Source organism: Geospiza fortis, unplaced genomic scaffold, assembly GCF_000277835.1.
Source record: "Geospiza fortis unplaced genomic scaffold, GeoFor_1.0 scaffold330, whole genome shotgun sequence".
NCBI classification, from domain to species: Eukaryota; Metazoa; Chordata; class Aves; order Passeriformes; family Thraupidae; genus Geospiza; species Geospiza fortis.
The window spans coordinates 2,595,396-2,737,314 of NW_005054400.1; the positions used below are offsets into that span (position 1 = coordinate 2,595,396).

The 141,919-nt window shown below is 44.4% G+C and overlaps 2 protein-coding genes across 2 annotated transcripts; one reads left to right on the forward strand and one right to left on the reverse strand.

Moving 5' to 3' along the window:
• Positions 1-44,346: 44,346 nt before the first annotated feature.
• Positions 44,347-116,725, forward strand: AKAP13 (A-kinase anchoring protein 13). The gene is made up of 32 exons (XM_031061129.1): positions 44,347-44,583; positions 53,853-53,934; positions 57,901-58,037; positions 64,482-64,825; positions 67,886-67,939; positions 71,289-71,431; positions 72,643-72,661; positions 73,665-73,842; positions 74,414-74,522; positions 82,425-82,467; positions 84,171-84,276; positions 88,994-89,165; positions 92,306-92,373; positions 92,844-92,910; positions 94,061-94,196; positions 95,140-95,252; positions 95,805-95,951; positions 96,497-96,747; positions 97,364-97,489; positions 97,595-97,712; positions 98,227-98,475; positions 100,634-100,710; positions 102,046-102,227; positions 102,308-102,390; positions 102,714-102,893; positions 103,622-103,786; positions 105,837-105,907; positions 106,417-106,461; positions 107,601-107,651; positions 107,963-108,385; positions 110,075-110,387; positions 111,202-116,725. The coding sequence occupies exons 1-32, from the start codon at positions 44,503-44,505 to the stop codon at positions 111,249-111,251; spliced, it is 4,383 nt and encodes a 1,460-aa protein (XP_030916989.1). The 5' UTR covers positions 44,347-44,502; the 3' UTR covers positions 111,252-116,725.
• Positions 116,726-123,673: 6,948 nt separating this feature from the next.
• On the reverse strand, positions 123,674-141,913 carry KLHL25 (kelch like family member 25). Its single transcript, XM_005426051.3, has 3 exons — positions 141,775-141,913; positions 129,921-131,751; positions 123,674-125,172 (listed from the first exon to the last, which is right to left on the reverse strand). Exon 2 carries the CDS (start codon positions 131,732-131,734, stop codon positions 129,965-129,967), a length of 1,770 nt encoding a protein of 589 aa, XP_005426108.1. The 5' UTR covers positions 131,735-131,751; positions 141,775-141,913; the 3' UTR covers positions 123,674-125,172; positions 129,921-129,964.
• Between the last annotated feature and the right edge of the window lie 6 nt (positions 141,914-141,919).

Consider the following 141,919-nt stretch of genomic DNA (forward strand, 5'->3'; position numbering starts at 1 on the left):
AGGAGCTTCTTGTTGACATTCAAACGACAGCCATTTTAAGACAAGGAGCTCTTGCTTGGTATGTGGTAGGAGAAGGGGCTCTGGGTTTTGCATGTTAAAGCTTTTGATATCCTTTCATGTGTGGGACATTTTGCACCATGACAAGATCATAAAATCATTGCCTGGATTTCCAGCATTTTGTGTGACAAGCTTCATCCCTTCAAAGGTAGGAAGTCTGAAGGGATCTGTCTTCCTCCCCTCTCCATCCAGCAAAATGTCCATACTTGATGCAGACCAGCTCTTGTCTAGCTTTGAGCAACACCAGACACCAACAGATGTATTTTCATTATATATTAGTAGTTAATCCGGCCCACAGATGGCACATGCCTTTTTAACTGTCACCATGCAAGTTTTGCACACTCCAGAACCTTCCAAAGCCATTGCCTGGGGCCCCTGCAGTTGTTGGATGTACAGCACTTTGTCTCTTCTCTGCCATCATCTGTGCCCATCTGTTAGGGTGGCCTCGTGCCAGGTTCTGTGTGTCAGGCAGAGCCTTCCAAAAGTGGATGGTGAGGCTGTGTGTTTAATATGCTCTGGTGGCAACACGCCACCTCTTCTTGTGCAGATCCTGTGTGCACACTGTCACCGCCCAAAGGCATCGGGGCAGCGCCACGTTCACCTCAGCTGCATTTGCAGACACCTCCAGCCACGCTCTGGAGCTGCCCTGTCCACTGATTCAGTGATAGAGGAGATCGTTTCAATAGAACAGGAAAGATTTCTCAGAAAGTGCAGCCATATCAGCAGATTGGGACAGCTGGGGAGGCATTGTGACAACTGGGAGGGGCCATTTCATCTTTGGACGTATGAGACAGAGAGAAGCACTCATTTGGCTCAGGGACAAGAGGTGTATCTGCCTGCATCTTGCAGAACTTGCAGTTGGCAGTGTGTATTTAGTGGTGAACCATGAGCTGGTGAGCGGAAGATGCTTGTCCCTATTGGTAATGCTATCAGCTGCAGGAGGAAGAGACATTTTGGTCCAGGGATCTGTGCTTATGCTTTGCAGGTCTGCAGTGCTCAGCTCTGGGGCAAGACTGTCCATTCTAGTTAAATGATTTTCCTTTTTCCACAAAGCAGCCATAACAGGAGATCCCATGCGAGAACAGAACGTGGTCAGACAAGTGCAACACATTCTTTATTTGGATGGCAGTTGTTTGCTGTGACAGAAGTGGTTTTGTGGCTCCTGCATCTCTGTAGGAAGAATTACACCACTTTAATTATGTTGGCTCTGCCAGTCAGTGTACAGGTAGTGTGGGAGCTTTGTGCGAGTTCTTTGAGCAAAACATTGGGCATTTCCTTTCACTCTGAAAAAGTACTACCTGTATCCACATTTTGCAGCCTCATTAGTGCCCTTTCTTCTATGTCTGTCTATATGCTGTGTTATTTTCATTTTTCTTTAAATCCAGGGCTGCAACCATTGATTAACCTCCATGTTGTGCTATTTCTAAATCATTACGCTCTGTAACATTTATTACCCAAATCCTTCTCATTACTTAGCCAAAGGCTGAGAATTTGTCTCTGGGAGAGCTCAGCCATTCCCTTTTCTCTGATCAGCTGGAACCTCCATTCAGACACACTCGTGTATTCAGGGCAACTTGGTTTTGCTTTACGACAATCAAGAGGAGGTTGGGAGAAGACTTGGTTTGTAGCCCAGAGACCTAATTTGGAGTCATTCAGAAGAGAGAAGTGGTGCCAAAAAGCCTTTAGTTCTTGCATACAGATTAGTTCTTCAGAATTGGATCCAGAAAGTTGTGAAAAATTGTGTGTGAGGCAGTGGAGAACTGCCCGTTTTTGCTTTGTTTTGTTTTTCACCAAAGGTCTTAATGATATCCCTAAAGTAAGTAAATAAGCAAGAAAAGCAGCAGCACTTTGAAGAAGTGACTTCTCTTGGGGCACACTTCTTAAAGAAAAAAATACAAAATTAAATCCTAAAGCCATTATGTGCTTGCATTTTAAAACCTGTCGTATAGATTTGGCTGGAACCCAAATTAATAACCCAATAAATCATTCCTGTAATATTAAAGGGTTATACCAAGCATGCTCATTGGCATGGCTTTCTAAGACCCCGTTGGTGCTTTTTTGGTATTGCTGCTGTCAGTCAATAATGAAATCCTTTGTTAATTAAAAGAACAAATTTTTATTTCTTGCAGTTTTTTTAACCCAAATGCTTTTGCCTTTCATACAGAAATAACAAGCTTTGATCTGCAAATGCTGAATTTCAGCAGTGCATCTGGAGCTCATTTCTGGTTAAAGCTTTTCAGAGCATCATTCTAGTGCTGCAGCTTTTGGAGTAGGGGGTTATTTTTCTGAGATGAAAGCTCAGGCTCTAGAGTCACTTTTACCAAATTAGAAGGTCACAGTTATTAAATACAAAAAGCAGCAGTGGAGATTGGTAGTTTATAAATGCTGCTACTCAGAATGACAGCTACTGTATTAAGCTGAGAAAAGCTGGTCTGAGGCATAATGAAACCAGGAAAGTGAACCCTTGCTTTTTTTTTTTTTTGTCTATATGAGTTTTTAAAAAGTTCTCTTCTATAACTGCTTTGGATATGTGCATCAAATGTATTTTTTTTCCCCTTCAAGCCTTGGGATAATCAGCATGCCGTTAGGTAGCAAAAGTTGTCCGTCCCTAAACCCTGGTCCTGGTTGTGTGAGGAGAAGGTTTGGACATCCAGGAAAAGCCACCTGACCACATTTCTGTTTGGGTGTGCTGGAGCTTGGTAGTGGCTGTGGCTGTTCAGGAAATGGTGGGGTTTTCACATTGACTTCTGTGGTCAATCTCAGCAGGAGAGGTCCTGAGCACTCCCAGCCCCACCGAATCACTTTACAACTGGTGTCTCCTGCACATTGGCAACCAGGCTGTTTTTCCAGGTGCTGCAGATTCCTTTGGGCTGTCAGCTCCATGCCAGCCGCTGTGTGGTGGGGCTGGGATGTGGGGGATATAACATTTCCCCTAACCCACAAGCCTACAAATTCCCATTTCTTTCTTTCTTTCTTTTCCTGCCTTCCCAGAGAACATCCCTCGGGAGACACTGATGCATTTTGCGGTCAGGCTGGGTCTGCTGCGCCTGACGTGGTTTCTGCTCCAGCAGCCGGGTGGAAGAGGAGCTCTCAGCATCCACAACAACGAAGGGGCAACGCCTGTCAGCTTGGCCTTGGAGAGGGGCTACCAGAAGCTGCACCAGCTCTTGACAGAGTAAGGATGATTTGGTGGTTCCTCTGCTGGTTTTCCATTCTCTACCGTGTTTGGCTTTGCTGTACATTATCACTCAATGGTGTCTGAGTGCTATACTCTTTTACTAAAGGCAATTTTGGTGTAATTTTGCTTTTACCATTCTTGCTAGCAGCAGTGGGGACAGCCCTGAGGGTTTAGGGGAAATGCATTAATTTTTTTGTGGGGGGTTTCTTGTTGCTCAATATTCTGCTTCCAGCTGTCATGTAAAGTCCAAAGTGAGTCACTGTAATATTGACTAATTAATACAAATCTTATGCAAACACAAATGAAAAAGCTTTTCTTCAAGCAAGCACAACTGCCCAAAAGAGGGGAGCTAATAGGCATTGTGGACTGTTGTTTCTTACTTTTTAGAGAGGGAGTTTTTTAGTTATGATAGGTAGTGATCATTATATTAAAATAAGGCAGCATCTTGAGATGAGTAGGCATTTTACTGGTGTAGGTTAAAAAAAATAAAGTAAGAATTAATGCAAATATTTAAAGGAGAACAGAATACTTAACAGAAACAGGTCTGTTGTAAATGGTCTTGAGAAAAAGCCAGGTCTTACAACACATAGCAAGTAACTACTGGCATGAGCATTTATTGCACTGCTTTACAAGGAATCCTTTGGAAGATGGCAAGTTAGTTTTGAGCAGCAAATATTTGGAGATCTAGCTTTAATAGCTGAGGCTAATAAAGACAAAGAGCTTAAAAAAAACCTCAAGGGGGCTGTTTATATAGGAGAAAAGATTTAGTCTCCGTGTGTGTTATTCTGATGCCTGGTTCTCTTAAGCTTTGTTATAAACTTTGTCTTTCTGAATTGATTTCTCAGATACTTGGAGTTTATGTTGAATGACCCAGTGTCATGTTTAGGAGTCTGCTGTGTTGTCCACATTATCACGCAACGTTCCCTGTTAAAGATTGTAAATTATTCTGCTTTCTGTAGTTTTTGGGTGCAGTGTTTTGGGGCAGAAAATATGATCTGTATCGCTGGAGTGATTGCATTTAAGTTTTATCCTTAAATTCAGGCAGCCACTTGGAAATTGAGGGTGAAGGAGAAGGTGTAGGGTGGGATGGAACCTATACCCAAATATTTTCCTGCCACCCTTGCTGGCATCATCAATACAGAGAGGATGACAGTGTTACATTATTCTCCATCAAGGTCAGTCATACTGTGGAAATACAACTGTCTCACAGGCTATATTGTAAAAATGGGATGTGCAAATTCATCCTATAACTGCAGCAAGGTTCTCCAAGGTGAGACTAACCACATTAACAGGCTTTACATACTGTCAGGATGCTTAAGCTGGCCAAAACTTGATTATAGAGCTCACCACAAATACTGCAACCCTAATGAGAGTAGAGCTGGTAATTTAAATAAAAATGGCAAGTAAACAAAACTATTACAGCAGCTATTCATGTATTTGGTGAAGTTTTTCAAAACTGACTCCAGTTTTGGAATAACAATTCTCACTCAGTGGAATGAAGAGATGACTGGGATTCCATGACATTGTCCTGTGTCATTGGCTTTAAGGAATGAAATTCCAATCCATGGAATTTCTCTGGTGACCTTTGCAGTTTGTCTTTGAAAATAAGACACAAGCAGCTGTAGACCATTAAGGTCCCAATTCCTGTTCTTCTTGGTATATCCTTAAACTTCTTTGTGATTTGTTTTCCTCTTGGACTGCTGTGTGGAAATACAAAGTATAGACATCTGACAGCCATGCCACAGGTTCCCCGACTTTGAGAACTCTTCTATTCCCATGAAGCCCTACAAACAGAAATCCATGGATACTGGAAATCCTGGTTCCCTTTCTCAGTGGGTAGGATGGTGGTGGAGCATTGTGATGACCTTGGGACTGACTGGAGCAGTGAGATGGGGATGGCCACAGCCCTTCCCCACAGGAGGGTGATGGTAAAAAAATGGGCACACACTGATTCCCCAGCAGTGTTTTGGTTTTTTTTAATTATGCTGGATATTTTCTGCAATAAGATAGGATCAAGACTTCAAAATCCCTATTGGGAGGAGAAATACTGATCTTCAAAACACAGAAAATTCTGTGAAGAGAGCAAGTGTCGTTTATGTGCTGCCAAAACACAAAGGACACTGTACAACCTCCTTTCTGCACTCTGCCTGTGCTCACACTGTATAATCCATGCACACAAATTTGGCACACAGCTCGTCCCACTCAGCAAAACACAGAGCAGCAACTCATGTTAGTGAGGGCCCCTACAAAGGAGTCATTATTTTTACAAGTAATTAAACTACACTGTGCCAAATAAATTAATGCAGTGTGTTTTGTGATGCATTATCCTTGGGGGGAATTTATTGTTCTTTTGCTTGCTAATTTGCAGGACCCTCCATTTTACAATGATTCTCCCAGCCAGCATTTGGAGGGGGTGAAATTTTGCCATAATTGGGATACAATTATTAAAGAGCAGACATAAAACCTTCTCCATTGTTGTTTTGCCTTGATTTGTCTGCAAAGTAGCTTGATTCAGCTGCAGTGTAAATATTTTTCCCAGAAACTAATTTCACTGGTGACATTTTGAATTTCTGTTTATCTGATGAACTTTCCCTTCTCAGCTTTTGCAGTATTTCATGTAAAAAAAAAAAAAAAAAGATTGTTCCTATGTATGTTTTCCATCCCTGGAAATATTCTGCTCTGTGATGTGCACTGTCTTTTCCTCCTCAGACGGGAAAGGTGCATGGGCTGGTTCTTTTGGTACCCAAACAAGGAGCTGTCACAAAGCCCCTGTAGGTCACCAGGGATCAAGAGTCAATAGCAGCATTCATTAATAAATATTCATATAACCAAATAAATATTCATTATCAATAAACATCCATCAGTTGTGTATCATTCCTGAGAGGACTTGTTTTATCTCCAAGATGAAAACTGTGCAGTAAACAGTGCCCTGCACTGCAAATGGAATAGGATAGTGCAGAAGTGCAGTAGTTTTATAGGGGTAAAATACATATATAAAGATTAATCTGTAAAGATAACTTTGGAAATGGCTCAGTTTGCAAAGCCTTTGAGTTTCAACTAATTCCAGAGTGAATGGTCTGGTTGGAGCCTGTTTCTCCCCAGTGTTGGAGCTGGGTGATGCTGGCTCTGGAGAGGCAGCACAGTCATTAAACAGGCTGGTGAAAGTCCCTGTGTAACTGGACAGCTGCAGAGTGCAGGAGTTGGTGTTTCCCAGTGCAGTCAGGGCAGTAACACAATCCCCTGCCAGCTCCATGTTCTGCAGAGCTCTTGCAGCAGTGGGGAAAATGGCTTCAAGGCACAGGAGCATGTGGGATTGCAGAGAGGTTGGAAGTGCTCTTTGTAAAACATACAAACACTGATCTGGCTGCTGATTCTATTTCTGTCCAGTAACACTTCTTTCCCCAGCAAAAGAACTACCAAATACTTGTAGTTCCTTCACAGCTGAGAGTGATTTATGTCCTCTGAAAAAGGGAAGCAAGAGAAAAATAAAGCCCATTTAAAAAATATTAAAATTGCATTTTTCTAATCCCTGCAAAGAGTTGCAACAGTCTCTTTTTTACTGTAAACTTTTTTTTTACTGTTGCTGGTTTCTCTACTTTTTGCTTTAAAGTGTTTCTGCACAGCTCTGGGATTGCTCTTCCCTTCAGATTTCCTGGTAACAGTCAGGAGTCTCAATCTGTGAAACTGTAAATTAGTACAAGTCTGTGTTCCCAAAGTTAAAATTATTTAATTAACACACATGAGGAATAACTCAGTGGTAGTAGAAGGGTTTTGTGAATGTTTGTCAATCCATGATTATCACTTGCTATTGTTCTGATTTTACATAAGTAATTGGTGAAGTCTGGGCTGTAATCTCCGTGGTGCCTCTCAAATAAGGATGCTTTTTCAGTGGCTTTACTTTTATAGCTAAATACGCTTTTCTGCTTTTCTGAGCCAGAGCTGCAAGAGGATTTGCCTTGTATGTCTTATTTTTTTTTCACCCCAATTTAGCAGGGCCTTTAAGCAAGTGTTTAATTTCAGAAATACCCAGTTTATGTTCAGTACAGTATTTAGGCATGATCTTAAAATCAGTCACATGGTATACATATATTTTATTTCTGGCTAAGCAGAATCAGAGGCTGTAAGGTTTATTGAATTAGTGCTGATGTTTCTCCATCTGTTCTTCCACTCCAAACCAAGCAACAAATCCATTTGATGGCTATTTGGGGAGCTGGGTTTGAGATATGGCTTGCTGTGGTGTGGCTGGAGAACAGCTGACTTTTTATCTACAAGTGATGGCACAAGATTAATGTGTTAAGAGGGACTCAGAAGTGTTAGAATGGCACTGAAAGGGGACTCAGAGTGGGGTGTGTTGAGGAGATGCTGTTTAGCTACAGACAGTAATCTGTCTGGAGCAGTGTGGGAGGGGCAGTGGTCTGCAGGGTCTAGTTTTGTGCCTGTAGGATTTTCAGTTGAAACACCATAATTTAATAGCTTTAACATGATGATTAGAAAGATGTTGAGGTGCTGTGGGTTTCTTCTGGCCACAGCAGAGGAGCAGACTGGGAGTGGGAGGATGGGGCAACCAGGTGTAAATGTGGTGGAGCAGGAAGGGTTTGTGTTTCTCTCTTCCACCTACTCACCCCTAATCAGGCTCCAACTTTTACTGACTTCCTTGTGTGTTCCCACATCCCTGTGAAAACTTTTCATTCTTTGGCTCCCTCCTCTTCTTTGTTTTGTATGTAACCACCTCTAAATGCAGAAGAGAGAGAAAGCTTAGTCCACGTGATATTAGTGTTTCTGTATTCCCACTTGGAAATTGTAGTCCTGGGAGATCATGGAAACAGACCTGTGAGGATGAGGAAGAAGAGATTTAGAAGTGATTTAAGAATATTTGCCAGGATATAAGAAGAAATTATTTTCCTTCCTCCAGCAATCCTGATCTGGAAGTGTTCCCAAAAATTATAGGGGCCATAAGTGCTGGACAGCCTTGTATGGTTGGTGAGTGATTATGAGAGACCAACTCTGTTTCAGGATAAATTTAGAAAATGCAGATAAGTGGTTTCCCAGAACTGCTGGGTTTTTGGCCTCAGGCATGGGCTAGCTGGGTTCCCAGTTAGGATGCTCATATTTAGTCTCTGGAGCAGATTTGCTCCAAGCAGTGACATTCATAGTTGGGTTAGAGTTTGAGCAGATGATTGTAGAAGAAGTCTTTGTAATCTGCTGTGTCAGAGGCAGCCAAAGGCATGGCTTCTTCTCAGGGGTGTGTTGCAGAGCCAGTGATCATGCTTGCTGGCAGCATGTGGAGATGTTTTCCAGAGACGACTCTTCTTCCATATCACTTGTCCTGATCTGAGGTGCCGTTTTTAGCTGCAAACCCTGCTTGCTGAAGTACTCTCCATGATGGTGCTTTTTAAATTTAAAATGCAACAAATGGCATCTGTTTTCACTCTTGAGTGTGTTTCATAGATTCACCTTAAATTGCCTTTGTTTACTGATGAGTCTCCAGGTGGACATTGGGTTCTGTGTTGGACCTACAGCTCCACATCCTGAGCAGGGCATCTTTCTTGTTAAATAATGCTCTGAAAATAACAAAACAAAAAAAAAGGGGAAAATGCATTTAATAACAGTTACTCTTATGGAATGCAGATTGTACTTTTTGGCAGCTGTAGTTGATAAGAGTTTCTAGCTGTATTTTTATACTTTTTTAATGTATAATTAACATTGGGGGCTAAGGAATGCTTGGGTTTAGAAGTACAGACCTGTTGTATTTGGAAATACTGGACATGTTCCCTTAGCATATGTGCATCTGCATCTGCAAACAACTGTCAAAGGACCAAGCCAGCTTTTCTCTCTATGATTTGCTGCTGTATACTGTGTTGATCAATGAGAAGTTAGCATTATGTATTTTGAATTGAGTTATTAAATATTTAGTCTGATATTGAAGGGTAGATTATGCAATCCTGAATTCAGTTTGGTGTCAGAACCCACAACTGCAGTTCATATTTGTGCGAGGCACAGTAAGGGGTTGGTCATTATTTCTACATCAGATGAACTTTTAACTCTTTCCTTCAAGATCAAAACTGTTCAAATTAGTGAGCACTATGTAGGTTTTTCTTACATGAGAAACATACTTTTTTTACTTTCCTGGGGCATTTGGAACACTTGGAAACACCTGAAGTATGAATTCTGTGTTTATTAAATATCTTTCAAATTTGAAAATGTTTGATTTATTTTAACCCATTCTAGCACATGCTGGTTGCATATGTTTTCTGGGTCTCATATACAATTTCAGATTTCTAAGATTGGTTTAAATGCTGGTGACTGCATTGAATGTGAGTGCTGGGTTTTTCCAGGAGGGATTGTTTGCTTGATCTGAATTGCCTGTGCCATGGGCATGTTGCAAAATCACCACCAATCCTATCCCTGTAGGCACCTTTACTTGTTTATCCCAGATCACAGTCTGTCTGATCTGGTATTTTCACGGTGATACCATAATAATAGTAATAAAAAGAATGTAAGATTAGAATTCAATTAAATTACATTTTTATTTACCTTACAGATAAGAGCATCTAAATTATGGCCTTTTCCTAGCTTTTCATGCAGCCATAATGGTATGGATGTAGTTTACATTTTTTTAATAAATTTTTCCTTTTTTCTCATTTTTTCTTTGCCACGTGGACTAGAGGCTGATGCTTTCAGAATAAACCCACAGCTGTTGCCAGGCTTGCAGTAAGATCCTAAAAGCTGGCTATGTTACTGAGCTTGTTGTGTTTCAGCTCAGGAATCTGGAGGGGATATCCCCAGGAAATAACACCTTGAGTTCCCAAACTGCCTTCCTCACCCCTTTGTGAAACTGTGGGATAGATCTCCCTAACATGAAGTTTTGCTTAACTCACTGAGGCTTTTTCATTTATCTTCTGATCTCTTCCTCCCTCTTCTTCCTCTCCCTTGCAGCTCAAACCTCGTGTCTTGGTAGTGGAACACGCGTGCTGTAAGCGCCAGCACCTTGATTTTCAGACCCATGTTACTGAACAGTTTCTGCAGCTTTTGAGGCCAGGCAGAGCTTTTGATCAGGTGGTGGTTTATTGTTTTTTGGGGGTTTTTTTTCTTCTCCTTTTCTCATTTATCTTCCCTCTTGTTAAAAATCTCTCAGCCATATCTGCCAGAAGCCAGGAGCTATGCGGTGTGAGCTTTCCTTCCTTTTTCCGCTGCTCACTGTCTGCTCTCCTGCCACATGAGGAGAGATTCAGCACACGAGTACAGTGTAGCTCTGCTTTGAAAAGGGACCAGTCTACTTGGGCAGTGCTGGGAGGTTTAAATAAAAACCACTTCCTACTTACTGTCCATCCCAGCTTGGATGAGGCTTGGACCAACCTGGTCTAGCACAAGGTGTCCCTGCCCATGTTGGGATGATCTTTAAGGTCCCTTCCCACCCAAACCATTCTGTGATTCCATGATCTATCATCTTGTCTTACATGCCTGATGGGCAGGAGGTGATCCTGTAGTTTCAGCCATCTATTTTGAAGTATTTTTGCTTCTTCTCTCTCTCTGGAGTTGTCATCCTCCTCTAAGTCACCTTTCTGCAGATCAAGGATGGGCTGGTAGGTCTGTTCTTCATTTCAACCAAAAATTTCCCTTCTGGGCTTGCCTTCATGGCACAGAAGACTGACCAGAGCTGGAGGACTTCTTCCAGGCTTTTTCAGTGGCCCATGGCATGGTTATGCAGGGGGTAGAGCTAGTGAACATTATCAGCCTTCTCAGGCAGTCCTTGCTTTTTTTAACCAAGATACTTTCTTCTGTGAAAGTTGAGCTCATAAATGTTTCTTACAAAGTGTTCAGTTCACTGGTGTCTGTTACGTATTTTGATGGGAAAGTGTTGAAAAGGGAAGATGAGAAAGATTTGACCCAGGATGGTTAAATCTCATAAGAAGGCAGATTTCCGTTGTTTCTGGCAAAGCGCAGCAAAGTGGATTTTTGTAGTGAACAAAAGCAGATTTTCAAACTTCTTGAAGGCTGGAGTTTGTATACCTATTTTTGCTAATAAATCTTCAGTAAGTATTTGCATATCTGTTTTTATCTCCTAGTAGAGCAGCTTGGATATGCAAGCCTGTACAACCACTACAAAAATTCCAAGTCTGGACAAAATAAGCATATTTCACAGCCAGGAAGTACAAAATGCGTAACAGCAAAGCTTTTTTCCTGGAAGAAAGTGTGTTTTTATCATCTCTCAAAAAAACCCAGGACTTTCAGTGAGATATGCAGGAAAGGCATGAACAGTGAAGCTCAATGTATGAGGGCAAGTGAGCAGGAGTGTCTTCTCAAATGGCCTTGGAAGTGATTGCCTGAACAACAGGAACAGTAGAGGGAAAATGAGTTAATGCTTGTGAATCCTCATTTGTCCACTCTGCTTCAGACCATTAGTGCTGGGATGGAGCAGAGTATGAAAGGGATGGTTTGGAGGAGGCAGTGGATTGAACCATTCTCTATCTCACTGTTTAATTTTGTGTAATGAAGGTGACTGCTATTAAAAGTGAGAGCTTGGAGTTTGTACTTGGCTGAATGTGAGAAACTTCTCGCTTTCTCAAAAAGTTTAAAGCTTTTTATAAAGTGTAACACAGACTGGCAGCTTGAATATGAAAAGAAACTGCTCTCTTTGTAAGCAAAAGTGACTGTTTGATCCATCTGGGCCGTGTGAAGGTTGTGGATTGCTGGAGGGGCGGACACACGTGCAGTGTTGCAGGGGGCTCTGCCTGTCATCTTGCTCCAGATTGAGCCTTTTGAAGTTGCTGAGGGCCCTTTGAGGCTCAACAGGTCATGCAGGCAGCTTTGTGGGTGCTGATTTGGAGATGCCTGTGAGGGTCCTTGAAGCTGATGAGAAAGTGGAGCAGATTCATTGCGCGCAGTTCTTTAATCTGGCTGCTGTTGTCCCTGTGAGTGGGAGGCTGTGGGCTTTGTGCTCACTGCCTCGTTGTACTCTGTACAGTGGTTTCTCATATATGACAGCTGAAGAGAAAAACACTCCAGACAGAAATGTCTGTGTTTTCTTGATAAAGGAAGGTCGTTTCTTTAGTTACTTGTAATGGCTCAGTTGACTTCAGTGCCTCTGTGGACTTAGACCAGTCACCACCAGAAACTGGCTCCTTCCTTGTGTTTCTCTGTGGAAATATTGATTCTGCTTAAATCAAGTGTAATTCTGCTGAAGTCAAGTCATGACTGAGATAAATGGTAGAGAGTGGTGAAAGCCATAGTAATCCTTTGTCTGAATTTCCTTGCAGATTTAGCCCAGAATGAGTCACAGAAGGGGGTGAGTGGCTGTGCTGGGGCAGAGCAGGGGCAGCCACTGCCACCACCATTGCCTGCACAGGTTTCTCTGCCTCTGATGAACCAGTTGACTGTTTCCCCACCCTGCTCTGCCCATTCCTGTTGCTGATCATGGTGTTTGCTCGTTATGACTTTGCTTTCTAGATTGTTTGGCTTCCCAGAGAGATAGCCCTGTGGTTTGCTGGGGGCCCCTTGCCCATAAGAAAGGTTTGCAGATTTTAAAGGAAGACCTCTCAGCAAAGATTCTGAAAACTACACGCAGTTTTACCTGGTTGATGCCATACGTTTGTGTACCTTCTTGAATTCCTAATTATTTAACAACAATCACATCTCTGGCCCTTCCAAGGAAATTTGTAGCTGGGCAGGAAAGGGAGATCTGAAAATGGTTAGTCTCTGCAACTGGGAGGGGACATCATAGAATCACCAAGTAGTTAGGTTTGGAAAGCGCCTTTAAAGGTCATCTAGTTCAATCCCCAAGCCAGCTCATACATGGGGCTGTGTGACAGTAGATGCATTCCTGGTAGAAGGAAGATGGGGAAATGCCCATTTCTTGCACCTGGAGAGGGTCATTGTCATCCCCTGTTCGCGTAACGTTCCTGGGTTTTGGCTCCATGTCCCTCCTGGGGCATGCAGGGCTTGGTGGGGTGGTGCACAAGCTGCTCTGTCTGGGAGGATCAAAACAGGTTTTGGGTTTCCTGAATCAGTTCTGATTCAAAGTGAAATCTGTGAACCTGAAGGTAGTGAACACCTCAGTCTTTTCTCACCACCTCAGCGGGCCAGTGTAGCTGCTCTGCATCTTGGTGAGATCTGAAGAATTACTGCTTTGAGTGGTGCAAAATCAGGGTTTGATGTTCAAAAAGAGAGGACCGAATAGAAATTTCTATTGACTTCATTTGCCTACTAAGTTATTTTTCATCCTGATCTACAGCATCTTTTTTCCTTTCTTTCCTTTGGATTGGTAAAAAGAAAGCCCATGATAGTGCTGCAGAAAACCAGCTGTCTCACAACACTGAGAGCATCTTGCACACAGGCAGTTTCACAGAGCAGGTTCAGTTCATTTCAGGAGTGAAAAAATTGCTGCAATATGATGGCTGTTGGGTGTTTGTGAGCAGTGTACTGGCTTTGGTGTAGAAGTTGAACCATCATAGTTTTCATTCCTTTCAACTTATCTCTTTGCTGTTCTGCCTTTCAGTTCTCTGCTGTTCTGTGACAGCTGCTTTGGTGATCTTCACCTGTGATAAATCTGATTTAAAACACAGTTATTGTGCCCTTGGCTGCTAGTCTGTCACAGTCTGGGGTAAAAACCACTGATCTCTACCTGAGAAGGACCTTGTGAAAGAAAGCTTGTGGCTGGCATTAGCGCTAAATCACATTAATTTTCAAGACTGAGGAGTGTGTGTGTGTATCTGTCTGTCTGGAGCCGGTGCCACTCTGCTCACTCCCATGATTAGATGCTGTCCAGAGTGCAGGAGAGCCTGCAGGATCCCTGCTCACCTGCCCACTAACCCTGCCTTGTTTTGCAGGGAGGGAGCCAGGGAGCCGGACTCGTGGAGCACCCTGTCTCACACCGTGCACTCGGGGGACTACAGCGTGAAGCACCACCGCGGGCTGGGCGTGTACCTGCTGACAGCTGAGGCCACGGAGGGGACAGCAGCCAACTGGGAGAGGGACATCCAGCACCTGCAGATGCACATGCAGAGCCACCAGCACCAGGTGAGCAAAAGGGAATGGAAGAGAAGCAGGTCTGGCTGGTTGCAGCCTGGCACCTGGGGAGGATTTTTACATGTCAGCATCCTTCAGGGCATGTTTCCCTAGGTATTTTCTCTGGATTCATTATCAAGCATCCAGATGGACACCTGTTCATTTGCTTCTTATTTGAGCATAGGGAGATCTGATTAAGCTATATTAGGCAGCAAATGTTCTCATTCAGAAGAGAAGCAGGCTCAGGGCTGTGCGACCCCAGCTCTGTTTTGCCTCTCTCTGCTCCCAGCTCCTGCCTGATCTGTTAGTTTTAGACCCCCTTGGATGGGCAGGAGCACCTTCCTGGAGAATGCTGATCCTCTGCCTGTTTGGCAGACACTGGGCAGCTTAAGGCAGGCTCTGGAGTGAGGCTGGGGTGTGTGTGCAAATACAGGTGGTGACATTGGCAGTGTCTCTGCTGCCCTTTGCTTTAAGCATAGTGGGAACATCTCTGTTCAGATGGAAAGTTCAGGGTCAGAGAGGAGACTGAGAGGAAAGTTTCTGAGATGGGTGATGGAAAAACAGCTGTTTCAGTAGCAGTTCAGTGTAGGACTCAGAGGGCAAGCCTGCCTTGGCCACGCAAGGTTTGTATCCATAATGGTCCCTTCACTGTGCTCCTCTCAAACTTTGTGGTGGTTGGACCACAGGAGCTGCAGGGCTTTGGGAGGGCTTTCTCCTGCTGCTTTAAAATCCATGCCACAGGGTCCGAGTTGGGAAGGTGAAACATCAGAACACTTTTATGCCATTTCTCAGAAACACCCACGTCTGTCACTGTTGGCATCACTTCTGGGTGTGTTCCTTCATCAGATCACATAGCTGGGGTTACAGAGGTGCAGGGTCTAAACAACAGGATATTTTTGTTGCTTTAACTCAGGGAGGGGAGAACGGTTGTGTGCAGCCAGTGGGCTGAGGGAATGAGCAGAGAAACAGGCTATGCTCAGCCATTTTCAGCCTTCCTGAGTACCTGAGATGTTGATTACTCCCAGTCTCAACAGGAACTGTTGGCATGAGTGACAAATCCAGGTTAACTGAAATCTCTTCCCCTTTCCATCAGAAGACCCTAAGCCATGGCAAGCGTATCCAGCTCACTGCTTGTTTGCTCATGCAAGTGCCAGATTGGGAACATTTTGCCTGACAGTGAAACCAGAAATAGACTTTGCTTTCCACCACTGTTTTACTTCACATCTAATCTGATTTGAATTTGGAAAGCAGCCCTGTAATTATTTCATTTAGGTTTATTTTGGGTCAGTTGAGAGCCTGTTGGCTTCCTTTGGTGATGGCTGTATTTTCCGGCTATCAGCAGAGTGACTTCACTGCGAGGATGCTGGGGCTGCTGCAGCCCCTCCTTTTGAAAACCCTGCCTGTTCCCAAGCAAGTGTCACTGCTGTGTGTCTGTCCATCCTTGCTACGATCCAGGAGCACAGTCTCCATGCTCTGCTGTGGGGTTACAGCCACCAAATGCTTAGCACACTGTTTGCCCTTGCAAAAAATACCTGCAGCCTGTGCGTACCACTGCACGCAGAGCCCTGTGTCTCATCCCTGATGCTACAGAAGGGATGGAGATGCCATGCTGCTGCCTGCAGGGCTAACCTGGCTTGGGATGCCTCAAAACCAGGGAGGCATAGCTGACAGCATAGATGGGAGCTGGGCAGCAGGGTTCTTTTGGATAGCAGGGTGATTGGTGGCAAACAGCAGAAGTACATTTAGTGGTCTGTGACTCAGTGAGTCTGTGGCACTGCTCAGTGTTTGCAAACCTCAGAGTGTGGAAAGTCAAGTAAATGCAATATCCTTAAGGAAGCAGTGATGATTTTAGCCACTCTTAGTATATGCAACACCCAGAAGTTCCCTGTGATGCTTCAGTTAACATAAGTGGGTGCTTTAATTATTGGGGTGTTTAAGCTGCCAGTTTTGGTGTGAAGTTCTATTTCTCTGAGAACTAAAAACTTAAACAAAATTTGCAGGGAGCTGTTCAAGTTAGACTTCTAGTATGTGTGTATTTTTTAATCCTTTTACAAATAAATGCAAGAAAAGCTCAGATTTAACATAGTTCATTAGGGTTTTATACATGTGGAGAGTCTCAGGCACTTAGTGAGAAACCAGTGTGACCTTGGAAAGCTTGTGGTGCAAAACCCTAAGCAAACCTGTGGGGAGCTCTGTTGGGTGTACCCTGAGGGATTGGGGTTGCTCAGTAATTTAATAAGCCACTATTTCTAAGACGTGAACATGGATATTCCTCTTCTACAGAGATGAGAATATGAAAGAAAATATTGAAACAGACAGTTCTTTTTAAATAAAGGTTTGTTTGTATCAAACTACAAAAGCTTGACAAAGTGGGTGCTCTGGAAGGAAAAGGCAGATTAGAGAGGAATTGATTATGATCCTACTGTTCCATGATAATGCATGTATTAATTTTAATAATATGTCATGATTTTGAAATTTTTATTTCCAGCGAGGAAATAAATTTCAGATATTTAATTATGCCTGCAGTTCTCAGGAATAGATTAGATTATTAGTTCAGTCCTGTGAGCAGGAGACAGTTGGTGTGTTTGGACATTGCCAGGCAATGCTGGCATATCCATCCATAGAGAGAAAATTGAGGAATGGTGGCAAAAGCTGGGGAGTGCTGGGTGGGGATCTGAAGGTGCTCTTAAGCAGCATTTGCTTGAAGTCCTTTGGGACTAGGCTGGTATATATTTGCATTATTTGGTAGACTGAATTCTGCTCTTTACTGATCTTCAATTTAAGTGCACTCAAGAACTGAGACTACAGCTTCTCAAAGAGCAATTACCAAGATTACAGTTCTTTTCAGTGATGGCAGATGGTGTAGCAGGGGGGTAGAGAGACAAATTTCAGCTTTGGGTTGTTCAGGCTGGCTTTAGGGAAAATTCTTCATGGGAGGGTAATGTGGCATGGGAGCAGATTGCCCAGAGAGGCTGTGGGTACTCAGTCACTGGAGGTTTGGCAAGATAAAGTCATGGTTGACCTGATGCTGCAGTGGCAGTAGGCCAGTTTCAGACAGGTGGTTGGGCTAGATGACCTTTAGATGTTCTTTTCAGCCAACGTTTCTGTCATTCTAATAATTTCAATATTATCTCCTGCTAATAAAACCAACATGTAAAATACACGCTGCAGTACATTTGTAGCACCAGGAATAGGATTCATGTGAAATAGGATCAGGTAGATAAAGGTCTTGAGTAACTGCATGACAGAATAAACCTGTTTTTTTTTTCTTCTTTTGTGTGTTGTTACAGAGTTTAAGGCAGCAGACAGAGCCCGTACTGGGAGATTCTGGAGAGAGCTGTGCTAAAGGAGCAGAGGCTCATATGACCACCACCTCTCAGAGCCTAGAAGATATGGCAAAAGAAGAAAAGCAAGAAAACCCATCTGATCTGGTTCACCTGGACATCAGGCAGCTCTCAGACCAAACCCAGCAGGAGGAGAAATGCAGCAGCAGCAGTCTGGGAGCTTTTAATGATGCACCAAAAGACATGGTTAGGCCGGGGGGTGCAACCAGCCCAGCCAGCTTCTGTGAAAGTAAAAACACAGAGATATTGTGTAAAAAGGAAGGAGAGGTGGGGCTAAGATCTGCAGAGGGCTCTGGGACCGTATCAGATGAGGACTGCGCTGTGAGCCTGTGTGCAAGTGTAAATGGTGCTGTAAATCTTCCATGCTCTGGAAATACAAATGAGGAAGCTGGAATGACATCGGCTGGAGTTGTTCTGGATCAGGCTGGCGTGAGCAGCACAGACAGTGTCCATCAGGAAGTGCAAACTGCAGAGGAGCTTGCTGTCAGTGCTGCTGCTGTGGCTGCAGCTGCAGGTGAAGCCCCAGCTCCCTTGGAGGGCCTGGATGTGGCCATGGGTCAGACTGAGTGCAGGAACTGTGCCGGGGCACCTGAGAGGGCTAAGGGCCAGCGGCAGGCAGAGGATGGGCTGGCAGAGCCTGCTGAGAGGACTGCAAGGCTGGAAGAGAAACACCCAGCTAAGGAAGAGTCATCCAGCACTGCTCAGCCCTTACTCAGTGGTTTCAACGGCACTGAGTGTTCGGATGGGGAGGATGCAAATGTGGGAGTGGTACCGGCCTGTGACGGTGCAAATGCAGGTGGTGACACTGGCAGTGTCTCTGTTGACCTTTGCAAGACCAGCAGTAACAAAGAGACTGATGTGGACTCGTGCACTGCTCAGGTAAATGGTGACTTCACGGAAAGCCAGGGTGATGGCAGTGTCACAGCGAGGCAGGAGGTCACTGCAAGCACTGTAGAAGCACTGCCAGCAGTGAATGGGGTGAAGGTTCCTGCATGCACATCAAAACCTGCTGCTGGTTTGGAAGTCCATGGCAGCAGTGAGAGTGGGGAGCAAGAAGGGCTGGTGGAAGCAGGCTGCACAGATGGAAAATCCAGCCTGCCTTCACTGGAAGGCAGTGTGGAAACTGATGGCCCTGATGCTGAATCTGCAAACAGAGATGTTGGTGGATCTAATGAAAGTGGTGCAGAAGCTGCACATTGCCAGGAGAGTGTTGAGGTCACTGACCATGGGGCTGCAGCCATGGAGAGCAGTGAAAAGGAGCCAGTAGGAACTGATACCAGCAGCTGCAGAGATGGAGGAAGCAGAGATTCTGCAGGCAGTGGTCAGGAAGTTGCTGCCTGTGCCCCTTCTGCTGCTCAAACTGGTGTTAAAGGTGAAATGGGCAACAGCTTCAAACCAGACACTGCTCAGCAGGGTGAACGTGAGGAACGTGAGCCTGCGTCGCTCCCTCCAGAGGATGTGAGTGCAGGCCTGGCAGAGAAAGAGCCTGCCCAGGCTGGAGCAGAGAAAGCAGAAAGCACTTCAGAGCAGGAGGGGAGGAGCAGCAAGGTGGAATCTCCCCTACCCAGAGGAGAGGGGCCAGCTGTGAGTCAGGAGGGAGATGCTGCAGTGGCACCTCCCGGGCAGGAGGCACCTCTGCAAGGTAATGACCCTGGATCATCTCCATGTGCCAAGGGCTCAGACTGTGCCGAGGATAATTTAATGGGCACACCCTCTGCAACTCATAATGAGGAATCTAAACAAAACCAGGAAGCGGTGGCGGCGAGGGCAGGCTCGGCAGAGCTCGCCTGGCAGCACGGCGGGGAGCATGGCAGGGTAGCTGCCACCTGGCCTGGGGACCATGATGGGGACGAGGGCTCCCCGGGGCAGGGCCACTCGCAGCAAGTTGAAGGAGGCAAAGCTGAGCCTGAGCAGGAGGCTCATGTGAATGGCAATGAGCAGGTTTTGTCGGAGGAACTTCCTGCTGCTGTTGTGAAACCCCCCTCCTGCAGTCTGGAGGGGCCTGTGTTGGGCAGCAGCAGTGAGGATGCTGGGCTGAAAGCAACACACCAACCCAAAGAAGATTGCAAGGCTGCAGTTGCAGCAGAAGGCACCATGCACGGACCTGCATCAGCAGATGAGTCACTGGGCTCAGAGAGTGACCCTTGTCTGAATGCTGGGCTCAACCAAGAACAAGACCCCGCTCAAACCCTACAACAAATCTGCCCCCACAGCAGCACCCATGAGTTAAAGGACACGTCAGAGGTGGGAGCCCTGAGCGACACCTGTGAGGGTAAGGAGGTGCCAAGGCAGGTGACAATAGCCCCTGTTGCAGCATTTACAGAGCATCAGGAGGACACGGAGAGCGTGCTGCCCCGGGCAGCGCTCCAGCCCATCGCAGAGGAGCCCACGTGTGACAGTGACTCCAGCACCGACACCGTCTGTCCAGCTGGGGACAGTGACACTGCCCTGGCAGGGGCTCAGGGGGAGGGCTTGGCTGAGCCCCATGGAAAGCAAAGCCGAGCTGTACCTGCAGTGCCCTTCTCGCCGTGTTCCTGCCACCTGCAGCCTGTGGAGTCACTGGAAAATGTGGGAGTGAAGAGTTTGGTATTGGCTAATGGTGCCTCTTCTCTGGATAAAGTTCCTAAAATGGTGAAAAGTTTTGATGCAGTGGTTTTTGCAGCAGAGACACCTTGTTCCCCCGAAGTACCTGCTGCAGAAAAAGTGGGGATTGAGCCCCAGACTGCAGTGGATGCCAGAGCCAGCCTTAATGGACAAATGGATTGCAGTTCCTCAACAAAGAAGAAGAATGTCAGCCTGGCAGTGCAAGGAGCTGAGCCTGTTACAGGTAGGAAAAATCAATTGGTTTTTTACTTTTTAAGTTTTTCTTTGTAGGCGTGTCTGTCACGTCATCAGCAAAGAAAGGAAGTAAGAGCTGGATGCTTGTGTTGGAGGAAGTGTTTTTCTTCTGGGAAACAAGAAATGTGTAGTTACATATAAAAACTTCCAATTCAAATATATGCTGCTTGTCTGGCACTGGAGGTAAGAACAGAGCATCATCTCCTATGAATTCATACAGAAGAATTTCTAGCACGTAAACCCTCTCTGGAGAAGAAATGAATGGGCTTGAGCTATTTGGATTACTTTATCTTGAAGTTATAAGCATTCATGTGGGCATGAGGGTCTATTTCCTTGGTGTTACGCCTTTGCTTTTCTCCTTTATTTTTTGCTGGTGTGGAGCCAGTGGATACAACGGGGCTCTCCTGATTCTCTTTGCTTGTCGAAGTGAGCCAGCTGCCAGTGTCCCTCTGAACTGCCCGAAGCTGCTTCCTAATTGGCAGCATTAGGTCATTTAAAACAGCCAGTGAGCCCTTCCCCCGCCGCCTTTTCCGGGCTTCAGAGCTTTTTTGTCAGGCAGAGCAGCTGGTGGTGTTTGCCAGTGCATTTCAGCAGTGCTGGAACTTGGGTGATGAGTTTTACTGGCTCCTGTGGGCTGGGAAATGGGACTGCCCTTCCCCGTGGATGAGTGGTGATGGGAGAGAGCCGTGGGACTCAGGGGACAGCATAGAAGCCTCCATGCAGCAGGAGCTAATGGAAAACATCACCAGGTAACTCCAGGAAGGGAGATAAAGGGGTACATGGAATGAAAAAGAAATGGGTTTGTTGCTCCAGCCTGGGATTTAGTGGTAGGTGAATTTGGTACTGAAGCATGGAGCTAATCTGATCTGTGTATCCCACCTGTTCAGGCAGCTGTTAAATGGAAGCAGCTGAACTTTTTCAGTTGCCATTTTTTCCTTGCTCTGAAAAAATGATACAGTGCCTCTCACTTTCCAAGCACCTAACAAACAAGCAATCAAACTTTAAATAATTAAAAGAAAATCTGCCATGATATAAATCATGAAGTTATGAAGTTATAAAGCTGTTTCAGTCAGCTCTAATGCTGAGAACTGTTTCTTCAGTTGAAGTGCAGAATGGGGTGATGGTAGAGAGTTTGTTCTGATATGTGACAGCAGAATAATTGAGGGCAGGAGGGGAGGAAAGTGTCAGCAGAGGGTCCAGCAAATGCATTTTTTGTTGAGTTCAGGATTTTTAGGACGTTTGTGTGTCAAGACATAACCAGTAAACATGAGTCAAGAGATCACTAGTAAATAAGTAGAAAGATCTAAAAGTAGATTAGAAAGCTGTTTTCAGAAAGAACCTGTTTTAATGCTGTGTTGGTTTGACAGTTCAATAGATGGGAGTGGCTCTAAGTGAGTACTTGGCTGGGCTTCTTTTCCTAGGGGCCTCTGGCTCTACCAGCTCTGTCTGTACAGTCCAGGTCTTTACCTCTGGTTGGATTCTTGGAGCCATGACACTGTCTAGGTGAGGTTTGAAAAGGAAAAGGGACCAGACAGTCCAATAAGATAGTAGCTAAAGTAGGAAAGTATTGTTAAGTCATCATTCTGTATTAAGATATGGAAAGGGGAGAAGAAAAAGGAGGTGATCCTGTTACTGGTTTAAAATACATAAGGATTTAGGGCTGAAAGGTCTTGGAATAAAATGGTCTGACCTGTACTTAAGCAGGAATTGTTTATGTGCAATGAGATGCCCCACAAAACAAAATTTAAACTGTAGTGTTTTCTCTTGAAGTACTTTAGGATTATTTTAAATCGAAATGTTGGCTTTAAGCAGATGCAAGTGACTGCTATGAATCCAAGCTCGCTATTTGGAATAGAAACACTGATCTCCTATAGAGCACCATCTAGAACTCTGATATGGCAGTAATTCAATAGAACTGATTTGTTGTTTATAATTATTGCTGTGTACATTTTTCATGTTGATGTCTAGCCTTGGGTAGCACGTTTTTTATATGAGTTCAGTGGCGGCCTTCAATTTTTTTCTGCTGTGCCTGTTCTGGGGAGTTTTCCCCGAGGTCTGTATTTGGACAGAGGATTTTGTATCCGTGCTGGACTCGGACGCCTCAGTTCTCCGGATGAGTCACATCTTTTTTTGGTGGAATACAATAAAACCTTCCCAAAGGAAGTGTAGGTCACAAGGCCATTTCTCAGAAACTCGTGTAGTCAGAGGGGTTTATTGTCATGGTAATTTATCAGCGATGTAATCAGCTGATAATTGCTGTTGCCATTACTCCAGATCATTGAGGTCTTTAATTTTTTTTATTTATATTGTGAAGCTGCTCCCAAATATACACCTGTTTATCTCATTGCCTCTGCTTAGTTTCTGCCTACCCCCAAAACAAAGACTTCAAAAGGCCAATTTCCTTATCCAGACAGGTATCTAGTGACTGGTCACAACCCTGAGGAAGCTGATGAAGGTAGATCCTGCTTTCCTGGGGCATCTCCTCCTACTGCTTGCTTTAGACTCAGAGCTGCATTACAGCTGAGTAATGGGTTCTGCAAGCACATTATCTGCAAGTCAGGCTGGTAGATGCTGCTCATTAAAAAAGAAAGGAGTTAGATTATGAAATCATACCACTAGCCTGGCTGGGTGAGAAGAGAAGGGATGCCATGGGTTTGTGCTGACAAAACACCTTGGAGTAGTTGCAGTTTCTTGGCAGAAACCAAAACAAGCAAGGTTAGATTTTATGGTTGGGGTCTGCCATCTTAAATAACAAATGCTGTAATTACTGCTCCTTAGCTGTTCTCCTGGGAGAAATATCTCCTGTAGATCTCAGCATTTCAAGAAAATATTCCTTGACAGAAGAATATCACCTTATGAGTCTTCACCTCATTCTTATTGGTGCCATTTTCCCTGTGGGAAATCTCTTGGAATGATTTCCTTCCCCTGTTAGAGTGGCAGGATGAGCAGGTAACAAATGTCACTAACGGTGCCACACTTGCAATAAGGGGCACTATGCCGAGAGATCTCTGAGATAGCTTTATAGTGCTTTTCCTTTGGGATATTTCTTAACAGAAATTTAGGAAGAAGTGACAGAGTGAAAAAATTTAATTTCATCCTGAGGGCAAAATGTCTTCATCCTCCGTTTCTTACCCAGCAGGGTGAGCTTGCTTCTCCCGTCCTCAGTGCACCAAATGTTTCTTACTTGCATGTTCTGTCTTTGGATCAGGATCTCAGCCATGGTGGCATTGCCATGATCCTGAGATTTCCCAGCAACTGGATCTCACAGAAATTTGTAGCATTATCTCTGATTTTTGAGTCTGCCCACAAATTCATGCAATCGAGGCAAAATCATTGCAAAACCAGATGGTCCCAAAAAACAAGGGTAGACATTAAAGGCAGTGGAAAACCATTAGTTACAATTGTTAGGACGATTTCCCCATGAAAATGGGAGGCTCCTCTTGCTAAATCCCTGTAGGGCTAAACTCACTGCAAGCATACGTCGCCCTTAAGAAGGCGTTGTCATCCATCCAGTGTTTGTTTTTGGTAGAAATGAGACAGGGAGTGGGATTAGAGGGGAGTTTAGCCCTGACACAGCCACTCTGCATCTGGGTGGCTTTGGTCAAATCACTTCACTGCCCTGAAAGTGTCCTGTGTGTCATGAGAGTCCTTAGCTTAGGGATCAAAGAGAATGACGATGTTGACTTCCTGCCAGAGAAAGGTAAGCAGGGGGAACCCCTGGGGAATGGTGACTAATGAAAACTTGGCTGGGCAGAGGAAGCAGCTGGGACATGAAATTTGTACAACTGTGGTGGTGACACCATCATGGGAGCGAAGGGGAAAGTCAGCTGGGACTTTGTAAGCTCCTGTAGCGAAGGTTTTGCTTTCCTAGTCCAGCAGGGTAATTCTCTCATCCATAAGGCAGTGCAGGTGCCTTTTTTTTATTTTTTTATTTTTTTTGCAATGCTTAAAATAGATATTGAGGGCAGACAAGGTTAGTTTCTTGTGTTATCTTTGGGTTATGGTAAGGAGAAAAATAGCAAAAGGTTTGATTGTTTATGTAGATGAATGAGAGCCAAGAAAATACATTAACAAATTCCTGCAGATGTGCTTGACCTCATCTACAAGTTGTCAGGAATTTCACCCTATGCTTGCTGCTGTTTCATCATTTCCTTCAGTCCCAGATAGGATAATTGTTAAAATGAATAGTGAGGAAGCAGTGAAGTCAGCAATGAAACCAAAATTTGGAAATCAAGTGGCCTTGTAAGGGTTCAAATGGACTTGTTGAAGGGCCTTGGGGATTGGGTTTTCTTCTCTTTTTTTGGGTGGGGGGGACTGGTTTGAATAAACAAAAAAATGTTAGTAGCAAACAAAGAAGTTTGTTTTTAAATTACCTGTGTGGATCTTCTGTTTGCACAGGGATGTTGGAAATGAAAACTGAGGACGAGGTGGATTTTCAGAAGAACGGCCCAGAGGAAGTGGTGAGTGCAGGTGTTGTCACCTTGTCCTTTGCTGTGCTTTCTAAAGAACTGTCACTGCTGCTGTGACCTGCTGGTTTCCTTTCTGTAGCGTCTGCAAAGCTGAACAATGTCCAGTGACATTGCTTTAGCCTTTTAAATACAGCCTGGGCTTTTTTAGCCCTTGCATTTTCAACTGATGAATTCAGGCACATTTGTGGTTTTTTTGCCATATTTAAGGATTGTCTTTGATTAAAAAAAAAAAAGGTTGACACTTAGCTTTACATGAACACAGTTTTCATTTAAAGCACCACTAATACAAATTCTGCTTTGTCAGTTGCTGTGGGTTTTTTTAGTCTTACCTTTCCTAGATGGATTTGTATTTGCTCCTGTATTTTATGTGTGGTTTTGTGTTCCTGAAAAAGTGGTTTGTAAATGGCAAATTGATGGCAGCCTTGTGTTGGAGCACGTTGCCTTTGAGCAGCTGTGTTTGTGTCTTCCCCTACCATTATGAAGCTGTTAAAAGAGAAAATACTGTTGGGATGAGTTTACAGTGCAGGGTGGAGCTCCAAAAATCTTTGCTCATCATGCGGTAAAGCTCTTTGAGCAGCAGAACAGTCTTGCCAAAGCTTGTAATAAAATCAGGTTTATTATGTTTTTAACAAGTTAAGGCTTAATTTCTGTAGCTGTTTGCTTGGTGAGTTAGCGAGGGACTAGAGAAAATAACTTTCCAAGCCAAAATTTGTGCTGTCTGATATGGAAGTCTTTCATTACTGGCATGTGTGAGTAGAAAGATGCTACTGATTTTTTTTTTTTTTTTTACTGACCCTTTATTAAAGACAAATTTCCTGACCAATATTTCCAAATCTGGTAGTGAAGTAAGAAATCTTTAAAAAATGCAATTTAGGACACAGGCTTTTACTTTCAAACAAGGAGAAAAAAAAAAAGCATTGAATTTAGCTTCCATTTTGCATGTTTTACAGGGATTTTGGGTTTTCTGTGTGTGCTTTCTTCTCTTCTTCCTCTCCCTCCCACCCTGTCAAACACCTCTTTAGAAATCCGGCTTTTCCGAGGCAGGAATGGGAGTGCCAGGGGAATGGAAAGTTTGCTGCAGGACTGACAGGGTTTCCTGTTGCTAAGTTCAACAGAAACAAAATAACAACTGCACTATATTAAGGTCATTAAAAAAAAAAAAAAAAAACCTAAAAAGGAGTGGAAGGCTTATAAATAGAGTTTAATTCACACATGGGGGCTGCGTCAGAGGCGGCCGGTGAAAGCTGCCATCGCGCTTTGTGCCACTCCTGCCACATCCTAACTCTGCTTTATTTAGTGCTGCTGCTTTCTGTAGCCAGGAGTCTTTCAGGTGCTCATTGCCTTCTCATTACAGAACCATTTTGTGGTTAGTAAAGGTGGTTTTCTTAACTCGCTGCAAATAGAAGTGTTGCTGCTTGCCCCTGGTGAGGAGCTGCAGGTATTTTGCAGCCTCACTGGTGCTGTCAGCAGTTTTGGATCGTGGGAATTATTGCTAACTCCTGTTTTATGGGTGAGAAATTTGCACACTGCTTTTCATAAGCACAAGTTACTGAAAAAAAAAAAACAGTCTTGGAATTTAAAAAGTGCCATTTCTTATATAGTTCAGTCAGGCTGAAGGACAGTAGGTTGAGTACTCTGAAGAGAGAGAAGGGGGAAAACTCTTTTCTTCTAAGCTGGGTTCTGAAGAATGAAAAACTGGGAAGCATTTTTAGAATTAGCTGGATTTTTGATGCCAGTGTTACACATGTGAGATCTCACACTTTCTACTGTAGTCATTTCAGAAGATTCTTGCACATCATAGAAAAGCTGCTGTTTAAAAAATGTTTAGGAAAATAATGGTCTATAGGGTTATAAGCACTGAAGAGAAAATAATGGAAAAATGTTTCTTCCAATTAAAATGAGTTTTTAAAATATATATTTCTTAAATTCCCAGAATCTTTTCTCAGAATTTGTATCTGTTCAGCTGTAAAACTCAGTAACCAGAGCTTCCCAGGCTTCTTGCATGTTGCTTATCCTGATGGAGATTCTGCTGGTCTTACCTTCCTGCTTAGTTTGGGAATCTTGAGCAGAGCTGGGACAATCACTTGATATGATCTATTAAAACGAGACTTTAGTGTTTTTAAAATAGAATAATTTTTAATTCTGATGAGAAATTTGGTTTGGCTTCTGCATGCTGTGATACTAAAATAATTTAAAATGGAGCCTCTGGCTGCAGCATCATAAAAGTAAAGTAGCAGTTTAAAATGAACTGTACCCTCATATGCTTCTCTTGTGTGGATCCCAGAAACTGGTTGTTATTCATTATTTGCTGAATCTTTGTCTTCACGTGGCAGGATGGATAAGGTTCTGCTGCTGGATTGTCTGAGCCTGTGACTGAGAAGTTGTAGCTGGCTGACCTCAGGACAGAGTTCACTGGGAATAGCCTTCCCATTGCATTTATTCACTGTATTAGTTAGTTCCTATTGAATTGAATGCATCCTACCTTTACCAGAGGAATCAGTATTTAATTAATGTCTGTGTTTTCAGAAATTGCCGAGAACGAAGCTTAGAAAACTCTTGCACTTACATCCCTCCACTGATCCAAGTAGTGCAGTAACAATTGATATATCAGCAAGGCCACTTTCTGGGGGGAAACTTGCAATATTTTCAGTCATGATTTGGAAGATGAAGGTATGTTTATAACACTCAGATGGTATCAGGTCAGGAGGGATTGTAGGCACTTGAGAGAACAGGGTCAGGGTTCAGACTGACCTTAAGAAATTGGAGAGCACATCCAGATAAGAGATAAAAGCAGACAGTGAGTGCTGCATTTGCAAAGGAGAAAACAAAATGCACTTTTACCAAATCAGGTTTAAGCTGGAGAGGGATAGGTTAAAATAAGGCTGAGGATTTGTAGTGGATTACAAATGAACCAATTGCAAGAGAGACAAGTCTTGTTTGGAGTTGTATTTGAAGGAGTGTCCTCCATAAGGTGCAGGAGGTGACTTACTCATGTGTGGCACTGTGGAGCCATCATCAGTGCCATCAAATCCAGTTTGGGGTGCCCTGCTCAGAGGAAGACACAGGCAGATTGGAAAGTGTCCAGAAGGGAACAATGAGAAGAGATTAAGAAACATGAGAAGAGATTGAAAGAACTAAATTTATTCGATGCAGCAAAAAGAAAACCATTGTGCAATCCAGCAGGCTGCCAACATGTAATGGTGGTTATTAAAGTCCCAGATTTCCATGGCAGTTTAATTTACTGATTTGCTAATTTGCCAGGATGATTTAGGCTGGATGTTGTGAAAACATCCTGTTACCATCATAAAACTGTTGCAAGACCACCTAGGGAGGCCAGGAAACCTCCTTCCCTGGGTGTTGTTACAGATAAGAGAGATGATGCTGTCAGGACCAAGCCTCAGGTCTGTTGTTGCCCGTTGGTTTGTAGGCCCCCATGTTTGTGCTTTGCTGAACAGGGAGAAGAGCAAGGAGCTGCTTGGCCAGAGTCTGGCAGGGTGAGCACAGGAAGGGGACTGAGGCAGCAGGACTGCAAGAGATGAGGGTGGGAAGAAGGGATAGAAAAGAGCCTATGGGAGGGAGTAGAGATGCACATGGCACTGAGATGAGTGTTGGGATGGACAGTAGGTGTGAAGAATGCAGAGATTTTTCCTTCCCCCAATTGTAATCTCTCATATTTCTCTTCCTTGGAGTCATCAGACAAATGGATAAAATTCTGGCCAAGGTGTACAGTGTCATCCACCTCCTGTGGGGCTGGTGCTGAGGAGCAGAGTCTGGTGCAGTTTCAAACTACTGAACCTTGCTGGTGACCCAAGACAAGAGATTGTTATAGTTCTCCAAGTTCCATTTTATTTTCTTAGGAATCAACTATTTTAACAAACTGCTCACCCTGAGAACCAAAATTCAGGTTGTCTGTATGCACGGAAGTTCATTTTCTCTATTTGCATAGGTATACACGTGTACATACTATGGGATGGAGGTTGCAAGTCCCTTTTTTCCAAAGGGTCTGCAGAATAGCATAGGAATTTCCTCAACAGCTTGGACAATTTCAGAGCAAGTGGCTGAAGTGTTGGAAACAAATCAGAGCTGGGTCTGGTGGTGGAAAGTGCTGCCTTAACAATAGGCTGTGTTCTCACCCTGCCTCTTTAAAATCACTTGTGTAACCCTCTCTTTGTAAATGTTGTCCTGAACTACAGTAAACATGGAAAATCCGAGCCAAAAGGGAGCCTGCCCTAAGCCTGGCATTAATGCTGGAGGCTGACGCACACTTACCCATCGGGTCAGGGCTTTGGGCTAGTCATCTGCCGAGCCCTTTCTCACACCCACCAGCATCCTGTGTCTGCCCCGGATGCTCAGAGCAGAGCCTTTGAGCTGTGTGAGGAAATTGTGTCAGCTGGCCAGCCCTGAGTGAATTCATGGCTGTGTAGGACACATCACCCTGGCTTTCGCCGGCTGCTCTGGCCATCGCCACACAAGCTGCAGGGAACGAGAATAAAAGCTGGGGGAAGGAAAAGAAAAAGAAATTCAAACCAGGCTGAGCTTCTTGTTTGGCCTTTACCATTACTCATGCCTTGAAGGGATTTATACAACTATTGTGGCAGGTTTTTTTTTGTCCTGCGCTGAGTTTCTCTGGGCACTGCATTTCCGATACCTTTTTCTCCAGAATGCTGATAATCCCCAGCTCAAGACAGTAGTTTCCAAGCTCAGTCACAGGATTCACGGATGTTAAGGGGTGAGGCAGGAACGTGGACACGGAGCCAAATCCCCAGCTCAGTGCAGGGATGCTGCTCCCAGCTCTGGCTCGGGGCAGATGAAGGTGCCCACGCTGCCCCCACCGTGGCCACGGGGCTTGTGCCAGCCCCTGCTGATCTCTGGAGATGGTGAGTTAATTCTCCTCCCCTGTGCCTTCCCCTTCAGCCACTGTTCTTTAGAGGCAAAGATTGCTGCCTGATACTCTGGTTTTTCGTCATTTCCTCATTTTCTCTAACGAAACATCGACTGCTGCCATCCTCCCAGTCGCAGGGAAGTTTATCCCTCTGTTTCTTCACGCTCATTGTTGAAAGCATCAAGATCTACCTGCAGTTTCATCTGGCAGCTGTTGCTTCAAAAGCAGAATTGTTTGTATATTCTGGCTGTAGTTTTGAGATGGTTTAGATTGAAGACAACTGTTTAATAACTACAGTTCTGCAATTCTCACTTATGGCTTACTTCAGACAAACGGGTTCACTCATAAATTATTTTGCATCAGTGTATTAAAGTAGCTTTCAGATCCTTTTTAGGATCAGGACTCTGTTACTTTACAAGTTTATAAAATACAGACCTAACAGATTTTAAGTCCTGGTTCAGAACTTAAAATAGGCCAGGATAGAAAATCCTGGGTTTGGAGCTCTCTTCCAGTGGTTTGATACATTCATTTTCTATGCAGTCATAAAACTATGGATCCATACTATCCATAAAATAATGGATGTTTAAGACTGTTAGTCTAACAGAGGAATGCTGGCATTGAATATTGTGCCTTATGAAGGAAAATACTGTGCTGTTTCTGAAAGGTCCATAGGTTCTTTTATCCCATAGGTTCTTTTATTTGTGTTTGAAATATCTTAAAAGTTTTGTGGTGTAACTGTTGTACAGTAGACATGATTACTGCACATTGAATTCCTGGTCTAAATATAGAGAAAACTAAGATGATAACGTGGGAGACCAAATGTGGACTTTTGATGGAGGCCACATTATTATGACAGATGGGTGCTTTGCTGTATCAGATCACTGGGTTTTTATCCTTCTGAAGGAACTTACCTAATTCTGTTCTGATATTTTGGAAGCCAGTGTTGGCCCCTTACAGTGTAGACAGGTCACTGTTTATGCTTTTCTGTAGATTACGGTGTTTTGCAGTTTATTGGAATTTACACCACTTTAGAGAAAAACCTTATAAATGCAATACATAGATTTTTAATTATATTCCCATACATTTGTTCTGGGTTTTTGTGAGTAGTCATGGGAACAGGCAGGAGAGATGAACAGGAACTCTTGGGCACTGATGAAGCAGGCTCTAGCAATATCCAGGCATAGCATTTCTGACTTTAACTTGCAGCAAAGGATGAAAAGAATGATGAGTGTAAGAAGATAAGAAGTACTGTCAAACTTTTTCCATAGAAACGTGGAATCAAAGTGCCTGTCACCTCATGGTCCTTTCATAGATTTCCCTTTTTGTTACTGTTCTCAGCCTTTTCACACCTATTTTAGGTTGTTTGCCTTCCCTTATTATATTATTTTCATGCAAAGGTGGAAACCTGTTGTTTTTCCTGCAGCATCTCAGCTGTTTCTGCTCAGTGTCTGTTTCTGCCTGGTGTTACACACACATCCTGGTGTGGCCCAGGGTGACTCAGCTGTGTTGCAGAATGTTTCTGGGCTCAAACTGCTGTTAAAACATCAGATGAGATAAAAGCTTGGGTGATAACTAAATGTTTGCCTCTTCATGCAGCATCCTTGCACTGAGCAGACTGATGGCTCTCTGGCTTGGCAGGAACATCTTTGCGGTTGTACAGGACAGACTGGTGGTGGTGGGAGAGTTTTTAAGCTTGGGGCTGTGAAACAAGAATAGATGGTTAATGTTGCAGTGGATGATTCAAATACCATAGTCCACCCAGAAGGACTGTGTGATTTGGTGTCCAAGAATGTGATATCCAAAATAAAAGTTTGGGAGGGAATGGGTTTGGCTGAGCTGGGGGAGCTGCAGGTCAGAATTAAAACCCCAGCGTCAGAGCAGTGCCTTGGTGCGTTGTGTTTGGCTGTGGGCAGTCATAGCTGTCCTTGCTGTCATAATTAATTAAAACCTTCAAGAATAGGAAAATTCTGAATTTTGATAGAAGACTTTAGTCATAAATTATGCTAAAGAAGAGGTGATGTCTCCAAAGGACATGTACAAAGCATGGACAAGAGTGACTTTTTTTATTGGGACCCCAGAGCAGGTAGACACAAAGGATAAGAGTTTCTTTTCAGTGCTGCTGTACCTCCTTTCCATTGCTGCTTTGGTTTTTTACTGCTGTGGTCTGTGTTTTGGACTTCTGCTTTGGAATAACCCCAGCAAGGAGGCTGTAACACCAACATAAAATGTTTTGCAATGGTTTAATAAAATATACTTCATCAGCTGTATAGCAATTAGCAGATGGGAGCAAATTCTAAACTAGGCTTTCTTTTGCACTTGGTCTCTTGCAGATAATAAAGTTCTTCTTCCATTTCTCTTTCTGCTTCACTTATACATTAAATTTATGCCTAAATAAACATGTACTTGATGTAGCAAACTTTCTGATTTTCTCTTGAGCAGTGGTGAACTTAATTGCTCCCTCTCTTCTTACTTGCTGTGTTTATCATCTTCATGCCAGTGATGTACTTGGTGAAAATGAAGGCGGTAGCTGTGCCCAGGAGACTAATGCAAAAAACAGAGTAAATATTTCTGGATTACCTTGTTTGCTTTCTCTTCTGTTTGTGTAGTTTAAAACAGAGGAATTGTTGCTATTCTGTGTTTAACCTGAGTTATGCTGCTCTCCTTTCAGATCTGCAGAAGGTCTGGCGGGTGGCTTTTGGTTTCCTCAGTCTGGTTAGATATTACTTCTCCCTAAAGGTTTTGCCCTGATCCCATTACAGCCTCTTAATAGTAGTTTCTCCTTATTTTTGCACTTAGTTATTTGGGGGCATATTCTCACCTGCATCTTTACCAAATCCACGTGCCTCCCTCTCCTGGAGCATTTCCATCTTCCCCACTGGAACACCAATACTGTGTTTGCAGGTACCTGGGGGCTGGCTCTGCCTGTCTCTGGCTGTGCTCTCCCTCCTCATGTGGTGTCCTTCCAGCTGCTGAGATAAGAGGCAGGAACATGAAGCCTCACCCCTGCTTGCTCATTAGTCTGAGCTCTGGTACTGAGTCTGCTTAGCATCAAGTGACTTGTTTGTCTTGTGTCTGAGACTATGCTTACCTCCATTAATCAAAAAAAAAGATCATAATCCTGAACTACTTGACACTGAACTTTTGCTAGGTTTCCTAACACAGCTGGATATACTAAATGCCTGAAAGCTGTTAGGAGGAATATTTCCAAAATACACATTTTCAAGACTGGAGGTGCAGTTCTCTGAAATGTTAGTTTCAATCTGAGATCATCTTGTGTTTAGGAGTATGAAATCTCTTCTGCCTTTCCAAAATACTGAACTGATTCTTACCAAAAGCATGGAGAGGGATGGGCTGTTAAAATCTACTGAGATTACAGAAGGATTCCTTGGTAATTTGTTCTGCTATTATTTCTTTTTTTAACTCACTGGCCATAAGGAGGTGCGGGAACACTTACTGACCTGCTTGCCCAGATAAGTTTTAGCTTCAAATGCCTCCACTCCAGGGTTAAAACAGAGCAATAATGTACCTTTTAGAGCCTTTTAAAGAGAATGAAGGTTGCTTACATCATGGCCAGATATTCCTACCTGTAGATAACCCAAGAGAGGCATGACTGTAAAGATTGGGGTCTTAACAAAGGGAAGGGGTGAGAGAAACTCCTCCCTGCAGCGCAGGCAGAAATGAGTTAGGGCATTTTGCAAATTCTTTTTTTTAATGTGCTTTGAGGAGACATTGAGAGGCAGCTGAAAAAGCTTTTTTAGTTCATTGCTGTATATTTGGGGGACAGTGTTTGATTTTTCTTGTCAAGCCTTGTTTATTTCTTCTTTTCTGTCTTTGAGGAAGCGGAGTTTTACTTCACATGCTATAAACGATGCAAAAAGCACCCAGAAGACTGTAGATGGGTCCTCTGCCTTTGTTATAAATCTATATATATAGACTAAATAAATAGCTTCTTTCTGGGCTTAAAATCCTTGCAGTGCAGCAGACAACAAAAATTTGTGTCTTGGAGTAGCTCCGAGAATTCTTTAATGCTGAAATATCTCCTCTGCTTGCGAACCTGGGGCTCTCCCTCCTCTAGATAAGCAGTTTCTGTTTAAACTGGGTTTTTTTAATGACTGTCCTTTTGGGCAAGCATTGGCACAACTGACAGAGACTCTAGGAGTGCGTGGCAGGGAAATAAGAAGTTTCAAGGTAAGATTTAAACAAGTCCTCTCTGTTAAAAAGGGCAAGGGGAAAGAAAAAATCTGTGCGTGGGGTATTGGCTTTCTTTGGCTCTTGACAGTTTGAATGTACACTGAAAAAGACTGGAGCTCTTTAAAAGCTTTTTAAGTTGTGTTCTTCTCCCTCAAGCAAACAGAATTTAGATAGAAACATCTTGTTTCAACTAGCAGCTGAATTAAATGTTGAAAATAGGATATTTTGGTTGAATTTGTTGTTTTGGTTTTTTTTGGTTTTTTTGGTTTTTTTGTTAGGCAATCATTAGATTCACAAGAAAAGTACATTCTGTTTTTATGCAAGCCTTCCTGTGAGCAGTGCGTGTTCTCTGTCTGGGAAGGAGCACTGTCTGAAGCACCAAATATCTTGTGGCAGCTTGACTCTTAAAATATATTGTGTGTTATCTTTTACAGAGGATGTTGGCAGATGTCTGGATCCCAGCAGTGAAGTAGCAGGAGGGGAGGCAAGACAAACCTGGGGTTATTGCGGATTGCTGTTGGAGGTGCAAATGGGAACCAGGAAGATGGGCAGTGGAGGGTGTTTTAGTCCCTTGTAGGGGCAGAAAGCAGCAACAGCAAGGAGTATTTTAAGCCAGTATTTAGTGAGATTTCCTTTATTTCTTGTGTGAGTCTGGTGGGCAAGACCACATTTGGGGGGGCATTCAGCCTTTTTCCCCCAAACTCCCAGTCCAGGGGAGGGAACAAGATGCTGACTGCAGCCACTAAAGAGAGACCGAAGTCAGAAAGGGAGCCCAACTTTTATTTTCTTCCAGTCTTACCAACTGGCCTAGCCCAAATAGAGCATAAAATAACAACAGCTGTTGAAAGAAGTCAAAATTGTGTGTGCCTGTATCAACAAATGTTTCCATAAGCCATTGAATTTTAGGTTGGCCCAGCTTAAATACAGTATGAGGGTGAAAGTCAAAAAGGTAAAATCTTATCTAGGAGATATTTCTCTGGTTAGGAGAACTTTATAAGCTGTCAGAGAAGCCATAAACAAAGTTGCACCAAAATACATAGTGGCTTTTAGTTTAAATTGTGAAAATATTTTGCTTTCAATAGCTTTCAGGTCTTTTGCTGGGTATTTTTGCTTATGCGTCTGCATTAAGTAAGCCCATTTAACAAAACCTGATCCTCTTATAAACATGGAATAATGACAGTATCCCACATATGGGTTTCATTAATTTTTGCATGTTTTGAAGTTGCCTTTTTTTTTCTCCTAAAGGCAAACTTCAGAAACAGAAGAGACTAGTGCTGCATGATAGCCAAAAAAGACTGAGGAATAATAACTTGGAGTAGTTAAATTATTTAACTGTTGTATAACAGATTTTTTTTTTCAATAGAGAGGGATGCTGCATAATCTGCATTCCTCCCAGTTGCTGTTAGTTGTTTGCTTTGATGGAACTGGCATCAGTTCTGCTGGTTATCTGCAAGCTTTTGTGCTCTTGAGTCTTGTAAATGTTTTGGATTTTAGCCTGAAGAGAAAGCTTCAGAACATTTTCCTCTTTCTTCCTAAGAAAACAAAACCAACCCTTTCCTTGTAGTCACTGGTGAGAAATCTCAGATGCTCCATTTTCCTTATCTGCAGCACAGCAATGTGCAGCTCCTGGGACAGTCCAAATCAGAAGGACAACTCAGGGAAATTGCAGGATATAATAAATGCTGCTTTTTGACATTTTTGGTGCCATTTATCATCATCCATTGTCTTAAATGTATTTGTCTATTGAAAAAAGCTGTTAAAGATATGGAAATGCATCACCTCTGGCAGGTGGGGAATGAGAGAGGGAAGCACAAAAACTCAGCAACTCAAACTTTCCTAAAGTGCCTGTATTGGCCTGACAATCCCCATGTTTGCAGGGACATTCCCTAGCTTTTACTGAGTGGAGAGGCACAGGAGCAGGGCTTGGGACTCATTATTCCAGTTAGGATTTAACCTTGCAACAGCAAATGTTACTGTAGAGGGATCTTTGAAAAGCTGGTAGAGGTGTAGGATATGTTAGTTTATAACTTTAGAATAAATATTTTATTATTTTTCTGGAGCAGCATCAACTGTTGAGAAAATTCCTCACTAATGGTGATGCTTCCACATATCTGGATGAAATTATACATGTTTTATGCCCTGAAATTCCTTTAAAAATACTTTCTAAAATCAGACTATAGGGGAGAACATACTCAGCATGGATTGATGTAGCAGTCCTTAATGGTGGCTTTGTGGACCCAATGAATCCTTACCCTTGTATATACATCCTTAGTCCAGAGGGATGAAAGTGGGGTAAAAATGGATAAAACCTGGGTTTTTTCCACAGGGTCAACATTCTCTCCTGGGCTCTTGAGCTGTAAAGACATGTTTGTTTAATATTCTTTACAGAGGACTACCAGGGAAACGGATAAAACAGTGAGCAAAGGAATACTCATGTGGTCCTAAAGCAGACCTCCCAGGCAGGAGCTGGATTCCAAATGCCTCCTCTCAAAGTTTGCATTGGATTTCATTTCAGGTTTCCAAATGCATGGAGAGAGGGCACGAAAATATTGGTTGAATGCAGGTGTAGGTAGAAGGGTGATCTGGAGTGGCTGTTATTGCTGGGAGAGGGGCTTGGATGCACTCAGAGCATCTCAGTTACCCTTGGGGGCTGAGATCCTCCTTCCCACAAAGCAAACAGAAAATTTGGAAGGTCAAAACAAGTGCCACAGTGTCCTCAATCCACTGCCTTCATTAGCAGCCAAGCAAAAAGCTGACCTGGGAATATGCTGGGTGCCTCTGTACAGTGCTCTGCTTTCCCAGTGCTTCCCCTCCCAGATTTTCAATTACAAGATTAAAGAAAAGATAACTTTTTCCCTTTTGACAGAGTGCCTGGCCAGGACAATACGCTGGGTCATGTGGGTTTCCGAAGGGCTGAGTCTTAGGGACTTCAGTTAAAAAGGAAAAAAAAAATAAAAGAAGGGAAACTGAATCATTTTCTGGCATGATTTATTCATTTGAATGACCCGTCTCTGTTTTTCAGTTAGATTACAGTGCCTTAAACTGTAGGCATGAAAGAATGGTAAAAGTTGAATAATTTCCTCAGTTCAGGATGTGTCATTTTTATATTGTCCATTAATTTCACTCACTCATGCCATACATCATTTTTGTTGGGCTTTATCCGCCAATTCATCTACATAATCTGCTACCCTGTCTCTGTTTTTAGCTAAAGACATAATTCATCAGCTAGAACCATCCACCAGGCATTTCATGGCACTGATCTCGTGTTATGCTGAGGCACCCTGGAGCAGCTCAGACGATGTCTGCCTGCTCCTGTGCCCTGCCCACAGCAGTGGGGATCATTTCAGAGCAAAGGGATGTTTCCTGCACTCTGGAAATGTGAGGTGCTTTGTTTTCCTGCACAAAAAATTGAACTAATTTTTAACCTCATATCTTGAACTGCTGAGATTCAGTCTTTCTAGAATGTGTTGTTATAGGGGAACAGAGCATGTGTTTTTAGTTGTATAAATCAGTACTTTCTTATATCCTGTAGCTATCCCAATCATGTCAGAATATGCTTTTTTATTATGGATTATATAAAAATGAAAAACTCCTTTGATTTTTGAATTTGTAAGCTTTATAGATTATGAAACATCCCCTTTTTCTTGCATTTGAGACAAAGGCAATGATCTCTTCCTTAACTCCTCTGTAGGACAAATTCTTAGACATTGCTTGATTGGGCTTGAGCAGGCCTTCAGGTATTTGAGGGATGGTCTGTGCAAACCAATTTCAAGTGACTTGTACAATGTTTACAGTGGTTTGAAAACTCCTATAAATGCAATTTGCTATTTTAAATACTTTTATTTATGTCATTATCTTTCCAGATCCCCAAAATTGCAATCCTTCCTTTATAGGAGAATCACAGTAATTAGCAAAGATTATCACTCATTGTATGCATGTAAAATTTACATGTTTATTGACAGCAACTGAAAACCATAAGGGAAAACATAACCAAATCTATTGTGGCCAACTTTAGTATTGGATGAGATCAGAGGAGTGAGCATCATTTTTTCAGCAGCAGCTCCAGGCTGGGCTGGGCCAGCTGTGAAATCAAAGCATTATCCTCCATCCACTTGTTTTTGTTGCAAATTGTGTTATTCTTTACAAAAGTCCCCATTTTTTTGGTGTTTGACCCAATCTGTAAGTCATTAGACCCCGTGCCCTGGTGGGAAGAGCCTGAGCACAGGACCAGCTGCCAGGAGGACACAGGGGACGTGCAGCTGATTTGTTGCTGCAGTTCATAGCTCAGGTGCTCCTTGACAGCCTCTTTTGGGACTGTTCCTGCTTTATCCACTCATGTTTTCCCTTCCCTATTTTCAGGATGTTGAAACTCACAGAGCAAAGCAACATGTCCAGTGCTAGACAGCAGAAGTATTTCTCTCAACTCCCATAACATGCTAAATAAATATCTGTGGGCTGGTCCAAGATCCCACAGCACTTCAGCCAGCTAGACATCCCAACTGCAGTTATTTTTGGTAAAGGAAGAAGCAGATCTTGCAAAGTGATGTAGAGTCAGCTGAGGGGTTGCTAGTCTCTTGAGTGGGTTGTATTTCTCCTGTACCCATTGGGGAGCTGTAAGATGGGCAGTTGACTTCCTCTGGAAGGATGTTCAGGCATGCTCCGTGGCTGACCAAAGCATCAGCATTTTTCTAAAGGTTGTTTGGACAATAGAAATTCCTGAAAAATGTAACACTGAGTCTCTAAGAAATATTAGAAAAAGGGAAGGTCAGGAAGTGGCTGAAGGTTTCTCAAGGTGTCTTTGTATTTTCTCAAAACACGTGCTCCATGTATCCGTGTCTGACAGCTTTCCAAGCCCTCCTCATTCCCTCATGGCTCTTTAGCTGGTCTGTCTGGTTCTGTCTGAGCTCAGTCACAGGCTGCAGCTGGACAGTGGATTGTTTGATGTTAAATTCAGCCCAATCATGTTGTCTCAAAGCATTGCTCCATGAGGAAATGCCTCTCTCCAGACCTTGGTGTGACCATATGATTTAAATAGGGAAGTTTTGGGAGAGTCCCAGGCTGGAGAATAAAACTTGTCTTGGTACTGTGGGTGATTTTCCCCGAGGGATAAATCAAATTGATGAATATGGAGGTGTTTTAGAACCAGGATTGTGAAGGTTTGTGGCTGCATCACTGACCTTCCCCCTTGGAGTAGAATGGATTTGCCACAGGTGGTGGGGTACTGTCCGTGTCCCCCTCTGTTACTCCTTTTCTTTCCATGCCCTACCTCGTAGGGAAATTCAAAATCACAGCCAGCCTTTTGGAGCCCCTTGTAGCTTGGTGGGACACTGGTGGATCCTGCCATGGCCAGAGGGATGCAGCTCAGGACAGAAGTGCCACCACCCAACAGGGATGCAGATGGACGGGCACAGTGGGACTGGGTCAGCTGCAAAACTCTCAGTGCTGCAGAGCCCCTGCAAACATGAGAAATGCCATGAGATATCCAGAGCTCTTGACCAAGGTTTGTGGTGTGCGTGCTTGCTGTGGTCAACAGCAGCATGGTCTGCTTCAGAATCCACATTTGAGTGTCCGTCGTGGTCTGGTCTCACGTGGGCACTGACCTCCCTCCCAGCAGACAGGATGGATGTGCTCTCCTTTTCAGACTGGACGTGCTCCTCTTACAGGCTTTGCAGCATTAGAGTACAGATTTTCTTTGCCTTATTTAGTTTTAGGAAAAAAGCGATTTGTTTTGTCTATCCTCGCAAGAGCCAGAAATGTAAAATTTTAAAAAGCCTTCCCAGAAAGCTGCTTTCTTTTAAGAAAAGAGCAATTGAAATTGTAATTCTTCTCTCTTACTGTCTGATGAATTTATTATCACCTCGTTTTAGTGCCCAAAAGTGGGTTTTGCCTTGCTTAAAAAAGGGAGAATTTTTCCCTTTCATCTTCTGCTCCATTAGTTCCTATCAGAGTCGCGGTTTAAAAAGTTAATGCGCCTGAGTATTTCTGCAGATTGCATCATTGCAGTGTTTCATAACGATATGGCAAAAGTAATTTGAAACAGATAACAATAGTTCAGTCTGTTTCAGGATAACCATGATTTCCTTGTCATTAAGAGGTCTGTTAGCGGGTGGAGAAGGAGGAGGAGTTTTATCTGGATGAGTTACACATCATATGGCGTGATCATGTGCGGTTGTTCTTTTTTTCCTTCCCCCTCTTTTCCTTCCCTTGAAATCCGCAGCACTGGACTTGGGTTTGGATATGAAATGATTGGATAGTTTCAAACTCCTGGCTGCACATAGTGGCTCAGAGCTTCCAGATGTTTTCAATAAGGAGCCCAGAACTGTCGCATCAGCAGCCGGTGGCCGGGGCTGCTGCTCGCGTCTCCTCTCCATTTTGAGCAACTTGCCAAAAAAAGAGAGAATTATTTACTTGTTAGAGTAGGTTTTTTTAAAATTTAATCTTTATTTTCTGGTCTTCTGTTTCATTGTGTTTCAGAGCATAAATGCTATATACTGTCTAAACACTTGTATGGCATTCAAGGACTGCCTAAATAGCTGGACAAAAGAGACTGGAAGCCTTTGTTCTGCTCTGTCCCGGCTGAGTCGTGGTCTGTGTGTGCCTGACAGTGCCTGTGTGGATTGCAGGCTGTGTGCGAGGCAAGATTTCTAGCCTGAAACAATGCAGCAAAAGCCCCACCTAATGTGGGAAGAGGGTGATGGTCTCCCAAGGGAGAGTGTGTCTGGCACATTATCTTCTACTTGTTTATATTATATTCCCCCCTCCCCCCCTCCTTCCTTCAACAGCAAAGTCTGGAGATGAAGATGAGATGAACTTTGGGTGTCTGTAATCATCACTGGTCCCCTGATCTTTGCTGTGAGTCAGGAACATAACAACAGAAAAAACTCTTGGAACAAATTAGGGATTTGGAAGCTTAAATTAAAAAAAAAGAAGGGAAGGGGTTATTTTTTTTTCCTTGGTGTGTGTTGATTCTTTCCCTCTGGAGCTGAAGGTGTAGGGGAGTCAAGGAGATCACCTGACCACCTTTACTAGATCTAGACACATAATTAAGGAATAAGGCAGGTCATCATCTTGATTCACAGGACATGCACCATGTCCTGGGATACATCCTGTGCCTGGAGTCACCCAGCTTGGTGTGAGTCTGGTAGCTTCCCTGGCTGCTTCTCTCCACCTGTCTGCACCTTCCACATGAGCTTTCTGTCCCTTGCTGCCCCATGAAAGCCCCCACTGGTTTACTTGTGGCTTTTGGCCATCCCAAAATGCTTGTGCATAGCTCAGGAAAATTGGCCTATTGCCGTGAAAGCTGCATGTTTCCCAGCATGTCTCCCATCTGCTTTGACTGGAGATGTTTCTCATTTCCTCTTACCTGCAAGAAGGGTGAGGTAATGTGAGCCACGAAAGACTGGGTGTTGTTGCAGCTGCAAGTTGGGCCCGTCTTGCATCTATGTGGAAGATGCACTGTCACAGTTAGTGATGCTCACTCCTCTGCATGGTGGGCATTCCTTGAGCCCTGCAGCTGGACATCTCTTTCTGGTTGCCAGAGGAACTCTGTGGATCAAAGGTGAAATGCTTTAAATGGAGTGTCTGAGCAGAGCTGTGCAGTTGTTGTTAGGATAAATCTTGGCTGGGTATACCAGCAGCTGTAATTAAATTGATTAAATCTATCTGCTATATCAGTTTTAAAAAGAAAAGGTACTCCATAATGAAACATTAGAGCATCATTAAGACATTCTGACTGTTGCAAATTCCTACACCTGAACTAAATTCACATACTTTGTTTATGGGTTCCTGTCTTGTAAATTTAGATTTGAGGAAATCCCTGCCTTTTATGGTAGTGTCTGAAGGGCTGGAATGCTGTCACAGCCATTTCTGATTCCTTGTCTCGATGGGCACATGACTGCTGGGACTCATTACTTGTGGAGAAAACTGGTGGCTCCAGAAAGTCCCCAAAGTACGACCACATTGTGTGTGTCCTAATACTGAAAGCAGAAGCTCTGCTCATTGTTGGAGAGAGCGGAGTCATTGGTGGAGATCTTGAGCCAGGGATTGTAGCTTAAGACAGCCTTGTAGAGGAATCCCCCTCAGTTCAGCTGGTGGTGTGGTGGAGATGAAGCTTTGGGATGTGAGGGAGAGACTGGAGCATAAGGGAAGTGTGGGGAGACCCTGGCGCTGACCAGGTAAGAGTGTACCTGTGTCCCTCACTGGGAGATCTCACCTGCTGCGAGTCCCAGCCTGCTCCAGCACCTGAGGATACGCTCAGGTGCAAGGCCCAAGGGCAGCCTTTGTGTCAGGGATGGCCACTTTGTCATCCAGTCTCAGGAGGAGAAGCCCTTTGCTTGGTTACTGAGTCTGCTAAATCTGTAGGGTGGCTGTGCTTTTGTGTAGTCTGCCTGTACAGATTGAAGTGGCGCATCCAGGAGCTCTCAGTAGTGTGTGGTGGTTCTGTAAACTCCTGGGTTTTGGTGTTTTAACAAACAGGCACGGAAGGGAGTCAGTTCCTGTGTTGCTCACGGGCAGGCTGTGGTGCAGTGGGTTTGGGCAGTCAGAAGACTGGGTAGCACTGGGAAGAGAGAAGCTGGAGGGCTTGCTTGCAGCAGATGGGTTTAGATCTCCTTTGGAAGACTCATCTTGCATTCACGTGCCGAGAACTTGCGTTTTATCGTTTCCAGTAGGCTGCAGGGTTTGAGTCACCTTTGCCAGAGTTTGAGCTGGTGGCCACAAATCTCTTCATACAACCAGGGAGCCAGGACCACCCTACAGGACTGGATGAAAAGACCTACAACCCCCTAACTAAGCTCCAGGAGTGGAGCAAATCCCAGCAGCAGGAGGTGGGCCAGTTCTGCCGGCGCTGACGAGCGTGGCTGTTGGAGATCAGCAGTCAAACCTTGGGTTGATAAATGCTGTTTCCAATTCTGTTTTCTGCTTTGTAGCTTGGGATTAAAAATTCTGCATTTTCAGCTTTTCCATCTAGCAAAGCAGTAAGTTCTGGTCGCTACAAACTCCCAGTCTCTGAAAACTCCGCTTCTCCTTTTCTTCTCTCTTTTTTTTCCCTTGCGTTTTGAACCGCCCCCATTCCCTTTTGAATCGGTGAATGAGAGAATGTCTAAAGCCAGGGAAGTATGGAAAGATTTCATCCCTGGAGAGGTCAGGGTGGGGTGGAAAGCGGAGGGGGCTGCAAGGGGGCAATTTGAAAACAGGAAACCATGTGGCAGTGAGCATGCAGGGCCCAGCTGATGTGAATGAGCTATTGAGAGCAGAGAGACTCTCGCTGGCCCCAGCATTAGAAAGACAAAAAACTTTAGGGTTGGGTTTTTTTTTTCTCCCCCCAAGAAAAAAAAGCTCTGTCTTTCAGGCTAGAATAGATGAGGGAAGATTATATTTTCTGGACAACTAGTTGCTGAGGTCTTTGCTCTGTGTTGCAAACAAACTAAGAAAAAGTAAATGGCTGATTTCCTTTTTTTTTTTTTCCATGAGCGCTGATTAAATCATAAGTTTCCGTTCCTAGTTTAGGAAAGCATTAACCTTGAAACTGTCTTTCATTCACCTGGCCTGGGGGAGTGGGAAGACTCTTTTTACCTCTTGAAAAACACGTCCCTTTGCTCTCAGTCTCATTTTGGACCGAGCAAGCACACCAAGTGCCTGCAGCCAGAGGTGGAAGAAGCTGGCAAAGAAAAGCGGCTGCTTTTTCTTTTTCTTCCCCCGCTCCCTTCTCTTTTTTTTTTTTTTCCTCTCTGTGAATCATGCTCCACAACTGCAAAGTAAATTTGAAAGCCGGGAGAACACTGGTGCAGGACTAAAAAGGCAAGCAGTGACGTCCCAGCCCAAATCAGGAGGGAGTGGCTTTATTTCATTATTTTCTTTCCTTTTGCCCAGTGCTGTCATTAGAAATTTAAACTTAACTCAAACCCAAGCCGTCTTGCCCGGTGAACAGTGAACTGACTCGGAAGGAGGAAAGTACTTTTTTGTTGTTTCTTTCAGTGCATGAGGGCGTGAAAAACAAAACGCTTTGGTGACAGTATTTGCATTGGATACGGAGATTGGTTTTTTTGGTTTGTTTTTGTTTTCTTCCTGAATTAGACCCATCGTGGCTGAACCTACCTTCTGCATTTCCACTTGGAGTGTCAGTATTCCTGCTGCACACATCTGGCTTTTGTTCTCTTTTCGGGCAGGATTTTCATTCTGGTCCTTTTTGGATATCAAAGTTGTCTGGAAAACATTTTTTTGTTATTATTACTGTAACAGGAAGGCTGATACCATTCTTAGCAGTCGCAAAAAAAATAATCCTATATGTATAAAACTGTCTTCAAATATCTTTTGTTTGCTATAAGTTCCTGCATTGCCTGTATAAGCAAATCTGTTCCGAGAAGACTTTATCAGCCGGGCGCAGCACTGGGATTTTCGTTTTCCTGTTAAGAAGCTCGGGCAGGCTGGTGTGCTGAGACACAGGGACTCCTCTGAGCACGGATGTGAGAGGTCTGGGGCTGTGGTGAGCCCAGGGTTCATGGTGGGCTCTGCTCCTCTGCTCCCAGCTCTTTGGACAAAATGTACGAACGCCACAAGAGGCGATACAGCCTGTGCGACATTTCCAAGGTGGACAGGACTGTAGATGTTGTGTTGTTAAAGGTATGATGTTTGTATATATTTATCTATGGGTTCCCTTCCCTCTCTCCAAGGGGATCAGTCTGTTCCTTGCTGTGCTCATATCCCTCAGGATGATGCAGTGGGGAGGGACAGGTGGAAGAGCTCTTACCCTTCAGCATGGAGGTGATTTTGAGTTTTATCAATCCATATCATATTATTATCATATCATTATCTCTGCAACTAAATAATCTCTTGTGGCATGTTACTCTTTGGGAGAGCTCCCTGGCCATCTTCCCTGCCCTCTGCCCTTAAACAGTCCTTGGTTTGAAATCTCAGGGGTTTTTATGTGAGGGGAAAAGGGTTTCCATTTCCAGTGCTTGCTTTTGAGATTGAAAGGCACATGTTCCCCAAAAGATGCATTCTGCCAAAAAAAGGCATGGTGGATCCTCCTTTGCCTCTGTTTTTTGTTTGTGTTAGAAGGGTTGCTGTCAGTCTTGTTGTTTGGGTGTGATTTTGTCTGAGGATGGGTTGGAGCAAGAATCAGGAGTGGCTCTTGGCTAATTGTCCCAGTGTGTTCCTCCTCTAATCTAAAATTAGCAAGTGCTCCACCAAATGGCACAGTGGCAGTCTGGGAATGTCCTGTCTCTGTAACAGCTTTGTGGAGCTTCAGCAGTTTCCTGGCAGAGTGGATGGAAATAGGAGAGAAGCCAGAGGGACTGCAAAACACAGCCCAATTCAGAGATCTTAACTGCTGGAAGATCATTTCCTTTCCCTCTCCCTTTTTCTCTTTTCTCTTTTCTCTTCTTAGCTGAAGCAGTGGGATTCTACATGATCATATGGCTTCCTTTTTTATGATTTTTGGTTCATGCTCTTGTTTCCAAGTCAATACAAGAATATATAACAAATTTATTTTCAATTAATTCTTGTTCTACTTTATCTGCACTAAAAGAGATCTAGCTCTTTTTACCTTGCTTTGTTAGAATGAAAGTGTTTTCCTTTAATTCAATGTACTCAGTGGTTTTGGTGGCACAGATAGCTGTAAGTTGTTTTCTCTACCAGCTCAATTTTTTTGAGTGTTTTAGACCTCTTGATGTTACTAATGCTGGTTGAGGATTGAATCCCATGATAATCTATAGACACAGTGTGAGTCATTAAAAATGTTGTTGCATTGTTCACACACTATTTCTAGAAATAGTGTGTGTACAATTCTTAATAATTCTTGGGAGGAGACCTGGTACCTCAGATAATTTTGGTTGCCAATAAAAAGCACAATCTTTTTCTTTATGAAGAGCATCTGAATGCCTGGGTTAAAATAGAATTCACTAGAATTATCCAGCTTCAGTGTTTTTGATGTCATCAGTTCCTTAAATTAGTTTTTGTTCAGCAAAGCTTAGATTTTATAACAAAATGTGGCTCTTATTAGTTCCAACTGGTATTTTCCTAATTGAGTTTCAGAACTGTGGGTTATACTGTCTGTTCCTGCAAGTGACTCAGTGTCCATATATGTGTGCGTGTGTGCACGCATTGCTGCTCCCAACATGGGCTGTACAGCCTGCAGATGTTTAAAATAGGAGGGTGCTGGTGACAGCTACAGCTACAATCAACTCTAGCTCGATTTTCAGTCACCCTTCATGTTTTCTCTGGTTCCTGTAACATAACTGGTAGATGAAATTGAATTTTGATGACCTAGGGATCCAAGCCAGCGCTTGAGTGCGTCAGTGGCAGATCATCTCTTGACGTTAATGGGAGTTAGATCAGGCCCTTAATGAGGGAGCTGGGGGTGGAGTTTCTCTTGGGTTTGGTTTTCATTAAAATACTGAAATAAAACTGTACCTTATCTAGGCCATTGCATTTTGGGGAGTTAAGAGGACAGGGTTTCTTAAGTATTGAAAAGCAAGTACATATCCTTAGAAAAAAGCAAACCCAAAACTGAATCCATCAAGAGTGTTTGAGCTGATGAAATTTTAACATGATACCTGCAAAGCACCAACCAGCTTTCAATTTGGCTGCAGGTTGACTCAGACAAGCTGTCATTTTTTGAGTAATAGATGAATATGTTCTTTGCTTTGTTTTAAGGTAGGGAACTCAGTAATCATAGAATTGTTTAGGTTTAAAGGACCTTTAAGCTCATCAAGGCCAGCCATTAACCCAGCACTGTCAAGTCCACCTTTAAACCATATCCCTCAGTGCCACGTCTGTGCATCTTTTAAATACCTCCAGGGATGGTGACTCAGTCATGACACAGGAAAGAAAATCAGCTGCCTGAAAAGGACAATGGGAACAAATGGTGAAGAAAGAATTTTGGATACTAAATGTTTATAGATGAGATTATATTTGTATCCATTCTTACATAGAATCACAAAAGAACTTTTGGTTCCTACCCATAACGTTGTCATCTGAAGGGCCACTGTCTTGACACTCAATTTTTCCATGTTTAGATTGAGCCTGAAACAGTGGCTTGTGAAGTTATGAAAAAAATGAACCTCAGCAATTTTGAGGGTTGATGCGCACAATTATTTTTGGCTTTAGCATAGTTTCTTCCTCCTCTCCACGTATGAAAAAGCAAGAGGCAGCAGGTTACCAGCAGTGTCCAGTCCCTGCTGGAGGCAGGACTTCATCCTAGAAGAAATTCCTTACTGTGAGAGACATGAGGCCCTGGCACAGCTTGCCCAGAGAAGCTGTGGGATGCCCCATCCCTGGAGGGGTTCAAGACCAGGTTGGATGGTGATTTGAGCAACCAGGGAAAGGTGTTGGATTTGCATCATCTTCAAGGTGCCTTCCAACCCAAACCATTCTATGATTCCATGATTCCGTGTCCTTTCCTGGCTGCTGCAGCAATGTAAACTCAGTGACCTTGGATCCTGAACTTACTGAATGCAGGAAAGCCTGGATGATGCAGAAATGACATAAAAAATTGTTGACATTGTTCCTGCTGGGTTTGCATTGCAGCAGATGAGGGAGAAGTTGTGGGGTGTGTGGGATGTCTGCTTGTCTGAACATTTTGCTGGGCTCTGAGCAGCTACGTGCAGGGTAAAGCAGTCTGTGCTGTGTTATTGCAAGCCCAAAATGGGAAGTCTCAGTGTGCCCATGTGTGCCTTGGCAGCCCTGTCTCATTTTTATGTTGTGCCTGCTACCACAAATAAAACTACAGGGACAGGATACAAAAACCACACTGGCTGGCACCTTGCAGATAGATACATGTGAAGTCAGACAGGCGTTCAATGGGGATGAACAGGCAGTGCTTTGCAAAGTTACGAATCAAGAACTGGGCTTGCTTTGGGAATGGGAGACTGAGTAATCACAGATGGGAATGTTTTCTAACATTTTTTGCCTGTATCTGCATTTCACCTCTGTATGTGAATGCTGAAGTTGTTAGGGGTAGGCATCAGGAGTAAATTTTTTCACAGCTGGGGCAATGAGGTTTGATTTTTCTGCTTGATTTTTCTGCTTTTCAGATGAACCAATCCCATTTAGCTTCCAGCCGAAGATCAGACCATTATTCATGGAATTAAAACCAGCATTAATAATTAATCAAGGTATTTTGAAGTTAAAAGGACAGCACTATTAATTGAGTTTTCTACTTTTCAGTTAAAGTCTGTTGACTTTTAGTTTTGCTGGTGGAGGACATTGCAGTGCCAAAGGCTGGAAAACGTACTTGGGGCACACGTTCCTTTTCCCTGCTGGGACATTGCTGGGGATAAATGCACTCTAGGAATTTAGTGTTGCTCTTGCACCATAAAGAGCGAATTTATTCAGTCATGTAACGTGTCCTGTGCTTGTAGGAGCCTTTTTTGGTGAAATCCTTTAATACGGTTTTCTATAGCACTGCTGGCTTGTTACTATGAGAAAGGTCAGTTTGGACCTCCTTGAAAAAATGTCCTGATATGGTGTCACCAGCTCTGTAAAGATAAAAGACTCAATGTAGCATATTCACAGTGCTAGAAGAAAAAAATCTCCATAGAAATAATTGCAGAAATGCAAGTGTTGTCCCTTTTGGCATACATTTGAGAATGTCTTTGGGTTCTGCATCCACCTGTTAATATCATCCCACAAAGCTAAGAAAATACAGAGAGATTACCAAAATAATTTAAATAAAAAATAAATGTGTAACTTGCAAGCAAATTGATATGTCTGCTCTTAATATTGTCTGGCAAGATGATTGCCAAGGCAGTGATTGTTGCTCTTGATGTGAGTTTTGTGTGTATGGAGTCTTTCTGCAGCAACAGATGTTGAAGGAAAACAGTGGAAATTCCTTCCCCAGATGCCCCATCCTTCATGCTCCTTTTCAAACGGTTTTGGAGGATCTTGAAAGGTGGTTCTTGTGAAGGGGGTAAATCAACTCTTGGTTTAGTTTCTAGTGCAGGAATTGCAGGCAACTGGATAATTTCATTGTAAATGGAATTGTAAAGTTAAAAGTTGCTCAGCATAAACATTGAACTCCAGTTACGTGTACAAATTTCTTTAATCCTATACGAAATTTTCAGGAACAGGAAATTCCTAGAAAATAATTACAATATGCATAGAACTTAAAAAAAATCATTGTATAATTTCTGCTTATGAAACAAATTAATTATAATTGAATTTGAATTACTGGGGTTTTTTTACTACTTTTATTCTACAATAGATATTTAAAATGGATATTACTCAGTGTGGTGCACAATTACTTAATGATACACTAAGCAAGCTACAATTACTCTCCTAAATATTTTCCTATGTGCAGTAGTATCTGGTTTTAGCTGCAAGGTAGATCATAGTCTGGAAGCTGGGGAAAATAAAAGGAAAAAAATGGAAACTTGCACATTTAGGACAAAGTTAAAATAATATGGAGGCAAGATGAGTCTCCAGGGATCTAGGAAATGAAAGTTAAAGTCATCTGGTTCCTTGTGCTCTGGAGATGTTGATTTATATCATGACCGGTGAGGTTGACAAGTGCAAACTTTTGCAATAGCAAAAGATTTCCTGGAAGGTCAGTGTGTTCTCTTTATTGTGAAATGGAAGGCAAGAAGAGTTAAAATAAAACCAGAGGGAGAGAAAAAGGACTTTTCCATGCTGGAGATAGGAGCCAGGTAGTCCCTGGCCGTGAGGTGCCTGTTCCTAGTGAGCCTCCAGCACCCAGCTCTGCCCTGGATATTGTTGGAGTGTCTTTGAGAAGGAGGTGCTGAGCCTGGTTTTATGGGCAGGCACCACACTGCAGTGGATTAGATAATTCCTTCTCCAAGACCAAGGGGAGAGGAAGGAAGAGCCTGGGAGTGGAGTCTGGGGTCCCTCACAGTTCCTGTGGGACAGAGGATGCCTCAGCCCAGGGTGTCACAGCTTGTCCAGCACTGTCCTTTTCTTATGCATTAAGTCACATCAAGTTTCAAGTTCAGGGTCTGCAGGAAGAGTCAGGAAATACCTGTGTGTGCCCAGAAAGAGCAATGGAACCATCTGCTGCTCATAGCTCCAGCTGGCGTCCTAAAGGCATCTTTGAACATTAAGCCTGCTGGTGTTTCACAGGCAAACAGAAAATCCTGCAGGATTCAGTTTTTGGTGCCTGGGGATGTGCTTCCATGATTCATTCTGTGTCTGAGCTGCAGATAAACACATTCAGGCTTCTGTATGGAAAAATAGCTGGTTTTCTCCTGGCATTTCTTCAAGGGCTGTGTATTGAAACTCTGTTCCCAGAGGCTGTTTCATATTCCCTCTGCCATTGGAACAGCACTGCACCCTCTGCTCCCACGGCAAAGACTTGAGATGCCTGGAATCAATGAGCTATAATCAGTGTGGGCAAGCAAGAAAGTGTGGGGCTTTTATCATCTTCTGTGGCCACCAGCCTGTGGTCCTGTCATTGAGCTTGTCTCAGCAAAACAAGAAACTGGGGGAAAAAGAGAGGAATTTTTTCACATGCAATGCACACGTGTCTGCAAAATCCCAAGGCAACCTCATTTCACATTTCTTCGTACTGGTACATTCCCCAGCTCCTGATGCTCAGGTGCTTTTATAAAGACAATTTCCTCTCCAGCTCTTGCTGTCTGTACCTGTAGTCACTAGTCCTGAGTAAATACAAGCAGAATTCAGGTGTTGAGGAGGGATCCCAGTACTCAGTGTTGGGCTGTGGATAGTGGGGTTTGTGTTTTGAGTATCTATGGACCACCCAGTTCCCTGAGAGCACACAGTAAACCTCCCTCAAAGCCTGTCTGGGCTCGTTTTGGCCCAGGGAATACTTGTATATAGTAGTGGTTTCCTTTGTTTTTGTTTTGATGGTGATTATTATTTTTCCTGGATTAGGGCTACTGAGATAAATATTTAATTTCTAATGTTTTATTTTGTACATAATCAAGTATATCTGAAGCAGCACCTTAAACCTGAGTGTTACTCTCTCATTACTTTTTTTAATAGAGAAAAGCAGACGTTTTCAATACTTGGCAAAGTCACAGGGCTGAGGAGAGAGCTGGCTGGGAAATTGGAAAAATGCTCAAATCTTTTTTGAAAAAATGCCAATGTCTATAATGCATTTTCAGTGAATGACTCAATTGGTTCTATTAAAGGAAAATATATAATGTTAATTCAGCCTAATATGGCTTATTCAACAGACAACTTGAACCTCTTCGTATTTTGCTTTCTTACTGCTAATTATTGAATGGGATGTTGATTATTCATTTCCAGTAGTGGATACCAGTATAAATCAGGAGCAGTTCCTTTGAATTTGATGGTGATTTGTTTAAAATTAAGGGTCTGACTCTTCTTAAGGAAGAAGGAGGGAGGTGCAAGTCAGTCAGAAGGAGACAGAATTTGGTTTTGTGTCTGAAACAGGTCATTCCTTTATTTGTGTGGACTTGAGCACATTTCCATTTGTCCTTCTATGTGTGTTCAGCCTCAATCTCTAGATTTGCCTTTAATAAAATATAGGAAGGTGTGGTGCAAATTTATTCTGCTTTGTCTGGAGAGAAAAGAATAACAGCATGGTATTTATTGACTTTACAGTCATCAAGTGGTATTTATTGACTTTGCAGCTCTTTTAAGAATAAAAAAAAATAAATTCTGTGGTTGAGTTTAGATGCTAAGGTTAGATGCCACACAGCCTCGCTGAGAACAGGGAGTGTCTTCTGTAGAAAGAAACAGAACATGACCCACTGTCTATGCAACAGTTAAAATGCCACATCCTTGTGTTACTTTGGAAAGCAAAAAACCCATTGTTCTCAAGTTTTGCTTACAAATGGTTTTTCAGATTTAAGATTGCTTCTCTTTTCCTCGCTGCCTCTTGTTTAATATGGATGCATTGTATGTAAAAGGGAGAAAATGGATACACAGGTGTGTGTGGAGCAGAGGTGCAGGGAACACTGGGATCTTAGATGTGTGTACATAAAGGGGTGTGATGGGGTCTTGAGTGAATATCTGTATAATGCAGTCAGGGAGTAAGAGCTACAAAGTGCTACATCATCCCTAGGAAAAATAGCCTGCCAAATTCCATGGAGGTGGGAGGGACATCCAGGTGGGACTTGCACTGAGGTCACCCCAAGACCTGGCTCCAGTAGAGCTCAACATCTCCTTCACCTCTCCTGGGAGACTCCTGCTCATTTTTCCCCTCTCAGAACTTCTCTGTTCCTTCCCTGTCTCTGTCAGCAGGAGCTGCTGACTGGGGAAGGTCATGGCATCCTCTCCACTGGAGGATTTTAAGGGCACTGGGTTGGATTAGGACCTCTGAGAAGGTAATTGAGCCTAACTTGGTGCAGCAGGCAGGGACTAGCTGACCTGTCAAAGGCCCTCCCAACCCCATTTTGTCATCGCACAAGTATGGAGGAGGACAAAGCCTGAGGAAGAAAAATGTGCTGTAGCAAGTAGCTGCCAGGTCTGGGGGAGTGCAGGGTTGCCTGTGTGGTGTGGAGAGCAGGAGGTGCTGGCAGGAGCCCCTCGGGTGACGGGCAGGGGATGCAGCCAGAGTGGGGAGGAGCCAGCCAAGGACTGCAGTAACACATTCCATGATCTCAGTGAGAGAGGAAACAAGGACGTGGGTCATTAGTCAAAGCAGCACGTCAGGTCAAGGGTAGGAAAGGCTTGGTTTTAATTTATTTTAAAAAATAAATAATAAGAAGGCAAAACCAGTGCATTTCATAGCATAGGAGGAAGGAGAACGTTGAGGGGATGGGAATACAGCAAGGGGCTGCAGAAATAGAGCAGGATCATGGAGGAGATTTGAACATAGGTCAGAGGCTAAAAGTAAATACTAAAACTTTGCTATTTGAAAGGTAGAAGAGGAAATTATTTCAGGAGATAAAAGGAAAGCCAGAGAGTGGGTAGGAGAAATACTTGACATATAAAATCAGGCTGAGTCATCCATTTTGGTAGCTTTCTTTTAGCTGCAACTTAGCATGTGAGATCCTGTGTCTTGAAACAGGTCAGGAGGGGAAGTAACTTCTGGGTTTTGGTGTGGGACAGGTGAGATTTGCATGCATTTGACAGTAAGTAAAAGCATTTGGCTCAAAGAAATGGCAGAGAGAGTAAAGGGCCTTCCAGAGTCTGCCAGCGGCAGACAAAAGTGATGGGAAGTGAATGTTGGATGAGCCAAGGATTGTGGATAGTCCAGCAGACTTCTAAGTCAAAATGTTGGACAACACAACCCGAGTGAGGAAGATGAAAGAACAGGCAGAGGGAGGAGGAGGCTGAGAACAGATCAGTCATCCTTGCTGAAAGACTGGGAGTCATGGAAAGGGTGAAGGACGGGGTGAGGTGATAAGGGCTGATGTTGAAATAAACCATGTGATGTGTCTTAGTGTTAAAATGGGCGTTTCTATCATCATCATTTCAGTTAATGCAGGCCCAAAGTGCTTCTGGTTCTCACCATGACTTGGGCACTTCCCAAGCCCTCTATTCCACATCACCAAAGCACTTTGCTATCTCTGAGCTAATTATCTGTACAGCAGTATGGGTGGTAAGGAATTTCAATTCTGTAGGTAGTGAACTGAGGCATAAAGCAGAAGAGTATATCCCTGCAGTCCCGCTACAAGTGGAGGTGGGACTTGAAGCCAAGGTTATCCAGTCCTCTACTAGTAGCTTAAACACTGACTCAGGCTCCCTCTGATCTCCTTCCTTGAGCAGCAGCCACCTTCAAATCAAACTTTCCATGGAGAAATAAAGGGTTTTGGCATATTCTAATGGTTTGTTTAGCGATGCAGAAATAAAATCATATGTTACTTTTGACACTTTTATTATTGGGAAAAAATTAAGCCATAACTCTGTGTCTGCTGGTTGATGCAGAGGGATATTGGAGAAGAGACTAACAGGGGTGCTGGTGAGAGTGGCCTTTCTCTGATGTGCTGTGATGTGTTTTGCAGATAAACCGTGGGAGCTGGTGTCCGCTGGAGCCATGTCCTGACCCCTCCCTGCTGGAGCGCAAGCGCACGCGGGAGTCTCCAGGTGAGCCACACCAGCAGCCTCCTCCCCACCTTTTCTATCCTCCTTTTCTCTCTGTCCTCCCCACCTTTTCTATCCTCCTTTCCTCCCTGTCCTCCCCACCTTTTCTATCCTCCTTTTCTCCCTGTCCTCCTCACCTTTTCTGTCCCTCCTTTTCTCCCTGTCCTCCTCACCTTTTCTGTCCTTCTTTTCTCCCTGTCCTCCTCACCATTTCTATTCCTCCTTTTCTCCCTGACCTCACCTTTTCTATCCCTCCTTTCCTCCCTGTCCTCCTCACCTTTACTATCTCTTCTTTTCTCCCTGTCCTCCTCAACTTTCTATCCCTCCTGTTTTTGACATCCTGGCCTGGATGGGGAAAACACATAAATTAAAGAAACTGTGTAATGGCTGTGCTGTGAGTCATTGTTAGCACATGGCTGCGGCACTTGACTAGCAGGGAGCTGTGTAGTGTGTCACCATCTCAAATAACTCTGCATTTCAAGTGCTTCAGTATTTTGATTTTCCCCCCCTTTTCTTTTTCTAAATAAACTTGAAAGATGTTGCAAGCGGCATGCAGACATGGTTTCTAGCTAAAAGGATAAGTTCATAAAAGAAAAAAAGCCAGAAATTTGAACTCCTAAATCCATAGTTGAAACCAAATGAGTGGCTTGAGATTTTTACTTTTTTTCCCCCTCCCTCTGAAAGTTGCCGTGATTCCAGGCTCAGGAAGCAGGAAGGCTGTTCAGAGCTATGGTTCCCACACCCTGCCCACCAGCTGTGCCAAGCTCCCATCCCAGCCCTGCGTGCTGGCTGGTGCTTTCTGGCTCTTCCAATGGCACAGAAAATCTAGTCTGGGCAAGCTTCAAAGAAGGGTTGGTGTCCAAGATAAGAAATAAAGCATTTCCTTTCACTGGAGTATGTGTGTTTGAAACAAATGGAGTAATTTATCAGGGCCCTGAATAGGGACTTTGCTTAGGCTGCTCATGGAGAGGAGGCTTCTTGCCCTGCTGTCCTTATGAACAGTGGTCTCACCCAAATCTCCTTCAATTTATCTGAGACTTGAAAGAAAATGACTGAATGTCAGTGTGAAATTTAAATCCAGTCTTTCAGACTGAGTGTGGGTTAGTGACTTAAGGGGTTTATCCTAAATAGAAATTCTAGCTCACTCAAAGTTAAATATGTACTTTTTTATTAAAAACAAAAATACAAAAATACTGCCCTTTTTTAGAAAAATCGTTAACAGCAATAGCTCTTTCAGGAATATTTTTGCAAGAGAACCTGGGGTAATGCTACGTCTCTTCTTTACCAATTGTATCTATGAACCCTTGGCCTCTTGGTGCAGTATTTTTATGCTTCAGGCAACAGTTACTGCAAACCATTTGTCTGCTAAACTACATGGACTCATTTGACTTGCTAAATATATAATCACGTATTCCTATGGATCACTATCAGTTGCACACCTATTAATTATCTAATGCAATATTACACTCTAGAAACATAATATTAACTATGTAATTAGGTAGCTGTATATACAAATTTATATTAATAATTATAGTAATAAATGCCTGTAAGACAGACATAAAGAGATAGTTTTTTAAGTAAATGTGCTCTCCAGATGGACTGAAGCAGCAGAAGGATCTCAGGTTATGCAGGTTCTGGCCTTTCTAGAAATGATTTTGTTACTGCACAGGCATCCTCCTGCTCCTCTGTGGTGCTGGGCAGCGTGGAGAGGGCAGGAAAATCTGGCAACACTTAACAGCAGTAAAGCCACAAGCTGTCAATATGGCTAACTTAAAAATACAGTACTTGATAAGGAATTAGGCCTTTTTCATCTGCTGAAATGACTATAAAGGACAGAGACCTGAGATCTTAGAAGGTAACTCCAGAAACTGGAGCTTCTCATTTTCTGTCTATGTTTTTTAAATTAGGTGTGCAGAGGAGTTTAGCAGATACATAATTATCAGCGTGGAATTGAAGGGCTCAGCCCTGGCTTGGAAGACACAAGAGTTGGAAAATGTACAGAAGATATTGCTTGGAAATGTTCTTCCTAGAGATTTTCTCTGTATTTTTTTGCCTTTATATTATGCACCGAAGTGTTGCCAGGGGTGTGAGAGACAGAGCCTGGCTTTGTGCAGCGTCTGTGCAATTGAAAACAAACCCAGCAAACTGAGAAAAGGGGAGGGAGAAAATGGAGAAAATATGCACACCTCCAACCAAAAGTAAAGGGAAGAGAGGGCTTGGGAATGAGTTTCTCAGCACAAATGAGCTGAGGAGTGTGGAGGGGTCCCCATCACCCTGCTCCTCATCCTTCTTCCTCTCTGCTTCATCTCCTCCTCCTGGGGAGCTTTGCTGCCTCTCATGCTTTATCCTCAGGCTGAGGTATCCATCCACATCTGAGCTGTCCCCACTGATTTTCCAGTGGAACGTGGCTGGAGCCCCTTTGTTTTTCAGTCTGGGCTGTGGACATGCTGTGCTGGCTGCCAGCTGGATGAGCAGCACCTGGCCCACGTCCCCACAGCCGCCCCGTCTCTTCTTTCCCTTCGTTCCCCCCCTTCTTCTCTCCCCTCCCTTCTCCCCCTCGGTGATGGAAAAGCAGTTCAGATTTTCCAGGTTTACTGAAAGGGGAGCAGGAGCAGATGCAGCATCCAATAAGTGCTTTTCCAATTCTCCACAGTGTGGAAATTCCTCTGTGGGGTAATGGGGTTTCTGACTGGCTTCAACTCCCCCTGCCCTAAATGGGGTCAGCCCCACCACTATCAAAATAATTCTATTTTCTCCAGAAGTGGAGTCACTGCCATCAGTTGGGATGTGGCCAGGGTGTTCCAGAGCTGTTGTCAGGCACATATTTAGGATGGGGAAGGCAAAGAGGTGACCTTAAGCTACCAAACCTGTCATCCTTTCAGTGATGTTTAAGCTTGATGTCACCCAGGATGGAGTTTAATTTAAGGGTATAATTTAAGATTGAACTAATATTTTATTGCCCTGGCTCCTCTCCAGACAGCTAAGCACATTTTGCATCTGTTTAGTTAGAGGAGGTGCAAAATAACACCTTTCTTAAAAAAACAAAAAAATGGAACAAACTAATAATTAGAAAATATTTTGAAATGGGAAATTTGTGTTCAATTTTTTGCCAAAATTATAATTTATACTTTTGCCTGAAGGGTGAACAAATAAAATATGTACAGGCATTTCTTAAGCAAATACTTGTCTGTTAAAGGTTATGGAAAGAGGGCTTTTTCAGGGGCTGCCATCTAGTTCTGTACTCCTGATTAACCCAGTGCAGACAGCTGGAAGCACTTGAGAAAAAAAGAGATGCAACATGCTTATATTTCAGTGTCAGGAGTTACAAAAGCTGAGAGGTTTTTTAAAAAATCACTTAAGTTTTGAATCTTGAAAAAGTAAAGCTTGTAGTGGAATTCACACTAGTGCTTTTTCAGTAAGGAGTGTAGAAGAAAATACATAATTGTCCAAATATGCACAAGAAGCACCTTGGCATTTAGAGGGAATTGATTCTTTGAGAAAGAAAGCAAATATTGACAAGTTATATTTTTATATTTATTGAATATTAATCTAATTTTGCATTTGTTGAAATCGATAGGAAACATCCCACATGCACTGTTATGGGATACCTCATATGTAGTATATTTATCAGCACCTCAAGCTACAAGCGTTTTCAGCTGTTTCATGCAGAATTTCAGTTTGCACCATGTACTTCAATGATGCACTTAAAACGGAGCTTTAAACTCTGGAATAAATCATTTGAGAATTCACTGGCAGTTTTGAGAGGTGAACAAATGTATAAAGCTTTATTTGTAAAGCTGTGTGTTTTAAATCCTGGAATTCACTGAGAGCATGGAGTCTGATGGTTTTACCAGTACTGAATCCACGGGTAGAAATGCAAATTATAGGTATTTTTAATGACCACCAAAATAAATGTGTGGATGCTGCAGAAGGCCTCAGGTTGTGACTCTTTGTGCTTTGCTCCTGCAGAATGTGAGAACTTCTTGGAGGATGGGCTGAGCAGCGTCTGTGCCTCGTCACAGGGTGCTCTTAAAAGAGAGTCTGGGAGTGAGTCTGACCTCTTCCCCTTGCCTGGTGATGGGATGGAAGACCTTGTCTTTGGGAAGGTAAGAAAGCCCGGTTGGGGTATGGTTAAAAAAGCCCCTGATAAACCCATGCAGCACACACAGATCATCTTGGTTTCTCTGGTGGGTTGGAAAGCTGGAAGTGATTATTCTGGAACCAAATAGATGGGAAGGATCCGGTCTCCTCCTTGGATGCAGCAACATGAGGGATGTATTTACTTGCAGCAGAATTCCAAAAGCTGTGCAGCCCCCAGTGGTTAAAAAAATGGAAGTAATTTTGTCTGTCCAAAAGTAAATCAGGCACCAGAGGAAGAGTTGAAAAGGTGGATTTTCTTGCAAGGTCATTAGGGATTGCACAGACGATATGAAATCCATCTTTAACTCATGTAACAAAGAGCTTTTCTCCAGTAAGCCGTGACCTCTGTGCTGATACCTTCAGATTTATATGCTGTAATTCTCAGAGGAACCAGTGTTTTTCTGTAAATTCAGTGTCATAGGAAGGAAACACTCATTCTAAATACTTCAGGCCAATTCCAGGGAATAGTTTTGTTGCCTAGGCGACATACCTCTAATGCCTGTTTACGTGCAAGTAGAATGAAAGTGTTTTCAAGTTTGCTTAAAATCAACAACAGAAGTCATTGCTAACCTTAGTCATCCGTGTACCCTTTTGTGTTGCTGAGGAGGAGTGGGAGAGACCTGAGAGGCAGAGTTGAGTAGAGGATGTGCCTCCCTTTGGCATGACTCTTTTGCATCTACGTCAGAACAGCCTGAATTTATTCAGGGGGTCGTTAGGTTTTTGCTCTTGAAGAATTGTCTTGCTGGTAATTTGTACTCTCCTTGGCATAAGCAGATGATGAAAAAGCAACCAGAAAGAATAAAGTGATGTAGAATCAAAAGGGATGTGACCCTTCTTTAGAGCAGCCATCTCTGTGGTCTCCATGAAATCCCATTCTTTGGTTCAGCTGCAGCTCACAGGTTTGGGCAGGCACAGCTCCTGCTCTGAAAAACGTAACTCTCAGAGTAGCTTTCACACTGGCTTTCTGAGAAATGTATTGATTGAAACAGAGTTCTGTTTGCTGAAATCAAATCAGATGCTGGCGAATATTTTCCAGCAGGATGGGAAACACCACAGCCCAGGCTCAGTGATCTCATGAGCTATAAATGAACAGTAAAGTCATCCTTCATGCACGTGGTAGGGCACAGAGCTCACCAGCCTCGCCCTTTCCCATCCTGCTGTCAGAAGGATCTGGGGCCCTGGGCTGTCAGAGGACAAGGCTGTTTGGCAGAGCAGGCTGTCTTCAGTTCCCTTGTGTGGAGTGTCACAGGCTGTGACAGGCAGCTGCCATTTGAGCCTGATTTAATGCTTGTATGGGAAAGTGTGGGAGAAGAGTGCAGTGGGAATACAGCAAATTTTGTATTATACAGAATTCTAGCTTTTCCCCTTTCTTATGTGGAAAGTTTCCTTCTTCAAATAGGAGAAAGAAAGATTAAAATGTAACCAGTGTAGGTAGTGCAGTGTAGCAGGGATGACATAGGGAAGAGAGGAGGTGGTGGGGAAGGCAGATCTTCAATTGCCAATGGAGAGAGGGCAGAGGCAGGAATTCTTTTCTTTGTAGAAAGGGAATTCTTTAATTTGGCAGCCTTTGCATTGTTCTCATTTTGCAGTGGGTTGCAGGCTTTGTCTTCAAATGGCTTCAAAAGGTTCCTGAGTTGAGTTCAGGAAGTTATTCAAAGCTAATCTCGACCTCAGTTGCTTTGTCTTTATTTTCCTGAACAATTTGATTCCTTGTCTCCTTTCTCAGGATTTATCTGAGTATTTTTTCTACAGTTAAAGTTATTTCTAAAGGACCAAAAAAACTAATTTAGAATTGCAAGCTTGTTCCTAAATTAAATCTTTTTTGGTTTTACAGTACTGAATACAGGTGGTAGAAATGCAAATTATAGATATTTTTAATGACCACTAAAATAAATGGTGGCTATAATCTTTGGTCCAAAAAATATTGTAAAATGCTTGTCTTGGCTGTAGTTGATTATTTATAAACCTATGAAATAGTTTCTGTATCAAATTGGGAAGAGACAGAGTATGTTTATGAACAAAAAGAGGATCTCAAACCTTTCAGTGTCATGGTGATTATTGCTATTACTAGTTCTGTTCTTGTTTCCCCTTTCTGTGGAGCAAGAGTTGAGCTTTTGTCTACTAGAGTTTTTTTTTGTGGGTTTTTTGGTTTTTTTTTTAATTGTAGAAATAACTCCTTCTTTGCTAACTACTTAATGCATTAAAATAAATGTAGGGACAACAAGTTGCTGTCTGTGCAAGCTCTTTGGGCTGCTTCCACTTGAAATGCATGGACTGAAAGCCCTGGTTCTGTCCCAAAACCATGAAGAATTGGGGTCTGTGGGGTCACAAAATCTGCAGGTGCCTTACCCTGTCCCTGGTGTTTGGTGTTTGCTCCTCTCCCATCTCCTTCCCTTCTCCTGTGCTTGTTTCATTTCTTTTTCTCTCAAGGACATGTGCTGAGCTCTGGAACATGAGCTGTCAGCTTCAGGGAGCTTTAACACTAAAACCTGCCCTTTTTTCAGAACATACAGGCTATCACTGCGATTCAGAAGTTGCTTCCAAGTCTGTAACTTCAGCAAAATGTTTATTTTTTTTTTCTTTGCGTCAGCACTTCATTCCCATGTCCTCATCATCCTGCTTTTCCCTCTCTGTCCCAGACAGCCATCTGGGCAGGCTTTGCAGCATCCTCCTTCTGGAATGATTAATGCTGCATAAGGTCATTTCTCACAATCATCTGGCAACAACCTGGGGTGGAGCCCATGTGCTTTGCTCATCTTAACTTTCAACCAGCCACCAAAGTCCAGCTTTACTGGGAAGCTTTTTAATGTGCCTCTTGGGAAATGATTCAGATGAAGGGAGTCAGGAACCCACAGATCGTTGTCAAAGGAAGGGGTTGCAACTCAGAGTCTTGAATATTGTTTAATTTCTGCCTTTGTTTTGGTTTGCTCAAAGAAAATACATAAATGTTTTGCATTTATTTTTGCAGAGTTGTTGTATCTCTTTAAAAAAAGCAAACAAAAAAATCCCCAACAGCTGTGCAAAAAAAAAAAAACCAAACCCAAAGGAATTAAACTTTTAAGGGAAAGGCTTTCACGTCCACTCCAAATCATAAAAGTTATGATAAATAATTACTAGAAGGCCACTGTTGAGGTTAATTTTATGGAAACTAGAACCATAGGCAAATCCAAATTAAAAAATTATTCTGCTCAATTATATATCAAGCCAACTAAAGGTGTTGACTTCTTTAGTGGAATGGTATTCCAAATAAACTTCAGGACTCCAAGGTTTACTTTTTTTAATCTTCTTTTTTAAAATACTTGAACACCTTTAATGTCTTTGCAGGTCAGGGGACAGAGAAAGTTTGTGTCTCGGCACTTTGCATGTTGTCATCATGGAAATGATAGAAAGAACATTTGAATTTCCCTTATCAAGACCTCCTACAGTGGAGGGATTTAGTTGAAAAAGTTATCTCATACCCCCACCATCCCAGTGATTTCTGTTATTCATGGAGAAGTACGTGTGTCCTTTCTCACAATACTCAATTGTACACCTTATCTTATTTTTTCTTGGAAGCTTCTCGGCAAATACTGAGGGCAAAGAAAATGCCTATTAGCAAACGTCTGTCAAAGCTCTTTTTGGCCACAGTTAAGTCCTAAATTCATTGAGGTGCAATCCAGCACACCTAACTTAAAGAAAATTAGTATTTCTGTAAGGTTTATTTTTTTCTATAAGAAAAGAACACATTCTGTTCTGCAAACATGGTATTTTCTTTCTCAAATAGGATTAAAGAACAATGCATATTTACTGGCCAGATAGCCAGTTTTTTGCAGTGGTGACTACAATATAGATGTTTTAGATGTGTCAGCCACACTTGGCATTTTTCAGACAGAGTCGTCTTTCATATTAACTGTTTTCCTTTGTTAAAAAAAAAAAATCATTGAAATGACGGCAGAATATTTTTAGAAGAATAAGCATGGGCCACGAGTTCAAGGGAATTGTTCATTGTGTTCCGTTGTCGGTCGAATGCTCAAGGTAAAAGTTAAAATGGAAAGTTAAAATGGATCAAATGTATTTCCCCTTTTTCAGACATCTCCTTGAGCATTTTGTGATAAAAGCCCTAAATCTTCCTTGTTAGGGAAGTGGGTTTTGTTGTGTATTTCAAACTGCAGCAGTGTTCTCATCTGGGAAATAAAAATTCCTCTTTTTACTTGAATCCCTGTCTAGTTAATTTGGTGTTCTGCACTATTGTTTCTAGATTTGCATCCAGATTGAAAGTTTCCAAACTCTCCCATACTTCACACAGCTGATGGGGTGAAGTCAGTCCTCTCCTCTCCTGCTCTGCTGCCCCAATCCCAGAGTCACAGAATGGTTTGGGTTGGAAGGGACCTTAAAGCTCATCTCGTTCCAACCCCCTGCCATGGGCAGAGACACCTTCCACTAGACCAGATTGCTCCAAAGCCCCATCCAGTCTGATCTAATGTCTGACAGTATTTTTCTGTCTTAAAAAAGTGGCAGACTGCTTCCTCCACTGTAGGAGTGTTATCCACATAATGACTGCTTGATTTGTCTGTATTGAAGCAATTCAGTAAGCTCTCATCATGACTCACACAAATATCAGATTATCTTGAATACTGCTGAACATCATCAAAAACTTCTCAGGGCTTCCATTTCAGCTCTCTTTTCTTTAAGCCTCAGCTTCCTGTTCAAATGTACCAAATCCAATAGTTCACTAGTTTGCAGAACACAGTTTTCTGAAATTCACTGTTAGTATTTGACATACCTTAAGGTGAAGTGAATGTTTTTGGAGGGATGTATTTATAGTGTGGCTTTTAATGCTTTGTGTTTAAAAGGTTCTTGTATTTTGGTGTTGTGCTGTTGATGCTTTTTTTTTCCCCCCTCAGTTTCCCTTTGATGGATGTGAGAGAGGAAGCAGTTTGACAGCATTTAGTTAAACCATCTCAGGAACATTATTGTGTACCTGTTAAACTGAACTAAGAATAAAAAATAGCTAAGCTTTAAACAGGGCTTCTCTCTGATTAGTGAAATATTTGATTAGAAGATATTTCGAATATCTCAGTTTCTTTTTGTTCAGTCAAATAAAAAGCTGATAGCTTATAGTGTGTGCCCCTCAAATAAAGCACAGAAAAACAAAAGTCTTTGGACTGTTTAACACCACTCCTGCTCATCCTTCCCTCCATGTGGTCTGATGCCCATCTTTCCCATCCAAGCTCGGGATTTTTCATCCAGTTTTCTGCTGCCAAATGCTTGCTGACAGCCTGCAGCCCCTGGGGCACTCAGCTCCTGCCCAGCCCCCTGAGCCCACTGTGTGAGCACAATTACCCACCAGGGTTTTACTGACTGCTCTGTGGTGTATGGCCTGACAGAGCACTCTGCCTGTTATTATTTTAGATGATACAGGGCTCTGCAGCAGGATAAATTGAAACTTCCCTTGTCAGTCCCTCAGGGCAAACACCATTTCAGACTGGAGGTGATGTCAGAGAGGTGCTTGTGTTTTTTATAGTGGCCACAGGGAATGAAATATCTTCAGGAGCTGTATGGTCAGCATGTGGCCTTTGGCCAGAAAGAGCCAGTTTGGCTTCTACGTACTGCTCTTGGAGCAAACTAAACCCAAAAATTACAGCATTACTCAAAATCTCTAATACAGGGCAGCTGTTCCTGTAGAACAATATTTTTCAATGACAGTTGGATTTGAAAAATACTGCAAACCCTGGTATTAACTTGCTGCTTAATGGAAAGTAGTTGGGGACAGGGAATTAAGCTTATATTTTTTTTCTGTTTTCTGCTGCTGAGTAATTCTTCTTTTTGTGTTGCATTGTGCAGTGAAACTGTGCTGCCCTTGAGCTCTACAAGCCCATCCCAGTCCCACAGGAGAGGCTGGAGTTTGTCATCAGGAGTTGTGATAACCCCCTTCCCCATTACTTGCTCTCAGTAAACCTTTGTCAGTTTTATGGCACCTTGATTGATAACAGGTTTAGCCAGAAATGGGGAGAGGAACAGGATTTGCTGTGCAGGATGAAATACAGAATTGGGGAGAGGAAGGCAGGCGGAGGATCTGAGCTGGGTAATGGCAGCCAGGGACTTGTGGCGTGGAAGAGATCACCCTGCAGAACATTTCAGCCTCTTTTGAAACCAGAGCAAAAAGTCTCAGTTCTATGATGGTTAATTTGCCACTAATTGAGAAATCTCCCGGCTCATGTGAAATACAATATATTTGCATTTATTTAGTATTTACTACATTGGAAGTGTTCAGGGCCAGGCTGTGTGGGTCTTTGAACAGCCTGATCTGGTGAACAATGTCCCTGCCCACAGCAGGGGTGTTGGACTAGCTGATCTTTAGATGTCCCTTCCAACCCAAACCAGTCAGTGATTCTAGTTTAACTTACTTTGAATTTTTCTTCCCCCAGCAGCCTGAAGAGGAGCAGTCTGCCTGCGATGTCACCAGCTCCAGCTCCTCTGCAGACGACACCATGTCCCTGGAGAGGAACTCATCCCTGGGCAGCGACACGTCCCTCCCCTTCCCACCCGTGGGGAGCTTCGCCCAGCCCAAGGACAGGCACAGCCTGGATGGCAGCTGCACCAACATGGTGTCCTCAGAGGGAGGAGAGAAGGAAGAGGAGCTGGACAGCATCACGGATGTGCCCACGCCCTCGTCCGTCCTGCGCAGCTCCATGCGGCCGCTGTCCCCTTTCCGCCGGCACAGCTGGGGGCCGGGCAAGAATGCCACCAACGAGGCAGAAATCAATCAGAGGAGGTGAGTGAAGAGCTGCTTTGATTTACTCTGCACCCACTCATGCATATTTATCTGAGCTTTAAAGCTGGCGTGATAAAACCGAAGAGTTTATCGCGTCACTTCTGATTATTTCTTTTTAGTTTGGAAGAGGTTAAGACAATCTCCTAATGTATGTTTGTTTGGTTTTTCTTAAATTAACTTTCAGGATTAAAGTACTTAATACCTACAGTATGCTTGAGCTTTCCAGAGTAAATGGAATTACCTCGGGACAGGTCTTCCATTAGAACTGTCACCACCCCTTTCTGTACAAAGGAATTATTGGAGTGTTAAATCTCACTGACCACAGAATAAACATGACCATCATTGCTCTGATTGTATTAAGGGATAACACAGGCACCAGGGTTTATAAAAAATCTGTGGAAGCTCTTCCTAATGGTGAGATGGGTCCTCTCTGTTTCGCAGAATTGGTTCCCCTTCAGTCCCTCATGCACAGTAAGTTCCACCTAATTCATCACTGTTGTCCCTAGTGTTGTTCAGGAAGATTCAAAAGAGAAGTTTTCCCATCTGTTCTGTCAGAAGGTGCAAGGGGAAGAGGTGTATGAGCCACATGAGTGTGTCCATGCTGGTGCCAAGTGACTGTGGGAAGAAAAATTGCTCAGTCCCCTATTTCAGTGGGGAAGGAGATGAAATAAAGGAAGATGCACACCAAAAAGTAGTAATTGGTGTGAGGTTCCCTGCCATGCCCTGCACTGTTCAGCATTTGGGCTGTGGGGTGCTTGGGGCCAAGCCCTGTGTATTCTGAGCCCAGTGGAGGTTTGGCCAGTGTTTTTAATATGCTTTAATGCTCTCAGACCAGCCAGTTGCTTTAGCAGGGTCAGGGTGCCATATCCTCCCTACAGCTGCGGGCCCAGGTGTGCAGGGCAGTGCCACTCTCTGGCTGCCTGTTTGTGTCCTCATGGCAAATGTTCTGCTGTTAACAGAAACAGAGCCATTGCATGTGGGGCTGGATGGCATTAAATTAAAACTCACCACTCACAACGGGTTCCTGAAAATTCTGACCCCTTTGGATAATCCAGGGAGAGGCAGCAGCCTCCCATCAGGAATGTATGCATCCTTTACACACAGCAGCTGTGGCTATCACTAAAGAAATACCACCTTCAGGTTTTAAAGTCAATGTTGAAAACCATTCAGGATTTTCTAAGTAACATATAGTGAAAGATTTTTGTTGTTGTTGTTTTAACACTGTCGCCTTTTTTGGGCTTCATTCCTGGTCCCCAGGTAGTATTTAAATAAGTTAAGAAATCCCCATCAATTTTTGAAAACAACAAAAGAGTCAGCATACCTTCATGTTTATGACAGAATGAGTCCATAAGCTCATAAACTCATTTCGAGAGATTTATTTTTAAGTGTAGGGTCTGATGCATTAGGATTTCTGGGGGTAATAAACTGCAAAACTGGCAGTCACTGCTAACATTGAACAGATGGGGTTAAATTCTCCTGCATCCCACTTTGGAGGCTGTTTCTGATATGGGAAAATACATTCATTGTAAGTGTAAGAAAATCTGAGTTAAAGGAACAGTAATTCTTCTCATATGTTCTCACATTCAGCTGCAGCTACATAAGGATAGCTGTCATGTAGGGTAATTAAAAAAGAAAAGCTGGGTGGGTCTGTGGTGCTGATTAGATTCATGTTTGTTTTTATGCTTCTTTTAGAAAGGAATTTGGATTATTTGCTGTGTTGTTTTGTTCTTTTCTTTGTTCTTTTCATATGTGGCTGTTGTGATGTTGAGAATCTCGTTGCTTAGTGAGAAACAACAAATACTGAGGAGGGGAAGTGCTAACAAGTGACTTTCACTCAAATCAGTTAAATTTGGATTGTTTGCTTATTCATTTATTTCACATGAAGCAGATGCTTTTCCAGTAGAAGGGGAAAAGTCCTTATTGCAACTTGACTTTTGCAAACCTTTGAAGTGGAGTAACACTGAGCACAAGCCTTGGTTGAGGTTTGTCCTGCTGATGGGCTGGATCTGTGCTGCTCCCACCACCCTTTGTGCTCCCTCCCCTCCTGTGGGCACCCATGGCACTTCTCTGCTCTGTAGGTGAGCAGCTTGCCCTCACTAAATGAGGAGAAAAATAGCCAAATAAAGTGTAATTGCCACCAGAACCAGCCCAGGGATCAGAGCTGGGCTGTGCAGCCAGGAGGAGGAATGGGGTGACAGGGTGCACCATCAGCTGAGCTCTGAGAGGTGCTTCCTGCCCCAGCAACGACTTGCAGCCCCTGTCCACACCAAAAATGGTCCAGACATTGATGACAAAGATAGCTAAGTCAAGTTTAGATAGAGGACCCAAAAAGCCTACAGAAAAAAAAATCAACTTTTCGTAGAATTTGATCTTTCCCACTGTTATGTGTTTTCTGTTTGTAAAAGGGATGAGCATAAAAGTTTGTTCACAGAAAAGATTAGGAAAAAATAATAGTCTTAAATGAAAATGTGAAAAGATGCTCAGTTACCCTTCACTTCCCATCTCTCCTCAAATGCACTTCACAGATAATCCTCGTGTCTGCATTTTGCTATTAAAAATACAAAGAAAACCAACAAGGCTGCACAAAAGGATGTTCATCCTTCAGTTAATTCCTGACATTCATAGCAGATTTGAAATGTCTGTCTTTCAACAAAGCTGCAGTGTGTGTTAAACGTCCAGGCTGGGAAAAGAAACACCCTCATGTTTCACTGATGGATTAAGCACTGCAGAACTGGAGCTGCTGTTAATCACTATTGCTAACAGCTTCTGTCAAAGTGTTTGGCCTTATCTAAACTTTAAACTGACCTGGCTTTGGCAGCAGCAAAGTTGCAACATGGTCAGTACCTGTGCAGCCTTCTTTCTGTACAAAATAAAACCAACCAAACCCCAGATATATTTGTAGAAACACAGAGACTCATTACGTCTTTTCATATTCCATTTTGTGTTTTCCCTGTATGTGCATTCCCTCTGTTTGTGTGTTGGGGATGTTATTCCTTTAGCTGCCATTTGTTAATTTTTTTTCATTCAAACTGCTGACCATTCTCCATGATTCATTTTCAGTTCAATGCGAATTCTGGGGGATGGTATAAAGAAGCCTCCCATTCATAGGAGAAGGTACAAAGCCAACTAATGTGACTAACTGTTTTGTGTTTGAATGTCTACTAACTCCATCTTCTCATGTTAGTAAACCTGTAGTACCTCTGGAAGTGTTGGCATTGGAGCTGTGCATCCTGCCTGGCTGCTTTCTCTCTCCAGTCTGACCCAGGGCAGGTTTTGTGCCCCACAGAGCCCATGCTTGAGCTGTTTTCTCCAGGATATTATGTTAATAATGAAGAGAAATCTCAGATATTATTTTGTTGGCCGTTGCCATATTTAAGATTTGGAGTTGGTGAAGATAGTGGTTTACCTGGGAGCATGTGTGTGATTTGGATTTAAAGCATATCAGAGACTCCTGGCAAGACTTGCAGGAGGGGCAGCTGGGTCAGACATGGTCTCAGAGTTGGAGAGCACTCTGCAGGTCTGCAGCTGGTTGAATTAAATGGCTTTAATTTTGCTCTTTTGATGGTTTTTATAACCATCTTTCTAAAAAATAGAAAATAAGGTGTGTTTTTCTCTTTGCTTCCATGTGTTTTTCCTCTCTAAAAAACTTTCAGTTTCTCATCCATCCCACAGATACACAGTTCCACTCACGTTAGCTTTGCATTGACTGTTAGCATATAGAAGAGGATACTTAATTTTTGACACAGCAGGTGTGGGCTGTCCACACATAGACATTTTAGGCTTAAGAAAAAAGAGAAGTTGAACTTCTGTCCTTCAGTGGTTCAAGCTTGTCTCACTTCCCATAGCCTGCTACCTCCTCTCCTGTGCCAGGTTAATTTGGGATTTCGCTTCAGCTGAAATATGGATAGGGTGTTGTGTGTGTAAACAAGCTACCACATTCCCACTTGTGAAAAGAATGTTACCAAAAAAATCACTGTGCCTCACCATGCATCAGCATCAATGAGCCCCAGCAGCGCTGTACAGTTCAAAAAAACATTCTTAAAAAAGAATTTTTTTTAAAAAAGGCACAAGGAGGAACATGTTTTTTTATTTCTAGGAAGCCGCTTCATTTGCACCACTGCAGGAAGCAGTGCAGTGCTTGTCTTCTCAGCTCATGCAAATGATCCTATTTTTATCAGTATTCTCTTAAGTCTTCTCTGTAGGAGCTATGTTATTATTTAGAGTCAAAATATCTGAAACACTGAGCTTGCATGTAGAATAAAGAAAATGTCTAGAATACCTGGTCATATCTGAAATGTATGATAATCCTTTCATAAACACTTTCTCACTTTTTCTGGTCTCTAAACCATTTTGGAATCATCCTCTCTAACCCCACTTGCAGAGCAGGAGCCCGAAACTGATTCCAGCTGTTCATGCCCTCCCACAAGGCTGGTGTAGATAAACGCTCCTCCTCCTCCTCCCCAAGCTGTCTTCTGTGAAGGAGTTTTGCATGCTGTGCATTGATCTTTTTAGGATTTTAGGGTGTTGCCAACAGGCTGTGGGTGGCTCCCCCGCAGGACTGTGGTTCTGTGAGAGTGCTTTCCACAGCCTTTGCCAACAGATCCCCTTCCTTCCTTCCTTCTCTGAGATCTCAACACTTCCAGGCTTCCTCCTCCATATGCAGGGCTCCTCTTCTTCCCTCCCTCTACTTTTCTACTTCCCTCCCCTGCAGTTTTAGCATTTGGGATCATCTCCATAACATGGCTGTGGTCAGGAATAGAAGCATCTTTTATAGTGTAAACATTGCATGATTAATGTGGAGAATCTTCTTTCCTTCGATTGAAGAGGGACCGCACTAAAATGAGTGGCTTTGAAAAGCAAGGTGACATCAGGATATCTCAAAGGGTCCCCCAAGCTCAGTGCTCTTGTGGCCACAAGCAGATGGCCTGGGGAATCATGTGTGACACCTTCCTTGGGATGCTTTCTCTGCTCCCCCTGAGCAGGTCTGAGTGACCCTCTGGGAGGCTGAACCCAGGCCTGAGTGCAGGTTGTGTGTGATGGAAGTGGATTTCCTGTGGCCTGGACTTGGTTCCTCTATGATTTCACACAAGTATTTTAGTCCCTGCCATCCCCCACCAATACTTAAACATCTGCCATTGTGGTTGAAGTGGGTGAGGATGATGAAGTACTTGGAAATACTGGCATGTTATGGGAAGGAATGTTTTCATGAAGAATGTTTATAGTATTGTGCTGAGAGCTCCAGGTGGAGCACACCTTTTGGGTGTGTCCTCGCCCGGTTAATATCCTTTATAAACCAGGCAGCAATTATCTGAACTCTGCCATTGAACGCCCAACCAGAATGTTTCCAATTGTCAAACCCTTCCAGAACGTTTCCAGTGTTGCAGTGTGTGTGGAAACAACATGAGATGGCATGACATGATGCATTCAGTGGGTTTAAATCTTCATCTGTGCCCTCAGAGGCTTCTGGCACTCACAGTTCCTTGTTCAGGAAGGCTTAAATTTGTTCTGCCCTTTTCACAGGCTCCTGTCATGGAGCAAAGCATGTTCTGGCTCCTTGCATGGATCTCAGACCAGGACCTGGGAGCAGGACTTGTGCTTATGCAAAATTCCCTTCAGACAATGAATGCGTCCTGAACAGCTTTTTCAGGAATTAGGGATCATATGAATGTCATAGCTGATTAGAAGATGGATTTCTCTGTTTCTGCAAAACCTGCAATTGGGCCATGAGTTAACAGAGAAAAAATAACAAAAGCAGTCTCAAATAACAACCAAAATATTTGCATTCTGCATTTGCATTTCTTATGTCTTTCATGATGCAACTTTGGGACTATTTTGGGAAATGGGAGCTGAAAGGTTTTTTAGTTAGTACCACTCTTCATTTAATCCCAAGTCAATGGTAAGATTAGCTTGTTTTTTTCTTCCAGCCTCTTTCACTGACTGGAAAGACTGTGCAGCATTTATGAATGTGTCTTTCTCCTTATTTTTCCAAGCCTAGCCTGAGGTTATTAATATTTCTATGGAGGGGAGTTACACTATGAAATATCTGTAAGGGATTCTTTTTCTGATTTGAGAATGAGAGTTCCCAGGAAAATACTAATAATTACTAACACAATGGCTGTGTGTGATCACTTGCAAATTGGCTTTGGTATGTTTTAGCCTTGTTTTTCCCAAAAACCTCCCTCCCCACAAGCAGTACTTTTCCCAGTACATTGTCTACTCACTGATGGGGTCAGTTTGGGGAAGCGTGAGCTGTCCTGCTCCCTGTTCAGTGGTAACCTCGGGCATTTGGGGCACTGTGGTGTGTTTGTTCAACCAGACGTGTGCTACTGCATCATTTCTGAGTTTGTTGGGTTTTTTTTTTCTAAGGTATGTGAGAGTGAGAGTCTTTTAGCATTCCCCATGTTCCATAACAACCCGATAATCACTGCCCTTTTCCTTTCTTTGCCTCTTTTGCTGTTCCTAGTTTGAGCTGGTGTCCCTCAGGCGTACAGTACATTGCCATGGGTCCTGACTTTACTTGTAGAAGGTATGGTATGAATAAATGTGCAGCAGCACAGGAGCTCTGCAAACACCCTGTCGTCAGCTTCTCGTGCATTCTCCACTGCTGCTCTGGCTGAAGCGTGCACGTGTTTGTTTGCTTGGTCTGCTTTTTCAGCAATTACTCTTGGGAGTGGAGCCTCAGGGCTGGGCTGCAGGTGGAGGTGGTGGCTGCTTTCCACTGGCCTCTGGCAGTAAAGAAGCTGCACTCTTGGGTTGAGCTGCTCTGTTCCGTGATGACTTCGAGCCGTGTTTTTTTCTGCAGCAGTGATCAGAATGATAATTGTGACAGCAGCAAAGAATCAAAGCAAGATTAAATATGATTCAGCTCTTCTCTGTACCAGATCAGTCTCATAAAGGATTTAAGTTCACACAGACTTGCTCTCTGTAAATTGAAAGACCTAGGCTTTTCTTCAAGGAGACTAATTGTGTAAAACCTTCCCTGAAAAAAACCAATCTGATCACCACAGATGAAAATTTCCCAGACTCTTAAAGTTTGCATCTTCTGTAGAAAGTCCCAGCACTGGGAGATTGGTGTTTGCAGGTCACTTCTTTACCCAATATTGTTTGGAAGCCAGTCCCCCTGATTTTATGGCTTTATAGCTTTTCTCTAGCAGTTTTTGCTGGTTGTGAGTAGAGCTACTAAAACTCTTTTCTCTGAAGAGTGGATATTGAAAAGGAAACCTGCCCTTCATGGACAGTTAATTATGTTTGGTGTATGTATATGCCAATCAGCAAATTATAGACCAGTATCACTGATAACCATTTTATGGGCTAATATTTGCAGGTTTTAGCTAGCTTTGTCACAAGTACATGATTATTTTTTTTTCTCTGCTGTGTAGCATCGTTGTTGCCACCTTGGAATGTAAAGAAGATATATTCTTCCATCCTAAATAATCAGTAGAAATGGGACTGATTTCTACCTACAGGTGTTTGAGAATAAATTTTTAAATGCCTGCTGTTGATACATATTGATGAGTCACAATCTTCCTAAAGCAGATTAAATTATAAATGCTTCAACCAGTCTTTATTTTCTCATTAATTACCATGAAAAAAAAGGTTTTTTAAATTACTAAATCTTCTTATTCATGGTTTATTGCAGTTTTTGCTTTCAAGATGCATATTTATGAGCCGTGTAATGCTTCTAAGGGACTGCAGAACATTAATCATTGCTATGCAAGTCTACCTGAATTTAAAGCTCCTTTGGTTGTTTAAATCATCTGTACAGCCTGTAGTATGTTTTCTTTTTCATGTGTTTCATGTCAGCTTGCTCACCACAGACATCATGATTAGCCTCAGGTTGGGATATAAATCCAGGGTAGGGCTGGCACTTAGTGAGTATCAAATCAAACATTGGCCATGGCTCTGTGCTCCTGTCCTGGGAGGGGAATCTGCAAAGCTTCACCCAGTGAACCCACACTGGCATTTCAGTGGTTTGTTGATGCTTGGGCACGAGGAACAAGAAGATCAGAAGCAGAATATTAGAGCAAGATTTATCAGATCAAATAGGTCCATGTGAGACAGGATGTGTTTTGTATAGGTGAGAGAGTGTCACTTGTCTATCAGCACCTGTCTCTACAGAGTTTGGCCAGATGTTTTATTTCTAACAGTTCTGCAAGCAAAAGTTTAGTAATTTATTTAGCTTTGAGTTATTGCCCAGCTCTGCTGGGCAAGACCTAGCTCCCTCAGTAGATGATAGAATAAAATTGATTGGGTGATGGAAACAACATTTATTGAATTTAAAAACAAAACCACAGCATGGGTAAAAGAGAAACCACCTTTGGCAGCATAAATGACATTATTAGTGCCAAAACTGTGCAGTGTCAGGATTTAAAATAGATTCAGAGGATGTGGGTGCAGAGTGGAGAGCTACAGCAGCTGGGAGGGGTATTGGTCCAGGACAGGCAGCACCTGGTAGTTTGATTTGGGTGGCTTTATTCCAAGGGAGAGCCTTATAAAAAGCTATCAAAGAGAATATATGGAAATGCCAAAATCTTTAGAAGGGGTGTTTCTGGATTTTCCTGTGCACCACTCAAAAATAGTAAAAAAACAGTAGGAAAGGCGATTGACCAGGAGTTTCAATGGTTGTTCAAGCAATGAACAACAAACCTTTATGTCTCATTAGCAGCACAAAGATGTTGCTGTTTGCTCTAAAGAAAAAAAGAACCTGCTGAGGAATAACACCTGCCTTTGCCTACACACTTCAGTGCCTGCTCTGTGTTTTGTGTTTGCAGGTGCTCTGTGCTGAAAGACCTGGTCCCTGAGACTTTGGCAGCACCTGACCTCTGTGCTTTCTCTTTAGTTACAGCCTAGAAGGCCTTGCTGGAGACTCTGGTGACAACAAGAAGCCCTCTACAAACCTGGAGGCTTCTTCTCTGAGCTCCAAAGACCTCAGGAGGAGTCCACTTGCCAGCAATCAGTCCCTGGTCCTGCTCACCGAGGAGCTCGAGCAAGGAGAAATCAGAGACTACAACCACCAGGTAAAGCTGACCAACTATTGTTGGGAAAGGCTACATCAACATTTTTGAAGTCATTTTCCCAAGTGATAGTCTCACAAAGGCTTCCACCTTATATGTACATATACATAATATTAAAAATCTTCCATCTTTAACGTGGAGGAATCTCCATCTATTTTAAATTTTCTACTTTGTCTTTGGGGCAGCGCAACTCTTGTGTCTTCTCTTGCTTAGAGGAATGGCATTTTTGGGGAACAAACTGCTAAGAATCAGGTGAATTTTTTGTCTTATTGAACCACAGCCTAGTTCTGCTGAGGAATTGGAGTCACAACAGTAATTTCCATGGCCATCAGAGAGTTTTAACAATATCTGCTTTTTAGTGTCTTGCAAGAAAATCAAGCACGCATAGTCTCTGTGTTGCACAATTAGTTGTCTGACACTTAAAAGGCAGAACAAAATGTTGCATTTCACCTGTGCACTGTTTCACTGTTTCAAAGTGAGAGTTGCAATAAACATGAGCCCTGAACTGAGCTCTGAAGCTGGGATGGTTCTGTCATTCCTGACATACTCAGTGTGGTTCTGTCCTGTTCTGCAGGTGCATCAGGCATCACAGCCACAAGGATTTAACTTCTGCACTTCTGCTGCTTCATCTCCACTGACCAAATCCATGTCTCTAATGTCGATTAGCAAACCAGTGCTTGACAGTGAGTAATCCAGTTTTCCCTTATCCACTCTGTCATCTGTATAATTGGGTATATCTTGCTTCCTTCCCAAGGCAAAATGTGCTACTGCCCGCTCCTGCTTCCTTTATTACATGAAGTACATGTTTCACTGCTGCATGGAATTGTGGGTGGAAAGGCAGAACTCATTCAGTTTAGTTTTGTTCTTCCCAGTGTATCCCTGCTGTTTTCTTCCTGTTAGATTTCCTTTGTGTGGGATGCTTTTTTCTTTCTAAATTAGACTACTGGTATGAAAACTATGATTTATTGAGTTTGCTAACTGAAAAAAAAAAAAAAGTATCTAATTTTGCATCCTTTCACCTTTCAGAGTTTCTTCCTTTGATGTCAGGTAAATTCCACTTGAGATCTTTCTTCCCTGCATCTAGATTTTTTTTAAAGCTGATATATGGGAACTTGAGAATCTATGTCTTGATCTCCTTGGAGGAATTTGTTGCTATTCATTCTGAGTTAAATATTTTGGAGCAGTTGGGTGTAATTTATTGAATCTTATTCCTGGAGAAAATAATAAAAGATGATTCTATAAAATTTTCCAGTTTAGCTTAATTGAAGCGATAACAAGCACTTAATTTTGCAACTTAGCTGAATTGATTCTTTCAGCTGAAAAAGTCATTCAGAAGGCTGCAGCTGGATGTGCTTTGGATGTATTACACGTTTTCATTTTATTAATTGCCAGCCAGAAACCCTATTGACATTTTAGCTCGTGTCAATTAGTGATGGTGTCTGATCTTTCCTCTTTATTAACGTGATTCTCCCTTGCAAAGGACAACAAGGTGCTTTAGGAAAAGTGTTTTATTGATGGAGGAGGCTCGCTGGAGGAAGCTCAAAGGGATTGTGCTTTGTAGGAAATGGTTTTTAATTCTTCAGCATGATAATTCCATTATTAATAAGGATGTGGCCTGACAGATGTGTCCCCCAGCAGCAGTAGCCAAAATGGGGCAGCTCTGTCCTGTGAAGAGACCAGATCCTTCCCTGTGTGGTGGCACTGCCTCTTCCCTCCTTGGGCTGAAGGTCTTTATTGTTGTTTTTTGAGGCAACCAATTTCTTGGCATTGCACCCAGCCTCTAACCATACACCAAAAAACTTGGCTGGCTCCCCAGAAATGAGCTGTTGGTGGCTGAGGGAGCCTGGATGGCCAAGGCTGTTAAAATGTCCTGTGACCTGGTGTTAAAAATGCCATGGAGGCTTGATTATCCCATCTCCTTCTAGAGCCAGCCTGGCCACCCTGGTCCCTGGAGAGAGAAGGAAAAGAGAACATGTAGTAACCTCTCCAGAGGGGCTGTGGGCAAAGTAACAGGGTTAGTCTTCTGATTTGAGGCAGATGTCTGTGGCTTTGGGACACTGAATGAAAACATGACTAACATTCCTCTGAGCTTTATTTGCTCAGTCATTAATTTGTGACATTTTTATAGGAAGGTGGTTTTTGAAAATCAGAGCACTTGAGGGGTTGATGCAAGCATCCAAAAAGAATAACTTGGAAAATTTAGCTCATGGATTTTTTTTCCCAATCCTGACACCTTCCTGACTACAGAAACTTGAGTAAATCATCCAGAAGAGTTGTGACTGCCCCATCCCTGGAAGTGTTCAAGGCCAAGTTGGATAAGGCTTGATACCTGCTCTAGAAGAAGGTGTCCCTGCCCATGGCAGAGGGCTGGAACTGGATGAGTTTTAAGGTCCCTTCCAACCCAAACCATTCTGTTATTCTGCTTTTATTATACAGCTTTGAAAGAGGAACAATGATGTTTGAATTGTGACTGTAGGACAGTTCGGTGCCTCTTACAAGGAGGTCTTGGTGTATAAACTCCCTTGTGTCACCTGGGTTTGATGTTCATGTTTTTCCAGCAGGACCCTTAAGAGTTTTGCAAGAATTATATGGAAGTGAATTCTAGGACAAATTCAGTTCTTTGTTCCACTTGCATAATTTTGTGGTAGGTGTTAAAAAAAAAAAAGACCCTGTGATCCCTCCAAATGTGTCTGAATGGGAAGAAAGCAACATGCTGTGCTCAAGAACTTCAAAAACTAAATCCAGATTAATAAACATATGGAGGGTTTTCTATTATTTTACTGTTTATTGTCATATGTGCTGAGGCAGGAGCAATTTCCAGGACCAAGTTCCTAGCCCACACTGTGTCTGATGTGTCAGATGTTCCAAGAGCTGATGTGGCCATTCACAATGTTAATCCTTCAGCATTTTATAGAGGGAGGTCACAAGAGCTGTTGGCTGGAGTGCTCGGAAGAATGCTTTTGGGGTTGGAATAGCAAATTTCCAGTGTGGAGCACTGTTATAAAGCCAGGAATTGCTATAAATAAAACCACTGAAATGGAAGTTGGACTGTGCTGGCAAAGGTGGTTCAATTTACAGTAAAGTATTATTGTTCATCTTGACTTTTAGTCTAAATAGACAGTAGACTACAGAAGAAAAAGTTGTATTGCCTAATTGTGTTCTTCAGGTCTGGAACACTAGAACAACTCCTTCAAAAGGCAGTCTAAACAAAACTAATGCATGGGTTTTCCCAAGAATTCTTCCATTTAAATGCCTTTACTGTGCACATTTTAGTCAAATTGCCTGTAGACAGTTGGCATTTGTGACTAATGGCTGGAGGAAGTGTTATGGGGCATTTGTTCTGCATTGCTTTTGTAGCATTGGCTATTCCTTGGACAGTATTTTTATATTCTGAATTCAGTTTTGATGTATGACACCAGCCATGCAAAAAACCCTCCTTGTACTGGCTGAAAGGCCATGTTTTATTCAAAGAGAGAAATAATTGCTTTGTCTTTCTCTTGGAAGATTAGCACTGATGAAGTCTTTAGCCTGTTTTCCCTGTTCTACAAGTGAATTGATGTGTCCATGGAATGACTTAAAAGCACCTGAATACCTGTGCTGGAGATGTTTAATATAGGTGCTTTAGTAGGACCCTCGGGTCAGGCCTGTCCCAGGGACAGGGGTTCCTCAGCCCTGTCCCAGTCACCTTTCCTGAGGACACACAGATGTACCATGTGAGCAGTGGGTGTCCAACAATCAGCTCACAGCCCAGAGGTTTCCGCCTGTGCTTGTATGAAGAGAAGGTTTGGGAAATAGGGCTTTGGGAATCCAGTTTCAGTGAAGAATGGCTAGCTGGCTGCTAATTTTCTTTTCATAGACCATGTACTTAGAAAGAATTGTTGGGAAGCTGCTGCTATGCAAGGGCTGCTCTTAAAAATAAATGATGGGATATCTGATATCCCATATTAGCAGACTAATTGCTGAGTTAGGCACTATGTTTGGTAGGCATCTTCCAAGCAAGGGCAGAAGAAGATGTAGTGGGGCTTTTCTCATGTTTAGGCTGTTTCTTTAAGTACTCCTAAATTTTAAAATAAAGCAGAAGAGATGCTTGTTTTTTCTGTTTTGTTGTGGAAGAAGAGAAGGGAAGTTTAAGTGTCTCCTTTTTACTTTTGGAAATTTTGAAGGGCATAACATTATCAACATTGTTGATTTTTTTTAGACATAGAAGTGGCAAGGACCTCTCCAGGCAGATAAAGTCACCACTTCAGAGAAATTGTCCTTGCTAATATTTGGTAGCTTTGCTGTATCATTTAACTGCAGAAAGCATCTTCAAACAGGTATCTTGAGTTGTTCTCGTTTGACTCCGTGACAGTTCTTTCACTGAAGCTGATCTGATGCCCTTTGTCCACAGATCCATTTTGTTGTTGGTATTCTGTTTGGAAAGATAACTGCCTATAGTTCTTCACTAAGAGGTCCTAAAAAAAATGTCAGCAAAAATAGGGAGAGACTGGAGCCTCGAGCTGTGCATGCAGTGAGACCTGTGCCCTCTGAAACCTGCACCCTCTGGAATTTGCACATTCTCAGTTCTTTGTTTCTTGTGCCTTTCTGGAGCCAGCTGCTTTGCAGACTTTTCCTTTGCTTTGCTTTTAGTTTGCTTTGGCTGCTTTCCTCTCCTTTTTATTATTAAATGCATTTTCAAGCATGCTCTAATGTCTGCTGTTAACCCACTTCTCAGCCCAGGGCCGGACTCGACCATCGAGACGAATCTCCTTCTCCTTCAGCATCTCTCCACTCATTCCTAAGTCTAAAACTCTCTTTTCTATTGGCTCTTCTTCCAGTGATGAGGAGGAGGAGTTGGATAGTAAGTAATCATTTTCTGTGCAATGCAGCCATAATGGGTGGAAGCACAGGGAAATCTGGTTTTCTGCTTCAGACACTGGAATTTCACCTTGCAAACATTGAAATCCCCTTTCCATTGCATGATGTCTAACAGCATTATCTTAGTCCTGGATCTGAATACTAACTAATGGCAGAATTAAAAGGATTATTAGCCAAAGAATCTTCTACATCAGCACCATCACATCTTATCTGGTTAGTTTTAGTCTGTATCCATGTGGCAGATATCATCACCTGCCACTCTGAGCAGCAAAATGATCTTTACCTTTTTACTAAAATCAAAATATTTGCCTTGAGCTTGTTGCAGGGCATGGAGTTAGCAGAAGAGGTACATCCTTGCCCTCCACAGGTGACAGTGAGTGCATTGCTCAGTGAAAGAGAAGTAGAGGACAGAAGCCCTGATTATTAAATTCTGAAAATTCTTCACAGCAACTTCACAGTTCCCTGACTATACAAAAAGCATAAATTGCAGTCAAAGACCTTAAATCCTCAAGGTGTTCATATCTAGGTCCTGATATTGTTATCAAATTAGTTCAGTGGTAAACAGGTGAGGGTTCTCTGGCAGCTTTTTTTTCTCCTGCAAACTCCATTGCTAAAAGCAGCCCAACTAAGGCAGAAGATTGAATTAAAGTAATTTAGACTCCTCTTGTTTTTTTTAAAAACCAAAGATTATTCAAAATGCTTCCTATTTCTTAAGCATGTTTTATTAGACTGTTGAAATAAACCAGACACATTCCTTGTGTCCTTACTGGGATGGGGGAAATTGCTTCCCAGTCCAATAGATTTTGATTGCTTCCTGGATTTATAACAATCTCCATACCATCCACGTTGTACATATCTAAATTCTCCTCCTTTCCATTCCTGGTCTTCACTGTAGGTTTGTCCTTTTCTTCAGCAAAGTCCTGTGCCCAGGTGTGATATTACCACTTCCATATTTAAGCTCCTTTCTTATTTCTCTGTCCTTTTCTTCTGCTTTTAACAAAACTCACAATTCATGGTCCTCACAAAGTGAACTGCAAAGACACAGCTCTGCATTCATGTGGTGCCCCACAGTAAAAAATATCTTTAGGTAAACTTTCTGGTGGAGTTTGTTTGTTTGGTGAGTTTTGTTTTTTAAGCATTTGGGTTATTTTTTTTTTCTTTTAAGCATCCAATACTTTATATTCATGGTAGGGTATGACAGTTTTAGAGGATGTTTGTAGTAGCCAGTATTTTTCTTCTCTCCTTCAACACTGCTCCTGTTAACAATGGTCATTTAAGATAATGTCAGATATTGTCTGAAACAATGGTGTTGTTTTCTTTACATATTTGAGGATACTGTGGTGACTTTATAAAGGTTGATTTAGCCACAGCTCTTTCTGAGACTGCTTTGGCAATGGGCATTTCTCATGGAGTAATCTCAGACCAGTTTGTTTTTTTCACATCTTTAGGGTTCATTTCTCATACCACTTTCAACCTTTCCATTCTTGCTTTTCCTTTAGAAAATGGAGAATTAGTTGAAGTTTGTCTCGTGATATATTTAAGGCATGGATTTCAGATGGCTGGACAATTACTATGAAGCCTTTGGATTTCTTGAGCCACAAAAGTTTAATTATTGACAGCATTAAGGCATTGCAAGCTGGTTTCAACATCCTAGTCCAGTCACTGCTTTCTGCAGAATGGATCTTGATTAATTATTTCAGGTCCAGCTACAATTTGAATTAATTTTTGTGGGTGGTGCTTAAAAGGTGTTCAGATAAATACAGCAAATTTTGGCTGCTAGCCCAGGTTCATTGGGCATAGACAGGAGTTCTGGCTTTTGAAACAAAAACTTAGTTTTTTTGTGGGTTCTGAAATTCAGATTTTAGTTTTATTTCTGGTCATGACACGGAACAAAAACATTATGAAAATAAGCTTTCCTTCCGCTGTTCTACTTCAGAAACAAATCAGAAGGTGAGGAGATGTGTCTTTTTCTATGCTTATCTTCCTGGGGTTTACAGCTTGCAGCAGTGTTGATCGTGTGATGTTATATTGTAATCTAAAATATGAAATCATAAAACAGACCTTAATTCTTCACTGGATCCTACCAGCACCGAGAATATCCCATTTTTAAGATGAAACAACTATTGAAGTAAAAGATAAATGATACATAACTGTAGTTCTCATGCATTGTATTTTCTCAAGGTAGTGAAAAGCAGTCACAGATATCAAATTATTGCAGCTCTTCGTTCAGTGTTTGTTCACATTTCTGATGTTAACTGCAAAGAAACAAAAAGGTTTGGGAAATACTTAAATCCAGTCAAACTGATGAATCTTCTAGGAAAAAAAAGGAAAGAGTAAGGAGGTCTAACCCAGATTAAAAGCAAGCTAGAAGTGAAATGAGAACCAGAGTTACTGGAGCTTTAACCAAGGATTTGGGAGCCTGTAAATTACTTATGTGATCCTAGTAGGCACTTAGGTTTTATATTATAGTTTTATATTATAAAAATATAATATCACTATTGGAAGTTGAATAGTAGACTTCATTTTATACATATTACAGTTTTACTAACTTTGGTGTATTTGGGATAAATCATTGATGAGGTGAAAGATTTTTCAAGGGAAATATTAACAGAGCTCTCCAAGCAGGGTTTAGGTAACAGGGTATGCCTGTATTTTAGTTTTTCTCAATATGAAGAAATTATATTTCTGTCTCAGACTCTGTTGGCAGTTGAATCAGTGGTTAGAAAATCCGTATTTAAAGCCTAGTATTGCATGCACAGTTTTTCCTAATGCTCTTACTGCATTTGGATAAAAGGCCATCTTGGCTGCTAATGGAAAGTAGCTCTTCTGCATTCACCCTTAGCATTAAGAGAATTTGAGCCAAAATACTGTTTTTCTTGCAGTATGTATGCAGAAGCATAGTAAGGTGACAGTCATGCTTCTTCTTGAACTTCAGATAGGGCTGCAAACAGTGCTTGTATGGTATTTTTGAGTCCTAGCAAGCCCAGTTATTTCAGAGAGAGCCCTCTGTCCTGGATCATTTCATCCTGGTTTTTCAGTGTTCTTCAGTGGTTCTGGTAAATGGTGTCAGCTCCCAGATGTGCTCCAAATGCATTGTGCAAGCAGGTTTCTTGGGTAGAGAGAGAGTTGGTGCCTCTGGCAGGGCTTCAGCTTCGTGTTGAAATTCAGCCTTTCCTCAAGCAGTGTTTCGTGACGAAGCCCCAGGCTGGTAACGTTTCGTGGAAAACAGAATAAGGCTTCCCTTGTTTCCCTTACTCTTTATGAAGTGCCTCAGGATTTTGATGGGAAAATGAACTGCAGTTTTATCAAGGAGAAAAGTTTCATACATGAAACCCGGATGTGCTGTACAATAGATCCTTTCTAGTGGAGTATAAATAAAAGCATTGTGTCAGAATGATTCTCATTTATACCTATTGTCATTGAATTGGCAGTTTTGTTTCAGCCACCCTGATTTACCAGCAAGTTTAACAGTTGCATGGTCTTTACTTAATAGCTGAAGAGTGATAAAAATACTAAACAGGCTTTCACCTCAGCCTCTAATTTGAGAGCAGCTAAGGATACAGGGAACAAGCTTTATCCTGAGCACGTGAAACCTGTTCTAAACACCCACTTCCAGAAAACATTTCCCTTTCCTCTTGAACCATCCCAATATGCAAACCATGTTTTTGGAATCAGTGGGCTAAGGTTGCAGTCTAACCTGTCCCCCCCTCCCCTCCCATCTTTTGCAGGTACGCAGTCGTTGGGCGGCTCCATGGGCTCCTCAGTGCAGAGGTACAGTATTGCAGTATATACAGTGCAGTATTACAGTATTTACAGTGCAGCATTGCAGTATGTACAGTGCAGCATTGCAGTATATACAGTGCAGCATTGCAGTATGTACAGTGCAGCATTGCAGTATATACAGTGCAGCATTGCAGTATGTACAGTGCAGCATTGCAGTATATACAGTGCAGCATTGCAGTATGTACAGTGCAGCATTGCAGTATATACAGTGCAGCATTGCAGTATGTACAGTGCAGCATTGCAGTATATACAGTGCAGCATTGCAGTATGTACAGTGCAGCATTGCAGTATATACAGTGCAGCATTGCAGTATGTACAGTGCAGCATTGCAGTATATACAGTGCAGCATTGCAGTATGTACAGTGCAGCATTGCAGTATATACAGTGCAGCATTGCAGTATGTACAGTGCAGCATTGCAGTATATACAGTGCAGCATTGCAGTATGTACAGTGCAGCATTGCAGTATATACAGTGCAGCATTGCAGTATGTACAGTACAGCATTGCAGTATATACAGTACAGTATTGCAATATATACAGTGCAGTATTGCAGTATCCTGGAGACACCCTGCCTCTGCGGGGGCCACTCCTGCACTGGGCTCTGCCCTGGGCACCCCAAAGCCTTCCTGGTACCAGGGCACTTCAGCTGAAAGCAGAAGTTGTGAAAATCAGTCTCTAGAGGCTGAAAAATGTGTTAGATCACAGACTATGAAAGTCTAAGTCTCATCTCTTTACAAAGCTGCTTATTCATAGCTAATAACATCAGATTATGCATTAAAAATTTGTTGGTTGTGCATTATTGCAGGGTATTGGTTTACCCTGAGTTTATGTTACACTAAAATAGTTCTTTCTGCCCGTGGCTAATTCTCTCTGTCTCTCTATAACAAAGGCCAAAATGATCTTGTTTTTGTATGTTCCTTTCCATTCTTGCAAGTTGCACAAAGGAGATAATCTTGGTGGTGGCTTTCAAGGTGCTTTCCTGGAGGAAGGATGTTTGTGGCACTGGGTGTCTGGTCTCTGTGCCACTGACAGCTTGGCTTTATTTTGTGACTGGGAGGCTCTTCACCTCTATTCTCTGCTGTCTTCTCCTCCTTGACTTAATTAGTATTTGTGTTCTGCTTTTGGTTTGTGTTGTACTTAATATTGACAGACTATGTCCTTTAATGCAATAATATTTTCCTTATTCTTCTATCAGAGCTGAATAAGTCATAAGCTTGTGCATGCAAAGGCTGGCAAAAATTATCTGCAATCCTAAAAATTCCTAAATTAATATACATAACCATTGTGGTTTATTACTTAATATTGGTATTCTCATTTCTCAGGGGAGGCTTTGCAGACAATGTGGTTTCTGTTAAAGACATTCACTGCCTTTTCAGAGTTCATTAGATGCCTTTCTCTGGAAGGAAATGGTTCTTTACAGCATTAATGATTCCTGGTTATTTGACAAGGGAGCAGCAGAGGGTGCTATGGCATGGCCTGCTTCAAAACAGATATGAGGAATCCTTGAAATTTATCTCAAAATGAGTGGATTGGCATTTTGTCTTTACTTTTCCTTCTCTGGTAAAGCACCATGAAGCACCTAGACTGTATTGGCTAATAAATGCATTTGTCCTTTAAAAATAATCTCTCCATAGATGCTTTGGGAAGGACAAAAAAAAAACCAAAACCACTTTTATCTTTTTTTTATTTTAGCATATCTGAAGAGAGCAGCAGTGTCTCTGCTGGTAAAGGTGTAACAAAAGTCAGCCGCACCTTCAGCTACCTCAGGAATAAAATGTCCAGCAGCAAGAAGAGCAAAGTAAGTGCTTCTTGTGATTTGTGGAATGCCCATAGGCAGCACAGAGGAGTTCTGTGTTTAAGTCTTTGCCTGAATTTCTTTTTTTTTACTTTCTTCCTTCCTTCCTTCCTTTTTGTGTTTTTAAAGGGCAGGAGTGTCTGTGGGGTGATAGGAACTGGCTCCATGAGAAATCTTAGCACCCCAAAACTGAGCCCAAGGACAACTCTGTGAGGCTCAGTGAGGCCAAGTGCTGGGTCCTAGGTCTGGGTTACAGTGACAACGCTGGGTCAACAGTTGGACTGGATGATCTTAAAGGTTTCTTCCAGCCTTTATGAGTCTGTGTTTTCAGTCATTTCCCCAGAGAGAATAAATTTTGCCCTGGCACGTTTTAGGACTTTGTAGTGATTAATGAGTCTAATTTTTACAGAACCTGAGAACCTTTAATAAAACAAGGACAGGAGCTGTAAGAAGGGACTGGCTGCCGAAGGCTGTTTTGTCTTCTCATAATTTTTTAACTTTTGCCACAAAGTTCCTGTGCACTGCAGGAGAAGTTGCCCAAACAATGATTTTAGTGACAGCCAATATTTATATGTTTCCCTTTTTTCCATCCTTGAAACCCTGAAATTTAATTTGCTGAAAGTTAAGCCCTGCTCAACAGCTGAGTTTCCTGGGAACAGTATTGATTACAGAAATAATTACATTAATGGTAAATCATTCACACAGATGGGCTGTTGTTGCTTTAGATTGTCCCTTGAAGTTTAATATATATTTGGAGATTTTCTTGGCTTGGTTTGGATATTTTGCTTGAATCTCCCCTCAATTCATCTGTCTGACAGAAGCTCAGAGCACTTTACTGTCTCGTTAGGTGATGTGTGGTTAATGTGTTGGCAAATACTGTTGGAAGGTCCTTGAGAGGTGTGATGACACACAGATTCTTGTTATGGATCTGTCTTTCAAGATAGCCACAAGTGGCTCAGAGCTGCTTCTGGGCAGGTTTAGGACAGTGCTCTTCCCTGCTGCAAAGTGCAGTATTGAAAAAGTAAGTCTGTTTACATAGAAACCTCTGTGCAAACACCAGTAAGAAGTCCAGGAGCATTTTGCACAGACTGTGAGTGGGAATGGAAGCTCATTAATTAGTTCTTGCACTTAATGTGAGTAATCTCTAAAACAGGAACTGGAGAGAGAGGTAAGAGATCTGCTTGGGACAGAAGATATAACTGCAGTGCTTTTAGATACTTGCTTAGTGCAGTTTGATTTCACTAACTTCATGATTGTGTCTGAAAATGTTGATTAAGAGTTGCTCCAAAATGCCAGCCATGCACTACAAAAATTGCAGCTCATAGCAACTCTCATACTTTTACTAAATAAAAGCCAAAATATCATTCAAGTTACAATTTCTTGTCTGCTCATGGTGGAATGTTTGCATTATGTACATTTTTAAGGCTCCACCAGTACATTTAAATAATTTGACCAAAAAATTCGTTGGAACACTGATTTCTCAGAAGCATTATAAATGAGAAAAACCTGTAAGAGTTAAAAACAGAAGCAACAAAAGAAGCCTTGAAAGGAGAAGTTTGAAACAGGAAGTTGGTTTCTGGGCTGTCAGGAGGGAGGGAGGCTTCAATGTCTTTCCAGCTTGGTTTTACTTATCTCCTGACCTTCAGAGATGCAGTTCTCTCAGATGAAATTAAGTAAAATAAAGCACATCTGAGCCTTTTGGAAAATATAGAGAGTTACGTAAAAAAAAAAGATAAAAATAAAGGGGTGTTTAGAGCACTAACTGGAGGGGATACTGATAGAAGTTGGCATGAATTTACTCTTGCCTGGCATGTTATTTTGGATTATCAGTGAATCTCTTGCCTTTAGCAGAGTGCCCCGATTCACATTTGCAAAGTCTTAAACATGCTCTATCTTTGTCAGTTCAGGAAAAAACCCTCTTTTTTTCATTTTGGTCAAGACTTTCTGAGAAATTACAATTAGCATGAGTAATTTCTCTTTGTGGTTGCCTTGCACAGTAATAAGGTAGTGCTGTGCCAGCAGCAGCATTTCAGGGTGCATGGTAGGAGTTGCAAGTGTTTGAAAGGATTAGGAGACAGGGAATGTACGTGACCTGCAGAGCAGGAGGAGCTCAAACACGCAAAACCTCTCTGTCTGGGCAACTTCTGCAGCACTTTGTTTGCTGAAGTACTACATAGCAACACTGAGGTATGTGAAAATTCACTTTTTCTGTAGCCCAAACATCACAGTGTTTGATTTACTCCCCTCTACCTTTAAAAAAGGTGGTCTTATATTGACTTGTAAAACATTAATCACATCCTTTTCTGCCTGTATGGGTTTGGTTTTTAGTTTTGTATTTTTTTAGCAGTGGAGGCTATGGTAGGGCAAGATGAAAGCAAAACAGCTAAAATCATCTTTAAGGAAGTCAGCAATCGTCCTGCCCCTCCCCCTTTTTGCTCAACTCCTCCGTGCTGTGCCTCCTGTCCCCGGCCCTGCCGCAGCCTCCGGCATCGCCATGGGCTAGTGGGGAGCAGCTCCTGGTGGGGAGCAGCTCTCCTGCCCAGGGGAAGGATGTCCATAAAATGGAATAGATTCTCAGAAGTACCTCAGATAACCGTGAAGCTGGTGGGACTGAAGCACTGGGAGGTAAGAGCTGCGTGGTTCCTGGGGAGTGGGATCCTCCGTACCTGCCGCGGTGGCTGCTCTGGCTCATCACTTCAGCCACAAAGCTGGGCTCCATATCTCACTGGCAGCTCCAACAGCACAAATATAGTCTTGTTCCTACAGTCCTTCTTTAAATAAAGTTCCGGTAACTGCCGCAGGAAAAAAGAAAAAGCTGAAAAAAATCTCATTGTGAGACCTTGTCCTTAAGGGGAGTGGCTGGCACACAACTCCCTTGTGTGGAGTTTGCTGTTTCCTTTTTGAAAGTGGTGCACCGATTTCCTGTTTTTCCTGGGGCCGTTCATCTTTATATGAAATTAAAATTAGACTTCAGAATTGCTGGGTGAACTCCAGGTAGGTTTAAAGTATAGGATGCAAAATCTCCTTTCAGCATGAGAATCGCAAGATTTGGCTTGAGCTTAGAGTGATCTTTTCTCCTGGAGCTTCACAAGGCTTGGAAGTAGAGCAAAACTCCAGGCATCAGCTTGGTACCATCAGCCCAGACCTAAACTGCAGGGTTTTAGTTCCTGAATCCTCCCAGGCTGGATATGGTTAAAGGTGATCAGGTCAGTGGGTGGAAAATGGGGCTGTGGAGGTTCCTGTGGGGTGGTGTGAGCCAAGCTGATGGCTCAGAGGAGGCGGAGATGTGACGCAATGCAGACTTCTTTTCTGGCAGCTTTTCTGCTTCAGACAGGATTATTCCATATGGTAATACTCCTAGTTTTGCTTATTTGCAGAACAAAACAGCATTTGGGGCCAGTAAATAGACTTTCTGTTTGACACTTTGCAGGGAGAGACTCCGGCACTGGCATTTTGCCTGGGATGTGTTGGGAGAGGAGTCCTTAGGCTGAGTTCCTCATGGTGTGAGTGTGTCATCCAGGGCTCAACAGTTTCCCTGCAGTGGCTGCAGAGCTCCATCCCTCTTTAAGCCACTTCATGGCAGTTGCTCATGTGGGCAGCTCTGCAGCTCCCTGATATTCAGGCTGGGACAGTAACAAATAACAAAAGGCAAAGATAACAAAATAAATAACAAAATGCAAAGATAAGCTGACAGAAGCCTTTACCAGTTTCTGGTAAAGATTCTCCTTCAGATGCCAGGAAATCTGCAGCAACAGTCAAAAGTACAGACCTGGAGCTGAATCATAACATAAACATTTTGTAGGTTGGTACATAGAAAGACAAGGAGTTGTTGTAATTCAAATTCAGAGTTTTTCTGTGGAGTTTCCTTTAAAATTTGTTTGGAAGAATTCCAAATCCATGAAAGGCTGCAGGGAAAAATGTTTCAGATTTTCAGTATTTAGTATTTTCTATCTAAGGTGGAGACAGAAAAGAAGCAAAAACTCTGCTATAAGTTGGAGAAACTGTCTGTGCTTGTCATCTTTTCAAAGCTGAGTAGCCTAGAGGTTGAGTCGTGGCCTGTGGAAGATGAGAGGCTCTTTTATGGTGTTGCTGTTGTTCCCCAGCCTTTGTTTGGTGCCATAGGTTGAGAGTTTGTAAAAGATCCATTTTACCAAAAAGCTTCACATAGTTACTTGGGGTTTCATGTAACTGTTGAGAAAGTTGCTAGTTGGAAGGAAAACAGAGGTGGAAATATTTTGGCAGTAAGGCTGTAGAGGCACTGAGGAAGAGCTTGTGTTCTCCATTAGAAATGCAGTTGAAAATCACGAGCCCTATGGTTTGGCCTTAAAAATGAGCTGTGATGAAAGTCTGATACACACTGCATGTGGTATTTGTATTTAACACAATTTATTTAAAGTGCTGAAGAGGCTGATGAGAGCCCAGAAGAAGAAAAGAGGTAAAATCATTAAGCCAAGCAAGTATAAAACAAAAGTAGAAGGAAATAAGTGCCTTCAGAACAGACTCGGTGTCATCTGCAGTGGTGAGACACCAGTGTGAGTCAGTAGTATGCAAATCCACTTCCACAGGGGTTTTTTGAAGGGAGAGCTGTGCAGACACATGGCCATTGTTCAGGTGCTCCTCGATCGATACCCTCGCCGTGCCAAAGGCAAACACTGAGCAATCTGTAACTGGGGAGAGACCTCTGCCAGTGACGAGGCTTTGGGTCACTCTGTCTCGGCAGGAAAAAGAGAAAGATAAAGAGAAGACTAAAGAGAAGGACAAAGATTCCAAGGAGAAGGAAAAAGATAAGAAGCTGTTGAATGGACATCTCTTCACTGCAACCTCCGTTGTAGCCCAAGCAACCTGTTACCACTGTATGAAGCCTTTCAATAAGGATTCGTACTACTGTGCAAGTAAGTCAGGGGGGCTCCCCCCCTTCCTTCTATTTTTCATTGAATCTGGCATGGAAAATGCAAACCTTAGATTTTATTTTCCTTTTGCTTGAGGATGTGAGGTGGGAGGGAGGCTTTGGAGATAGTGATTCACGGAGCAATGTGTTGCCTTGCGGAAACTGGACTGAAATGAGTCGTGGCTGCATGGAGCTGTCCTGAAAAACCTCCTTCCTAAGGCTGAGCTCAGCCATCACAGCAGGCCATGGGATTTTCTACCCATTGTTGAGCTCTATCAGTCAGGAGAACTTTGGTTATTTCAGCTGCACGTAGTGGCTTGGAGCTGAGGTGCTTTGATAAGATGGACAAAGGACGGGGACAGCTGGCTTGGATCATGGCTTTTATGTGCAATGGGGGGAAAAAAAAGTTCCACTCATCTGTGGTGTATTGCTTTAGTTCTCTGAAATACTGCTTTGGTGAGCCCACAGTGGGGGGAACCACATGGTACAAAAAGGAAATGCTGACCCTCTGCTCCCTTTGAACAAGAAATTGCATCACAGGTCAAATGACAGATACCTGTGTGCATGTGAAGGACGTGCAGCACAGGACAGGCAGGGTGGGAACCTCACTGAGGGTTTCTCAGAGATTGGGGATTTTGTTCTCATTTCTTATCAGACGGTTTTTCCTGCCTGCAGCTCGATAAGGTCAGCGGTGTTTGTGTGGTCAAGACCAGAATGCTGCTTGGTTCAGGCAGCAACCCAAAGCTATAGAACATGCAGACAAAACCCATTTTTTTCCCCACTATAGCTCAGTGGAAAAGGCTTTCCTCTCCTCAGTATTAGTAATTTTTTACTCTACTAGCTTAGAAATGAGTCAAAGCAAGTGCGGGAACTGCTCCCAGGCTGGAACCTTCCGTTGCTGCTGGTGGATGGGAGCAGGGGAAGGAGCAGCCAGCTGAATCCCAAATGGCACTTCTGAGTTTCCTGGAAGAGATTTCAGCAGAGTTGTTTGTCTGAGACACGCTCTGTGTCAGCCTGATGGGAAATGTAAAACATCAACAATTGCAAACCCTCAAATGCATCCTCTCCCTTTCCCCACTTGACTTTCTTAACAGCTTCTGAAGCCACGTAGAACATCAAATATATCCCAGTTTAATGCTCCACATGTTAATGAGATAAAATAACCCAACAATGTCGTATGTTTTAACACAGATGTTCTTTCTTGTTTTCAAGGCACGATGCAAAATTGTTGCATGTTTTCTGCATTGGCCAGGAAATTAATGTCCTAAAAAAGTTGGTGAAGGCCTATGTTGAGAGCTTACACCAGCAAGTGATTCTTTCTCTCATTGCATCTAAAAATCAGCCTCAGATGCTTTGGAAATGATGGATAAGCAGCAGCAGAGGTTCTGATACTCCTGTGCTGATGTAGGCTGGTGCTACCACCACTCCTCTGTCTCACCTATGGATGAGTTTTAATGCTTTTTAAAGCACTGGATATTTTAAATTAATGTCTCAGCTTTTCAGTTATGCACCCCCAGCTTCCTGAAACATCTACTCAATGCTGAAAGATTGTACATGCTCTGAAACAAATGGGCAAGCAAAAGACCCTGATTTTTAGTAGCATTCTGCCTTGTCTTTTTTACTTTTTTTTTGATCAGTGATGCAGAAAATAAGGTTTTGGGGGTTGTAGTTATTAATACTAGTGACACACAGGAGTTAGAGGAACTTCTTTCTTGCTGAAGAGTTGAATTGGAGGAATGAAGTCCCTACAACCAGATTTTTTAACATGAAAAATCCTTTTTTTTTTTTTTTTTTGCCAAATGGTACACACTAAAGAGCTGTCTTCAGGCTTTCAAGGCTTGAGTGTGAATTTCATTATTCTGAATTGTCTCACTGCCTCTGTTCATGCACCAGAGGAGCAGGTTCTGTTCCTCTTTCTTGTTTGGTTGTCAAGTTTACAGCACTTTTGGGTTTTTGCAACAGTTTTCAGGTTGCTTTGTTCTGTCTTCTCATACACAGGAAATTGTGAGACATTGTCAGAATAGCAGCACCCAATGACCTTACCCTCATCTCTGTCCAAATATCAGAATTACTGGCTTTTATTGAGTCATCCCAAATGTTAGAGATTCTAGAAGTGTGAGCATATTTTGTCATTCTGGACATAGAATTTTCTCATTTTTTTCTGCTTCAAGAAATAATTCAGAACTTCACACTTATTTGTAAAATACAGTTCATTATCTGTGTTAGTGTTGTCATGAATAGGTGGAAATATTTTTTTCTAAGCTACTGAATCTCATCTTGAGCTGTGATCTTTCATCTGCCAAAAGAGTTAAAGCCTGAAACCCATTTCTCAATTCTTATTGGAAAAAAAAAAAAAAAAAAAGGGAGTTTTAATCATCTTTGAAAATTTGATTCCCAGAAATCTGCTGGCAGAAGTCACGGGCAGACTCAGGGTATTCAAAAAAAAAACCAAACCAAAGAACCAAGCCACTCAGCTTTTGCTCTGGCATATATGCAGCAAATTTAAAGCAGGATGGTCTTTGCATTGGTGAATGTGATGCTTTTGGACCAAAACTTCAGTTTCCAGCAGGAAGTCCCAACCTCAAGGATTCCTGACAGATGCTGCTCTTGTTACCTTTTCTGGTAACCCTGCAGTACAGCAGCACTTGGGTTCTGTGCTATAGATCTTATCCATGGTGTCTGAGCTTATGTAAATTAATTTCTCCATCCTCTTCCTGTCTTTTTGATCTCATAGTCCTTGTCTTGATGAGAACAGTATTTGTCTTTTCAGAGAAATACTGGCCCTACAATTGGCTTCTGTTTCTGTCTCCTACTTCTGCTTTCCACCTTACTTTCAGAGGGATAATGCCATCAGGAGGTTTTTTTCCTTTTTTTTCTTTAATCTAAGACCCCTGACAATTCAACCTTGCATTGATTTTTAAATAGAACTTCCTGTTAAATTCTCTGAGGAAATGTTATTAACAAAAGGCTAATTTTCCTGGAAAGCAGCCTCTCTCTCAGCTAGTCATGCAAACCACAGTGATGCCTGAAAGTTACAATTCTCAGTTGTGTAAGTTAACAGTTCAGATTACAAACAGCAAAAACTGGCCTGTTTTCTGTGGAGTTTTGTTTAATTAATTGGTTTTGGGGTTTTTTTTTTGACAGACTGTAATGCAATTGTTCACAAAGGCTGTAAGGAGAATTTTGCTTCTTGTGCAAAGGTCAAAATGAAGGTAAGGGATTTCACCTACTCTACTAAATATATATATATATATATTTATATATATATAAAACACTTTCTGACATGTCACAAAGCTTCCAGTTTGTTGTAAAGAACTTCAGCCCATGCTGAAGCTTTCATATAATGAAAACTGTTAAATATACTGTTTGTATGAGAAACACACAGATTTCATTGCTTACCCCAAATGCAAGGAACTTGCTTCTCCAAGCTAAATAATGTTTGTGCAATTATGATTTCAGTTCATTTCAGTATTGTCATCACTTTCACATTTTCGTATTTGCTGCACATTTCTCCATCTGTTATTTTGCCCACTTCATTCAGAGAAAATAAAAATATATTTAAAAATACACATACACTGAGAGGCTTCAGGAAAAAAAATATTTTTTTTTTGTTTTATTTATATGTCACAGCCTTCTGGGAGAAGGGATGAAGAAATTAAAGTGAATTTTATTTTTCTTTCAGCCACAGAGAGGGATGCTGCAGGCACACGATACCTCTTCATTACCCACAGTAACCATGAGAAACAAAAGTAAGACAATTTCTTTCCCTTTGCTTTGGGAGTGGTCTTAATTGTTGTTAAGAACTGCTGTTCTTAACTGTTCTGACAACTGATACTTGATATAATAAAAAATAAGATTTTAACAAAGCAGGGGTGAGAGCATCCTCTGTGCATGCTAAGCAATATTTGAGACTTCAGAAGTTGCACAGAATTCATCCCCTTCTGCAGTGTCTGTGTAGCTCTAAGGAAATGTAAAATCATCTCAGATTTAGAAAAATCACTTGTCTGTTGTAGCTTGCAGAAGGCCTGTAACTGTTAACTTCCACAAAATCTGGAAGATGCAGCCTATGTCCATAGGAAAGAATCCAACTATGAGTATTAAGTGGAGAGGATTTAAAACACAATTATCTTTTGTTTAAATAGTCTTGGGCTTTGAGATAGGCAAAATAGAAAGTTTAATTTTGAGTAGGAGGAATACTGACAAACTGTTCCTGACTGCTGCAGAGTGACCCAGTGTCACCAGGATGAAGAATAGGTGTGAAATAGCCCAGACTGGTTTTGTAGGGCCATGATTTGATAAGCTTAAATGATAAGCTTTGATAAGATAAATGATAGCTTATATGGAACCACACTATATAATACAGTTGTAATCACGGTGGTATTTATTATGAAGTTCAAGAGGTGTTGCTCCAGATAGCAGAAATGCATGTGAAGAAGGAAAAATCTGGAATTAATATTACCAGATTACCTAGAGGTATGTGGTGGTATAATGAAATCAGGATTATCATTTCTCTGTGGTACCTATTGATAAGAGAAACCCATCTCTAAGAGTTTGACCAGAAACATCGAGGTCAAAGGTTATATGACTATGTGCCCAGGGAAATAAAAAGGCAACAGGGTGGATTGTGATGTAAGGTTAATTATCAGAACAGTCAAATTCAGTTTCTGGAGTTGCAGTTCCCACCTGGGTAATTCAAGCATAGCGCAGTGAGTTCTGCTCAGGGGTCAATGGTCTTCCCTTCCTATGGCTGTTCCTAACTGCTGACACCCCCTGGGGATTGTTCTAGAAATAAAAGGCAGTGAATTTCAGAGTGTGGGTCCTTTTAAGTGGTCCCCATGCCAGTGAGCAGTGGTTAAGGTGTTTGCACGGGCTGACTGTTCTCCCACCCTTGCGTTGCAGGCTCGCAGCCCAAGGAGCGCCCGCGCTCCGCGATCCTCGCGCCCGACGAGAGCACCGTCACCTCCAGCTTCAGCAACAGGAGATCACAGCAGCCCTCTGCACTCTCCAAAAGTGTCTCCATACAGAACATTGCAGGGTACGGCTCCTCCCTGCACACCTGGCTCTGTGTGTGTGTGTTATCTGATGCTGCTGACATAAATAAATGCAGATCTCACTAAAAATAGTTCATGTGCTGAGACTTGCGTTAAAGGTACAAAAGGGATCACAAACAGAGAAATAGCCATGTTCTGTGTGATACCATCTGTTGTCTTCTGCACAATCTCATTGTCTGAGTTAGTTTAGTCACGGCAGGAGTTCAGAGGCCCAACTGAGTTGGCCTGGTAGATTCAAGGCCACTTCCCAGGGATGCTCTGGTCTCCTAGGAAGGAATTCCCTTGCCTTGGGCCGGATGCTGTGCAAGCACACGTTTGCAGGTCAGGTATAATATTAACTTTTGTGTCCATAACAAGAGGGTGAAGGCACAGAGCTGCAGTCTTCCTGTTTTTAGACTGCATTATACATAATTCATTAGAAAAAAAAACATAGAAGAAAATCTAATGTATGGTTCCTACCATACTTGCATATTGAGGAGTTCTACATGTGAGGCAGGGACTGGCTTATTCTGGGCAATTTGGATGTCCTGGCTATTCATGGGGAATTTAAGTACAGTCCATTTTCTGATCTTTCCCAGGGCTAGTGATAAGGATTCTTGTAGAGCCTTTGGTGTGGCATTTTTTCACACTGTTTGCTCCAAGGGCGGTGAGGATGGGACGTGACTGGAATGGAGTTGTCCAAACTATAAAAGCTCAGGAGTGGTTCTTTATGGAAAGCACCGTCACTCACAACTGTAGCACTTACAGCTTCTCAAGCTCCCGTGGGTAGTTAGTAAACAACACATAAAAGCACATTTCTGTACGTAATCATGCAGTGCTGGCTTTGTTTTTCAATTCATATTTTAAATGCATTTATTCTGCTTATCTGAAAGTACATTTGGCTGGGTTTTTGTCATAAACAATATTGTGTGTTCTGTTTTTCTGCAGAGTTGGGAACGATGACAGCCTAATACACACTTGGAAATTCCTGTCGCAGTCAACAGACTCTTTACATAAAATCAGCCGAGTTAATGAATCCATGGAGTCTCTGGTTGATGAAGGTAAGAGATCTCCATGGCATTTATAGGAGAAGGAAGGTCTCAGTGCTGCTTTCCAGAAATAGAAAATCCATTTTCAGCAATTGTCTTCTTTTATAATGGACAATTAAAGTGCATTTATTTTAATCTCAGAATATTAGTATGATAAACTAAAACAAAGCCCCACATAGTAATTTCTTTAGCTCATTGAATTATGGAAAAACATTTAGAAGGTTTCAGTTACAGTTGAGTTACTTGGAATTTAGCTCAGGGACAAACATTTCCTCTTCTGTTGTGGTTTTTTATTTAACTGCAATGTCGTTTCATGGCAGATTAGGAATACATTATCTGAGCTAGAATTTCGTCCATGTGAAAATGCTGAACAGGAAACTAGGAAATAACCTTTAAAAGTGTTTTTCATAACTACTCTTTATGTGGTATGTGATCATTTGTGTCAGTAAAGGAGGATGTGTGTGATGTCTATGGTGTGACTGACAAAGCCTAAGCCTAAATAATTAGAATCTCAAATGGGACAAATTACCCAGATATTAATGGCACTTCTATTGCTTTGTGAAGGTGCAGACATGAATGAAGGACAGCTCATGGGAGACCTGGAATTAGATTCCAAGCAGCTGGAGGCAGAGTCCTGGAGCCAAGTAGTGGACAGCAAGTTCCTACAGCAGCAATACAAAGATGTTGTCAAACGGCAAGATGTGATTTACGGTGAGACGTCTTCACTTTTCACTCACTGTAAACAGCTCCTTGATAGGAACATTGCTTTGGTTTCCTCAAAAGCCAAGCTTTCATTCTTGAAGCTCCTAGAAATGTAATGTATTCTGTGAAGGGTGTCTTTCTGCATTTCACATATCCAGAAGCCATCAAAAACCCCAGGAATTGCCTCTCCTCATTTGTCTGTTGACGACTTTCAAAGTGGGTTCCACCACAAGCAGCTAACTACGAAGTCTTTTCCTGAGGCATTCAGGAACCTGTATGGCAAAAGGGGGATGTGTGGAGGCTGGCAGTGAGGTGTTAGGAAGGAGAAGATATCAGGGATGAAGGTTGAGACCCCAGCAGCAACATCCAAAGCTCTCTGTTGTGGGACACATCTTCCCCCCTGTTTCTCTCACACATGAAACTTGACTGATGTTACAATCCCTGACATGAAATTTTTTTGAAACCACTTAGAGAAGCCCAGTTATGGAAAAACTTTCTAATGGCAGCTTTTCCTTGTGCTCTAACCCATGAACTCTTGTCCTCATCCCATGCAGAGCTAATGCAGACAGAAATGCACCACGTCCGCACCCTGAAGATCATGAGCGATGTGTACAGTGCAGCCATGTTGAAGGAACTGCAGTTTGAGAAGCAAGCCGTGGACAAGCTCTTTCCCTGCCTGGAAAACTTGCTACACATCCACAGTCAGTTTTTCCAGCGAATTCTGGAAAGGAAGAAGGAGTCACTGGCAGACAAAAGTGAAAAGAACTTTGTTATCAGGAGGATAGGTGACATCCTAGTGAATCAAGTAAGTGCTGGAAAATGTTTGCAGTTCTGAGAGCACAGCTGGAAGCCAGATGCTTTTCCTTCCCTCCTGTTTGTGCCTGTCAGATAAACACAGCTGATGGCACCTTTACTCTTCACACATAAAAATCTCCGCCTCTGCTTTTTGAAGCACTTTTTGCTCTTTCAGAGGAAGGTCCACTGTTTAGTTCATTTTGTGGGAAAGAGAAGCATTCACTGACAGGCACAAAACAGTTTGACCACAGACTGGAGTGTAGGCAGAAGCTTACAGCTAAATATGCCCAATGTGTTTCTTGGCTGCATTACTGACCTGGTGTTTAACTCAGAGTGGATCATTTTACTTTTCTTTATCCACGGTTTCTATCTTCTTTTTGTCTGTTTTGACTCTTTTTGTGGTTGGCTTTTAAGCCATGGGAGTGGAGTTGTAAATTTTGCTGTAGGTGTGAGCTCAGTGAAGTCCCCAACGCAACTCTTTACTCTCTAGAGATCTGCTTGCATGGTCGAGCATGCTTTGGACTAATTTGATTTCATCAGGTTCTTCTGAGAGCCTGGCAGGCACTGCTGGGATGTCACCCCAGGAGTTCAGTGCAGGCTGGAGCTGTGTGTCCCATTCTTTGCAGTTCTCTGGGGAGAATGCTGAGCGAATGAAGAAAACGTACGGCAAGTTCTGCGGGCATCACAACGAGGCTGTCAATTACTTCAAAGATCTTTACACAAACAACAAGCGCTTTCACGCCTTTATCAAGGTAGGACCTGGAAGGACAGATGTACCCAATGGAAAAGACGTGTCCTTTCTGCACTCTGGGGGAGTGTTTTGCTGCAGAACTGAAATTTTCTTCTTTGTTCCTTAGAAAAAAATGAGCAGCTCCCTGGTGAGGCGCCTTGGGATTCCTGAATGTATCTTGTTGGTAACACAGAGAATCACAAAGTACCCGGTCCTTTTGCAAAGGATACTGCAGTACACCAAAGGTAGGGACCAGCTCCTCTATTCTAAACACATATTTGTTTGTCCAGTGTGAAGTTTCGATCCTTTACAGCTAAAGCAGATTTTTTTACCAGCTAATCCAGTCATTGTTGTCTCACATCACTGCAAAGAGATAACTGAATTCAATACTTCCACTTAGGATTAGTTGTTTAGGTACCTTGATTTAGTTGTTAGGAGTCTGTCTGTAGCTAATTATGGAGCAACATGCCTAGACTCCAAAGTCTCCCAGCTTGCTTTTTTTGACATTGGCTAAAATGTGTAGTTAATTTGTGCATTTCATCTCTACTGTCTTATATGCAAAGTATATTGGAATATTCTCCAGTCTCAACCATGTATATGTAAAGGGTTTTGTGAAACTCTCTTTAAGGGGGAAAAATGTCTCATTTAAGTATTAAAAGTTACAATGTGGAAACTTGGGAGAAGAGGAAGGAAGGAAGTAAAAATGGGAAGTTAGACTGCACAAAGTCAAATCGAGATGTTTCTGTTTCTTTTTTAAAGAAAATGAAGTGGAACATGAAGACTTGACTCAGTCATTAAACCTTGTTAAAGATGTGATTGCTGCAGTCAACAGCAAAGTCAGCAAGTATGAAAAGAAAATGCGTCTTGGGGAGATTTACAACCGGACAGACAGCAAGTCCATCATGAGGATGAAGAGTGGCCAGATGTTTGCAAGAGAGGACTTGAGGCATCGAAAACTCATCCGAGATGGGCCTGTTTCACTAAGAAACTCAGCTGGCCGGTTAAAAGGTAAGACTCTCCTGCCTTCTGCTGAGGAAGGATGCAGCTCACCCTCTCTGGGTGTAGGATTGGTGCCTCCACCCTTGATTTATTCTTCTGCTTTGACAGATTGTGACACCAGCTTTCCCCTGCTGTACCCCCACTCCCCATTGCATTTCCAATTACTTGTGTGGGTTCTGAGGTGATAGAGAGCTGCTTTTCCTCCTGGTGACTGCATGCCTGCTGAGGTCTCAGGTGGCAGTGACACCTCAGTGTGTCACTGACTTGCTGAGGGATGCTCTGGGCTGGGAGGACACAATTGGGGCTGCAGTTGCCCAGAGCATGGAGTCAGATCTCCATGCCTGTGCCATGGTTCCAGGAGTTGTGCTGGCTAAATATAGAACCCAGCCTCAAATTTCCAGGCCTTTCCTTCCCTCCAAGGGCTGTGGCAGGTCTGCAGCAGTACCATCCTAGTTTCACTGGGATCCAGGGAGATGTCCCAGGTATTTGCTGCTCTTGAACCTCTTAAGCTGTTGACACGAACTGCTCAGGAGAGGCTCTGCTGTCCCTGCAGCTGCCTCTTCTTGGGTCAGTGTTTGCTTGAGTTGCTTTTTGTTTGTTATCAGGTGGAAGTAGTTTTTTTAAGATGCTGTGCATTGAAGTTCTCCAGTGAGTTAAACACTAAATCTCCCAAGGAAACTTTCAGCTGGGACCACAGTAGCAGTAAGAGCAGACAGGGCTGTGCCTCAGGCTTGGCAGGAAGGCTGGGCTTCCCTTCTTCCCTGCAGCATTAGCTGATTAAATTATGGTCTGTGGGCATGAATGGGGCCTGGGAGCCTGATGCCGTGCTGTGCAGGGAGGTGATGATAACGTGGAATTCCATGTGGGGTATGATTTATTTTGAGGTTTTGGAAGCAGGAAGTTTACAGATGATTTCTAGGCACCCAAGACTGCTACTGCCTTTAGATGGTGGATGAAGCAAGTTCTGCTGCTGTTGTGAAATCCTGATAAGCACAGGCTCCATTTGCATTTCTTAGTCATAGAAATGCACAAACATGTCTGTAGTGCAGACTCCCAGGGAAGGCAGGTCCTGCAGGCAGGCTGCAGACCCAGGGAGAGAGTAGATCCTTCATATATTTAGGTTATTTTGTGGTATTTGAAATGGAGCACCAAAAATTATAGGAAGAACTTTTCTTTAACGGCTTTAGCATTTCCACTCTTGCAAAGTGCATGGAACAGAGAAAAAGGCAGTCAAATGCCACCTTCTGCAAACCTCCCAGAGCCTGGATTTCATTTTGCAGCTTTGCCTAAAGTTTAGTGGTTCTTTTATCTGGAATGGATTCTGTCTTCCCAAAACAGACTGGAAGGATTTACCCATGGGATGATTTAAGTTTCTGGGTTGCTTCCTCTCTGTCACAAGATTTCCCAAGTACATTACACAAAACCTCTTTGTACTGAGGGGTCTGGGTGGGGCGTTACACTTGGTAGTTGCTGTGCAGCTTTATGATATGTTATTAGGAGACTTGGAAGGCTCTACATGTACTCTGGGAAAAGACTGATTTAAAATCCTCTGTTGGCTTGAGGTTGTGTTTCCTTCTCCCGTGAAAGAAAGCCAGGTCCTGTGTTTCACACAGGCTCCCCTCAGAGTTGTGTTTGTCTGAGAGCAGAATTACTGGTGGCTCCTGAAGTCAGTATTTCCTGGGAAAGAAACTGCAGCTGACAAATGTTGTTATTGCGCGATAATTTACACCCTGCAAACCACTCATCAAGAGAACCATAAAATCCAAAACTTCCTGTGCAGATATTTTGCTTGAGGGCTGAAATATTGATTGTTTGAGAAAACAGAGCTTCTATTGAATAAATGTTTCTGGCTTTCTCTGTTATGCCCATGTCTTAACTGGTAGTGAGCATGTGGCTGGAGAGGAGCACCACTGCTCCCATTGGTGAGAGCAAATCCTGCAGGATGCCCAGGTGCTGATGTGTCCTGCTTCATGCAAAGCTGGTTCAGAGCTAACCTGATCTGGCATCTCCAGGAACTGCCCTTGCTCCTCCTGACAGCTGGGAGGTTGGTCTTGCTTTCAGAATTTGCAGAACCAGCCCTGCTGCTCCCCAGCACTGGTGTTATTGCAAATCTTTTCTGGGGTGAGTTGTGTGGTTATACTGCAGTGGTGTGCTTCTTGTTTTGCAGAAGTCCAGGCTGTTCTCCTCTCTGACATGCTCGTGTTCCTTCAGGAGAAGGACCAGAAGTATGTCTTTGCCTCACTGGTAAGGCTTCAACCCTTTTTTCCTCCTTACTTTTCTGTGGGAGAGACCCTTAATGTTGTGTTGTGCAGCAAAGCCAGCAATTGCCTGTAAACAACTTAATTTTCTTGCTCAGAACATTTTTGTTTGCTGAGCAGACTCCATTCTTTTTGATGGGAAAACATGTCTTCCCTCCTCCCCTTCCTGCAGTGCCTTGGCACAGCTGATAATTGGCCTTGAAAACCTGCCTGTCACTGGAAACACTTGTGCTTTGCAGTTTGTGCACACTGGAGCAGTGACTGGGCTGGGAAGGGGTGAGGGGATAATGCAAACTTTGTAAAAAAGAACCTCAGCTGAAGGAAATGTCCAAATGCACTGTGAGCTGATGCAGGGGGCAGTGAGGTGAAATGCCAGGGCAGTAAACTCAACAGAACAGCTTGAAAATAAATGTCAGAGAAATATATTTGTAATGTGCAGGAGCAAAAACATTAGGCTTGAGGGCAGGCCCCCAGAAAGGGCTGGGCACACTGACCTCCTAAAGAAAACCTGGTGCCTGATGGAGTCTGGGTTGTACCTTCCAGGCATGGTCTAGACTGGATAAACCTTGTGACCTTTCCACTCTTTGAGCATTTTGAAAGCTGATAATTTGTTATTCCAGTACCACCAACCCTCTGCATGGGCTCAGTGCCCTACACTGGGGAAGCTGATTTGCATACAAGCCCTGCTAGTGAACCAGATCACCCCAGCTGCAGTAGGTGGTACAATGCACAAAGGGGCTGGCTCCTGTGCAGATGACACAGCAGCCTGGGGACATTGAAACCCAGCAGGCTTATGACACAGAGACCTAGCACACAGTGAACATCACCTCACACACGGGTTCTGACACAGCAGGCAGCTGTGAGCATCTGAGAACAGCAGAGGTTTCGTGGGATTTGGAAACAAGACTTTATCCTGGAGAGAGATGGTGAAGACACTGTGTGTGAAGCAGGCTAGCAAGCTGCACCAAGTGTAAGGAGCTGTGATATTAGTGACAGGAAGAGTGTGGTCAGTAGAAAATGAGATCAGAGCAAAATATGGTACAGTTTACAAAACCACAAAGTCAATTTAGAATTAATTCTTTCTTGAAATGGAGTGAGGTAAAATTACTTTTCCTGCGTAACTGTTGGAGGAAAGCAAGCCCATCTCTTTATGTTTGACCCCATTCAAATGATTTTGTTTTTTTAATTAACAAATATGTTCAGAAAATGCTTACAAACCTGAGAGATGTAGCACTATGGTTTATTGAGACCTTTTCAATGCTAGTTTGAATCTGGGAGCTAGCTCTGGTCCCCCTCCTCACCCATTTCTTTCCATCTGAAGGACCAAAAATCCACTGTGATCTCTCTGAAGAAGCTGATTGTACGAGAAGTGGCTCATGAAGAGAAGGGTTTGTTCCTGATCAGCATGGGTGGAAAGGATCCCGAGATGGTGGAAGTCCATGCCAGCTCCAAAGAAGAGCGCAACGGCTGGATACAGATCATTCAGGACACAATGCACACCATGTAAGGCACTCAGCTGTTCTTGTGAGGCAGGGGGTGCCAGGGTGTGTTCCTGTAGTAATTGAGCTGTGTCTCCTGTCCAGGGATAGAGATGAAGATGAAGGAGTCCCTTGTGAGTCTGAGGTTGAAAAGAAGTTGTCCGATGCGAAAGTGAGAGGACTGAAAGGTAAAATCTGCCTGGAACAGAGCTGGGGGGCCACTGTGGAAAAATGTATGGGAATTTTTTGGATTGGGTTTTGTGGTAGAAGTGTGACTTTTTTCAGCCCTGCATCCAGCAAATAACTGCAGTCCTGGCTTGCAGATTGCCTTCCTTGCATTATTTATTTTCCGAGCCTGCTGTGCCAGATTGCCCAGGGCACTGTCATGCTGCCAAGCCCAGCACATATTGTCGTGCTCCGCTAGATGGGGCCAATATCTCAGGAATAGCTCAGGTTTCCTTGCCATAGCTTTTATTTTGTCTTCATCCCTGTTTTCTTTTCACCCCCACAGAACAACTTCAGCAGAAGGATAAACAGATCCTGCTCTTGCTGGAGGAGAAGACAAAGATCTTCCAGGACATGGCAGACAGTTCTGTACAGGAGGAGACGCCAAGCTCCAGGCTGCTCTTCAGAGCCAACACAGAAGAGGCTCCAAAAGGAGAGGAAATCATGAAATCAGCAATAAATGAAGGTGAGCCAGTCATGTGACATGTAAATGATAGTAACCAACTATAATTGGTTACTGTCAATGAAGGCATCATTCCTAAAGCACCAGTTTTGCAGGAAACATCTTCCCTTTGTCAGAATAACAAGATAAGGAGAAACTGTTCCTCCTGGTATTGTCTCAGGGACAGATCATGAGGATCAGGAAAGGAAGCAGGTATTGCGGGAGTGTTGAAAGAGGGCAGGAAAGTCAGCACAAAGAAAACCATGCACTGAACCTGCTTTGGGGTCATGAACAGCATGGGATTTATCCTTGGCTGAAATTTGGACCATCCAGGCTTTTGCTGTTCTTCAGTCTCAGCAAGATGTGAGGATGGGGTTGGGTTCCAGCAGGAGCTTGTGGTGCCTGCAAGGGACAGGCAGTTCTGTTGACAAAGGCAAGGGTAGGTGGAAACTCAGGCTACTTTCCAGTGTGATCTTTGGAGAGGCTAAAATTATTAAATGCTGTTGTCAGAGAACATTGAGGTTGCCTGAAGGAAGAGAGGGAGGTGTAAGCTTTTTGCAGAGCTCCAAGAGTTGGAGTTAGTGGTCAGACAGAGTGAGGTTTTGCAGGGGCAATGTGTGCTGTTCATGTCATTGTCACAGAAACCTAGATTCTTTATACGCCAAATAATTTCTGACCTGAGCTCAGGCAGGGATGAAATTGCTCAGAAACCTGAAGTGGGCTTTAACAAAGACATTGCTGCTTTTTATCAGTTGAACTGCTGCAACACCTGGTGAACAGGAGCCTGGGCACTGCCCTCGGACATCAGGTCAGCAGCACTGCCATGGATCAGGAGGGAGGAGTTGGCCCCATCTCACTCCCTAGAAGGGCAGAAACTTTTGGAGGATTTGACAGTCATCAGATGAACGCCTCCAAGGGTGAGTAGTCCTGTGTGTGCTCATCAGAATTTGTTAATAACACACGTCATCGTATCCTCTTGCTTCAGAAGGACTTCAGCTGGTGGTTTGGGTTTCACAACTCCTCTCCAACAATAGGTGACAGATTAAATCACAGATTAGGAAAAAAAGCCTATGTACAGGTGGACTGATGATAGCTGAGAACCTGTGGCTATACAAGAGTTAAACACCTGAACTCTTCACTCCTCTCTGTGCTCTCTCTAAGTAATACTTGCTACTTTACTTACATGCCACATGAAAGCATTTGGCTTCTCAATAAATTAGTTTCTTCATGTTATTATTGTAATATCTACAGGTCTGTTCTTTGTTCTTCAGTTTTCTTCCCAGCAGGAGCCTGATGCTGTTGCATTTACAAATGGATGTGGATATTGCTGAATCAAACACCTTCTCCCCTGTCTCTACTCTCTGTGCATTTATGTTCCACCTACATCTGCATGTATTATTCCTCCAATTAAGTCTCTCCCAAAGAAATGCGTGACTACTTATTTCAGCTGCATACTTGGCTGCTTCCCAATGCCCTCTTTCTTTGCTCTAGTCATCAGAAACCTCCCTGTCCTCAAATTCCTTTCTCTGTGGTCTTACTCACACTCCCAATACAACCAGTTTTGCTGTGCTAGTGTCTGTCTCAGCACTGGCATTGTTGGACCTCATCTGACCTCCCGCATTAAAGGAGCAGTGTTAGCTCCAGACAGTCAGACACGAGAACTATGTAGAGGCTTTCCCAGCTCTCCTGGAGAGCCCAAAGGCCTTGTCATCATGATGACAAATATACTCACATTGGAGGGGTTTCTTGAGGGCTGTGCCTCTCTCTGTTGCAACGATGAATGGGACAACCTCAGGCTGTTGCCCAAAATATAAGTTTTCTGTAGAAATATCCTCTGATTCTAATTCAGTAGTTGTAGGGTCTTGGGAGATTTTGAGAAAAGAATGCAGGGCCTATTTGTTCTGCCCAGGAGGTATGAAACGTGGCATTCTCTCCAGTTCTTCTGTTCACAACCTGTGAAATCTCGGGCAAGGCTTATAACCTGACTCCCCTTCGTTCTCCCCTCCAGCAAAGCAGAAGGGAGGAGTTTCCTCCTGCAGAGAGGTGGAAGGTCCCAGGACGTGGCGCAGGAGAGCAGGTCTGTTAGGAGGACTTGAGGGTCAGCCTCTAACAGCAGAGCCAGCCTCGGGGGTGGGGGGAGGAGAGGGCCTTTACACCACGTGTGGTGTCCTTCACACTGCTGCAGATTCAGGTTTATGTGAAGACTTTAAGAGTGGCAGAAGGAAAGTTGTCACTGCACGTGTGGGTTTTCCCCACGGGCTGCATCTCAGCTGGCAACGGGAGTGCAATAGTCTTGGCAAGAGCTAGAGGATGGAAGGTCTGTGTGACTCCTTTTGAGCAGAAGGGCAGCACAGGGGGACGGTCAGAGCCCTCCTGTCCCCACAGGTCAGCTCAGTCCTGCTCAGGAGCACTGATATGAGGCATCCAGTGGGAAGTTAGAAAGAGAAGCCCAGTGTCCCTTTGAAGATCCAGGTATCTGATAGCTAAGGTTAATGATAAATTGTTAGCATAGAATTACACAGGGTGTTGCACAGCAGTATCTGACCCAGATGTAAATTAACTTGCACAAGAGAGGCATTGAAACTATACCTGCAATAATATACCCTGATATGATTCTGTTATCATCCTCCATCTGCTCTTATGCTGCCTCATGTCTTCTCAGCAAGCATTCTGTGGTAGTAGACAGCAGTGCAGGGGCTAGGCAGAGCACAGCTAATAGCTGAATTTATCAGCACGTTCTCTGAAACCAAAGTCAACCCTAATCTAAATTCACATCCACTTTTGCTGGTAGTGCTGACGTGTTCCGTATATTTAGGTCTCAAATTCATTTAGTTAAAATGTCAAGAGCTCTGTGTCCGCTTTTGTGGAACACGTGAGTTTCCTGTATTAAATTCCTCAGACTTTAGCAAGTTCATCTCTGCCTTAAAATGTTGAATGACTGATGTCAATGCTGGCTTCCTCCTTTAGGTGGAGTGAAAGATGAGGGTGATGATGCTCAGGACCTTCGGAGAACAGAGTCAGACAGCATTTTAAAGAAGGTATGGTTTGATTTGTGTCTGCCACCACTGAGTTCAGATTTCAGGAGTGACAGCTCTAGCCTTAAAAAAATGCCTGAAAATTTCTTGACAATTAGATACATCTTAATAAGTTTAAAATAAAATAAAATAAAACATTAAATATGCACCCAAAACCACTGACTTGAAAACCACTGCAAATCAGTTGTACTCCTTAATGGCACAGGTTAGCTACCATCTGTCTGCAGGTCAGCCAAAGCATTTGTTTAATTTTGCATTGTTATTGAAATGCTAAGGTCAGCTACAACCTTATACCTTTTCTTTTTGGGGGATTGATCCATCACATAACTGCAAAATAATACCTAATTAACATTTTATTCTATATGATTCCAAATGGCCTAAAAACATGCATGAATTCTCCCAAAATGGAAGGTGGAGGGGAGTGTTTAATGGATGTGTCATTAGTTCAGCTTCAGAAGACATTTGGTATGATTTTTCATTGTCCTCATATTAAATTTGTGATCTTGTCATAGGGTGGAAATGCTAATTTGATGTTCATGCTGAAAAGGGATAACGAGGTAAGAATTGATTCCATTGCTCAGCTGTTCCTTTCATTTAAGTGGCTAGAGAATTTGTCTCAATAGGTGATAATGTAGAAGAAAACACATTTAATTTGCTGAAGCACATCTAGACTTTTAAATACATTAAGCTGAACCCACTGTGTCATTTACTTGTTTAACCTTGGATGTTTAGACAGAGAATTCACTGATTGTCATCTGCTTGCCAGCAAGATGATATGTGCTGATTATAAGCAGCAAGGGTTAATTACCACCAGGATGCACAGGGCTGTATTTATTGTGCATCTGCAGACAGAGAGAGTTTAATTTTATGTTGCAGGTGCAGTGAATTGGGGCAATTAGATTTCTATTCTCCCTTTGATACACATTCATAATTCCCAATTAGCATTAATGACAAAATGAGAAGCAGTTCTCTTAATACTGGCTATCACTCCACTACTGCAAATACTGAAGTGCTCTTTTTTCTTCTTGAAATTAATTGTAGGTTATGAGAGATTCAGAGAAATTTTTAGCTAGGCTAAATTTAGGGATAGAGCATAACTCCAGAGTTGCTTGCTCTGTGTTGATGCATGAGGTGTTTGCATTTCTGTATTTTCAGAAAGCCTCCAAGAGCACACCTTCTGCACTTGTGTTGCCTGCAGTAGTGCAGCTTTTCTGCCTGGTGGCAGTGGGTCTTGTATGGGTCAGCTGGGGGGGAAGGGTACAAATAGTCCACATCTATTTAAAGATTGCATTTTTTTTCCCTGAAATTTTTAAGTGAACTTCTGGACTTCATCTCAATTATTCAGCTTGTTCTTGAGCAAGCTGATAGTGTGGGAAATGGTTTGCAGAGACAACCCAGGACTTCTCATGAGCTCTGTGCCAGGAGGTGCCTCTGCAGATGTTCCTTCCCCTGCTGCAATGACAGCTAGGGAAGGGAGAAGGGTTATGCCAGGCACTTCTGGGAGATGTTCAAGGGATCTGTTGGTGTACTGGGGGCTGATGCAGTCATTGCAAGGGAAGAGTGAGGAAAAGCAGGGTGCAGAGGGATGGCTGTGCAGCTTGTCAGACCCACTGGTGGGACACAGAGCAGGAGAAGGTGCTGTGCACATACCCAGCACCCAGTGAGATCTAACAGCAACGCTTCTGTTTTCTTGCAGCAGGTCCTCCAAACCATTACCAGCCTCCATAAGCTGCTCACTGCTTTGCAGGTAGGCTTAGCCCTTCATCCTGCTCCCACACGCTGCTTGCCTGAGCTGCTTGTTGTGCTTTGCCCCTTGTGTCACAGCCCTGCGTGGCTGGACACCCCACAGCCAGCTTGCAGGCTGTGGGAATGAGCTGCTGCCTGAGGGAACCAGTGCTGGCCTGAATTTGGGAAGCTGCTGGGGGAGCTGCTTTGCCAGCATGCTCTGGTAACCAGGCAGCAGTGCTGGGCTGGGCTCAGAAGGGCTTCAATACAGCACCTTGAGGTTTTCAGGGATGGGAGAGGGTGCTGCAGTGATCTCTGTCTCCCCTCTGCCAGGGCGTGGTGCTGCAGCAGGACACCTACATCGAGGACCAGAAGCTGGCTCTGAGCGAGAGGGCTCCGAGCCGAGGCTCCTCCCGGCCCACGTCGCTGCTGGAGCAGGAGAAGCAGCGCAGCCTGGAGAAGCAGCGCCAGGAGCTGGCCAACCTGAAGAAACAGCAGACGCAGCACCAGGAGGAGAGGAGGAGGAGGGAGAAGGAGTGGGAAGTGCGTGAGAAGGAGCTGGCGGAGCACGAGGCCGAGCTGGCGCAGCGCGAGGAGCAGCTGCAGAGGCCGAGGGCGGCGGTGAAGAAGGCGGCCTACCAGCTCGACCTGGAGAGGCTGCGCGCCGCCCAGAAGCAGCTGGAGAGGGAGAAGGTGCAGCTGAAGCAGGACGTGGAGAGATTTGGTCAGATGCGGCAGGAGCCTGACCACAACCAGGTAAAGGATGATGGCAGCCAGGCTCCTTGGGAAGCTGATCCCTGCAGGGAGCTCCCAGCCAGCTCCTGGGTGAACTGCATGCCCCTCAGAGTGCCCAGACATGTGGGCTCTGGTGTTTAAAACTGGCTCTTCCCCTTGCATGTGATGTGCAGTGCTGCTGGTTTTGCACCTCTGAAGCTGCTCGGGCACTGCCAGTGTTGGTGCTTCATGGTGTATTGGAGGTGCCTGGCCAGTGAGCTCTGCCCACTTCCCTGTCTGTGTGTTGGGGGATGGCAGACAGGAGGTGGCAGGCAGTCCCAGGGAAGGTGCCCCAGGCAGTCCCAGGGGGTTGACACAGCCTGATGTTGGCCTTCACCCAGGGGCTGAGCTCTGCGGAGCAGTCCATCCTTCACAGAAACAGCCTGAGTGTTGTGGGTAACCTGCAGCCTCCAGCTGTCACAAAAGCCACTTGTGAGGCTGATAACTGCAGGGCAAGGCTGTTCACGTTCATCCATCTCCAAAAGTATTCTCAATATCCAGCAAAGAGATGGCCTTGCCCCTGTCCTGAAAGACCAAGCACCTGCAGTCCAGTTGTGGCTCAGTCAGCAAAGATCCCCAGCTCTGCTGGAAGAGGCTTCTGGTATCTGACTGCTCACAAGCACAAAGAAAAACTCACACACAGGTCCTGGTTTGGGCATTTTCAGCAAGCTACAGTTTATTCCTTAACAACTGTGCAGCAGTCTGACTGAGGAGAGCCAGCACCACTGGCAAAACATGGACTGAATTTAATCCTTAAGCCTGTTGGTCATTTGTTTGTTTGTAAGTCACTAATTCTGACTGTAATTTGCTTAGAGCTGTAGCAGAGTTAGTTTATAAATGTTGGATTGCAGAATGGGAATGATTTTCGATACCTGAACGGCCTAATTGTGGAGCTGAGCAGTGAGCTCTGAAAAGCTCATCACCAAAGGAGGTCCTGCTCCCTCCCACCTGGCTCCTGATCAAGCCAGAAGTTTTCCAGGCAGCCAGTGAAGCTGTTCCAGCTCCAAGCACTTGCAGACAAGGGCCATGGGTGCTGTGGGAGAAGCTGAGAGGTAAAATGCCTGCAAGGCCTAAGAGATTTAGGAGAAGGAAGCACCTTCTCAAAGCAGGTATCTGACTGACATTGCAGAGCTATTAATAGAGTGTTCAGTCAAGCTTTGTTGGGCTTGTTTTGATCTTCCCTTTGAATGTGCAAGCTCAATTACATCCTGAGACAGCCGTTAGGAAAAAAAAATCAGGAAAAATGCTTTTGCTTTCATCTTTTGCTTGGGAAGGCTTCCTTTGACACATGGGGCTGCTGTGCCGTGTGCTGGCGTTCCCTTCCCAGAGAGGCACGCTGCTCCTTGGCCTCCTGCCACCATCTGTGTGTGCAAACGATGCAGGGTGAGTCTTGCTAGTGAGATCTTAGAGAATATTTGCCCTTGGCTTGTTGATACATAGCAGAGTGCATGTAGGAGCAAAAGATAGTGGAGTGTTACTCTTTTTGTGGCTCATATTTTCATCTTGAACAGAGAGGGCTTTTCTCTCTTTACATTGCCTGGATGGGAAGGTTGTTTTACCTGGTGAATGGGCTGGATGTTCACAAGAGCAACCCCTGTGAGTGGCCTGGGACACCACTTTTCTATCCATGTTCTCTGATAGCCTCTTTCATGAAACACTTTTCCTTCCTAGGTTTCAAATCTACATGAGAAACTTGCCAGAGTCTCCTCCCAGTCCAGCACTGACGAATCCTCCATGCAGAAGAACCCTTCCCTTCCTAAACAAGGGCACTTTGATGCAGAACTGTCTGTCTCCCCCAAAAGGAACAGTCTTTCAAGGACACACAAAGAGAAAAGCACTTTCCATTTGCTTAGCACAACAAACCAGACTAACAAGGCAGCTGAGGAGCAGACCCAGATGCCTACTCGCCTCTTCAGTTTAGCCAAACCAAAGGAGAAGAAGGAAAAGAAGAAGAAGGGCAGGGGACATCGCTCCCAGCAGTCTGGTGAGTGTCAGGGGAGCTCACAGGTGTTTTTTCAGGGTTGGTAAGCTGGCTGTTTTCCTGCAGCCAGTGACCTTGTGGAAGCCACAAAATCTGGCTTGAAATGAGGATGGTGACACAGGGATGGGGAAGAGCAGCTGTGTTGAGTGGACTTCTCAGCCTGAAGTGATCTTCTGTGGGTGTTTCTGCCTGTTCTGCAGCCCCTGGGGTTGTCAGAGGGACACACATTCTTCTCATTGTTTCTTCCCTTCCCATCCCATCCTGAGCAGCCTCCATGGGCTGCATTCTCTGCTTCAAGGAGGAAAATACTCTGCTTCAGTGTCAGGGCTTTCAGAAGCAGCTGCTGCTGGGATGCTCCTGGCTCTTGCAGCTCCTGAGGCATTGATGTCTGCTTTAGCTCTGTGGCAGTTTGGAAATGATACCCACAAGCCTTGTGCTGGCCTCTCCCCTCAAGCTGGTCTGTTTTGTCACTTGATCTGAAACAAAAACATACAGGGTTTTTTTTTTTTTGTCTGATAGTTTTGCATCCCCTTAGGACTCAGAGCTGCACCTCAAACCTCTGACCCACATGAAATTTGATCACATGCCCTCGGATGACCGATTTCATTCATGCTAGCTCACTGATGTTTTCCAGCTTGTGCACAGGAAATCTCACCCATGACAAGGTGTAATTTCATGGTAGCTCATCAGGGAACTGAATATCTTTTAAGGGGCCTGGTGGATTTGGCAGACAGTGGGGTTTCTGTGCACATGGAGCCCCGCTCTGCCTGCTGTGTCCCTGTGTTCCCATAGTGATTCCCACATGCTGTTTTTACAGATTCTCACTCATCAGAAGCACCTGCAGAGGGTGAGGAGATCTTCTGCTGAGCATGGACTGTTCCAGTGGTGGCATTGGCACCGTGGACATCTCCCTGCCTGTGACACAGCACACAGGTGGTGCCTGCGCTGGACGAGCATCTGGAGGTTTTAAATAAAAAAAAAAGTTCTGAAGTTCTGCTAAGTGGTGGATAAGGGCCTCTCTCCTGTGGTTTTAGGTGAATTCTCCCTGCAGAGGCTGTGCCTGCACGGCACACAGGACCATCTCCCTGTGCAAACCTGGGGTCAAATGGATTGGGATAGATGTTGTCTGTCTCTTCTTACTGCTAAAGGATGAGAGAACATAGCCTTAAGGGGTCTGTGCCTTCAAATTCCCCTTTTCTGGGGAAAAGAACCAAAACCAAGCGTTTAGCAAAAGATTAGGACTCTACAAATGGTGCGTACACACTGGCATATATGGATATACTGTATATGTACATATATGTATCTATGTATCCACTGGGATATGCTTACAGTCCCTACTGCCAAGGTCCACCCGTGGGGATGGATGATACCTGAGGACTTTCAGGGAGTGTGTAGATATTAAATATCTTGCCCTTACTGCTCCGGCTGTAACACAGTGACCTGCACACCCCTTTTGTGCTCATGGGGTAGGGGATGTTTGGTTTCAGAAGGGTACATTACACCAGGAAGCAGTAACAGCATTCAGAAGCAACAACTCAGAGGATAAAAATTAAAATTTAAAATCATTCAGAGGAATAAAATGTCAAACTGTTTCTAGAGTCAAGCAGAACATTATTGGGTAGATTTAAAATGGCACAGAAAAGAGAATTTTGGTAGGCTGATAAGGCAATCCCAGGGAGCCAGAACAGACTGTTCAAATGGAAATAACACAATCTCTTTGAGCTCCAGCTCACTCCCTCCCATCCCCAAAGTAAAGATTATGTTTTTGCCAGAGCTCTCCAGTTGCATTTGACATCCCCATACAAGGCTAATGACTGAGTTGGGGGGGGTGGCTAAAAATCTGCTTTTCGGGATCTTTGTTCTGTTCTTTGTGTTTTTCTTAGCCTGCTTTTTGTGCTGCTGTTGGGCTTCTGTTTGTCTGGATTTTCTCACTTGCCCTGCTGGTTTCTGAGACAGAGTGAGAGCAGCAGTGTCTGAGCAGGTCAGTGAGACAGGGCGAGCTCCAAGGAGGTGGCTCCTGTCCCTGTGGCTGTGCAATACCGGGCACTTAGGAACCATTTCTGGGGAGAAAAAGGTTCTGATGGACAAACCCCCTGTGGGACAGGTCCAGAGGCCAGTGTGGTGTGTCCCCATGGCCTCTGGGGTGGAGTGTCTGTGCAGAACAGGAAGGTCCAAGGGCAGCTCTTGCTGTGCCAGCTGTGGGGTGTCTGTAGAGTTGTGGAGTACAGGCATGTGTTCAGTGGGGGAGGAGAAATGCAACAAGACATACTTTTCTCAAAAATCACCTTTCTTCCAAACCCTGTCAGGAGAATTACCCAAGTGGATTTGTAAATGGTTACCAGCTTCAAAATAGGTCAAGGTTTTGCTCAAGAGTTTGAAGCTGTCAGGTACATTTCCTTTCCTACCAGTTTTTTTTTTTTTCTTTGAAATAACAAATAATTTCTCTCCTTGTACTATTGTTTGCTTTCAGTTTGCTCTCAGGCTTGTCATGAGCTGGTGACCCGCAGCAATTTTCAGAGTTAGTGCTGATGAGTATCAGCAGCATTGATGGTGAGGTGGATGCTTGGGCTGGGCTGTCTTGGTGCAGGAACCCTGCTTGCTTTGGAAGCTCTCTACACTATTAAAACTCAAAAGAAAAAGAGAAAAAAAAATAGAAAGGAAAAAGGGTTGAGATTTATTTTCATTTTGTTTTTTTTTTTAATATTATTTGGTGCTTGTTCTTAATTGCAAGCAGGGCTTGCAAAAATATTTATCTTTCATTTTATCTGAAAGAGTTTTTTTAAAAGTTTACTTGGTTTTATTTTTTTATTTCTTTTTACTTTTGCTTTTGTTTGGGGAATAGTTTGAGGGTTTTTTTCTCTTTCCCCCCCCTTTATTTTTTTTTTTTTTTTGTTTGTTTATTTGTTTTGTTTTCTTACCAAAAGATTGGTAAACCAAATGTTCTCATGTCCCTGTTTCCTACAAACCATGGGGTTGGGCAGTGCTGCTTTGCAGCTCATTCCATGCCCAAAGTCACTCAATTTTCAGCTGAGAGCTTTCTCCAAGGCAAAGCATCTTCAGGCCAAAAAAGTCTGGAAAAAGACACAATGACTTCAGACAAGGCTTCTCCTGTCAGTTAGTTTTCACGTTTAAACATTTTGGTTAGGTTGTCTCATTCCCTTTGGAGGCAAAGGAAAAAGCAAAGCATGGAGTGCCTTGCAGCGATGTGAGGCTCTAGTTGCTCTCAAGTTGCTCTCCAGGACCCGAGGGGTGCTGAAGGAGGCACGTGCTGGTGGTGTGGAGTTGCCTTTTTCATAAGAAAACCACCAACTTCAGAAAGAAACTTCTGCCCTGCTGTTCATACATCTGCAAACATGAATGGGCTGAGATGAAATTTCTGGAAACCAAAGCAGTGCATGGCTCATGTGCTGTTGTGTGAGCAGAGATCAGGGCACTGGTACCTCTGAGTTCCCTCAGTCTGGAACAGCCTTTGCCACTATGAACTTTTCAGTTTATCCCACTGTCTTCTCCCCAGTCCCAGCACATGCTATATTCCCAGCACAGCAATGTCCCATGGCTCTGAGAAGGGCACCAAAAGGCAGATGAGTGACCCAGGGCAGCTGGGTTGAGTCTGCCTGGCTTCACCATCTCTCCTGACCTGTGCAAATCAAAAAGAGCATTCAGTGCCTGAAGTGCAAATACTGTTGGCTAAGTGATCTCCCAAGGTCCCTGTGGTTCCTTGACAGAAACCACAGGTGTGAGTCAGAAATACACTGACCACAAATCCTGTGTACCAAGCTGTTTGTGTCTTAAATTCTGGTGGACAGACCCTTGTCCCTGGAGGATGTCTGTTACTGTATGATTCACTTTTTTGGAATGAAGCCTCTCCTCCCACACTGCTTCCTCCTTCTTTTACCTTTAGGAAGGTAAGGGCTTGTTTTTATCTCTTTAGCCTTTTATTTTTCTCATCTCAGGTTTTCTTTGGAAAGCCTTGGCATAGGTTCCCAGAGTCAGATTGCTGCTCTGATCCCTGAAGGTTGTCTAGCATTGCCTGCTAGAGTATTGTCCCAGCTTGACAGCACCAAAACCTTTCTTCTTCCTGGCCTTAAAATTGCATTTGCTCCAGTTCCATGCCTGGCATCCATCCTGCAGTTGTTGAAAGCATGTTATTTCTTCAGCCCAGCCTGCTGCCAGTCCCTCAATCCATTTGGAGCACCCAAACCACCCTGTTTTGCATGGGGTTCCTGGGACTCAGAGTAGGTTCAAAAACATCTCTTTGAAGCCTGTGTTGTTGTTGGAGAAGAGGGTCCTGCAAGGGCTCTTGGAGCTGTTTGTGCTGGTGTTTCTTGGAGGGCAGAAATCAGATTTGGTTTTCTTGGGCTTTTCTTGGCCTGGTCTTTGCCACTGCCCAACAGGAGGGGTTTCAGTGTCCAGGGAAAGTGAGAGTGTGGGCTCAGACAGGTGCAGGAGTGGCCAGTATTAGCTGGGGGTGCCAGAATACCCAGCAGCAGAGAGTAGCTGTAGCAAAGGGTGGGAGACTCGATGGGGCTGTGTGGGCTTGGCCTTAGATTCTTTTCAATGAAGTGATCATCTCAAAACATAACTTGATGTCAGTTTGATGCCATAAAGCACTTTAAATGGAACTGGTCTTGCCCCCTTTAATTATGGTTATTTGGAGACAATCAGTTTTTGCCATTGCATCCCCCTCTGTATCCCCAGCAAAATCACAGCTTCAAGTAGGCGTGTTCCTGGTTTGGTTTGGCTTTTCCCCCAGAGGGGAGGAAGGGCCAAGCTTTTTGTATTATTTTTAGACCAAAGTGGGTGTGAATCTGTCTAATGTACAGTCCCACTGCAGATAGGTTGAGAAGACAAGAGAACTGGCTTCTGTTGGCTCAGGTACATCCCCTAGGAGAGCCCATGTCACCTTCACCATCACCTTCCTCAGGGCAGGTAGGGAAGCAGCCTCCCCAGTGGTTTTCCCTCCATCTCCTTTTCCTTGGAGAAACTCAGAGTGAAGGAGATGTGAGGGCATGCATCCAAATAAGTGAGGCCCTTTCCACGCACCAAGGTGTTTACTGTCCACTGCTCACCTCCCAGTGCCCTCCCTGGGACAGGAGCTGCCATCCCCACTGAGGGTGGACTCTTCCAGGTGTGGCAGCACAGTAACGCCATCAGCTTGTGTGGATTTGCATCCAGAGAGTCCAATCACTTTGCACCTTTCCTTGAGTCACTAGGAGACATCACAGCTGTTGCTGAAACACCCAGTTCCAGTCCTTCCACATGCCACCTAGTCAGAAGAGGTTCTTCAGGTGCCAAATCCCAAGGAAGCTGTCTAGGATATCTGTGGCATGGAGCAAGGGAGGACTGGGCAGGGGACACAGGAGAGTATCTGCTAAAATCCCACAAAACATTCCTTGTTAACCAGAACTCTGGAAATTATTGTGCCTGCTGGCCAGGTTTGGGAATTTATCATGATTTAGGGCACCCCTTTAAATAAAAAACCTCCCCTGCTGCTCATAATTCTTGCCTCATTTGTCAGAAGGGGCAGCAATCCACAATTCTTCATTGGTGATACAGCTAATTTTTAAATATAGGCGAGCTGAACTGGCCAAACCTCCTACACCTTGTGCTCTTCAGTCATGAGAAGTGTAACACCAGCTCCATTCACACCTGCATTTCCAGGGCTCTGTGCCCTTTCCTTCCACATGCATTTCACTGACACTGATGCTTTGCCCAAGTATAGTTCAGCTTCCATTGCTAGGGGGGAGGGGGGAACAGGATAACACTCACTGCTCTGCATACAGCTATGAGCTTTGTATGTATTTAAGCTGTCTATAGGTATCCATCCTTTCCATGCTGTAAAGTGATGCTACTATTTTCTTTATCGATATTAAACACTGTCTCAAGAAAAAAATGAAATAAAATTCTATGTCCGGTTCAGTTCGCCTATGGTTAAAGTTTAGCCTGGTGTTTATTTTGTACTAATATGGAATGCACTTGAGTAATTCCCAGAACACTGAGGTGTATTGTAATAACCTGATATACCTCTGTTTTTGGTTTGTTTCTTATTAAAAAAAAAGGAAAAAAAAAAAAGCTTTGCCTTTTCATGTGGAACCCATAAAGAAAAAAAGTTGGGAAAAAAGGATTTTTAAAGAAGAGGCTAAAACCTAATTGCTGTATGTTAATTTGTAATTATGTAAAAAGTGAGCAGGTTGCTGACTGTAAAATTCTTCAATTTTTCTGTAACTTGCCAGAATCCACAAGGTTTTGTAACAAGCTTTTATTTATCTTCCTTTTTAGTTATCAGTATCAACCTCTTGTAAAGTCATTCTTCCTCTAAATAAATTTGATTTTAAGTCTGAGTTTTCTGCCTGATTTATTCCCACACCTCTGGTATTTTTGCCGATGACTTTTTTGCACCAAGGCTGAATGAAGAGCCCGAACCTCAACCTGTAATCAAATGTTTGCATTGCCTTTGTCCTCCCCATTCCAGTTTGAACCCACTGGACTCTTTAACTTATTTTCCTCCCTTTCCAAGATTTGCATTTTACTGAAGGCCAGATGGCCCTGTGATATTCCTTGGGTTTTCCTTCCCCCTCCCCACACACAGGGCTTTTCATCCTTGTACAAGAAGGGGAAGTGGCACAGAGTTCCTGTAAGCCCCTAACACAGCTCAGTGTCTTTAATAAATCCTAGACACAGAGGGTTTTGGTTCTTTTGGCTTAGAGAACCAGAGGTGCTGCATCTCGTCACAGGACAGGGTCTACCACGCTTTGTGGTTTAGGTGTTCCCTTGTCTTCTGCAAGAAGAGACCCATCAGAAATGCTGTACCCAGCCTCCAGGTCTCCCCTGGGGAGGTGCTGTAAGGAAGAAAACTCTTCCCTGTGAGGGTGGTGAGGCACTGGAACAGGTTGCCCAGAGAAGCTGTGGATGCCCCATCCCTGGAAGTGTTTAAGGCCAGGTCAGACATAGCTTGGAGCAACCTGGTCTAGTGGAAAATTCCTCGCCTGTGGCAGGGGTGGTGGAAAAAGGGTAAGTTCCCTTCCAACCCAAACTATTCTGTGATTCCATGATAAGGTACATGGTGTTCCCAGTGCCTGCAGGCATCAGTCCAGGCAGGAGAGGGTGCCAGAAGTACAGAGCCATGATGATGAGGAGTCATGGAGGACCTCAATGGGGTTTCCCCACAACCATTTTCTGCTGAATCAGAGAAGTGATCACTGCTGGCCCTGTCCTGCCAGTCCTGCACAGGACTCCAGCATTCTCTCCTCAGGCAGGAGAAGCAGGAGACCTGCACCCTTCACCCCCATGTATTGATTTTGAGGAAGAATTGTTTCATTTCCATTTGTTACTCCACTTGTCTTCAGAGGTATGATTGGGAAGGAGAAAATACTGCTTGAGGAGAATCAGAAATGTATTCATAGAATCAAAATAACCTGAGTTGGAAGGGACCCACAAAGAGCATCGAGTTTGATTGGGAAGGAGAAAGGACTGCTTGAGGAGACTCAGAACTGTATTCATAGAATCAGGGTAACCTGACTTGGAAGGGACCCACAAAAAGCTCCTGACCAGGCACAAGACAGCCCCAAGTATCAGGTATTGATCAAAGCTCTGGGCTGCCGGCTGCTTGGGGTGTTGTGCTGTTCCTCAGCAGGCGTCAGGGAACACCAGCCCCCGTTAGGCAGCAGTGCACTCCCTGCCTGGTATTTTCCCCTCCTCTCAGCTGTGTTGCACATGCTGTTCTGAAAGCCTGAGTCAGGTCAGTGTACATGAACCTACACCCTGTCACGCAGCACTTGCTCCAAGACAGGCAACCCCTGGGTGTGAGACAGGAGATGAAAGGGTTCGTTTATCTCCAGTCTTGGTTTTATTTGCATTCCCAGGCGTCCCAGCTCACCTATTTACCGAAGTTGAATAAAAGCCTTCGCCCAAACTGTCGGCTCCTGGGTATGGCTTTTAAAAAGCACATTTTCTTGTGGCCCCTCTTGGCTCTGCAGCCTGGATGTCTGACAAAAGCACCCCTTGGGGCACCCCCAGCCTTTGCATTGCTGCAGTAAAACAACAGCTGCTGCAGCTGCTGGGAATGGGAGATGCTGCTCTGATAGAACAGGCATTGGTCACGGGAGATGGGACAGCACGTTTACTCATCACAAACCATATGGAGAAAATCAAATCCTTTCTGAATCAATCTCCTGCCAGGGAAAGGCTGGGATGCAGAGCTAACCAGGCACCCTGAGTTTCTCTGGTCCTGCACAGTGCACTCCAAACCCCCTTGTTTCCACTGGCCAGGGAGAAGTCAATACAAATTGCCTTTGGCAGAGGAGGAAGCAAAGGGCCCTGCTGCTCCAGGACACCTACATATATTAATTTGACTGTCCTTAACCAGCTTTCCACAGTTTCATATGCTCAAATTTTCCATGCTCTGAGCCATTACAGCTAAGACAATGAAATGGATATTCTCTCCAGACCACAGGGATTAATCAATTTAGATGGTCCCAAGAAAGAGTGATGGGTTTCTGAGCATCCCAGCTTTCTTGCCCAGCCTTTCCTTGGCAGCCAAAGTTAGAGCAAAATATCTGTGTGGCTTTGTTGGATGTGGTTGGATTTTCACTGGCACATTGATTAAAAGGGATCATACAGGATCCAGAATGAGATGAGCCTCTAAAAGGAGCATTGATAGGCACAGGAAAATCTCATTGGAAATTTGGTTTAGTGACACCCTAAACATTTGCATTATCTGCATTTCCCCTTCCCTGCCCTTGCTGGGTTCAGTTCTGGCACTGCCTTCAGGGAGAGAAACTGGAGGTCTGGGAGGACACAGGTGCAAGCTGGGCTGCGGCTTGCAGACAGGCCACTCATTCATGGAGGGTTTATTAAGAGAAGGAAAGGCAAAACCCTAATTAGGGCAGTGAGTGAGTGAGATGCCTTGTGATCAGATACAAGGTGAATGGTAAAGTAATGACTTACCTTTGCCATTGAAGGCACCTGGGGCTTGTTAATTTGCTACAGGAATGTTAAATATGGTAAATGTCTTGATTTTTAGGAGGTTGAAACATGTAAAAATTAAGTAGAAAATAATATTTGACATTAGCAATTGATATGAGCACCCCCAGCTCTCTCAGGGATGGGCAGACAGTGGGTATCTTTTATGTCTCCCCTAAAGCTGCCTTCACACCTCTTGAATCTCCCCCAAACCAGGCTTTGCTCTCCTGCCTGTGTTCCAAGGATGCCCAAGGGTGCAGGTTCAGGATGGGCTCCCCCAGCCCCACTCTCCCTGCACTCTGGAGCTCCTCTGTCTGTCAGTACAGAGGACACTTGTTTCCAGCCCCTTTATGGCCCATCCCTTGCACAGATGCAGCTCAGCTGACAATTCCCAATCCCCCCTGCCCTCTCACCACAGCCTGGCGTCTCTCCCTCCGGCGTCTCCAGATGCTCTTTCTTTCCCCTCTCCTTTCACCAAAGGGCTGCTTCTCACCAGCCACATCTTCCCAGTGAGCCTAATTAGACAGGAGCCTAATTAGAGCCGAGCAGGAGGGGTGAGTCATTAGCAGAAGCCTGTGGGAAGGCCGGGAGCAGCCGTGATCCCGGCGGGGCGGCAGCGTGGGCAGAGGGGCCGGAGGCAGCGGGAGCTCTGCTGGGTGCTGGGAAGCAGCCATGGGGAAGCAGCTCCTGTTTGTGTGTGCGTGTGTAATTCCTCCAGACATGACCCAGAAATGGAGGGAAGGCTGTTTACCCTCCTCCCTGCACCTGCCAGGGAGCTGAGCCGGCCCCAGTGCTGCTGGGTTGGCCCCAGGGCAAGGGGATGGCCGTCCATCCCACCCAGTCAGGGAAGGTAGAAACCAAAAGGGCTTTTCCTGGTGGCCCTTAGGCTTATTTCTCCTTGTTTGGTTTCTACTCATCCCTTTTAAGAACCAGCTATGCCCCACGATGGAGTGCAGCCAGCATCCTGGCGCTGGCTGCCTGCTGGGGCTGTGGAGAGAAGGAGCCTTGCTACAATAGAAAACAAGAGTGATGGCAGCAGAAAAAGGCGGAATTAAAGTGTTTGCTTGGGATAAACCCACAGGACTGGGGATAGGTATGATGCCAGGAGTGAGAGACAGGTCTTTCTGTCTGTCATTAAATCACATTCTGGCTGTAAGTGCTTCTTCACAAGCACAAGTTGTGGCACCCTGGCCTGGTCATGACTGTGCTCCCCAGCCTCTGCAGGGAAAGGAGAGCTTCCCAGGAGAGACAGAACTGAAAACCCACAAATTACTTGATTCCTGAGCTCTGTAGTCCTCAGAGACTGTCAGGAAGAATGAAAGGACAGGTTGAGTAGCCAGGATCACTCTTCTTGAACCCTTCCTCCAAATTCCTTTGGTGGGGGACACACAAACACTGAGGGGGCCCTGTCTGTGAGCCACAGCCCTCAGGGGTGCAGCCTGGGCTGGGGACAGGGAAGTGAGATGTCCAGGCACTGACAGCATGAAAGCCAGGCTTTTTCCACCTAATTGGATCTGTTATTCAGCTGAGAAACACTGAATGGATTGGGTGGGCTCCGAGCTTGCAATTCCAGTGAGGAAGTTGGGACGTTGTGGCAAAGTAGGTCACAGTGCTGCAAACCAGGGTGATGGCTCTGCACAACAGTCCGGGACGTTAAATAAGGAGGTGGTGAAATGCAAAGAAAAGGGAGACTGTGAGGAAGGAAGAATAAATGAGCTCAGCCTTGGCTATTCATTCCCTCCGGGACTGCCTGCTGCTGGCTCCCACCTTGGGGCCCCAGCACTGCTGCCTGTGCCTGGAGGGCACAGGGATCCTGCTCTGCACTGGAGCAAGGGGGACTGGGCCCTGTTTAAACTCCCAGTTGGTTGTGGGGAGCTGCAGGCAAGGGTTTCTCCTGCTCTTGCAAGCTTAACTCAAACACTGCAGCATTTCCATGCATGGCATTTCGTGAGCCTGGACCATCCTGAGAGATTAAAACCTGTTTGATTTACCCCAAGGGAAAGGGTGCATGGGGAAACAGGAAACCAATTCCACGTGGGATATATTGCAAGGAGAATGTGCAATGCTGGGGCATTGAGTAATGTGCAGGAGATGACAAGCCACGGACACGAGGAGTTAATGCTCTGTATTGACATGGATGAATTTGAAAACATGTTGGATAGCTGGAAAAAAGTGCTCCTCTTCTCCAATTATGTGTTTAAATACCAGAGTCGGCCTCTGGATGGATGTGGGGCTCCCTCAGACACCAGAGCTATTAAATCACCAGCTACTCTGCTTTTAATTGACTCTCATGACAAAGGGAGTGGGCTCACATGATAATTCCCTGCAGGGCTTCATTGCAAAGCAGTATTATTTCAAGGGCAGCTGGGGTCAGGCTGGGAAAATGCATATTTAAAACCCAGTAAGGCCCTATGAGTTTCATTTAAAGAAGACACAGGAGTATCAGCCTTTTGCATCCAGGGACATCCAGCATGCTCAGGCCCTGGGGGAGGAGCTCTGGTCATGCCAGCTGCCTGCCTGGTTCCACCTGCAAGCATCTCCCTGCCCTCTCCTCCCAGGTGCTTTTTGGAGTGAGAAGCACCCTGTTACTGAGCTAGGAACTCAGGTGGAGAGAGCTCATGGGCAGGCTCCAGCCAGGGCCAGAGGGTGGGAGGAAAGGAGCAGTATCCTGCCCCAGTTGTGCTGCAGGATTGGGCCCTGCAAAACAAAGGAGCTGTGGGATGAGCCCCCCTGCTCCTCCAGGGATCTCCGTGCTGGGCTCCTGGCACTCCATGGGGAAGATGTCTGAGCTCCTGACACCCCACAGCGAGGGCTGGCTACAGAGTGTGGGCTTGTTTCCCAGGAGCCTGGGAACACACAACTCCAGCACCACCACCAGACAGGACTCTTTCCTAAGAGCTCACTCCCAGACAAAGCTGAGCCTGACCTGCTGAGATGGCAAAAAAAGCTCTTTCAAAAAGGAAAACAAATCACATTTACATTTCTACCCCTGCACCTCCCATTTAAATGCCAGCCCAGCTCTGGCTGTAGCTTTTTTCTGTTACATCCACTTCTATCTCCTGCTCCCCTCTTATTCTGTTGCTGCTAACCAAGAAACCTTTGTATTTCTCATTACTTCTAATTCCATAGCAACAGGTCGCTGCTGTCACAGCAGCTGCTGATTGCTTTTGAATTGTCTCTCAGGCAAGCTCCAGAATAAATACAAAAGAGCAGGTCTCTGCATGGCTCATATCAAAGCAACCCTATTGCAAAGCCTCCCCAGCTGCTATTTAAAGTCCCAGAGTCGCATATGAAACCTGAATCAACAAAACTATAGGGGATTTCATTCACCTTCCCCCCTCCTCTTTTCCCCCTCTCCTGCTCATCAAACAGTAATTTCTACCCTGAATTGGTTTCCCAAAGGGGTCTTTAATGAGCTTTTTCTATGGAGCCTTACACTCATACCTACCCAGCTCACGTCAGCTAATGCTGCTGCCCACCCAGCTCCTGCAGGCAAGGGGACAGGATCCCTGTCTCCTTTGCAGCTCAGAAATTCAGGCTCCAAATCCCTTTGAGACCCTGTATAACACCCATAGGAAGTTTTGCTTCCCAAGCCCAACAGCCCCTGCTACAAGAGAAGGCAAATACAAATTTGCCTGGTGCCGATTCACTGCTCTGAGCAATCCCAGCCCTGAGCACAGCTGGAGCTGACGGTCTTGTAGGGAGGGAAAACCCTCCCAGAGTGTTCCCAGAGCAGGGCTGGATCTCCCTGTGCCTCTGTGTGCTCCTCTGGGATGGGGAGAGATGCACATGGAAGAGGAGTGTGGAAAGGAGCTCCAGCTGGAAAGCGCATCTCTCCTGTCAAAAGGCCCCTTTCTTGGGAGCTGCAGCAGCCAAGAGAAGGCAAATAAGGAAAACAGAAGCATGAATTCTTCTTGTCTTCCTTAGAAATGACTGGCTTTCCCTGCAGGAGTATGGCTGTGTCTGCACTGGGCCCCTCAACCTATTTGGCAGGTGTTATTAGCACTGCAGACTTGCGAGTTCTCCTGAAACCATGGCATGGACGAGCTGAGTGAGAGCAGCTGTAGAACAGAGAGTCACATGATGTCCTCAGGACATGAGGAGCCCTGGATTTAATTCCCAGATCTACCATTAACCTTGGACAAGACACTTGACATTGTGCCTCAGTTTCCCAAGCACTGAAGCAATAATAATTACAGCTGGGCTGGTTGCTTTGGAGGCTGTTTGTGAACCACCCCACGGAGCGCCAACCCTGTTATTAGTCCTCGGCCCTGTTATTAGACCTAAATCCAACTTCTGAATGAAGACTCCTGTGAAAAACATACAAACAGTTTCCCAGATCATCATTTTTATTAAAGTTCACAAGCAGCTGAAGGGAAAAAAAAAAAAAAAGCCCAGAAGATGTAAATAAACGTCATCCAGCTCATGGCAGACTGGCGGTGCGGAACGTGTGTTCTTCCCGGCAGCGACGGCACCCGCTGCTCCGAAAAGACCTCTGCTGTTTGAAGCTGTGTCAAGGCTTTTCATGGCATTGCATCATTCAGCTGGCCAGGCTGCAGCCCAGCCTCATCCAGGGGTGAGAGGCGAGCCTGGAGAAGCTGGAGATCTGTGCAGGGAAGCAGGATGCTGGGGCAGAGCAGGACCAGTCCTTGGCAGTGGCCGGTCAGGAGCTGCATCTCTGCACTGACAGCCTGAAATCCACGTGCCTTCCTCCACAGCAAAATGAGGAATGGCTCGGGCTGACAGCTCTTGGATGCATAATCCCAAACACAGTTGGCAGCCAGCATGCGTGGATAACCTGGGGCAGCCTCAGCCCAATGCATGCAGGCAGCACGCCGTCAGAAATGCTCACATCTCTCCAAGGGGAAGCCAGGGTGTGGGGTGCAGCAGGAAGGAGGGGGATCCCTCCCCAGCCCACCCTGCAGTGCTACCCTAATCCTCTTGCTCTCCCTCCTTGCTGGAGCCAAGGTGCCCCTTCCCAAGTGCTCCCCACTGCACTCCTTTTTCTGCTGCTTTGCCAATGAGAGCCTCACCCACGCGCAGGGAAGCTCAGCAGACCGGCTCTGAGCATGCAGTGGGCTTTATCTGGGGAATATCTCAGCAGTGGTGCTGCTGCCTTGGCACACTAACAGAGCCCTGTGCTCTTCCCAGCAGCTGTGTGTGGGGAGCTACCCGGCCTCTGACCAAATCACAGCAGCGAGGAAAGGGGGGCGGGGTGAAAAATTTAAAAGGCCCAAAGTACAAACCAAAAGGCATCTGCCCTGTTTCGTCACAGGACATGGTGCTGCTGGCAGCCATCCCAAGCTCCTATCTTTTAATATTTCAATAGCCATTGCCTCTATGAAATGGCCAGAGGATGGGGAGAGCCAAATGCTCTCACCTTATTCCCTTTCACAAACACTTCCAAGTCACCTGAGCAGCAAGCACTGCCAATGGCAAGTTCACTGCCTTAGAGAAAAACATATTAATATCACTTAAGACCCCCAACTGAGTAACAAAAAGGGCTACCCAGCCATGTTTGCTGAGGGATGCAGCCTCCATCTCCCCAGCCCTATTGGTCCATGGGAGCCCCACAAGCCATTCCTGTGCCCAGCCTGGCAAGGCAGTGCTCTGGGCTCCATCCCTGCACAGCGACCAGCGAGCAGTGGTGGGGCTGGGTGGCCCTTGGTGACCCCCAGGTGTGATGCAGGCAGGAGCTGTGCTTCCCATCCTGGTCCAGGAAGGGATGTGGAAGTTGCCTCGGAGTCCCGTGCGGGAGGACAGGAGGCTCTCGGTCACTGTGCTGGCTCCAGCCACAAGAGAGGGGACATGGATGTGACTCTGGCATCTGGGGAAGGAAAGAGAGAGCTCATTAACTGGTGTGGTGCTCAGCTCAGCCCACACAGGGCACTCCCTGAGGTGGAAAGCAGCTGGTTTCTTTAGGAGTTCCTTTGCTTGTGCAGGACAGGAGAGGGGGCTTCAGCTGGGGAGGGCTCAGAGCCACATAGCAAACTTCAGTGGACATGATAAGGGAATGAAACACTGAGGGAAAAGTTTTCACTCTTTTTTTTAGGGCAAGGAGGAAGGCCCAAACACTGGAACAGACAAAACAAAAAGATCCTTTTTCTCTTTTTCCACAGGTTCCTCCAAAAACATCCGTATCACTGACATTTCCAAGGGGTTGATTAATACAGTCTGGGGCCAAGCTCAGACTGCACATGTTTCCATCTGCCCAGGGTTAGGAAAAGCCTGATTTTCATCGACTTTCCTCCCCAGGCCAGCCACTCCCTTCCAACACTGCCTGATAAACTGGCTTCAGAGACAACCAGCCACTTGGAAAGAGCAGCAGCGGCAGAAAAACTGCAATCCCTGTTTATCCGGCCTCCCTATTATACACATGCAAATGGGTTTCCCTAGGAGCCACCGGGAGAAACCAGCTGTGACTCTGTTCCAGGAATTCCAGCAGGTTGCAAGCAACCACCCACCCCAGCAGCATGCAGGTGAGCAGCAGCCTCTAGGAGCCAGGAGATATCCTGAGTTTTTTTCAGGCTGATCTTTGCAGGTACACAGGGCTTGGCATGGGAAGGTGCCTTTCTGTGAGCAGGGCTCTGGATGGAGCTGGGAATGATGCACGCTGCAAGGTGAAATCATGTGGAAGGGAGCCACACCAGGCAGCTGTAAAAGCATCTTTGCAAAAAAGGCTTGTTATCTAAGCTGTAATATAATAACCAGGAAAAGCCATGGAACTGACCCAATTCCTAGTGTGAGTGTGGTATTGGAATACAGCTCAGGGCCTGGCACGCAGCCTAAATCTTTGCAGGAGCTCTGGGGCCAAAGTTCAGATTTCAGGTGCCAGAACAGCCTCAAAACCCTTCAGCCTCAAGTCACTCAGTGCCCACCCAAAGGCAGGCACCAGCTGCTGGTGCCACCCTTAGCCCTCACAGGAGCTAAGGGCTCCACACACCAAAGGGCTCCAGTGGAAGCTACAAAATCAACTCTGAGCTTCTGATGTGCCCCAGGAATCAGTGCCTGAGCAGTGCCCAGCCACCAACCTCTGCTCCCTACAGTGAAGACTGTGAGGAGGGTCCTGTAGGAGCTAAAAAGCACCTGATTAGGAACCTCTGGGCAGGGAACCCCTGGCTTCTTGATGCTACAGGGTTTGGGCTGTCCTGTTTGTTTGGAGATGGGAATTCCAACATCTCCATCCCAGGAGAGCGTTTGAGGCTTAGGAGGCAGCACAGAAGGATGCAGTGACTCCTCTTTTTAATTCACCTTCCCTGGCTGGACCATGAAATCTGAAATCATCTCCATGTGTGACTCTGCCCTGTGAAAATCAGAGTGTGACACAGGACAGATACTCTGGAGAAGCCACTTTAATGTGGAGACAGGCAGCTTGGAGAACCTGTTCCTTTTCTGGTGCTGCCTGAAGTCACCTCTGAGGAGGGGTTGAGTTGTCCCCATCAACTGTCTCTGCACAGCACTGTGACAAACCACCCACCCCCCTCCCCCAGGCTGGACTGTGCTTGTCCTTATCAACACAGAGTCCTGATTAGCCCCGTGCTCATTTGTCATGTTTTGCCTCCCCTATGGCTCCACCACCTCGGGTGGGAGGGGATGAGGCTTTCACATTTCATACTGCTAATCACACTTGATCCCTGGAATTAACTGTGGGTAATAAGCACTAAATTAATGTCACACAGCCTCCCTGGCAGCAGTGCTGGGACCTCTGCTGAAATGTGTCCCTGCTCTGACTGGGAAGGGCAAAGGCCATGCCCTCGAGGAAGCCTTTCCAGCTGATCAGTTTTATGCTTCACAGGAAAAGCAGGCTGGGTGCTTTATGACCAACATTTGTCAAGGACAGACTATTTGGTTTTCAGGGACCAGTTTATGGGCAGGAGGTTGTTTTTTCCATGAGGACAAAGTTCTGTCTCCTGCCATGTGATTGCCCATGCGTTTTTCCACCAGCCCACCTTGCTCTGCTCTGAGGGGTGGTTGCTCCTGAGTTTTTCCAGGTGAGGACAGGCAGTTCCATAGGAAACTGGACAGGTGCTGACCAGCCTGCCTTCTGGACGCCTCTACTTGAATAAGGACCAAACCAGGTGTTTGAGCAGAGACCTTCCATGGTGGGAGCTGCAAACCAGAAAACCCCCTAGCCAGACCTGCAATAGGACAATGGGGAGAACTGGATCATAGCCATAGGATCCTACAGTCAGTTACTCCAGCTCCCAAGCCCAGTTTTTGCACAGCCAGGACAGCCAAGGCAGGCACATGGGATGTGCACATCAGGGACATTCACTCAATAAATGAAATAAAACTTACTAAAAAAAAAAAACCAACAAAACCCACTCTGGAAAAATCACGTGGACAGACGTTCTTTCTGGCAAGAGCTTGCATGTATTTTAAATAGTTCTTTTAACCGAAGACTGGAGGCAGAGCCAAAAAAGCACATAAAACCCTCACACAGTGACTTTTCACCAGTTTTATTTGCAGTTTCTAGTTTTCTGTGCTTGTGTTGTGCTCCCAATTACAGGGAGGAAAGAAGTATCAATACAACCCCCACAAAGCTATTTATTAGGTCTGAACAACCCAAAAACAGTAGGGAGGAAAAAAAGGTAGGAGAGGAAAATAACATCACTGTGACTTTGAAGACTGTTTTTTATTTAGTGGCTGAGGAATCAACTCCCATCTCAAACTACTCCCTATTCCTACTCTCAGCCATGTGGCTGGTGTTGAGCTTTAATATTCAGACGCATCTGCTACCAGAGAAAATTAACTGTCAGCTCTAGGATGGCTCTTAAAGGGAGGCCCCATTGACCTGAGCTGAAAATGATGGAGTCCTCACAGTCATTGCTGCAATATTTAATAGCCAAGTGACAGTTAATTAGATTACTGAGCCACCGTGACAGATGCTAGGCAACGCCTGAGGAGGAGAATTTGGAAAGGCCATTATCTTACAGTGTTGGGAACACTTGAAGGTCTCATTTTAACCCCTTCCACTCTTGCCCTGCCCTCATGGTGGTCCAACCCATGTTAAAGCCAGGTGTTTCACAAAGGCCAGCGTAATGCCCTGGGTGATTTTTTTCCCACCTGAGAAAAGCAGGTGGTCATGTTGGGCTAATCCCTGGCTGAGGTGCCAGGAACTCCTCCTTGGTTCCCACCTGGCATCAAAAAAGATGATGATCACTGGGAGGTGCCAGCAATTTCACCCGCTGGGCGATTCCCAGGCGCACCAACCACACCAAGTGGAAAGCAGGGAAGTGAGAGGGTGTTAGAGGGTTTGGGCAGCATTCCTTCCTCCCTGTATTAAGTGAAGTGGATTTTGATGAGTCTGTGGAAGAATTTCCCTCCCCACAGTTCCCACTTTCCAAATAAAACTCTAAGTGAAGCTTGTCAATCCCACACCCATAGTGAGAGTTTCCCAGCTCCTTCAGCTGGCTGGGATGCAGGCTGCAACCACCAAAGCGGGGCTGTGTGTGCTGCTGGCACTGAGAAACCTGCACACTGAGCTAGCAGACGTGCTACTGACTTCCTGGGAAGGTGATGCTATCTAAGTGCTGCCTGTATCACTATCTGCTTTCACAGTGCAAGATGAGAAGAGTTTTTGGGCTTTGCCAGGCCAGCTGCATCTCAGCACAGGTTGGTGAGGACATGCAAAGCCCTGTGCAGCCACACTGACAACCAGAACAGCAACCAAATACCCCACTGGGGAGGAGAGGGGAGGAACCAGAAACCCTGTACCAGAGGCACTGCAGGAGCACCTTCCCTGAGCAAGAGAAAATCAGAGCGCCAGAATGAGACAACATCATGGGTTTCCACCAACTTTCTTATTCTCACACAACCCAAAACACTGATAAACACATTCTTCTTCTGGTTACAAAACCTCTTCCCTCCCACTCAGGTCTGACACAGAAGTCTCAGAAGTTCTGATTTAACAAGCAACTGTTTGGATGATAAATAAACACCAAGACCATCAAATGCACCATAGCTTCTGTGCTTTTGCTTCTGCTACCCACTGAAATGTAAACAGAGAGCATAAAAAGAGAACCAGGATTTGCTGGCATTTCAAGGATCACTTGCCTACATATTCAACAGTTCTAAATACATCACCCAGAAAAATCAGCAAAAATATCAAACTACTGAGACATTCCAAAGCACTTCTTGCCCTGATATCTCCCAGGAGTCACATACAAGTGTTTTTAGGAACCTTAACTCCCTCAACTGCATGGGAACAGGATGTATTCCATGGTGAGAGCAGGTGTGGACACATCTGCCCATCCACCTCCCCACAGAAGGGCAAGGCTGGTACATCCAGCTGCCTTGGAGCAGAAGGAGAGAAGCCCCAACCGTCTATGTAGATGTATCTTGTAAGATACTGTGAGGATCATCTGGAAATAAGAGAACCCTTGGAACTACCTAGACTTACACTAGAGCACAGCAGAGCTGGTTATTCTTTCCTGGCTCTGCATCCCACTTTTAAATTGGAATGAGTATTTTCCCATAAAATTACTTCACGAGCACCTGTGGCTTCAGCATGGGGTGTGGAGATACAACTGAGACAAGATAGTAATTTTTAATTTAAGAGGAGGAGACCCTTACCTTCATTGACCTCCTGGAAACAAGCCCCCAGGCCCTGCCCCTCATCACGAGGGCAAGTGCTTCCAGGTGCTGACAAAAGCTGTGGGGATGAGCGAGTAAGGCACCGTGGTGATACAGTTCCACGTGTCTGACATGGGGTCATAGCAGTCCAGCGTTTTGCACCTCTGGGTGCCAAAGTAGCCTCCTACCACATAGAGTTTGTTGCCCGAGGCCAGGGCGTGGCAGGACATGCGCTTGGCTGTCATGTCCCCGATGCGCGTCCACTGGTCGGTCTCGCAGTCGAAGCGGTAGGCAGAGGCTGCCGTGAACTCCGTGTCCCCTCCCATGATGAAAATCTGGCTGCCCAGGACAGCGGCCGCCGTGTAGCGCCAGGGCTGTGGGCACTCGGCTTTGATGGTCCATCGATTCTCAGCTGGATCGTAGCACTGCACTTTGGACACCATGTCTCGGTGGATGCTGGTGCCACCGAAGACAAAGAGCTTCAGCCTGGCGCTCACCACCGCGGCGTTGCTCACTCCGTCCCTCAGCGGAGCCACCATCATCCACTTGTTGGATATGGGGTCGTACTTCTCTACTTGCTTCAAGGAAACGGAAGGAGATGCAGGGAAGACTCCAGCTACTGCAGTGTGTCCACCAACCACATAGAGGCAGTTTTCCAATTCGGCTGAGCCATGCCCAAACCGAGCGATTAACATTGGGGCAGCTTTGGACCATTCCTCATGCACGGTGTCATAAACCCAAACATCTTTGGAGACCCCGTTCTCTGAGCCCCTGCCTCCAGTGATGTACACTTTGCAGCCGATAGCACAGGCACTAAACTCCTTCCGTGGACTCGGCAGGTCTGCTTTGGGAATAATTTCCTTGGCTTTGTGATCCACTTGGTAGATCTTATCACACATGAAGGTTTGTCCTCCCAGGATCAGCAAGGTGTGCCCAGCTTTGCGAGGCCTGGCACAGAGGCTGGTGACCACCCCATCATTCTGGAGGATCTTCTTCTTGCACTGAATAGCCTCATCCAGGACAAGCTTGTTCCTTTCATCCACCATGATCAAGTCCTCGCAAGCCAAGGCTTCCTTGAGACATTCTGAAGGAAGCAAAGCCAGACGAACATTCCTCAGAAGTTCTGGGAGATAAGCCTTCCGCTCATCCAGGTCATATTTCACCCACTGCATGACAGCCTTAAAGACCTTTTCTTCATCCTCGATTTCCAGCTCATCACTGGAGATGAGATCGAGCAAAGTGTCCTTGGAAAGGTTGTTGAAGTCCTCACTCTTGTGGACAGTCTCAAAGTTGACCAGGCACATCCTCCAGGAGAGCTCATAGAGCCGCCGGCACTGATGAGCATCCGAGAGCAGCATCATGCCCAGGCAGTTGGAAGGGTAGAGGTTCTTCTCCAGGAACTCAGCCGCTGCATCTCGGACGTCGTGGAACTGCAGCATGTCCCCAGCCTCCAGGAGAGACTCAGCATTCTCCTCGTTGATAATGATCCGAGAGGAGTAAGCAAAGTCCAGCAGCAGCTCCAGCACCTCCGGGTGGAGGCTGTCATGGAAGTTCACCTCGTCATCCAGGCTCTCCCGGAGGCCGTTGCTGAACATGGCCTCGAAGTACCTGCTGGAGGCAGCCAGCACTGCCCGATGGCAGGGGAAGGACCTGTTCCCTGCCCAGAGGGTGACATCAGTGAACATGCAGTGCTTGCGCAGGGTGTTCAGGTGGGACAGGACGCAGTCCGGGTGGGAGGCCTTGTGGAAAAGCAGGATGTTCATGGAGCCGGTGCTGGTGCGGGATTTACGGTTCTCGTGCACGCTGACCGACATGGTGGCACAGCTCTTGCCTGCAGGGAGACAAACGGGGAAACCATCATTCCCTCATCCTGACTGATACAAGGCATGGAGAACACATGCATTAGTTATCCAACCCTGGTACACTGCCAGTGGACCTCAAAGCTCCAGGTGACATCCCTGTGGCTCCCGCTCCATGGCTGTTCCTGCACCCTTTCCTCCTGCACCCTCGCATTCTCCAAAAAATCTAACTCAGGCTGAGCAGGGCAGGAAAGCAGAGCAGGGTGAAGGGGGAAATTCTGCTTTGGTTTCAACAAAGGAGCAACAAAGTGAGGCAATCAAACCCCAAACTTGGTGTAGATTGTTTCAACAGCCCCCAGAGGGTATTGGCAAACCGCAGAAGAGTTATTTTTCCTTAGAAAACAGCATAGAGAGAGCAGACTATCCAGGATAAAGGGCATTGGTCTGTTCTTGGCTCAGCAGAAATTAAGTTTGGCTTCTGATTTTCATGTAGATTACTGCAGGTTTAGGAAAAGCAACTGCTACAGGTTTTATTTACAAAATATTTAATTACCAGCAGAAGCCAAAAGTTTGAACTAATTTTACCAAACCCATTTGTTGCACTTTTTGATTATAAAACTCACCAGACACCTCATATGACTTAAACATTTTTTCAGGACAGATTCTATTCAGAATAAGACAAAAGAAAGACATAAATTATGTTTTTAGCCAAACAGGCAGAATCAAACACAAGGCTTTTATTAGCTACTATTTCACTAAGTGCTACCTGATACCAATCCCTGCCTGTAGAAGAAAACTCCTATGGACTAATCAAATTAATACTACCTAGATGATAAAATCCAAGTCATTTACTCCAAAATACTTCAGCCAGCTGTATTTTGCTTCCCATGTAACTAAAGCAGACAGACAGATACACATGCACAGCCCTCTCTTACAGGAGAAAGTTAATACTGAACTCATTCTGAGGTTTGAAAAATGAACCTGAAAAAATCAAAATGGGGTCAACCTTCACTCCAGTCACCGAATTGTTTAGACAAGACAGTTGGGGAAGGCTTTTTAGATGGGTTCTTTTTGTTAATGTTGGTTGGATGGGTTTCTTTTTTTAACTTGCTCTTCACAGGCTGGGATTTCTCAAGGGTCTCTCCAGCCTGCTAACACAAGGTCTGCAGATGAGCCCAGTTCTCCCCAGCCAGCACTGGGGTCTTGGAGGAAACCACAAAATGCTGAGAGAATGGCTGCTGCGCTCCCAGGCTGCCAGGAGGTCACAGCCTTGACCTGGCACTGACCTGGAGCTGCTCAACCCTCCCACACTCCATGGGTGGATGACCTCAGGAGGAGGCAGATGGCCAGATAAGTTGTCTGACTCAGGCTCTTCTGCTCATGAGCTTCCTGCCCCTGCTGCTCCAGCACCTCCAGAAGAGTCTGAATGAGACAAACAGTTGTGGGCATGTTGGTCCTTCCCCACCCGCTGTCAAGAGTTATTGAGGTTGGTCCACTCATTCCTCAGGGCTGTGTCACAGTCCAGGGAAAAGTCTCTGCGCTTCTCCATGCAGAAACAACAGCTTGCCCAAGCAGCCACAAGTCCTGCTCAGCCTCAGAGTGAGGGCAGGAACACTGATGTGGGTTGTTGGGTGGGAAATGTCCATATCCATGGCCCAAACTCCGGCAGCCAGGGATAGAGGCTGACAAGCTCATTTCACTCGTGACTGGAGGCTGTGCAGAAGCAAGGCTCCAAAACAGGAAGGAAAATGCCATTATGGAACAGCACTTTGAAGTGCATCTGAAGGAAATGTTTCCAACATCTACACCCAGTGCAGGAACAACACTAATTTAAGGGGTTATTTGGATTCCCATGCCAACGCTGAAGCGAGGAATACAAATGAAACATTTATGAGTCTGCTAAAAGCTATTGATTTAGATTCCTATTCCTACAACCTCAGAAACCACCCTGCCACTGCTACGGCTTTCTCTTCTCACAGCTCAGGTCAACTATTCACTGTTAACCTTTGATTTGCTTATGCACAAAAAAAGAAGCAATTTATATAGGACAGCTATGGAAACAAACACAGAGACTGCAGGAAGGCAGCAATGATTTTTCTGACACAAAGATTAAAAGCACCTACTCAGAGTGGAAGGAGCAGGTCATTTCGAAATTGAAATGTCTATATAAAAGCTGCAGCAAAGCCATTTTTTATATATCCATACACATAAGGACACATACATATATCACATGTGCACACACACACATATATATTTCAAATCTCAGGCTTCCAGCATCAAATATCTATCCCAGGGAACTTGGATGCAAATAATATTTCTATCTTACATGTATTGAAAAATATCCAGGGAATAAATTGGCAGTCCAGTTCTCACTGGTCTATCATGTTCACTACAGGCACCAACTGACCCCCAGCACAGCTGGAATTCTGAAAGCTGACGAGGCCACAGTCACAGCCCCTTTACTTGGCCTCTTCTGGAGTGGAATTATGACACTGGATGTCACTGGTCACAGACAAGCAGGGCTAGAGAGACCCTTGAACTGAAACTAAAGCAGCCCCTGAACTCTGGGGTGCAGCATCTCACCAGAAAGCCTTGCTTGTGGTTTTCAGCAACACTAAAACAGCTTTTTCTGAGGGCTTCTTGGATCCTGCCATAGCTGGGCACAAGCAGAAAAGTGGCGGACACTAATCCTCCCTCTAATAACTCCCCTCACTGCATGCCTTAGTCTACCAGAGACCTTGGCATCATCTCACCCATATCAAAGAAACAGAAACTGCAGGCAGCAGCTACTTCATCTGGCAAATTTCTTCCAAAATGTAGCAGCTGACAAACCTCAGAAGCCTGTAGGCAAGATGTCTTCTACAATTTCACAATGTGCACAGAAGTGCTTCGATTTAAGCCATGTTTAACTGCAGCCCTGAGCAGGCTGGACCTGTGATGCATGCACTTCTCTGAAGCAGAGGCATGCAGAGCACAGTTTGGCCCCTACCACACTCCTTGCTCCCTTCCCCAACTACTGAGCTAAAGAGAAAAAGCAGAACCACTCTGAATGAGGAGTACTTTACACAAAGCAACCTGTCAGTGGCCCTTGCCAAGCTCCCACCTGCTCTGTGAGAGCCTGGGGGTTATCAGAGCTCCCAGCTGCATCTTCCATCATGCAGGAGGCTGTTGTGGAACAGCCATGTCAATGGGAACAGCAGAAGGCACGACCTGAACAAACTGGGGCTTGAATTTCTCCATGCTGCATTCATTTCTTTTCCCCCGAAAGGCAGTTATTGAAAAAATAAGTATCTACTGCATAACCTTTAAAGGGATCTTACTGCACACAGAGGCAGATAATAATCCTTCTTCCATATGGATGAGGGCAGAGGGGCATCAGCTTTTTGACAGCTATCCAATGCTGTCTGCTGGCTGAAGTATTCCCCTGGCTGTCTGCAGCCTTTGTGCAGCCAGGATGGGAAAGACAGGTTTTTTCCAGCAGAGCCAGATAAGGTTGCTTTGAAAATCCTTCCACTCATCCAGACAGGGCAGACAGCAATCCTGAAAGAGGGAAGGAGTTGGCTCAAGAAAAAAAGACCCCTCAAATCTCAGCTCATGAAGAAAACGCCCCAGCAGTCTCTCTGGACAGGACAAAGCTTGCAAAGAGAACAAGGGAAAAACAAAAGCAGAGAGCTGGCCAAACTCCCCACATGAAGAACCACAGCTCTCCTGTCCGAGTGCCTTTTGCTTCCTACAAACCAGGAGAAGACTTTCCCTCCCAGGCTGATGGGTCACCCTTCCAGAGCCCTGCTGGAATGGTCCTTTAGGAGAACCTCAGGAGACACTCTACCACCTCTTGAAACACCCAAGTGCCTCTTAGACAGATACTTTGACGCTGTATCAGGCCCTGTCCCCAGTCACAAAAGAACTGAGTATGAGAGAACAGCTCAGAAAGGCTATTGATACATGAACTATAATTAGCCAGGCTTGGGGCTCCCCCTCCATAATGGGCTCTCCACAAATCTCCAATTTCATTCACTACCTGCAGGGAATCACAGCTGAGATCCTGTTTGCTTTCAAGAGGACAAGATTTGAAAGTGATTAATACGCTCTCCAGTGGGACTTCAGGGGATCAAGAATCATTTCTGCATAAAAGAGCAAAACTACAGGATTTATGAATGTTCTCCCAAGATCATAAAGGCTGACTAAACACCAACAAAGACCCCAGGTCCCATGATCCAAAACTGCCACTTTCTCTTTCGCCCATGAGAGAAGCAGCAAGCAGAACAAGTTTCTTTTTGCCCCACTCAACCATGAACTATTTGAAGCTGCAAATAAGTAAATAAATAAGCAGTAAGGTTCCTTGCTGGCTCAGCTTAGAAGACCTGGATGAAGCTGCTCAAACTACAGCAGAGCTTCATTCCCAAGAAGCCATACAGGCCCTCTATGCATGGGCTGCACTACAACATACAGACACTCCTTCCAAATCAGAGCAGACCCACCTGGAATGGCCAGTGACAGCAGGCACAAGATTCATCTTTATTTTCCCTCCATCTCACAGTATCGTGAGACACACCGTGGCTGACACACTGTCTTGAATTTAGAACCCTCGTGGCTGACACACTGTCTTGAATTTAGACAAAGTTTAACTTCTCGCTGAAAGCTGTGGGATCAATTCTCTTTTAATTAGTAATGTGCCTGCTCCCTCATCCCAAATATCTGTACCTTTCTAATGCTCTCATGGACTCCACCACCTGGTGCTTAAGCCAGCAGCATCATCCCAGGCCAAAATTACTGCTATAGAACCAATTTCTCCCTTTTTATTGTAGAGAGTAGCAAAGTAGAAACACAAAAGTCACCTACTGTGTTGTCTTCACAGGGAAGAGCTCCTTGCAAAACTGCTTAGGAGAAAGAGCAGTGAGGCAACATGCTGTCAAACACAGAGCTAGATACAGCTGTGTTTCAGATGCAATTTCCCAGCACTGGAGACCATCAAAAGGTTTGAGAAAGGGGATCTGTTACATGCAGGCATTCACGTACTCAGAGGCAGCTTGAGCTTCAAAAGCAGAAAAAAACAGAAAACAGGAAAGGATGGTGGGGGAGAGACACAAAAAACAAGAAAGGGGAAGGAAAAACTGTGAAGATGTTTTCTGATGATTTTCCTGTCCTTGCATAACACAGCAGACCGTCAGGTACACAGCTTGGAGCTGCTTGAAATGCTCAACACTAATAATGCTCTTCTGTCAAGAGTGCTTGAGATGAAAGGAATTAAAATTGCACCTGGCATTTAGTGCAGCAGCACATTTGTTGAGTGTGGAGCCTGGGCTGCTGCCAGGTGGGCAGCACGGGACCTTCACTACATCTCCCAGGCATGCCCTCTGCTCTGTCCACACTGAATGCATGCAGACTTTGCTCTCTTACAGGTTGGGTTCATCTCCAGCCATGCCAGTGAATTTAGTGGTTTGCCTGCGTCAGCCAAATTTGTTCCTGTTCTCTTCAGGATGACTAACACAGCAAAGATGCAACTGGGATTTTGCAGGCTGGAATTCAGACAACGTAACTGCTGTGAATCAGAGGGTATCGCTCTGGATTTGCCCTTCCTGACAAACTCTTGATGTTTCACCAGATTTGCAAATAGGCAAACAAAGGAAAGGCAGCTGACTCCCTCCCCCCAGCGCAGAATTTCTGATCCTGCCCCAACCTTTGAGAATGGGAGGCATCCTTATCATTTCTTCTCATTTTCTCACTTCCTAGTCTAGCCTGTACATCCTAGACAGAAAACAGAGAGACCATGTGAAAGGCTCCTTCTGTTGGCTCAGACAGAAACTGGGAGGTTTTCCAAGCCCAATTCTGTAGGCTCCAGGAATCAGATTGTCTGGAGAAGATCCGGGTACATATCTGAACATTTTGAAACTCAGTCTGAGTTTCATATCCCACTCATATTCTCATATCCCATCCTCAGCAGTACCCACCATTTCTCCCTTTAAACCCACACCCCACTCTGAGCCTACAGCCACCACAAGAATCTACTAAATGCCACTTACTTGATAGAAAATCAGAACATTATTGCCAAGCTGAACCAATTAGTGAGATTCTTGTTTTGTCTCACAAAAGCACTGGTAAAAGGGGCTCTAGTGCCTCAAATCTATGACATGCACTCATCTGAATCAAAAGCAACCATGCACCAACCACAATAAAAATACCTGTAGGAAATCCTCCTTACATGCAATCTGTGCAGTTCTATTTGCAAATCAGGAATTGGACTTGCTACTCTGCACCTGAGATACTCCAAAAAGCATCTTGAGCTACCTGTGACACAATCAAATAAAGTTCATGATCATCACTAAGCACACTGGCTTCGCTGTTCCTGGGAATACCACGCCCTCCTACAGCCACTACCCAAATTGGGATAAATAATGCTTTTAGCCACAGTCCAGGCTCCAGACAATAGCTTTTCACTGCTACGCCTTAACCCCAGCGGATCTTTTCAGAGCCTGTGATTCATTTCAGAGGCTGTGGTGGGGTTTTGTCCTTCCTGCTGCCCTCCAGCTCTGCTTGTGAATACATCCCATTCTGCCAGATCAATCACAGGCGCTTTGCAAAATGAATGGGGGGCTGCAGAGGAGGCAGGCGAGTTCACAATCCCCTCTTCCAAATTATAACCAAAAAGGCTCCAGAATGGGAACAGCCCACTTGATTGCAGTACCTACCCCAGCCCCATCCGGGCAGGATAAAGTCCTTTCCAAGCAAGTCAAACTTGCTAATGTGCTGCAAAGGCAAAAGGCCTTTGGTACTTCAAACACAGAGGAACCACATGCCACTTCCCAGGGAGAGTTTAGGAGATGAGATGTGGCATACATCAAATTAATGCCAGAATAACCACAGCAGCTGCTGACTCCAGAGATCTTATTCAGATCCTCCCACTCTCCCAGCTCTGAGGCTGGCAGAGCTGAGTGCTCCGGTGGCCAGGCTGACCAAAAGCCCTGTCACGGATGCTCACACCAAACAGGTCTGTCTGCCTGCCTGCTGTCAGGGCAGGATTTCAATTTTGGGCCTGGCCAGTTAAGCTGGGGTTTTGTTTTGCCTTCCCCACTCCCCTGCCAGGCAGGAGATCATGGTACAACTGCCAGGTTTGGTTTGCTCATTTGCAATTCTGGCTGGAGTTCAGAGCCATGGAGATGGGAGGCCCTCACACCTCCTGAATGGATTAGCCCCTCATGCTGCTGGGCACAGGGGACATCCATTCCCAACTGGATTGTAAAGCACTGACAGATATTGAAGGGTCTGGGGCTGCAAGACAGGGCCTTGCTTATTGCCCTCTGGCTCTAGATAGAAGGAACAAAAAAACCTCTGATTTTTCCATTTTGGTACTCACACAGCATCAAACCACACACACACACTCAGCTTGCAAGTTCTGTGCCACTGTGGCATCCCTGCAGCACCCACGCTGCCCTGGGCATCCTGCACACCCTGCAAGCACAGCAGAGTGATTGCCAGTGTGGTACAGTAATAAATTTGCCTCACCACAATGTGACAGGCCATCATATAAAACTGGTAGTCTCTGCAAAGCCTAATGGTCAGCAAGCAGACAGCGGTTATGGGACATGCAGCATTCCCAGGCTGAAGGAATGGGGGAAATACAGAGCTGTCTGTTCTGGCTGGAGTGATACTAATAGTCACTGCGGGGATATAAAGCTGATAAGCAAAGACAGAGCAATGTGATGGTGGTTAAAGGTCAGGCCAGGGGGCTTGGGGTAGCTTGTTACAGCTAAATGCTTCCCAGCCAGCATCCCTGCAGCCACTGCTTGCTCACTGCAATTCAACTCCAGCCTGTGAAAAGGAGAGCAAACCTGGCTGACAGGGCTCCAAAGCTGCCCCTTGCACAGTCCCCGAGCACAGCGTGGCTGCCACCAACACCCTGGGCCAGCTCTGCCTGTCCTGCCCCACCTACTCGGGGCCAAGCCAAGGCGCTGCTCAACGCTCTTTTGTAACGCTGCCACTTCCATCCGCACCTCCAACTCTGCCTGTCCTCTCCCACCTCCACAGATGGCCACATCCTGCCCTTCCTGTTTCACTCATCCACCTCCTAAACACTGCCTGAAACTTCCCCTGACTGCTAAGAAGGACCTGAATTCCTGCAGGCTTTGGGAATGGTTGGTCACTGCCATAGGGACAGAAATGCTATCATAATTCACATGTGCATATGTACACACAGATATGCATGCACACACTCCTTATCTCCATACCAGACCATGTCCAGCACTCCCTCCAGAGCCAGAAGAACCATCTTACGGATCAGACTCATGCTCATTTTCACACACTTGGAATACATGTTATGCAATACCTTGTCATCTGTCCCCAAGCTGTTGCCTTCAGAAATTTATTTTGCCTTGTTCCTTTAGTCAAACCATCTTCAACTGGCCTGAACTCCTCTGCAAAAGCACATCTGAGACACCAACCCCCCTGTTTGAGTTACTTGAGCCTGCCCCAAACACAGCACGAGAGGATACCACACTCTGCACGCATGCTGAGGCAGGAGGACTTCAGATAACAATCCTCAAATACTTGAGAAAATGAACAAGAAAGGAATGGGAAATTTAAGTTCTTCAGTGCTGAAGCTGCTGAGTCTCCCATCTCCACATCATGGTGCAATTCTGCAGCAATTTTCACTCTGCTTTTAATTCTGAGAATCTTGTGCCACCCCACACCTTCCTGTTGCAGAGCAGACTTCCACCTATGCCTCCTCCCCAAGTGCTTTACTTGGGCTTATCACAAAGATAAGCCAGAGCAGATGGCTGGGGTTAAAGACACAAAAGAGACAAAATATGCTTTCAGATAGAATTTGATTTGCAGCAGAAAACAGGACCACGAAAACAGAGAAGCCCCAGAAAGGATCCTATAGCATTAAGGAGTCACTCTTTGAGAGATGCACAGAGAGCAGAACATACAGGAGAGCTCAGGAGCAGAGAGAAGAAAGCAGAAAGGGGAGAGCTCAGAACTCTGGACTGAGACTGTCACCAGGGCAGCTGAGCCAACAGCAGCAGCTGGCCACCAGCAGAACACACGGGCTGTGTTACGCATCTCGGGTTGCTCCTACGGTAACTTCAATAAAAACAAGTGTCACAAGATGCAGGAAGGAAGAAGGAAAAACAAGGGAAGTTGTCAAAGTGTAAAGGTTGCAGAGCTGCTTGTTTTTTTCTTGTGGCTCTGGACCTGTCCTGGAGAGGAAGAGGTATGTTTGGAGGAAGGCTACAAAATCCCACAGCACCCTGGCTGAGGAAATCTCTCCAGCAGATCACAAGAGAACCCAGGCAGAGATTGCCAGGAAAGGAAAACAGAGCAGTCATGACACTTGGACTCTCCACTGGAATAGTATGAAACATTCAGCTGTCTGCTTATGCAAAGCTGAGGGCAGATTTTCCAAGCACAGGTCTGGCTGGTCTAAGCCCCCTACCCCAACAATCACAAGTGGAGAGATAAAGAAAATAAAGACAAAACAAATTTAGACAAATCAACTACCAAACAAGCTCTTAACTTTTTTAATGTGAAGGGGCCTGTGAGGACAGGAGGAGGAGGAGGAGGAACTATTTTTCTCCTCTGTCAGCTCAGCTCAGTCACTCACACAAACCTGCTCACTTCTCTAGACAGACTTGTTCAAACTGATTTAATACTGATTTCATCAGGGCCCATGAAGTTGTGTCCCTTGGAGCACAGATTTGAGATATACATATATAGAGACAAAGAGGAGGGGAAAAAAAAAGCAAAGCAAAAAGCAATGCCACCTGACTTTCTCATTAATGAAATTAATAGCTTTTTGTTTTTGGTTTTGTTTTGTTTTTCTTTAGAAGTGAAAAGACCTTCCCCTCCCTAAACCTTTTCCTGCCGCTTCCTGCCTATGGAAAACGATGCTCCAAAGCCCCAGCGTGCCCCGGGCCGGTACCGGGGGCAGCAGGCATGGTCCCTCCTGCCGGGGGCCGGCCCATCCCCGTCCCCAGGGCTCCGAACCCCCGCAAACCCCGTGCTCGGAGGGGATCTGCCAGCAGCGCGCGAGCCCAGACCTGGGGTGAAACACTCACCGTGGCTTGGCCGAGCAGGAATCTCCGTGAGGCGGGAAGCCCCCAGCGCCGGGTGGCAGGGACGCGGAGATCGGGAATGCGAGAATGCGGGGCTGGAGCGCGGAGCGGGCCCGGCGCGGCCCCGCGCACAATGTACCCGCCGGGC

Bases quoted from the DNA above. Each gene is read 5' to 3' on its own strand.
- AKAP13 (XM_031061129.1), top strand. From the start codon at position 44,503: ATGTACGAACGCCACAAGAGGCGATACAGCCTGTGCGACATTTCCAAG. The intron at 89,166-92,305 runs GTAAGTCAGGGG...TTTTTTTGACAG, and splicing joins GGATTCGTACTACTGTGCAA to ACTGTAATGCAATTGTTCAC. The intron at 107,652-107,962 runs GTAGGCTTAGCC...CCCCTCTGCCAG, and splicing joins AGCTGCTCACTGCTTTGCAG to GGCGTGGTGCTGCAGCAGGA.
- KLHL25 (XM_005426051.3), bottom strand. From the start codon at position 131,734: ATGTCGGTCAGCGTGCACGAGAACCGTAAATCCCGCACCAGCACCGGC.